The sequence below is a fragment of the Herpailurus yagouaroundi genome, unplaced genomic scaffold (genome assembly GCF_014898765.1).
Source record: "Herpailurus yagouaroundi ecotype Mexico unplaced genomic scaffold, PumYag 28, whole genome shotgun sequence".
Taxonomy (NCBI): domain Eukaryota; kingdom Metazoa; phylum Chordata; class Mammalia; order Carnivora; family Felidae; genus Herpailurus; species Herpailurus yagouaroundi.
The window spans coordinates 1,888,572-2,001,141 of record NW_024412376.1 but is presented as its reverse complement, the minus strand read 5'-3'; the positions used below and the strand labels follow the sequence as shown (position 1 = coordinate 2,001,141).

The window sequence follows — 112,570 nt, the reverse complement described above, 5'->3', positions numbered from 1 at the left end:
ATGCATTTGACCACAAACCTTAGAAGTTGCACAATGTTTTCCACAAATGCTAGGTTCACAGTTCATTAGAAGGAGCCTAGCTCCTGGGCCAGGGTGCCAGCTAGCATTCTGGTGTATTTGGGAGAGTCTGGTGATGGGAAATAAAAGTCTGTAAGCTGTCTGGGCAACTGGGAAACAGCAGTTTATAAGCTGCCTGGGCAATTCTGCTTATTGCTCATCTCACCTCCCTTTGAAGCGCAAAGGAAACCAACGTGGGCTGCTCCACCAGAGGTCGAAAGTCTTGAAATGCCTCTCAATGGAATGGTTGGACTGACCAAGAAGGTGGTTTCTGGAGAGAGGTGTTTCTTATAGATTTGCAGTTCCTGCAGTCATTCCTCATCCCCCTCCCCTCCCTGGGTGACACCAGCCAGTTCTGTGCTTGTATCCACCATCCACCTGTTCCCAGTGCACTTTCCAACCCAGATCTTCTGGATCTATCCCCCCATAGACATACTGGATAACCCCACTTGGAGCCCCATGGGTACCTCAGGCCCATGTTCCAAAGATGGCTCAGCAGCTTCCCAGCCCTCACCGCTCCTTCTCTTTCTGTGTTTGCTGTCTCATTGGAAAGCAGTACTAGACAGCAGAGAGTCATTCTTAACTGTTCCTGACATCCTCATAAATATTTCTGGACCCATCTTCTGTGCCCCCAGCCAACTGTTTTGTCCCCTCTTCCCACACTGCTGCGCCATCCTGACTTGTGCTTGTGCCTTGCATTTATTCTCCTTGACTCTATCTTCAGTGGTGCCCCATTGCCTACAGGAATGAATTCAAGTTCTTCAGCAGAGCGGTGAAGGCCTTTCAATCTGATTTTTACCTCTCTTCATCTCTTATGTCTCACCAAGGCCAGAACATTGGCGTCTGCCCACTGTGCATTGTTTCTAGGCCATGTGCTTCTTCCTTGCTTCCCCTCATACCTAAAATGCTCTTGTCCGGCCTTACTTCCTTACTCTGTTTGGCTAACTGCTCACACTCCCTTGTAGAAGGGGTTCAGGGGCCTGCTCTTCCCGGAAGTGTTTCTTGCCTGCCTTTGTAGGGTTACGTGTGCCCCTCCACACAGCTTCAGCACCCACAATATGCCTGTTCTTTTTCATGTGTTATAATGATCTCTTTATGTCTCGCTTGTACACTCATCTCCGTAATGAGCAGAGACTTTACATCCTTAGTATTCAACAAAAACACTTTAGAAACGTTTGCTGGATGAATGAATATGTGATCTAAGTTTACTTTTCTGCTCCTTAATGAACTATTTTCAAAACAAATACCCACAGTATAGATACACCCATCCCTAGCAGGCGCATGTTGGGCACCCCTTTGCGGAAGGTGAGCTCAAAGCTGAACTACTTGCAACAAGCAGCCAGTAGCCCTGGGAAGGCTGGATGATTGATGCAATAAGCCACAGATCTGAATGGCAGTGTAATGAAAGTGTTGAAGGACTCAAGAAGTGGGATTGTAATCATGGTTTACTGGTCCTGAGAAATGAACTCCCTTCTGGGCCTTAATCCCTAAAGGGGAGACTTGACTTAGATCAACTCTAAATTCTCTTCAGATTTCAAGACATATCATCAGCTGAAACAAAGCGGCTTCACCCAAGGATTAAAAAGTGGTGGATGATGAGAAGGGGGCAGACACATGGGCTAGGGACACCCCACTGTGACACTTTAATGTGGGATTCCATTCCCTAGAGCAGTGGGAGACATTTGGCAATGCTAGAGACAGTGTTGCTTGCTCTGACTGAGGTACTGGGGAGAAGAGATGCTACTAGCATGTGGTGGGCAGAAGCCAGGACGCTGATAAACACCCTACAATGCACAGGACAACCTTCCACAACAAAGAATAATCTGGCCACAAATGCCAGTGTCAAGGGGGAGAAACCCTGCCTGCAAGTTTAGCCCTTCACCTTTGCCTCTTAATTTACCAATGGACCCAAGGCTCAGGTACAGTAGTTCCATACAAAACAGATAAGCCAACACACTCGTGTCTTCTGCAGACCCTAGGAAAGGTCACCATCATTGGACCAGCAAAAAGAATTTAAAGTTGTGTGTGTGTGTGTGTGTGTTTGAGGGAAAAAGTTTAGGGTACTTACTGGTTCAGGATTCATTCAGGCAAATTGTCCAGATTATCACATTCCAGTATCTTAACTAAATTAGGTGGAGGTAGGCAAGTTCGGTTCTGGACAAAATCATGCTGTAGTCACACTCATAATATCCCACCTATTCCCAGCAAACCATCCATTTTCATATTGGTTCTTGCCCTCCAGTCTAGTAGAGGATGTGACACTTCAGTGACCACTTCCTTCTTTCATCTTGGAAACATTTCCATGAAGCCTTGCCAGGATACTGGGGAACCCTCTTTGATCCCATTCTCTCTGATTCCATAGTTCTTGTGGTTTTTGTTGCACAGCTTAGTGATTAGTTATATATGGTTTGGTGTCATCCATTGACATCTTTAACCATAGTTATATCCCCAAATGGACTGCAAGCCCTTTCAGGGGTTTCTGTGGCCCCGTAGTGCCTCCACACCATTGAGTCTGTAGCAGAAATTCAACAAACATTCGTAGGATTGATTTCTATCTTCTAAGGAGACAGCTAATTATAATAAACTAACTTCTGCTAATGGGGAGACTCTGTCCCTGTTAGGTTTACTCTTCATGATTACCTTTCTCTGCACATCCCCTTTCCCCTGGCAACCGTGCCATATTGTAGCAACTCTGACGGTAGAAGTTTCAGACTGGGTAGAAGGAAATGGTATTGCAAGAAAATGTTTAGGCCATCAAAAGTCAGAAGGCTCCTTTCCTTCAGAACTGGCAGAGATGGCAAGTTACAGAGGAGCCCTTTCCTGACTCCCCGCCCTGGCCCATGGGAAGTGGCTGGGGTTTTGCTCTTTTTTACCTCCTTTCCATACCTGTAGCTGAAATACAAGCCAAAAGTATATGTAGACAGGGAGAAGTAATGGCAGACCCAACTGATTTGTGGATTCTCCCTCTCCTTTCTGTGTCTCTTTATCCCATCCTGTCTTTGCAAGTTGATGTTCAAGTTATTACTCGTATATGCTTAGGTTAAGATTCAAGACTGTAACAACTGGGTATTTTCATGGTTCTAACACACAATGCTCCTATATTTGTGATGATACTGACAACACCTGTTGCCATCAGATACTCTTGCATCAGCAGAATACATAAAATTTTCAGGACCACTACCTACATTCCAGGACTGTGAACAGAATGGGAAATGCTTTTAGAAACGATGTGGTTAGAGTTTTAGGATTAATTTAGTCAAGGTACGCACATTAAAAGACTATTTTCTATAATTTCTTGTATTAGGTAGCTGCTCTTGAATACTGGCTCATAATGAAGGGAGTAGCAATTCATGTCAGATTCCCTATCTTCAAATCTTCATTAACTCATATGTGCTAATTAAGATGCTTTGTAATTCTAAGTCTTGATGGAACAAATCCTTGTCTAAGAGTCAGGAGACTTGGAGCCTGATCCCTACCTTGCCACTGACTTTCAGTAAGTCGCTTCACGTCTCCGGTGCCTTGTTCTAAAATGTGGATAATCACACCTGCTCTGCCTGCCTTCCAGGTTTGCTGTGAGCATGAGCGGAGCATATGGTAGTGCTCCCTCTCCTCCATTAGAAAGACTTCTTAGAATCCTCTGGCTATTTTCATCTTGTGAATGGAGCCCCTCGCCTTAATGTGTTCTGTATCATTACCACAAGAACAGCTAGAAGTGTGAAGGTGGGCTCACTAGGAATAGGAGGCCAGACATCAGGCTGCACACTTCACACCCCTCCAGTCTGATTGCCTTCCATTTGCAGGCTTCCTTTTCCAGTCACGGTTGCCTCAACTCTTCTGAAGAGATGGAGACTTAGCTAGCACTGTACAGATGTTGTCTGTTAGCGGCCAGCAGCCCGTGTTGTCAGGGTAGCAGAGCAAGGCGGGGTGATGGCCATCCTGAGTATCTCCTGAGCACCCTCCCTGTCAACTAGGTTCTTCCATTTTACTTTGGGCAGCTGGGCCAGTGCACATGGGCTCCCAGGCTCCCCCAGAGGCCAAGCCATCTTCCTGGTCCCACGTTCTCCCACGGCACTGCCTGCCAGCCTGGCTGGGATCCTGCATTGTGCAGAGAGCAGGGAGCTAAGTGTTGGTGGGAAATATTATGCAATTCCTAGGGATTATGGTAATATGCATTCACCTAAATTTAATCATAAGTATAGACTAGATTATAGCCATCAGAAGTTGTTGATTGTTTACTAAAAACTAAGAGGGCAGTCCAATGTGATCCAACCGTACATATTCATTAAGGGAGAAAAAGGAAGTGCTTTTAAACATCCCCACTGCATATAATTTACTCTGATGAATACCCACAGAGTATGTGTTTCATGTCAAATACAAGTTAATTCTCCCTCTGGCTTTTTCCCATGAGCTTGCCACTAGGCCATAACTACTTAATCTCACTAGCATTGGAGTTCCAGGAAACTCTTACTAAATTATAGTACTGGAATAGTTCCCTCTCGCCCTATCCCTTATCTCATTCTGTCAGCTCTAGCTGAATGTACTTTTGGCTCTGTTAGCTCCACCACCTTTTATTACGTCTTTCCTGGGGCCTCACACATGGGACATCTTCAGAGTCTCCTCTCTGTTCTGTTACCTCCTCTACAAACATCCTCCATGAGTCCTCTGGCCTCCAGAAAACTCAGTCTCATTTTGATATCCTAGAAGTGCAGGAAAAAACAACCAGCAATAGACACAGATATGTTTGCTTAAATGCTTTAACATAGAATTTTGGGGACTACCATCAAACCTTTTTCTTCAACACTTTCCTATTGCATGGGATCCCTCTGATTTACATCTTAAACAAGGATCACCACTTTTCAGTTGGGGATTCTAAGTCTCTTCAACAGGGCCATGATGTTGACTCTGAAAGAGTACAGAACTGCTCCTTTTAGGAACAGAAATTAAAATTCAGGATGTCTAGGGTACCTGGCTGCTTCAGTCGGTAGAGCATGCAACTCTCAGGGTTGTGAGTTCAAGCCCCATGTTGGGCATGGGGCCTACTTGAAAAAAGTAAGCATGTTTAACTGACTTATTAAAATATAAGAGATGACATTGGTCCTGGGAAACCGTTATCTGATGATACAATTGAGTGGTATCAATTGTACTGCTCCATCAATGCCCCTCCCTCTACCCTCTCCAACATGTACACGGATTCCTCTTGCCTTCTCAACGTTTGTGGTCTTGCAGCTTCCCCTCTCTATTTTGCAACATTATTTTCTCTCCCTATATTGGAACAACAAACATTCTCTAATATTTCTCATCCTTAAAATTTTTTTTAACAATTTATTCATTTTTGAGAGAGAGAGACAGAGCATGAGTGGGCAAAGAGAGGGAGACACAGAATCTGAAGCAGGCTCCTGGCTCTAAGCTGTCAGCACAGAGCCCAACGAAGGGATCGAACTCACGAACTGCGAGATCATGCCCTGAGCCGAAGTCAGACACTCAACCGACTGAGCCACCCAGGTGCCCCTAATGTTTCTCATCTTTAAAAAAGCAAAACTGTCCCTTCATGCCTGGTCTCTCCTAGCTATTGCCTCCTATTTCTTCTTGATGGTTCACCTTTAATCACTTCCCATTCTGTCCTTAACCTGCTCCAGCTGGGTGATGGAAAATGTAGTCTGTAGCTGGGTGGTAGGGGTTTCTGTTACTAGAAAGAAGAAAGGAAGGCCACATGGTGGAACAGAGTTAGCAGCCTGCCACATTAGGCTTTTCCAGAATGTTACAAAGAACTTGGAATGCTTTACCTTAATTAAATTAGGGTAAACTTGTCCCCCCCCCCTTTAGTTTGAAAATATCTTTTTTCTGCCCTTGTTTTTGAATGAAAAGCTGTCCAGGTTATTGTAGGCTGACAGTTATTTTTTCATACTTGAAACACATTATTCCTCAGTCTCATGTTGCAGTTGAGAAGTTGGCTGACAGTATACTTGTTATTCCTTTATACATAAAACTGTCTTTCCTCCCTGGCTGTTTTTAAGATCTCTTTGTCTTTGGCGATCTGCAGTTTCACAATGATGTGGCTTAGCATTGGTTTCTTGCTATTTAGCTTGGGATTCATTTAATTCCTAAATCTGAAGATTTTTTTCATTCATCAGTTCCAGAAAAACAAATACTGTATGATCTTACACTATATATGGAACCTAAAAACAAAACAAAACACCACACTCTTAGAAAAAGAGATCGGATTTGTGATTACCAGAGGCGAGAGGTGGAGGGTGGGGGAATCAGATGAAGGTGGTCAAAAGGAACAAACTTCCAGTTGCAAGATAAATAAGAACTCGGATGGATGTAATGTATAACATGATGACTAGTGGCTAACACTGCTGTATGACATACAGGAAAGTTGTTAAAAAGACATCTAAAAGTTCTCATCACAAAGAAAACCCCCCTTTTTTTTTTCTTGTAACTATATGAGGAGGTGGATGTTATCATGGTAATCAATCCACAATATATATAAATCAAATCATTATGCTGTACACTTTAAATTTCTACAGTGCTATATGCCAATTTATCTTAATAAAGCTGAAAGAAAAAATCTGCATAACATTTTTTTTAGAAAGTGCAGTCACATATTTAAAAGAAAAACTTAAAAAATTATTACATCCATTATTTTTAGTTGTTTTATTTCACATTATTTTTGTGGGCTATCTATTCTACCATAGTTCTGGAAAAGGAAGTTTCCTCTCATATTCCTTCCAAATCAGTTTTCTCTTAGGAAAAAAGATCTTTGGTAGAATAAGAAACATTATCCAGAAAAAAAAAAAAAAGCCTAGCAGTCAATGTACCTAGATAGAAGAATATTGTTTACATCTTGGATTGAGCTATAAACCCAGACACGGTGACAAGGGAATGCCTAAATTAGGCTGCACTCTAGTTAGGCCATTTATCTTCTATAATTTCATTTAAAAAGATTATATATCCTTGCTGCCCTAACATGAATTCCAATCCAGCATTAGAGTAATTATATGAGCCAAATGCAAGACCGGTTAAGAAATATACAGGATCATAGAGGAAAAATGATGTTTCTAAGTAAGAGAATGACGGGTCTTGGGTACCCCAGAAATCCCTGGTGTGTTTAATGTCACTATTATGTGTGCAATGGCACCTTTTACTGGATGCAAACCAGGTCAGACCCGCTCTTAGCCAAATGTAATTGTCTCCTAGAAGAATGATTTGCATGGTGGCTCTTGCAGTTGCTGGTGCATGATTGTCCCCAAACAACTAAGACACTGTGGTTGCCTGGGCATAGATAGGTACCTGGTGAACACGCCTCTTAATTTCCATAGTACACATTTACTTAGACAGCTAGATCCCCAAACCTGACCCATTGACCTTGCCCAACAGAAACTGCTTCAATTGTAGGAGCAACAATTGAATTGTTCTTTAGAACAGCTCTAAATTATCTGATGGAAAACTTCATCTTGGCTGGGGACAGCATGTGTTTAGATGCTGTTGCAGGTCCTTGGGGCCACGTTTTCAACACACGTGGTTCATTGGATCTGCTCCCTTCAATCCTAAGTAGTTCAACCTGTGTGTGTGTGTGTGTGTGTGTGCGTGTGTGTGTGTGTGTGTGTTTCTCATCTTCACACCACCTTTCCTCTGTTGGCATTGGCAATAACTTTGGGAGGCAGTAGAAAGTAATAGATTTGCTTCGATGACATACAGTCTGAGTAAAAATCCCAGTGCTGACTCTTACCAGTTATGTGGCCTTAGAAAATTATTTAACCTCTCTAGCTCAGCTCCCTTAAATGAAAAATGTGGATAATAATGGTCTATATCTCAGGGCGCCTGGGTGGCTCAGTCGGTTAAGTGTCCAACTTCGGCTCAGCCATTCCCGAGTTCCAGCCCCATGTCAGGCTCTGTACTGACAGTTCAGAGCCTGTAGCCTGTTTCAGATTTTGTGTCTCCCTCTCTCTCTGCCCCTCCCCTGCTCGCACTCTGTCTCTCTCTCTCTCTCAAAAATAAATTAACATTAAAAACTTAAAAAAAAAATAATGGTCTATATCTCATATGAGGACTGAGTAAGATAAAACAAAGCCTTTAACACATTTCTTGGCACATGTTAAGCACTCAAGAAATGTAAGCTCCTACTTTTATGGATGGTGATGTGAGTAAGGGTAGAACAGCTGTGGAAAAAATGAGCAAGAGAAAATGCTCCAGGCTCTGGTTTCACTTGACCTAGCACTGTCTGTTTTTCTTCTTCCTCCTAATTAATTTCTTGTGCCTAGTACAGGACATGGCACTGTCCTGTATCCTGCTTATATCCTGGTCCTGCCATTCATTTACTGTTAAGTGGCCTTAGAAAAGCATCGCTTAGAATGGGTCGTGAAGCAGCACATTTCTTGGCTTGACATACAAAAGTGTATTCTTCACCTAGGCCAAGTTGGCTGTGGGTCCAAGGAAGCCACCTTCCTGACAGTAGCCATACAGGCTGCTCACAGTCAGTGCCTCCCAACTGGAAGTGTCCTTGGCAGAGACGGAGGGTGCCCAGGAAGCCGTGCCCTGTCCTGTGTGTGCAGCCAGGGCTTCTTCAGGCAGCCCACAGGCCAGGACGAGTCCCCCTAGCCCTTCCTTACTGCTGGGCACCGGGATGGAAATGTGGAAGCATTATAATTGACGAGCATTGCTGTTTCTTATTTTTTTTTTAATTTTTTTTTTCAACGTTTATTTATTTTTGGGACAGAGAGAGACAGAGCATGAACAGGGGAGGGGCAGAGAGAGAGGGAGACACAGAATCGGAAACAGGCTCCAGGCTCTGAGCCATCAGCCCAGAGCCCGACGCGGGGCTCGAAGTCCCGGACCGCGAGATCGTGACCTGGCTGAAGTCGGACGCCCAACCGACTGCGCCACCCAGGCGCCCCAGCATTGCTGTTTCTGCCACCGCTAGTCCTTTAGCCTCTGTGTGCCTCAACTTCCTTATCTACAAAATGGGCTGTCATGAGGATTATCAGCACACAGAGGGGTCCTGGCAGGACACACATGGGACACTAACAAGAATCATTTGGTCCTAGAAGACAGTCAGTGGTGGGACCAGGTGCAGAGTGAGGACGGAGTTAAGGGAACCATTAAGGGATGGTGTCTGAGGCTCAATTCCTTAGAAGCAGGTCAAGCCCAACTTTAAAGCAGAAGGAAGGGAAGCTGGAGATGCAGCCATCCTGAAGACTGAGCAGGGCACATCTGAGAGGGGCTGCAGAGTGGCAAATCGAGACTAACCAGCACAGTACATCATAAACACTCATGAAATCGAAAACACTACATCACCATTCAGCTGGGCTTATAGAGTGGTGGTAAGTGAGCCCACCCCACATTGTCTGGCTTCATTCTCTGGTCTTCCTCTCCCCCTTCATTGAGGCATCTAGTAGAAAAGGTTGTGGGAGGCCCCAGGCTGTAGCACAAATCCGGAGGAACATGTATCTGTGACAACTGCCATAGTCACCACACGTGTGTCTCTCGGATGGTGCTTGGGTCCGGCACTTCTCTTGGCATGGACAGAGCCATTGTATCTCCACTCTACCTCTCTTGGCTCCCTGAGACTCACCTGAGAAGAGTGAGGAATGAACAGGAACCCTAGGAATTCAATCCCCATGGTTTAGAACCTCATCTGCTCTCTCCTGGACTCTTGTAACAGCCTCCTAACTGGCCTCCCTGCTCCGTGCTCCATGCACTCATTCGAATAGTGTTACTCACACTTCAAAAAACACTCAAAGTGGGGCATCTGGTGCCTCAGTTGTGTTAAGCAACCAACTTCAGCTCGGGTCTGATCTCATGGTTTGTGAGTTCGAGCCCCACATCAGGCTCTGTGCTGACAGTAAGGAGCCTGCTTGAGATTCTCTCTCTCCCCTGCCCTCTCATACTTTCTCTCTCTTTCAAAATAAATAAATAAACTTTAAAAAACAAAAATTAAAAACAAACAAAACACTCAGTGTTCCCTCATTCACAAAGAAATAAGCCCAAACCCTTTATCCCATATGTATGTATGTATTTTTTATTTAGAGAGAGCAAGAGACAGCGCAAGAGTGAACAGGGAAGGGTAGAGGGAGAGAGAGAGAGAGAGAGAGAATCTTAAAGATTTTTTTTTCCATGTTTATCTCAGATAGAGAGAGAGCAGAGGAGGACTGAGGATCTGAAGCAAGCTACATGCTGACAGCAGCTAACCCCGACATGGGGCTCAAACTCACGAACTGAGAGATCATGACCTGAGCCAAAGTCAGATACTCAATGGACTGAACCCCCCAGGTGCCCCGAGAGAGAGACAATCTTAAGTAGGCTCAATGCTCAGTGCGGAGCCCAAACCTCAGTGTGCAGTGCAATTCCATGACCTTGGGATCGTGACCTGAGCCAAAATCAAGAGTCGACTGAGCCACCGAGGCACCCTGAACCCTTCAGCCTATTATCCGAAGCTACCATTCATAGCTACCTCCCACCACAGCTTCCCCTTAGGACTACTGCAATCACACCTACATATTCACAATTTCCTACATATTCCCTTTTGGGGTCTTGGCCCCGGATGGCCCTTCCACGCCCACAGTCACTTGCTGAAGCACAGTTCTTCCTCTAAGGGCCACAGCAATACCAACCTACATAAAAGTCCCTCTCTTGATCCTCCTTAGAGAAAAAGTCCATTTTTATCCTCCATGTTCTTGTATGACCGTTGTCCGCCAGATGCTTGTAATTTGTTATGTTTGTCTCCTTTACTAGATTACAAGCATCACCAAAATCATCTCCATTCTGCAGCCTTCTCATGATGCCTGGTGTGGTGTTTTGTGTGCAGTAGATCCTCAATAAGCACTGGTGGACAGGAGGAAATCCGTTTTGAATCTTTTCCGAAAGTAACTCCCACAAAAGCCGGGGAAAGAGAAGTCTCCATTGATAACCCTTAATTTATTTTTTATTTTATTTTTTTTAATAATGGGGTTTGTTTCTTAAATTTTTAATGTTTTTTTTTTTTTTTTTTTTTTTGAGAGAGAGAGAGCAAGCCAGGGAGGGGCAGAGGGAGAGAGGGAGCGAGAGATACCATGCAGGCTCCACGCCGTCAGCGCAGACTCCCCACGCAGGGCTGGAACCCACGAACTGGGAGATCATGACCTGAGCCAAAACGAAGAGTTGGGTACTCAGCCCACTGAGCCACCCAGGTGCCCCGATAGAACCTTAATTTAGATAAATCTCTCGCTTAAAAAAATTTCCAAAACCTCAACCTGCTACAACCTGAGGGATATGGAGCCCTAGAAGACATAACTTGTGGGGGAGGGGGTGTTGGTTAATGAGGAGGGGGGTGGGTCTTTGCCCTGCCCCCAGGAGAACTGTTAAAAGAATTTGAAGAGGGCCTGTGTGCTGTTTTGCTTTAGATTCAAAGTTCTGGAAGGTGGGCAACACAGTGTAGTTCTCTGGGTGACTTGTGACCTCGCATGTCAAAATCAGCGTGGGCAGGGAGACAGAAGGTCCGGCTTTCCCTTTGACGCCTGTCAAGATGGCCTCAGGAAGTTTGCGTGCACAGGACTCGCAGCAGGAGAGGGTGCGCTGCCAGGATCCCTGCTTACCTCTTGCAAGCCTTCTAGCCAACAAATTTATTTGCAAAAATGCCTTCATCTTTATAACTGAGTTGCCAAGGAGGCTTTGCTTCCCTCCAATGCAGTCTGGGAAGCGTGGGCGGCTCCTTGACCTAGAGGGTTCGAAGCCTCAGCCCCTCACTGCTGGGCTCTCTCCTGCGCTCTGGGAAGTTGCGGGTCATTTCCTGCTCGCCTGCCCGCCCCCGCTGGGAGCCAGAACCCGGGGCGAGCACTCCTCCCGCCTCTCCCTTCTGCAAGCAGCAGTTCAGAGGTAATATCCTGTGTTTGTGTAGCCTGTTCCAGCCACGACTTTCCAAAGCCCTTTGCAAACATCAGCTCGTTACTGGGCTTCTCCCTTTTCTCACCATGTCAGGGCAAAGGAGACTGGAAAGGGCACACTGTTTTGTGGAATGGGAAAATTCAAAAATCCGTTTTGAATACAAAATAGAGGATTAAAAGACGGGAAAGGTCAGAAAACCTAAGCTCCTGGTTTCAGAATAAAATTCACTCTGGTTCGAAATCAAAAATTTCCCTTCTTTTAGATTCCAGCCACCTGGCTGCTTTCTTGGGGACATTTCAGTAGGGTGCAATCATGTGAAAACACTGTTACGGGGGCTGTTGCACTGTGTTTGCTAGCCTGTTGATATCACCAGAGACATGACTTGATTTTGTATAGAACAGACTTCATGCATTTATAAAGCTGTTATAATTCTGACTCAGCAGGTAGGAATGAAGCATCAACTACTTTTATATACTTTAACTCACTGATCTTCCTAATAAACTCTCCATTTTACGGATGAAAAACCAAGGCCTCACAGATGATCCAGATCCCTGAATCCACCCACAACTCTTTCCAGAGGGCCATAGGTCTGTATTCTGCTGAATCTGATGGGACACGTGGAAGGCTTTGCAGACCGGACAGGTTCCCATCTGCTTCTCCTCCTCAATCACTTGTTTCTGGGCTTGGGAATACGTAAGTGAACTTCTCCAGCTTCTGGATGCCCTGCCTTGTTCCTTGGCCCTGCCACGTTGAGTGTCTCTAAGATCAAGTCTAGACTTTCATTCTCTCCCTTCAGCCTTTACTCCCTCTGGGCTCTTCCTAACTCAGAAATTCACCTGGCCCTTATCTCAGACTCCATCTGTCCTGCCCAGCACCACCTGCTAAGGCCAAGCTCGGATTACTACACAGACCTACTTGGAGCAGGGACCTGGGGCCCTTCTACAACCTACCAAAACAAGGAAACTCTTCACCATCTGCATTCCCTAATATAACTTCCATCTACCCAAAGCTTAATTCCCACTGTTCCTTTATACACAGCTCACATAACAGCTAGGCTTCTTGCTAGTAGGAGAGACGCTCCAAACCTTGCTAGTCTGTGAGATAATATCCACTTGCACTGTTTCCTCTCCCTGGAATGCCGTTCCCAGCCCCTGTTTCCACCAGTCAAGTCCTAGTCTTTCTTCAAAGCTGATTTCGAATGCTACTTCCCTCATGCAGCCTCCCCTGGTGCCCCGTCCTACATGTCTCCTTTGAATCCCCAAACACTGTCATTTCTCTTAGACAGTTCACCTTATGCTGTCCTGTAGCATAATCCTTGTTTTATCCAAATGCTGCTTGTATTGCAAATTCCTGAAAACAAGTCTGTGTCTCCGTTCTTTCTGGTTCTTCCGCAGTACATAGTGTGGTACTTGACATATAATAGATGTCAAGTAAATGTTTGTTGATTATTACATGGATGAATGTTTGCATTACTAGCCAATCAAATATCTGTTGAAACTGGTTTGCTAACGATCCCCAATCCACGTTCTACTTCTGCAGCTGTAACTTCATCTAAACTGCAGGCTTATATTCCAGATGCCGTGAAGAATGTATATGGTAGTGCCTTACCCTTACCTGGAACACAGCATGTCAAAAACTGAACTGACCATTTCCATCTCCTTTCCTCATCCCCGGGCCCCAGTTTCAATTACTTTTGTCTTTTGCATCTCAAATCCTCCCGGCTTGTACTTTTATGAGAATTACTTCATGTGGGGTTTGATGAGCATCAGAAACTTGATCTGGTAGCCCAGTTCCCAGCACCTAACAGCCACGGATTAATTGGTATCACAAAATTATAGGATGTGAGAGCTCAAAGCGACCTTAGTCCAACCCCTTCATCACAGATGAAGAAACCAAACCCCCAAAGGGATTTGCAAGAACTAGAAGCAGGATTACCACAAGACTCAAATCTTCTCGCTTTTGGCCTAGGTCTCTGTGCTCATTAGATATGACATGACCTTCCTGAGCTCTTTTGTTTCTCCAGGTGCTTCAGGTGGCTATTTTTCAAGCGACTGCATGTTTCAGCAGCTCATTGTCTCTGACTCCCACAGAGCGATATCTGACAGCACAGGCCTTTAGAATCTGTGGCACAGGGCTTAGACAAAGCTGTTGCCTTTCCCAGCACAGTCTGCTATACTGCAAAGCTCATTAACTCCGCTCCAGTGTCTGATGAGCCTATTTCTCCAGAAACTTCCTAGCAGTTAGCTGGTAGGAACTTTCCATTACTAACCCAGTGGCAAATTCAGATTCTCTTCATTTTATCTAACATCCCCATACAAAGCTAAAGATAACCCAGGATACTTTAGGGCTTTAAATAGTCAATCAATTCAAAAAAGAGTTATTTAGAACATGATTAGAAATGGCCAAACGTCCATGGAACACGGTTTGCACCCGATGATATGCCCTTGGACTGAATCATCTCAGCTCACAGGCAGTCTCAGAGTGACACTGATTAGAAATTACTCATGTACATCTGCTCTGCTGAGCTAACAGGGGCCAGAGAGCTCTTCCAGCTGGTCTTTCTCTCCCAGGCAGGAAGATGGGAGAGAAATACCATATTGGAGCACCAGCTTCCCACTTTACATATGCGATCTCATTGGATTTCACCCTCTCAGTAACCCCACGTGGTAGTGTCCTCATTTTACAAATAAAAGAACTGACACATTAAAAGGTATAGTCATTTCTTAGCTGATGTAACCAGAAACAGAGCCAGCCTTCAAGCCCAGCTCTGTCTTGCCTCCAAAGACTAAGCTTTTTCTATTTCACTGGTGGCTTCCTTCCTCCCTCCCTCCCTTCCTTTTTTTCCCCTCCTCCAAAGGAGGAAAAAGCCATATGTTTTTTTCAACTGAAATGGTACACAAACCTGAATACATAAAGTATGTAAAAGCAGAGATGCCTTGCTTTATTTATAACTGCCAAAAACTGGAAACACCCCAAATGACCATCAACAGGTGAATAAAGAAGCAAACTGTGGTACATCCATTCAATGGAATATAACTCAGCAATAAAAAGTAAATGAAGTACTGATACACACAGATCAATGGTGAATCTCAAAATAATTATGCTAAGTGAAAGAAGCCAGAAACACAAGAGTCTATACTGTATGATTCCACTTACATGGAAATTTAGAAAAGGCAGAATGGATCTATAAAGACAGAAAGCAGATCAGTGGTTGCCTGGGGCAGGGGCCAGAGTGCTTACTGCAAAGTGGCTGAGGGAACCTTGGTTCATTTTGGGGATAATGGAAATGGTTCTGTATGTTGATTGTGGTGGTGATATACATATTTGTTAAAACTCATCAGACTTTACACTTAAAATGGTACAATTTATCATGTGTAAATTGTACTCCAATGACACTGATTTGTCTTTCCTTTTATCTTTTTAAAAAATCTTTTTTAATGTTTATTTATTTCAGAGAGGGAGAGAGAGAGAGAGAGAGGGAGAGAGAGAGAGAGAGAGAGAGAGGGAGAGAGAGAGAGAGAGAACGTGAGCAGGGGAGGGGCAGAGAGAAAGGGAGACACAGAAAATGAAGCAGGCTCCAGGCTCTGAGCTGTCTGCACAGGGACCAGAAGAGACTTGAACTGTGAGATCATGACCTGAGCCAAAGTCAGATGCTTAACTGAGGCACCCAGGCTCCCCTCATTTATCTTCTTAAAAGCAGAATTGCTGGGGCGCCTGGGTGGCTCATTTGGTTGTTAGATTCTCGGTTTTGGTTCAGGTCATGATCTCACAGTTCATGAGGCTTCGAGCATCGCATTGGGCTCTGTGTTGACAGTGCAGAACCTGCTTGGGATTCTCTCTCTTTCCTCTGCCCTCCCCGACTTGCACGGTCTCTTTCAAAATAAATAAATAAACTTAAAAAAAAATTAAAAATAAAAGCAGAATTGTTTTAGTCAATTGAGCAATGAATGGATTTAATTGCTTTAATTGCTCAATCTACCTCACCCCTCCACCCCTTCAGTGACCCTGTGACCTTCCAAAGGGACCCTGGGAGTACCCTGTGGAAAATTTTTTTTTTAACTTTTTTTTTCAACGTTTATTTATTTTTGGGACAGAGAGAGACAGAGCATGAACGGGGGAGGGGCAGAGACAGAGGGAGACACAGAATCGGAAACAGGCTCCAGGCTCTGAGCCATCAGCCCAGAGCCCGACGCGGGGCTCGAACTCAGGGATCGCGAGATCGTGACCTGGCTGAAGTCGGACGCTTAACCGACTGCGCCACCCGGGCGCCCCAGTACCCTGTGGAAATTTACACCTTCAGGAAGCTGTTTGACCACATTAAGCTGCCTCACACAGTCACAAATATTGCCAGGCCATCCTGGCTTTGTAAATGGCAGAAGATCAGCTCATTTTCAAGAAAACCACCTCAGCATTCTTACTGAGGACTGGCTGCATAGTTCCAACTAATTAATCACGAGACATCTTTGGCAAGAAAAGGCTTCCAGGCCAGTTATATTCTCTGTGCTTTGAAAAGAATAATGCAGAATTAGGAGTCAATAGATGAAACTGAGGAATGTTACCAGCATGAATGAGTGTGTATATGTGTGTGGTGTGTGTGTGATAGAGATAAATTTGCTTCATACCACCTAGATGCAGAAAACGTTGTTTTATTTTCCTAAATCAAACTACATCCGCTCCCAGTCTCCACTGACTAGAATGATAGGATACACTGTGTCTATTTTTATTGTCTCAAGGCCATGCAGGAGTCCTGGGGTGTTTATCAATCCAGAGGATTTGAGGAAGTAGCTCTGTCCTTGAGTCCACCCAGCCAGGTGTCCAGTGCCCAGCCTCTAGCTGTCTATTTCAAAGGTCGGTGGCTCTGATGCCCAGCCGGCACGGGGACCTTGTACCAAGCCTCCAAATGGACACATCTAGTATTCTACCATCTTGAAATCAGGCCCCCAAGGAGTGCTGGGTGCAGGAGGTCTTGGTCACTGCTACCTCCAGTGGCCTCAATGCCCCTTCCTTCTCTCAGAGTGGAGAACTCTCCCTTCCCCACCTCCTACCCTTCCTACCTCCCTCCCCCAGCCAGGCTCTCTCTTCTGGTCCCTGGAAACTTCCTCCTCCATAAGGAGCAGATAAAGGAGGCTTTTTTGCTCCTCCTCAGTCAATCCACAGCAGGAAAAGAAAGCCAAGACAGGAATTAGTTTCTTTATTAATAACTGTGTATGCGAGATTGTATTTATATTTATGTCAGATAAGTTAAAAAACAAAATTCAGCCGAGTGCCTTTGAAGATCTAATTGGCTTTTTCAAGCCATTCATGGGTGGGGCAGCATCCTACCCGCAAGTAGAAGGGAGCTCCGGAGACGGTATATGACGCGGAAGGTTTTTATAGGAAGGAGGGTGGGGTGAGGGGGTCATCAGCTACAGAAAAGAAAGTTTCAGGCAAGCTCACTTTCTTCTAGGGGAAACAACAGGGGGAGCTATCACACACCTCATCTCCTTTTGGGGGATGGAGGAGGCCTATGTGACAGATTACCTCACTGATGCCGACCAGAAAATTCCTGACTACATTCCTGGAGGAGTTTAAAAGTGCAATTAGGTTGGGTAGGTAGGAAGCTCTGGTTTGGTGACTTGGTCTAAGTGATGCTGAGAGAGGACTTTAACTGCCTCCATCTTGACCTCAGTCTGTTCTTTGTAACTGATTAAGTTCTTTCCAGCTTATCTCTTAAGTCAGGCAAAGGACCCAGCGGGCAAAGCATCCCGTGATGGGGACGAAACTACCCCTCAAGCAATCAGGACAGCCTGAGCCATCAAGACCCCACGTGATTGACTCCAAGACAAGGATCAACAGACATGATCTTCACTGCCCACCTGCACGTACCCACCGACATTTGTCCCACATTTTCCTTATATAAACCTGGAAGTATTTTCAGCACTTGGGAGACAGTCTTTGAGACGCTAGTCCACTGTCTTTCCAGTGTTGAGCTCATGGAAATACATTCCCTTCTGGCTTCACCACCAATTGTCTCTTTGACTTTGGTGAGTGAGTGGCTGAATCTTCTGTTTGGGTGGGGCCCCCCCCCCCCCCCCGAGCCAGGTGTTCTTGTACCGTTAGGCCCTGGTTATGCCATCTGGGGCCTGTGATCTTCTTTCTAACAGATCCATGAGGTAAAAAATCATGTTGGTCTCATTCACAGTTGTATCCCCTGCACTCAGCCTGAGACAGTATAGGTGATTGGATATTCATGAGTGAATGAGTGAATAGTGTTGAAAAAACAAAGACTACAGGACAAGATGGAGTCACTTGCCCCCAAGACAGCAAACCAAGACTTAACCACACTGTCAACTTCAGCTTCTCCAGGAATGGAATTTTAAACCAATCAACCTGGAATTTTTCTGGTCAGTACCAATGAGGTAATCTGTCACGTGGGCTCCTTTCATCACCCCCAAAGGAAAATGAGGTATGCTACCTAAGACCCCCCTCTTCCCTTCCCTTTAGGGAAGATGACTTTGCCTGAAACAATCCTTTCTTTTATTTTGCTGTTAACACTTTGCCCCACCTTCTTTCCCATAAAAACCTTCTATTTTGTACAACGCCTTGGGAGCTCCCCTCTGCTTGCTAGATGGGATGCACCCGATTTGTGAATCACTGGAAAAAGCCAATTAAATCTTCACATGTACTTGGTTGAGTTTTGTTTTTAAACAATAGGAAATGGCCGGAAGGACACACTCCGCACTAGAATTGTTTGGTTAGGAAATGGAGTTCTGCGGAGCACTATCATTCCTATTTATACTTCCTGTATTGTTTGGATTGCATAAAATTGTGTTGAGTGACTGTCATGTTTACATAGTTTGTATTAGTAAGCTGTTCAGAGCAAATAAGAAGCACACGTAAAGGTTTTCTTTTGATGCTGTTAATAAGAGGGCAGCTGTTTGGCACCGTAGTTCGCATGTGGTAGGGTTACACTTTGGGGTGAGAAAATGTTGATGATTATATTAGGCCAGATTCGGAAAGGTCAGAGTTTGGTTAAACATCACTAGACATGTGACTCTCAGCTGAGCGGGTGACTGGTTTCTCAGAACATGACTTCATCTTTTCTGAATTTAATGAGACAACTTCTTAAGCATTTTGTCAGGAATAAATGATATCCCCAGGAGATGTGAATTCTATCAATAGGGACTATCCTTCTTCCAGACCAGGTTGAGAACAATTCTTCCTTTACATTCGTGAGGCTTTAGATGCCCTGTGGGAGTTGGGAGGAAAAAGAAAAAGAATATGGGAACTAAAATCCAAGGAGCCTCCCGGGAGGCTAAGGTACTTAGTCATGAAGCATTTTATTTCCTCTTCACTCGGGAGACTACAGTTAGGGAAGATCTTTGGTTTCTCTGAACCGCGCCTCCCCCCCCCCCCCCCCCCAGAAAAACACTGCTGGAGAACCAGGAACAGAGATGCAACTAATCAGACCTGGAAAGACACAGAAGTAGCTCCCCACCTTCCACCCCAGTATTCACTGGAATTACCCGAGGAACTTTCCTCAGAGTATCAGGACTTTAGCTCAGACCAGTAAAATCAGAATCTCTGGGTGAGTCCAACAGTCTATATATTTTTAACATCAGTGGTTCTCCAACTCCAGCATGTGCCAAAATCATCTATAGGGCTTTTCAAACACGGGGGTTACCTGGGTGGCTCAGTCAGTTAAGCATCTGACTTGGGCTCAGGTCATGATCTCACGGTTCGTGAGCTCAAGCCCTGCGTGGGGCTCTGTGCTGACAGCTCGGAGACTGGAGCCTGCTTTGGATTCTGTGTCTCCTCTCTCTCTGCCCTTCCCCTGTTCACACTCTCTTTCTTTAAAAAATAAATAAACATGAAAAAAACAAAAACACAGGTTGCTAGGCCACTCCCAGGGTCTCTGATTCATAGGTCCAGGGTGGGCCCTGAGAATTGACATTGCAATAATGTTCGCAGGTGACGCTGATTAGAAGATTCTAACAGTCACTCAAAGTCAAGAACTGGCATCGAGCATCCTTCTCTACTTGGGCTTCCACATCAAGTGTCATCTTGACACTTGTTAAAACTATAGACCCTGACATAACTAAATTGACATGGGTCAGGAAATTATTTGCTTATACCATGAGGAATCTTTACTGACATTGGACTGGACTGCTCCAAGAACAAAAAAGAAAAGCTTACCCCATGGTTGCTCATGACTGCACATTGCGCATAGGATGCTCACTGAGAGACAAAGGCACACACTGGGGAGGAGAGTGCAGTCCAGACAGAATTAAGGGAGTCTAGGGCAAGTGGGTGTGTTCGTGGGCCACAGGCCATATGGCCAGCCCAAAAGGAAACATGAAGCTTTGGTAAATTTACTGAGTGAGATGAGATTCTTTGTTGATGTTCCCCATCATTCTGAGAGCAGTGGTTATGGCAGAGCAAGCAGGGCCAGGACAAGAGGAGGCAGGCAAGGCACCTGTCTTAGGCACAACACTGAGCTGAATGCCAAAAAAAATAGTTTATACAAATAATTCATATTTAAATTTTTAATTCTTAAATAATTATGGATTCACATGAAGTTCCAAACAATGGTATTCCCCCAAAGTGGACATATAGCTATAGTACAATAACAAAACCAGGAAAATGACACCAAAGTGATGGTGTTTTGGGGTGATGGCAGGATTCAGAGCCAAAGGCCAAGAAAGAAATTTTTAAAGATGTCTTGGGTGCAAAAAGATGATTTTATTAAAGCACAGGGACAGGACCTCTGGGCAGAAAGAGCTGCACTGGGGTTATGAAGAGTGACTGCTTATATACTGTGGAGTTGGGGGAAGTAAAGTCAAGAGAAAGTTTCTTAAAGGGATTTCCATATGCTAAAGAGGATTTACAGATTACTTGCAGCCTAGCTATTGTCAGACTAAAGTTGTTTTTCCCCTCTAGCAAAGCATTATCATTAAGATAGTAGGGAGTTCCTGGAGATTAGGCTATTGGCGAGATATTTGTAAACTGATGGAAACTGTATCAGTTTAACCTTTTGTTTTCTGTCCTTTCCTTTGTTCTTGGGCAACCAGGAGTTCCTGAGGAATAGCACACATAGTCCTCATCTTGTCTTATGGTCCCTCATCAAAAACATTACTGCTGGGGTGCCTGGGTGGCTCAGTGGGTTGAGCATCCAACTTCAGCTCAGGTCAAGCCCTGTGTCAGGCTCTTTGCTGACAGCTCAGAGCCTGGAACCTGCTTCAGATTCTATGTCTTCCTCTCTCTCTCTCTCCCCCTCCCCCACTTGTGCTCTTTTTCTCTCTCTCTCTCAAAAATAAATAAACATTTAAAAAAACCATTACTGCTAACTAGAGTATAGATGGCCATTTTTTAACCTTTAACGTGTGTGTGTATAGTTGAATGCAATTTAAGATGAGTAATATTTTTATTTTTAATTTTTGAGAGAGAGAGAGAGAGAGAGAGAGAGAGAGAGAGAGAGAGAGAAAGAGCAAGCCAGGGAGGGAGGGTGAGAAAGAGAGGGAGAGAGAATCCCAAGCAGGCTCCATGCTGTCAGTGCAGAGGCCACTGTGGAGCTTGAACTCCCAAACTGTGAGTTCATGACCTGAGCCAAAACCAAGATTGAGTCACCCAGGAACCCCATTAAATGAGTACATTTTAATGCAATAATTCTAAAGCCCAAAATCAATGAAAAACATCCATGATGAGAAAAATATCAAAACTTTATATAAAGACAGGATCTGTAAAAGCTCTGCTAACCACATTGGAGCCTGGGGCAAAAGGAAAAGATTAGTAACATTTTGTTCATCATGGATTTTTTCCATTAATTTTGATTTTTTAACTAATTGCGTTAAGAGGTTCTTTATCTTGCCTGCTGAGTTCTTGGGGGCCCCTTAGAGTTTGTGTCTGGGGCAAGTGCCTTGCTCTCCTCACCCTGCATGCCCAGCATGCACAATGGCCGTGCTCTGTGTAGGGCTTGCTGAACGAGGAGAGGACGAAGAGTCCCTTCCTGCTGCTCTTCTCTGCCTCCATCTGCTCTGCTTTTGGGGCTGAGCCCAGTGGCACTAACACTTTGATTTCAGCACTAATTATGTGCCGCAAGGCACAGGGCTTCCTTCTTGGGGCCAGACGGGTCTCAGCAGTCAGCAGCTCTGGCTCTTCCCTTTAACGTCCAAGCCTCCCCTGGAGCGGAGCACAGCCCTGCACCCAGCTAAGCCAGCACCGGCTGGCCAAGTGAGGACAGCCCTATCCCTTTACCTCTCCTCCTCCCTCCTTCTCTTCCCTGACCGGTATGAAATCACAGACCCTTCCCTAAGAGCAGGCTCCCTATCCACTTTAGCGCCGGGGGTGGGAGTACACAGGGCAGTCTTCACTTTGAGTGAAGTGAAGGCTGAAGCATGTGACCAACACGTTCGGCTGAGCATTCTCATTTCTGAACACCTATAGTGACCAGAGAGCTGTCTTTTATTTAAGAGTCAGCAGAGAAGTCAGGGGTCTGCCCAATTTCCCCTCCAAGGCCAAGGACAATTTCCCCTAAAAGAATACATTTAAAAGGACAATGGGAGAGAAAACCAAGTTTTTCTGAGCACATCCCATGTGTCAGCAGTAAACAAAAGGTTTCAATATAATGGTGTTAAGAGCTAAATACTAAAAAATAAGTACATTAAAAAGTAGTTCTCGGGGCGCCTGGGTGGCGCAGTCGGTTAAGCGTCCGACTTCAGCCAGGTCACGATCTCGCGGTCCGTGAGTTCGAGCCCCGCGTCGGGCTCTGGGCTGATGGCTCAGAGCCTGGAGCCTGCTTCCGATTCTGTGTCTCCCTCTCTCTCTGCCCCTCCCCCGTTCATGCTCTGTCTCTCTCTGTCCCAAAAATAAATAAAAACGTTGAGAAAAAAAAAAATTAAAAAAAAAAAAAAAAAAAAAAGTAGTTCTCAGGGCACCGGGGTGGCTCAGTTGGTTAAGGGTCTGACTCTTGGTTTCGGTTCAGGTCATGATCTCGCAGTTTCATGAGTTCGAGCCCTGCTTGCTGTGGGCAAAGCGCTATCCTGGAACTCCAAGTATTTCTATCATGTAATCTGTGACCTGCGGGGCTGGCACCCCAAGGAAAGAAGACCACCACAGACAGGAATAGCTCTGACACCGGCTTGACCCCAACAGCTGTCCATCAGGGGACACACCTGCTGCTGAGGAAAGTGCTGGCAGCAAGTTTGCACTCTGACAGGGCGTGGAGTGCAGCCAGGGAAAGGGCTCATGCTTCTTTCGGCTATTTATTGGGACACAATTTATTTTTAAATCCAAATGACACAGAATGTGGGGAGGAATCACAAGGGGAAGAATTGAAACCGATGGAGTCACTGTCTTCCCACAAGAATGTGGCCAAGTCTCTTAACCAATATTCATCCAGTAGAAGCCAGAAAGAGGCTTATTCTCCAGTCATCTTGGCCTGACCCCACCCAGCCACTCTTTCCAGAACCCCTCCCTTCTGAAGGCATCCCTCTTACGCTGATGCCCCATGACCAACACAAGAGGATGTGAATAGGACATCCCCAGAATTCTGAGTGAATTCAAAAAGAATCTAAAGGCAATTATAAAAGTTCCTATCTGAGAACCCCAGACGTTCTGTTCTGGAAATGCCTGACTGGCGATTTATATGAAAGTGCATCTGTTGTATTGAACTCTGTAAGAAAAAAAGAAAGTTGGGGCGCCTGGGTGGCTCGGTCGGTTAAGTGTCCGACTTCGGCTCAGGTCATGATCTCACGGCCCGTGAGTTCGAGCCCCGCATCGGGCTCTGTACTGACCGCTCAGCACAGAGCTCAGCACAGGCTCAGAGCCTGCAGCCTGTTTCAGATTCTGCATCTCCCTCTCTCTGACCCTCCCCTGCTCGTGCTCTGTCTCTCTCTGTCTCAAAAATAAATAAACGTTAAAAAAAAATTTTTTTTTAAAGAAAAAAAGAAAGAGCTGGAGGGATGGGTCAGCCTGAAGTCCTCAAAAAGGAGGGTAAAGCGCCAGCTCTGTGCAGGGAGAAGGTGCCTTAATCAGCCAACAGGAGGAGGAGTGTGGTGGTTTTGGCAGGTAGAACCGCATAATAAAGCTCCCCAGTTGGCTTCCAGGACAGAAACCACAGGCCTTTTACATTAGTTTCCTGTGGCTGCCATAACAAATGGCCACAAACTAGGTGGCTTAACAATGCCTTCTCGAATTCTGGCACAGCTGTAGAAGCTACAAGTCAGAAATCCAAGTGTTAGCAGGGCTGTTTTCCCCCAGGGGAGGCTCCTGCCTTCCTCTTCCCCTTTCTGGTGGTTTTAGGTATTCCCTGGCTTGTAGCTGCGTCCTTCCCATCTGCGTCTGATTCTTTTCCGTCTCTCTGTGTGACCTCGCCTCTTCTTACCAAGACACAAACTTTAGGGGGCGCTTAGGTGGCTCAGTCGGTTAAGCAGCCAACTTAGGCTCAGGTCATGATCTCAGTTTGTGGGTTCGAGCCCCATGTTGGGTCCCAACAGCTCAGAGCCTGGAGCCTGCTTCAGATTGTGTGTCTCCCTGTCTCTCTGCCCTCCCCCCACTTGTGCGTGTGCGTGTGTGTGTGTGTGCGCGCTCTCTCTCTCTCTCTCTCTCTCTCTCAAAAATAAATAAATAAACTTAAAAACAAAAAGACACAAACTTTGGATGTAGGGCCTATTCTAATCCAGTATGACCTCATTTTAACTTAACTAATCACATCTGGAAAGACTCCTTTTCCCAACAAGGTCATGTCCTGAGGTTTTGGGTGGACAGGAATTTATTTGCCCTGATTCTACATTCACAGACCAACGTTCTGATTTTGTTTTCTAGAGCTGACCACATGGGTCCACCACTTGGTAGTTATGTTTCCTGAAACAAAAATTAATTACCATTCTGGCTTTATTCCCTAGATGCATTTTACTCCAGATTCTCTGGAGTTTCTCAAATGGAAACTTTTACCCGCTGCATATGTTTATTCCCCTGGTGGCATTAACAAGAGCATCTTGAAGACAAGTATGACATGTATCCTAGCACCCAGCTCAGCGCTGGGTACACAGTAGTTGCTCAATGACTTTGTGGAATAAGATATAATAGTTAAGATTTGGGTGGCTCAGTCGGTTAAGCGGCTGACTCTTGATTTCAGCTCAGGATATAATCTCGCAGTTCGTGGGCTCGAGCCCTGCATTGGGCTCTGTGCTCACAGCGTAGAGTCTGCGTCGGATCCTCTGTCTCCCTCTGTCTCCATCTCCCCCATTCACGGTCTCTCTCACTCCCTCAAAAATAAATAAACGTTAAATAAATAATAACAGTTAACATTTTCCTGAGCACTGTGTTCAAAGGTAACACACACGAATGACCAGGTTTGATTATAACAGCAGCACTTTGACATAAGTATTACTTTCCAAATCATTCTGAAAATAGCGACAGTGAAACTTATAATGCTGAGGGTCTTGCCAACAGAGCTCAAGTCTCAAGTCCAGTAGTGACTAACTAGGTTAGTATAGGACAAGTGCTCACAACCTAAGCAAGTCTGCTCATATGGACAGAATTCATTTCTAAAACAGAGGGCCGAAGTCTGAGCCCTTGACCCTGGGGATCCCAGAGGGAAACAGCACTCGTGAGGCCACCAGAGACCAAGTTCTGTTTAATCTCACTTTCATCTCACCAAAACGACTCACTTTCTGAGGCTGAGTGGGTTAGAAACAGTCTCTGAATTTCCTTCCCCTCAACGTTTCTCTGTAGGTTCTCTTCAATTTGCCTTTTTTTTTCCCCACAAGAAAAAATCCTCCTTTTCTCTATGTCTCTGGATTCTTTATACCTCCTCAATCTTGCTCCATTGAATTACCCCCTTTTCTCTCTACCTTCAGTTTCTCCCTCCCTCCGGTCCACAAACATGCTCAAATCTTCCCACCCTAAAAAAACAAAACAAAAAAAACACAAACTCTTTCCTTGATTCTGCTCCTCTCTCAAGACGCCATTGCTTTTTCTCTTTTCGTGACAGGAAAGTGTCTGTAGCTGCTATAAAAGCAGGAGGCAGCCCAGTCTGAGACGTCATCTGTGTGGTGGGAGAAGGGACCCGGCAAAAGGAGCCCGGAGAGGGAACACCCAGAGGGCAAGGACATTCATTTACCCCCTACCTTCTCACTCCACCCATCTTTGGCTTTGACCCTGACCTCTTTTTATACTCTTCCTCAGCGTGTGGAGGGTGTCCTAGAAGGTAACATTTACCACCCACTCACTCTTTTGGAGTCTGACCTCTGCCCACACCAATCTTTCATTGGTGTCATTAGTAGTCTCATAAACATCACCACAGGCTCATTGGAACCATTATGCTGTACTGCTTCTCCAAGTAATTCATGGTTTGGTAGGGAAGAGACACTGCATCGGTTGGGAGTTCACGTCATTGCAAGTCATAGAGTATTCAACTGAACAGTGTCTTCACTCTAATAACATTTATTATTTACTCAACAAGTCCAGAAGTAGACTGTTTAGGGTTTGCTTAGCAGTTCAGCAGTGTCATCAAGGACCCAGGCACTTTCAAGCCTCTTCAATATATTGATATTTTGTTCTCATGCTTGTTTGCTACTAGTCACAAGATAGCTGCAGTTGCTCCGAATATAATCCTCTCATACTGTATTCAAAAGCAGGAGGCAGCAAGGAAGGAAGTTAGCAGAAAAAGAACGTTCCTTTCACCAGGAAGAAAAACATCTTAATTATCCAGAACTAAGACATGGCTACTGGTCTCAGCTTCACTTTTTGCTCTGGTTTCTGAAACATGATCATTTGTCCTTCAGACAAACTGAAAAGGTCTTCTGTGTATCCACTACATCTTTTGTGTACCTTGATTACAGAACTTAATGCTTTCACATCTTTGTTGAAGTGCCTTTCTTCCTCAATAAACCTTCACTTTCCACCCCCAGGTTCCAATACCTCATCCGTACATATCTCATATATTTTTCAATGAGGGAAGAAAGGAAGGAAGGAAGGAAGGAAGGAAGGAAGGAAGAAAGGAAGGAAGGAAGAAAAACTCTACCCAAGTCCTGGTCTTTTCCTTTTCTGCCCATACTTTTTCTACTGGTGATGTCAGCTACAGTGTCAGCCCTGATATGTCTCCCAGGCAGGAGTCTTGCATTTTCAACTCCTGCTGGGACTGGGAATCTCAATGTCAACACACATAAGATGAAACTTGGCATTTTCCACCAAAAATAAATTTTCTGAAATGGGGATAATATTTTTGGAAATATGTCAGTTGCTTTTCTCTATTACAATCCTGTGTGCAGTTTCTGAGCATCCATTTGCCTCCGGGAAGGTTAGGATTGTTGTAGCAGGAATGTAAAGAGGAAGATAATATTCCATTTTCCCTGTCCAGAGTGGGCTTTCAAAAACAATTGTTTATTATGGAAAATTCCAAACATCTGCAAAAGTAAGCAGAAGAGTATAATGATTCTTTGTGTACTCATCACTCAGTTTCAACAGTTATCAATCATGTTTCAACTATACCCCACCTACAGCCCCCCCAAATCATTAAATATCCAACCAGTATTCAAAGTGTCCTGATTGCCCTTAATTGTTTTACAGTTTGACTCATGATCCAATTAAGATCCACATATTGCAATTAGTTCGTAAGTTTCCCATTTAAAAAAAAAAATCTATTGGTTCCCTCTCCTCACATTTTTTCCCCTTGTGGTTTATTTGTTGAAGAAACCTAAAGTCTCTGGTTTTGCTGGTCATACCTTGAAGGGGTGATTTAACATGCTCCTGGGTCTTCTGTATTCCTCCAAGCTTGTGGTTAAATTTGGGGCTTATTTAGATTCAGACTGGACTTTCTGGCAAAGAGGCATACTCTGTTAGTGATGTGAGCAGGTGTTGGTGATCACCGCCTAGAGCAATTAATTAGGTGTTGCAAAATTATGACATTCTTGTACTCCTTCATTTATTAGCTACATTACTTCTTTAAAGAAAAATGTCCCCTCATCAGTTATTTGCTTATCATTAGGTACAACTTGATTAGGAAAGGCTGGATAAATGAACTCTCTCCTGGTTCCTTTTAGCAGGACATTTTATTCCAATGTCACAATATGGGTGCAAGGTTTACCTGCTTTTCATGGAATGATCGTTGTTTCTAGATCTTTTCAGCGGACAGAATTAAGAAATAGATTCTACAAAGGGACGCCTGGGTGGCCCTGTCGGTTAAGTGACTGACTTTGGCTCAGGTCATGATCTCAAGGTTTTGTGAGTTCAAGCCGCACATCAGGCTTTGTGATGACAGTGCAGAACCTGCTTGGGATTCTCTCCTTCTCCCTCTCTCTCTGCCCCTCCCCCACTCTCACTCTCTCAAAATACATAAACTTAAAAAAAAAAAGAAATAGATTCTAAAAAGATAAAATATACAACGAATTCATATTTATACTGTAAAATTAAATTCAGGAGCGCACTGGGGAGCCTGGGTGCCTTATTTGGTTAAGTGTCTGACTCTAGCTCAGGTCATGATCTCATGGTTCATGAGTTTGAGCCCCACATCGGGCTCTGCACTGACAGCATGGAGACTGCTTGGGACTCTGTCTCCCCCTCTCTCTGCTCCTCCTTCACTCACTCTCCCTCTCTCTCAAAATGAATAAGTAAACTTAAAAAAATTTTTTTTAAAAAATTCAGGAGCACATTTTTTTTTACTTAACATTGTTTTGTATTCTTACATCTGTAGCTCTTTCCTCCCCTCCCCCCAATGATACCACTATAATTACTGGTTTGCTTCATCTTGTAATCCACATATAACAATCTCAAAATAATACCAACACCATTGTCAACAATATGATTACTGAAAACAGGTTGTGTTTGTGTTTTTTGTGGTTTAGGTTGAGGGGGGGTACTTCTGTCTCACTATGGATGCACAAACAAATTACTCTGAATTAAAGCCCCTTGAAATACCTGACTTCTGTGCATTATGGGGCCAACTCAACACACTGTTAGATCCATTTGTTTAGCTGCTTTCAATTTTTAGGAATTTTTTTCCTTTGTAAATTTAACTTTTTTATAATTGTACAAAATAGTTAACTTGTTTCAAAATCAAATCTACCAGACAAGGTACAGTCCGAGAAGTCTCGCCTTCTATACCTATTTTCTCAACCCTATGCTACACTTTTTTTCCCTATGGGTAACATTTCTCCCCCTTCTCTATGGTTTATTTTTCCATTTTTAATAATAAAAGTTTATATATACCTATATATGTGTACGCATGTATATATATTCATATTCCTCCCCTTTATCACCAAAATGGTATATTAACAGTTCTTCACTTATACTTTCCACTGATCAATACAATCCAAAAATAACAATGCAGTACTAGTATATGGAAATATTTACTGTTCCTTTCACTTGCCGTTAAATACCTCTCCATTTTGAAAATGTAAGTAATTCAACCAGACCCCTATTGATGAACAGTTGGTTTGTTGCCAATCTCTTGTTAATCGGTGGTGCAAGAGCAGCCTCCCTCGTGCATGTATCTTTTCCTATTTTTGCTACACTGTCTTTGGGATAGACACCTAAAAGTGGGAAATTCAGGTCAGTGCATAAATGCATATGTAATTATGCTAGATATTGCCAAATTTCCCTCCATAGGAATTATGCCATTTTGCACTCCCACTAGCAGTGTATAAGAATTCCCATTTTCCCACAGCTTGGCCAATAGGATATATTGTCAGAGGGGTGCCTGGGTAGCTCAGTCAGTTAAGCGTTGGACTTTGACTCAGGTCATGATCTCGCCGTTCATTGGTTCTAGCCCCACAACAGGCTCTGTGCTGACAGCTCAGAGCCTGAAGCCTGCTTCCAACTCTGTGTCTCCCTCTCTCTGCCTCTCCCCCACTCACACACTCTCTCTGTCTCTCAAAAATGAATAAAGGTTAAAAATTTTTTTTAATAAAAAAAATGTTGTCAGACATTTTGGCTTTTGTCAATCTGCTGTGTGAGAGACGTGGTATCCCGATGAGTTTTAATCGCAGGCGAGGTTGAGAAGACGATTAAAGGCCATTTGGGGGGCGCCTGGGTGGCGCAGTCGGTTAAGCGTCCGACTTCAGCCAGGTCACGATCTCGCAGTCCGTGAGTTCGAGCCCCGCGTCAGGCTCTGGGCGGATGGCTCGGAGCCTGGAGCCTGTTTCCGATTCTGTGTCTTCCTCTCTCTCTGCCCCTCCCCTGTTCATGCTCTGTCTCTCTCTGTCCCAAAAATAAATAAACGTTGAAAAAAAAAAAAAAAGGCCATTTGGATTTCATTTTCTGTGACTTGTCTATTCATTTCTCTAGTCTGTGTTTCTATAGATTTGTGGTCTTTTTCTTCTTTAATTTAGAAACTATTTATATATTAGGAAAAAATTCTTTTGTCTGTGATTTTTCCCCAGGCTGTTATACTTTGCTTATGGTATTTTTTGCCATGCGAACTTTTTTTTTTTCTGTAGTCACATTTGTTAATCTCTTTTCTCATTGCTTCTGGACTCAAAGCCTTAGGGAAGTCTGCACACATTACACAAGAATTCGCCTAAGTTTTCTTCTTGCAGTGGTAGAGTTCAATTTTTCACACTGAAGTCTCTGATCCACTTGGAATTCATATGTACCATGTGAAGAATGAATCTTATTTTATCTTTTTCCACATGGCTATCCTTATCCTAAAACTACCTATTAAAATGCCTGTCTTTCCCCCACTGATTTGAAATGTTCCTTTATTAGATGCTAAGTTTCCATATGCAATTGGATCTTTCTCTAGATTTTCTAGTCTGTTCCTCGGTCTGTGTGTCTATTTATTTCCCAATACCACACTGATTTATTTATGGGGATTTTATAGCATTTTCCTGTTTTCCCCACCCCCATTGTTCTTTTTCAGGGGCTTCCTGGCTATCCTTGCATTTTTTGTTTTAAGTAAACAAACCATTCTTTCTATAATTTATATGATTATACACTTTATAATCAACTTTACCTCCATGAGATCATCATGACCCCTGACAATCCAGCCAATTCCATCATCCTGTATCTTAGATGCCTCTTGGAGACAAGGCAGTAGGGAGTGGAAGGTGGAAACGGAGCATTTGCTCAAGAAATCAAATCATCCACAAGGGACTGACATGCTATTCTTTGGCAATCTTAAAGCGCAGGCATACTTTCCTGTTACCCAGAAGGCAATGTCTCAAGTGAAAATTCAAATTGGTTATGGAGAAATAACGAAGATATATTTTGTTTACATATCAGCACAGGCTTGTGATACATATGCTGCTCAGGAGGGTGATACTGCTCTTCTTTCTCTTGACTTTCTTATTTCTCTCTTTCTCTCTCTCTCTTTTTTTTTAACTTTAGGGAGGAGGGAAGGGCAGAAAGAGAGAATCTTAAGCAGGCTTCATGCTCTGCAAGGAACCCAACACAAGGCTCAATCCCATGACCCTGGGATCATGCCCTGAGCTGAAATGGTGTCCCTTCTTGGTTCTCTTACCAGCATAATCATTCACATCTGGATGGACACCTCAGGCTGATCTGTGTGCCTCTCCTCACACTCCCCATCCGATTGGCCACCAAGACCTATAGTTTCTGCCTTCACAAAGTTTCACAAATGTTTTCCAGGATAATAGATCAGCAGGACCTCAAGGCTCTTCAACATGTTGTCCCACTGGTGCCCAGATGTAATTTTCAAAAGAAACACATTCTTTCCAGGGCAACTCCATGTATACACATACATGTGTTCTTCTAACCAACTTTAACAAACAAAGTACACCAAACTCCTATCATGTTCACTAAGCAGCATAAATGTTGATGTTCCTTGTATGATTAAAAAAAATTTTTTTAACATTTATTTATTTTTGAGACAGAGAGAGACAGAGCATGAACGGGGGAGGGTCAGAGAGAGGGAGACACAGAATCTGAAACAGGCTCCAGGCTCCGAGCTGTCAGCACAGAGCCCGACACGGGGCTCGAACTCACGGACCGTGAGATCATGACCTGAGCCGAAGTCGGCCGCTTAACCGACTGAGCCACCCAGGCGCCCCCCTTGTATGATTTTAAAACAAGTCTCCAGACTGGGGCCAGTCACAATTAAAAACCCATTTTCTGTGGGCTGCGGATAGATCTCCCTTTAATAAATATCTGTACACACATTCAGATTAAAAATTAGTGTGTTTTATCAAGGAACATTTTTAGAATCTAAAAATACTATCAGATTCCACTCTTAGATGTATAGCAAGAGTAATAAGCACACTTATCCACCAAAAGACATGTATAAGAATGTTCATAGCAGCTTTAGCCAGAAGTCCAAAGTGCAAACAACCCAAATGCCCATCAGCAAGAGAACGCACAAATCAATTGGGAGGGTTTTCCGCCAATAGAACGTTACACAGCAATAAAGAGATCGGACTACTGCTGAATGCATCAATATGGAGGACTTACAGATGTGAGCATAGGGGCAAAGGAGCAGACAACATAACAAGAGTACATATTACATAGTACATAGTTCATTATATAGTTTGTATATATGAAGTTCAAGACTAGTAAAATGAACTTATGATGATAAAATTGGAATAATGGTTCTGAGAGCGAGTATAGTCTGGGAAGTGGCTCTGGAAAGTGAAAACTTTGGGGGTAGAAGGAGGTTGGAGATGTCTATATCTACATCTGGGTGGTGGTTATCTGAGTGTATAGCTATGCAAAATTTCACTGAGTTGTATATTTAACATTTATATCCTTTCCTTGGTGTAGGTTATACTTTAATAAAAAAATAATAAATCTTAGAGAAACTCCCCTCCCATATCCCCAAAGATAGCAGACTTCTCTAAAATCCCTTGGTCCTCAAATATCCGGTACAAGAAAAACCATGTTCTTGCACACTGCCAGGAGTCACAGATCCAAGTGTATGCTATGTAATGGTGCTCTCTGGAGCACAAAATAGATGCACAGTTTACATTCCAGTCAAAATGGAATTTCTCAGCCTTTTATTTCCCATTTTCTCCAATCACCATATGAGTGAGTGAAACCTGGCTCAATTTATGAATCAGGAACATGATAAAGTGAGATTGGAACTCCCATACAGGACAGTAGAAGTCCTCATTGCAAGCACAGAGCTTGCTTTAGAGGCCATTGTAAATTCTTTGAGGGTGGGGGATCGTCACCCTCTCCATTGTCTTGTCCTTTGAGCCTTTAGTACTGTGCCTTTTACTGAACAGAGCAGAAAATCAGAATAAATTAAATGGATGGATGGATGGATGGATGGATGGATGGAACCTTATATCCTCGTTACAACAGTTTAATTATCATTCCTAAATGCATGTTTTCTTTGTGGTAAGTCCTCCTCAAGGCTACATGATTATAACAAGCCTCCTTCATCTCTTCCCCTTCAATTCTATTGTGTCTTTGATGAAATATAATTATATCTAACTGGTATTTTTCTCAGTGTTCTTCCTTGTTGAAATACATCCTGTTCTCATGATTTGTGTCCCATGGTGAAATTTCCAGTGATAAGAGCTGGCATATAATCTTACATTTTCTTTCCATGGGAATTGGCAACATTAACAATTAGAGTCAAGTTAGTTTAAAATACACAAAATATGTGAATACTGGGATTTCTCACCAAAGGCTTAATGTAAAAATCAAACTGTTAAGCACTTCCACCAGAGAAAAGTAAGTTTCTCATTAACAGCCAGCCCTGCCAGCCTGGGACAAGGGCAAGTCAAGGCCCCTACACCCAGAGAAGGGGTGTGGAATAACTGGGATTTCTTTCTAGATTGGTGAGGCTCACCTGGGGCTGTAGAAGGGAATTGTTTGGCCCAAGGCTACTGCTGTGTCTCTAGAGTTTGGTAGAATAGGAGTGTTTATAAAGACACCCTTCTGTTTCCACTTAAATGCTGCTGATGTCCTTAGGCTACAGGCTGAGGAAGAAAGAAGATCCATGGGTGCCTTCTCGTTGCCACTTTTTAGAACATCTAATACATTCTTTTCACTTTCTCCTACGTCCATCCTTAACTCTCCAGAGAACTGGACTCCTACTGTATGTTGGATTATACCCAGAACTTAACCACAGCACATGGACATTTGGAGCAGGAGAATTCTTTGTTGCAGGGCTCTCCTGTGTTCAGTAGGGTATTTAGTAGCATTCCTGACCTCCACCCATTGAATGTCAGGAGCACCCCTCTTCTCAGTGTGACAACCAAAATGTCTTCAAACACTGCCAAATGTCCAATGGAAGACAGAATGTCCCCTGGTTAAGAACCACTGAATTAAACTGATCAGATATGACAGTCAGTACTCAAAACCCAAGGACCCAGCTCCCACTTGTCTCTACCCCATACAACCTCCAACACTCCCCTACTGATAAGCAGCTGAGAAGGGAACAGTAATATATTAACTCCATGACTCTATGATAACCGCTGGGTGCAGTGTGTGTAGAAGCTATCAGATATAAGAAAGGAAGGTAACAAAATGCAAATTTTATGTTAATATTTTGGTGTCCAGGACATCTTCTGCCTGGAGGCAGGCTGCAGAGAACTCACAAAGGATTGCAGAGTTGGTGAGATCAAGGAGTATGTTTAACAAAACCTTCTGAATCAAATCTAAGAGTTGTAACATCTCCTTTGTGGTTACTGTTTTATAGAAAGAAAGAGGAACCTGGGAGTTCCCTAGTTAAATGTTTTCTGTGATTCAATTCTTGGATCTCAAAGACTACCCGGTGTTTCTGCAGTGCCTGCACAGCCAAAGAACCATAGTGGGGTGTGGTGGCAGTGAGCAAGGCACATGCGGGCTGGAAGATGGCCCCTAGTCCTATATTGATTGCACACTTCTTTGGCCCATTATGACATACTTTCACTACTGCTTTATGTCTGTGAGTCTCATCTTGCCACACTGCCTGCGTGGTGACTTGATTTTGTCTGACACCATATTCTTTCTCCTTCTCACAAAGGTTCCCACCTAAGTTCCTTAGCTACAGAGGGAACACAGAATCCACGTTGAGTCCATCAGAATACTTCATCTCTGGCCACAGTGACCAGTGACCAAAATTCTTTTTTGAGATTTTTTTTTTTAGTCATTGCATAAATTTTTTATTGATTGGATTTCTTTTGTCTCTTTTTTAAAGAAAAAAAATTTTTTTAATTTACATCCAAATTAGTTAGCATATAGGGCAACAATGATTTCAGGAGTAGATTCCTTAGTGCCCCTTACCCATTTAGCCCATCCCCCCTCCTACAACCCTTCCAGTAACCCTCAGTTTGTTCTCCATATTTGAGTCTCTTATGTTTTGTCCCCCTCGCTGTTTTTATATTATTTTTGTTTCCTTTCCCTTATATTCACCTGTTTTGTCTCTTAAAGACTTCATATGAGTGAAGTCATATGATTTTTGTCTTTCTCTGACTAATTTCACTTAGCATAATACCAACCAGTTCCATCCACGTGGTTGCAAATGACAAGATTTCATTCTTTTTGATTGCCAAGTAATACTCCATTGTATGTATATGTGTGTGTGTGTGTGTGTGTGTGTGTATATATATACACACACCACATCTTCTTTATCCATTCATCCATCGATAGACATTTGGGCTCTTTCCATACTTTGGCTATTGTTGATAGTGCTGCTATAAACATTGGGGTGCATGTGTCCCTTTGAAACAACACACCTGTATCCCGTGGATAAACGCCTAGTAGTGCAATTGCTGGGTCGTAGGGTAGTTCTTTTTTTAGTTTTCTGAGGAACCTCCATATTGTTTTCCAGAGTGGCTGCATCAGTTTGCATTCCCACCTTTTATTTTTTTTTTTCATTGAGGCATTTCATTTTCACATACGTACCACATCCCTAGAAAAAAGAATCCCAGGATTTTCCCTCCTGTGCATTCTTGTCCCACCTCCTGATGGTCCATGATCCCTTCTAAGGCCACGAGCACAATGAAACCAAACCGGTGGGATGGGAGCAGATCACTCTGCCACCTCGCTAGATCTTTGAGTCATATATCAAATCCGGGGCCACCACTCCATACCTGTTTAACCTGCGTGTGAGATTCCCTAGCCCTGCGATCATCCCCAATGACTTCCCTAGCCCTGCGATCATCAATGATTTCAAATTTGCCAACGTAACCATGTTTCATCATCACAGCTAGAAACTTGACGATGACCTTGGAGCATGGCCCAATAACAACCTGGCATTTGCCTTTCTTCAGTACTGTCAATGCTCTTGAGAGCATCCACCATTCATGAGCCCCATTATGGCAACATAGAGAAAGGGAGGAAAGAGCTTTTTTGACATTTTCAAAATTGAGAGAAAAGCTCCCTTACCTCTGTGGTCAGGGACTAGGTGAAAGGCTTATGTGCTGCTGGATGTACCAGGTGCCATGTGGAGAAACCCATCTACACCAGGACATACTAAAACACTACCCAGAGGAAGGAATCCCTGGTGACTTTGAGTCCCTAGTTCTGGTCTTCATGGTGCTCAGAGTCCTGGTTCCCAGCCTGTACATTTACATCCTCATTTGACTGCATAAACTCCCCTAGAATGACTCCATTAAGTGCCCCTCCAGCTTTTTATTCTAAGCAAATGTGATTTGGAGCTTTGTCCATTGTAACAAGAAAGTGCTGGCAATTACAGACTGTAATCTTCATCAAAGACAGGATTCTATATTACCATTTTTGTGTATTACACACAAATGATGACCCCAAAACCAGTTTTCAAAAGATTCTTTTTGATTCATTCTGAATACTGAAGTCTGAATAGTAGCAATGCTTAAACAGGGTTTTCACATTGTTGGATAAGCCAGACATTTTCCTGCTTTACTCTCTGTAAACCTACATGCCTTTGTCATGACCGAGAGGGACTGTGCTGACATAAACAACGTTCACATTTAAGGACGACCTGTTTGTGACATGATTCCCCGCTCATCTCCAAGGTGATTTGGCTGGTATCCCTGGGACATGGTGTCTTTCCTCCTTCATGAGTGTCACTTATGAGGCTGTTTAGTCTAAGAGGATAATCTTCTAAGCATGGAAGATTGATTGTTCTATCATGGTTATATTTGTCTAGAGCAACTTGCTAGAGCCTATATTCAATGGATAATATTATCTTTTTAACACCTATATTGGTATTTAATCAGCAGTGCATAAATATATATTTAATATTATTATGTATATATAATATATATATAAACATACATATAATTATGTCAGTAGATGGCATATGGAAATTGAGAATTCATTCCATGACCCTCAAATTCCAATTATTTGAATATTTGTTATATCACTCCTGGGGGCCAACAAATATGGGAGTTGTGGGAGGAGGTCTCTCTGGTCTGGTCTCCTCATCTCTTGAAAGCCTACTGATGTGGCTCCTCCAGGCAGACCCTTTCCTCCAATGTTGTGAGCTCTACTTCTAGATCTGTAGGGACAAACATCTCAATGTTCTCAGTCTCATTCTCAGTGGTCAGTTGGGTCCTCTGCATATTTCCAAAATCCACAACTCACAAAAAATAAAAAAATATATTAATCATGAGGAGGAAGAACAACCTCAGTTTTTGTTTCTGTGAGCTGCCATCTTTGTTTTTCTGATATGCACATCTTACTTTCTTCTTGCTCAATGCAAAGGGCAAGCAATTCTAATGTCTGTGTCTCTGAACTAGAATCAAATGATAAATTGTTGTCAACAGCTGCAAGGAAAAAAAGTAACACCTTGAATGCCCATATTATCATGCCTTTTTACTCCTTTAATAAACCAAAGTACAATTGCTGTCATTTGGAAAAAGATGGGTGTGTTTTAAGAAGCACCCAAGAACTCACCCAAACTTCTACTGTTTAAAACCTGATCAAGGGGCACCTGGGTGCCTCAGTCAGTTAAGTGTCCAACTCTTGATTTCAACTCGGGTCACGATCTCACAGTTCATGGGATCGAACCCTGTTTCAGGCTCCATGCTTATCTCTTTCTCTCTGCCCCTCCATTGCTCTCTCTCTCTCTCTCTCTCTCAAAATACAAAATCAATAAACTTAAAAAAAAAACCTGATTGAGAATTTAGTTCATTCTGACTTTTGGCTCAAAAAGAGATTCCTGTAGTTTTGAGAGGGAAACAGCTTGCCACGTGGGTAAGATGACTGTTCCATAAGATGGGGGATTGGATAAGAGCCAATGAGGAATGCATAGAGACAGAGGAGAATAAAAGAAAAAAAAATAAGAAAGAAGAGTGAAGGTAAAGGGAGTAGATGAAATATCATCAAAACATAGGTGAGGAGATTTCTGTTTCAAAGAAATATTCATCTTCTCTCCTCCATAAAGTTCCCATTAAAGAGTTTTAAAAACTGCAATCTCATAAATTTTCATAATCATGAAGTTTAGAAGCTCCACAGCCCAGCATGGCTACTATCAAAACCCAAACCAAACAGAAAATAACAAATGGTGAGGATGCAGAGAAAGTAGAACCTTTGTGCACTGCAAGTGGGAATGTAAAATGGCACAACAACTATGGAAAACAGTATGATGTTTCTTCAAAAAAATAAAAAATAAAAAGTAGAATTACCATATGATCCAGGATTTCCACTTCTGGGTATATGCCCAAAATAACTGAAAGCTGAGATTCAAAGAGATATTTGTACACCCACGTTCACAGCAACATTATTCACAAAAGGTGGAAGCAACTCAAGTGGCCATCAATAGATGAACGGGTAAACAAAATCACACACACACACACACACACACACACACACACACACACACTGGAATATCACACAGCCTTAAAAAGGAAGGAAATTCTGACACATGTTACAACATAGATGAACCCTGAGAACACTGTGTTAAGTGAAATAAGCTAGTCATGAAGACAAATACAAATATAGGAGTATGCTTCCACCTATGTAAAGTCCCTAGAATAATCAGATTCAGAGACAGAAAGTAGAATGCTTGGTTGCCAGGGGCTGGGAGGAGGGGACAATGGGGGTTATTGTTTAATGGGTATAGAATTTCAGTTTTGCAAGATTAAAAGAGTTCTGGGGATGGATGGTGGCGATGGTTGCATAACAATGTCAATGTACTTAACACTACCAAACTGTATGCTTAAAAATGGTTATGATTTGGGGGCGGGGAGCTGTGTGGCTCAGTTGGTTAAGCATCCAACTTCAGCTCAGGTCATAATCTCATGGTTCATGAGTTCAAGCCCCATATTGGGCTCTGTGCTGACAGCTCAGAGACTGGAGCCTGCTTCAGATTCGGTGTCTCTGTTCCTTCCAGGCTCATGCTCTCTCTCTCTCTCTCACTGTCTCTCAAAAATAATAAAAATAAACATTAAAAAAAAAAGCCCATAGCCCAAGAGTCACATTCTTCTCGTGGAGTCCAACATCCCACCCTGCTGATCTCCATGCATCGCCGTGGAATGCGGTGGGTAACCTGGGACCTTGTTGGAAATGTGTACATTCGGTCCCACCTCAGACCTCCTGAATCAGAAACTCTGGGCTCTGGAATTACAGTTTTATCAATCCTACCAGGTGATTCAAATGCCCCTCAAATCTAAAAACCACAGCACTAAGGTAATTGAAGTGGAGACAGAAGAGATATGTTTTGAAGACAGAGAAAATATGACTTTGTGGGGGATTGGATACAGAGTGGAGAGAGAGAGGTATCAGTAGGTAAAGGTTGAATGGATACCTGTTGGATGAATGGATGTTGTCTTAAAACTGTTCTGCTCTTGGGGCTCCTGGGTGGCTCAGTCAGTTAAGTTTCTGATTTTGGCCTCAGGTCATGATCTGGTGGTTGGTGAGTTCAAGCCCCACATTGGGCTCTGGGCTGACAGCTCAGAGCCTGGATCCTGCTTTGGATTCTGTGTCTCCCTCTCTCTGCCCAATCTATTTCTTTGTCTCTGTCTCTCGGTCTCTCTCTCAAAAATAAATATTAAAAAAAAAACAACTGTTCTGCTCTTAATTTTATTTTGTTTTACTAGAGCGAGAAAGAAAAAATAAAAGCATGCTTTCTTAAAGCATTGGGTTGGAGAACAGGAAATAGCCAGAATGGTTGACCTATAATCTTTAGAAATCCACGCAAGGTAGGTTTTACCCAAATGTGTACTTAACTGTACACATGGCAATTATGTAGCAGGTGAATGGTAGAGTCATAAAGCTTACCAGCTGGCCTGGTAAAGACACACACAACACACACACACACACACACACACACACACACACACACACACAGAGTTGCAAGCATACCCTTCTACTTCCTTTTCGTACTGATGTCAGGGGGGGGAATGATGTGGAACATGGCTCAACCCTGAGGGATATTCTGGGACAGGAGACTTTCAGTTTTAAAGCTGGGACAGTCCTGGGCAAATCAGATGGTTGATCACCCTAGTTATAACACAGACTCATAGATTTTTCAAATTTAAAGGATTCAGAGTTTGGGGCACCTGGGTGGCTCAGTCGGTTGGGCATCTGACTTCGGCTCAGGTCATGATCTCACAGTTCGTGGGTTCAAGCCCTGTGTCGGGCTCTGTGCTGACAGCTCAGAGCCTGGAGCCTGTTTCGGATTCTGTGACTCCCTCTCTCTCTGCCCCTCCCCTGTTCACACTCTGTCTCTGTCTCAAGAATAAATAAGCATTAAAAAAATTTTTTTAAATAAATAAATAAATAAAGGATTCAGAGTTTGACACTCTGGCTACAGAGTAGAATTACCTGGAGAGCTTAAAAAATATATGATTGCTGGGCTTCACGATAGACCAATTAAAATCAACATCTCAAGGGTGTCTGGATGGCTCAGTGGAGCATGAGACTCTCCATCTAGGGGTTGTGAATTCAAGCCCACGTTGGGTGTAGAGATTACTTAAAAAATAAAATCTTTGGGGCATCTGGGTGGCTCAGTTGGTTGAGCAACCGACATTGGCTCAGGTCATGATCTCACAGTTTGTGAGTTCAAGCCCCACATCGGTCTTTCTGCTTTCAGCGCAGAGCCCACTTCAGATCTTCCACTCCGTCTCTCTCTGTCCCTGCCCTGCTCACGCTCTCACTCTCAAAAATAAATTAAAACATTTAAAAATTTTTTAAATAAATAAATAATTTAAGAAATAAAATCAGTATCTCTGGGTGCAATACCCAGGCATCAATATCTTTTAAAAGTTCCCCAAGGGAACAATGAGACCTGATCTAATCTAGCTTTTTTACTGGCCAGATGAGGAATCTAACGCCAGTAAAAGTTATTTATCCAAGGTCACTCAATTAATTAGGGGCGAAACTCAGGGTTCCTGACTCTGAGGCTAGTGTTCTTCCCACACACCACCATCCTTTTATAGATAATTAAAGATTAATTACTTGCAACCAAGCCCCTGCCCAACCATGCTAATTAGGACAACACACATACCACCTGTCTGGCCCTCAATAAAACAGACCTTTGAGCTTCCAGCTGGGCGCACTCACGGTTGAAATCCAAGACTCTTTTCCTGCTCCCTTCCAACTGTCTTCTCTACCACCTGCTCTGTTCCTAAGTCCCTCTGACTCTTGAGGGATTCAAATTCAGCCCGGATTCCTTCCCCGGGGATCCCCGTTCCTCCCGTTTACAGATTTGGCCTCAACCATTTGACCCTAGCACGCTCTCACTTCCGCTTCCGGCAGATGTGGTGGGCACACAGGATCGCTCACCTGGAAGCAGAAGCCCAGCCTGGCAGCGGCCTGCCTAACCAGCGTCCCACCAGGAGAGGCTAACGCGAAGCTCCCTTAATTGAACTACTTTTGTAGAACAAGCTAGAGCCACAGCAGGCTGTGACGTAAACCCTCCTAGGCCGGGAAAGCCAGGCCACCTGACTACTTGCTGTCTAGCACGAAACCAGCGCCCCTGCTGAAGATGAGTCCAGGATGAAATAAAATGCCTCGCAAAGGTTAGGGTCAGAAACCCAAACCTCAGGCCTGGCCAGTCTGACCAGGAACGGCTGGACGGTTCCCCTGACCAGGAAAAAGTGGTGAAAAAAAGGTGGTGGTGACATGACTATGGTGAAGGAAAAAGGCATCTTGCCAACAGGACACAGTAAAGTCTCAGAAAAGGAACGAGTGGAGAATGAAATTACAAGTGTTGAAGTAAATTTCTAGGTTCAAGATGGAGCCGCTCCCGCCAGGGAGCCACAGCAGCAAGAGGAGACCCAGATGACTTTGGGGTCCCTGCAAATCCTCTGCTTGACCCCAGTCAGCCCTGCCCGCCCCCTTACCCCAAATAAGATATTTCCTTTTGTCTCCTCCTTGGTCTTCTTTCTTTACCCTGTAAAGACTTCCTGCCTTTTGTTCTGACCACTTGGTAAAGTGTGGAAGTTTGTGTCGCCCATACTGTCTTCTTTAATCCTCTTTTGCAACAGAACAGGAGCAGTCCCCCTCCCTCCCTACAGGTGGCAGTCCTCCTGAGGATGCGAGACCCTGGGGTCCCCTGGAGCTGCCCCCACCCCCCGCCCTCCTCCCTGCCTGATGGTTTCTTGTGGTTTGTCCCACTGTCATCAAGTGTTTCCTCCCGGTCCTTGTGGCAGCTTAACTTGGAGGACAATGCCAGTCCGTGGTCTGTGGCAGTAAACCTGGCTTCTCTTCAAAACCATGTGGGCCGCATTCTAGACCCACGGATCCAGAATTCCTGGGGAAAGCATCCAGGAATGTGTGTTTCTCAGAAGTTCCCCCAAATGATTGGGAAAGCACAGACCGATTTGGAAACCCCTGACGTGTGTGGTAAGCGTAGCGGTGGTTTCTCCATGCAAGCCGTCCTTCCCACAGTGACCGCCAACGTTCCCGGCGGTGGGCGCTCCCAGCTTTCCCAAGCCTGGTTCCCGCGCAGTGGCGGGCATCAACTCCTTCCAGGCCTGGAGTCTGCGGCTACTGCAGGGGGCTTGCCCCAACTTGCTGGGAGCTGTCTGAGGATGCGTGGAGCTGTTAGACCAACACCCATTGCCTTCTGATGCGTAGTTTTGGATTTGGGCAGCCTGTGTTTGTTTTAGTTTATTTTTTTTTAATTTAAAATTTAAGGAACGAATAGCAGCTAAAGCGTACAACCTTTAAAAACGGAGACTGTTGACCTAAGACTGCAGTATGATCTACAGTCCACCAGGGGGCCCCCAAGTCCTGTACCGCATGTCCATCGTTGCAAGTCCTTTCTCTGGGTCCTATTCGCTAACACCAATGCTGGAGAAATGCAAAGCCTTTCCAGGAGCCCCTTGGCTCAAGGCTGGATCTCAGGAAATAATTTAACATGTATTTAAAAGACATGAACTTCAAATCTCTGAGAGCGATGCCTATTGGGAGGATGTCACACACAAGAGTGCAGTGGAAGGAAAGCAGTCAACCCTTTTGTATTAAAGTGCTCTCTCTCCAGGCCTTTTGAGTTAATACGTTTCAAACCCAAAGAATTCTCTCTCTCTCTCTCTCTCAATAAATAAATAATAAATAAATAAATAAATAAATAAACTTTTAAAAATGCTGATCAGTGGTGCTTGGCTGGCTCAGTTGGTAGAGCATGATGCAACGCTTGATCTCAAGGTTGCAAGTTGTAGAGATTACTTAAATAAAAATTTTTTAAATATATTTTATTTTTAAATTTTTAAATAATGTTTATTTTTGAGAGAGAGAGAGAGAGAGAGAGCATGAGCAGGGAAGGAACAGAAAGAGAGGGAGACACAGAATCTGAAGCAGGCTTCAGACCCTGAGCCGTCAGCACAGAGCCAGACACGGGGCTTGAACTCACGAACTGTGAGATCATGACCTGAGCTGAAGTCTGATGCTTAACCATCTGAGCCACCCAGATGCCTCTAAAGAAATACAATCTTTAAAAAAAAAAATCTAAATAAATAAATAAATAAATACTGATTGTAACTTTTCAAATCTTCAGTTGAAAGCAATCTGCTTTCTCTCACCTTTAGTTTTGTTTTTGTGACTGCCGTGTGTACATGTCCTATGGAAGTGGTCTGGAGAGCATTCCAGAGCCTCACAATGAGCCAGCTTACTCTTCACAGGTTGCACATTGGGTCAGTGATGGAGGAGCAGAGGTTTTGCTTGGGGTCCTAGAATGTAAACTTGTCCTCTGTTGATAATGGAGACCTCTGATTATTTCTTTTTTTTTTTTAAGTAATTTTTCTGAAGTTATTTATTTATTTTGAGTGAGAGAGCACAAGCAGGGGAAGGACAGAGAGAGAGGGACAGAGAGAATCCCAAGCAGGCTCCACACCGTCAGTGCAGAGTCTGATGTGGGGCTTGAACTCACGAATCGTGAACTCATGACCTAAGTTGAAACCTAGAGTCAGACGCTTACCTGACTGAGCCACCCAGGCATCCCAGACCTCTGATTATTTCTGATTTGATAGACCCAACACCAAAGCCCAGGCAGCTGTCAGCTCATGTTTATTGCTGGTTATAGGACAGGTGAGGGAACATGCACACATGTTCAAAATGGGATGATTTTTTGAGATAAGGATTTGTGTTTTGTTTTTTGTGTGTTTATTTTCTATATTTTCCAGGGCTCCTTATGTTTCCAGGGACTCACAGCAGAAGCTGCATACAGACAACTTCTCTTCCTGTTTATTTGATGTCTGCTTTCACTAAAAGTCTAAACTCACTGAGAAGATTATTTGAGGTTTCTAGAGTGGGAGGGAGACAAGATGAGTACAGGGGAAGCTGTAGGGGAGAAGGGTGAGAACTTTGCAAAAAACTGCAGAAGGGGCCAGAGGCTGGCTATCCCTGCAGCAGCCAGGACCACGCTGCCATGGTGGCACCGACGGAGGCGGCGTCCTCACGTGGCAGTGGCCGTGTGGAGGCTCAGAAAGGGGGCGTTCTATCACCCAGACCTCCAGTTCTGGCAGAACCGAGCCGAGGGGGGCACAACTGCCACTTCCAGAGGACCATGTAGGCCGGCTACCTACCCACCTGCCGTGGTCCAGATGACTAGAGTCTGTAGGGCCCGCCCTGTATTTTGGGGACCACATAAGCCTTCCCATTTCTTTCGCTACCCTAGATGAGAGGAGGGAGCTCCTGTAATGACTGAGACTGATTTTTTCTGCCTGCTCAGTGGAAGGGCAAGCTTCATTTTATTTGATTCATTGAAATAAAGAAAGGTGACACTTCCTGCACCTCTGGGTTAGTGGCTAATTTACACCTGAGACAGTTGTAAATTCACAGCAGACCTGGAACACAATGCATAGGAAATCAGATGCAAAGGAAATCAATGTCTGATTGCTTCCTTCTTCCTCCTTTCTTCCAAGCAACACTCTCAAGCATTTCCCGTGATAGGCACTGGAGAGAAAGTGGAGATACAGGAACAAAAGAACAGAGCCTCGTCCTCAGGGGTTCTCAAAGAGGAGCAGAGTCCTACCTCCTCAGCCAGGGCCATTTTGATTACATATTACTGAGCATGGCCTGGGGTTTGATAATTGCTAATGGCACATAGTGGGGGCTTAGTAAGAGAACATCAAGAAAATTTTTAATTGGATGAAATCAGTGTTAGAAAGTGGAGGACGGTCAGTAATGTATCCTACAGACTGAGAGGCACTTTCGTACTGAAAACTGAAGCAAGCCACGCCATACCGTTTGCACAGTTTTTTCTTCAGTGTAGCTTACTGGCAAGGGCAATCAGGAGAGCGAATGGACCAACCATCCAGGGCACTACGAAGCTATCTCCACTCCTATTCTGTGCAGCCATCCAGACCTTAATCCCCAGATTTTATGGAGTGAGGGGCACGGTGGTGTGGCCACAGGGTAGTTATCTAAGGTGGCAGACCAGCCCGCCACAGGGGCTAATAGTTATCTAATATAGCTCCAGCTGTGCCCCAGAGGGACCCTCTACTAGTTACCTAAGACGGTGTCAGCTGTGCCCAGAAGGGCTCTTTACTAGTTATCTAACATGTTGCCCCCTGTTCCCAGAGGCAAAAACAAGATGGAGGGCCAAAGATGGACTCGGTATTGCCCAAGTGGAGTTCCTCAGTGCCCTGGAGCCTGGGACTCCATCACCTGGTCCCCATCCAGATACCTGCTCCCACCTGGCCCTCTCCTGTATCCAGCCCTAACTTACAGTTGTCCATTCATTAGATTTGAATTTATGAGGGGTCCTCTGGGTGTGGACACCACTGAACTAGATGAAAATCTGATCTACTGTGAAGAAGGTGAATCAAAGAAAGAGTGGCATTATTAGCCTCCAAGTCCCATTAGGGAAACAACCAGACCAAGCTCCGACCACACTCTCTCCTGTAGAAGATAAGGTGGATCTGGTGGGCCCAAGGGAATGTCAGAGGATCCTCTGACATTAGAACACATTAGTCATGAGAGGCACAGGATATATTCATTATTCTTTTTTGTCAATTGAGGTATAATAGACATCCAACATTATATCAGTTTCAGGTGTCAATATTTGGACATATTGCAAGTGGTCACAATAAGGCTAGTTGCCATCCATCAGCACACATAGTTACGAATCTTTTTTCTTGTGATGAGATCTTCTAAGATCTACTCTTCTAGCAACTCTCAAATATGCAATAGTATTATAAACTATAGTCACCATGCTGTACATTACCTCCCTGTGACTTATAACTGGAATTTTATACCTCTTAACCCCCTCATAGTCATTATTCCTAAGCTCCAAGTCCAAAATAAAGAGACAATAGAGGAATAATATGTATGAGAAACTTCTCACTAACTTCCGCGACACATGTGATAAAACGTAGTTTTTCTCCTTTGCTTAGATCTCCAACCGTGAGCAAAATACCACAGAACATTCAGAAGTGGTCCAGCCTTATCCTTTCCCTTTTGTCCTGCATCTCCTTGTGAGAGAGCAGATTAATAAGTCAGGAGTTAGGACCCAGAGATACGTTTTAGACTTACACGCTCTGACAGCTCACTGGAAATCAATGAAGTGTAGTTTAAGAACCATCGCTCTGACGTGAGATGGTGTGAGACGATCTTATTCCCGCTTCAGGTGTCTCCCCCTCGGGTTCCACTTCGGATTTTGAACTACTGCATTTTCTTTTCAAAACCTCCCTTTCTGATGGAAATGCTATATTGTTATAAGGGAAGAAATTATCTTTCCTAGCCTGACATCATGATGCTGCCAGCCTTCATCCTGCTGCTCATTGTCCTTGGTGTCATTCCCTCAGGTAAGCTCAAGTTAGAGTAAATTAAAACTTCATCACCGCATAACTATTTAAGCCAGGGAGGTGGAAATACGGTATTCATAATGTTAGGATGATAAAATGTAATGTATAGGTATCTTAGCATAACTTTTAAAATGTGGCTCCAATGAGTAATTCTAGGAAATCTGTATATTGGTAAAGAAATCATCACACCTATGAATTCCATAATGTTTACGCTGTTGTCATTTACTGTGCTTTTGCTTTTGAATCATGAACTTGGTTGGAAGATATAAAAGCAGGAAAAATGTTACCCAATGCCCTGGATGCTACTCAGAATTGTTAAAATATTTGGCACAGCAATTTACTACATCAACATTTTTATATCATATCTACTAATAATCACTATATCTGTGTGTATATTTTATCCCATCTATCCTGTAGACCTATCTACAAAGTTTAATTTGTGTGTAGATATATTTAGTATGTTTGTATATCACAATGAAGCAAAAGTATGCATCAAATGTCTATGAACATGTGTGAGTTTTCTGTGACTACTATCTACCTGAAAGTAGGAGAATTCTTAATAAAGGAAGAGGGCACGTAAAAGGAGAGAGGGAGAGACAGACAGACAGAAGAGAAATGGAAAGAGGAAGAAAATAACTGAAAAGTTTAGGGGAGATGGTCATTTGCACCTGCCAGTTATCTGGGTTTGGGAATCAGTTCCCTTTTTATGTAACTTCAGAACACAAATCTTTTCCCATTGCAGCGGAAACCATTTAGAGCCAGGAGCCAGATGGCAAGAACACACTGTTGCCCCATTAGCAATTTGTATTCATTTCTCGCTAGTATTTTTGCCACGCTTGACTACTGCTATTTTCAGATGGAAAGCCAGAGGCACTGAGATCTGCCCAAGTCCTGAAATAAATCCTAGATTGAATAAATCCTAGATTGCAAATCTAGGCACGAACATACCTGAACATTATCATATCTTTAAAAATGTAGCCTTTCCTCATACTGGGGACTCAAAACCAGTAGTTTTTAAGTGCAGAGGGCATCACACCCACTTTCAAATATCACTAAGTTTGGTTCCTGCAAAGTCTGAAATGCAGTTGGTCAGTCGTAAAAATAATCATCAACTTCTGTGTGTTTTAGCATACAATTAATACACATGTGTCTGATGTTTTTTCTGCTTTAATGCACTATCCTATTTACTGTGAAAGAATGGGTTCTTACCATTCTTTCCCTAGGGAAGTCGCTCACTGGTAAGTGGGGGGAGTTGGCATAAACCCTCTTAGTTCACCTATGATCTTCTTCCTCACACAATGATGGTTACATAAGAAAATTGGAATTAGAGGGGAGACTGGTACTCATTCTCCATTGCATAGGCTGCAAGAGTTTGGGAATTTATACTGTGCTGTAGATGTCTGTCACAGATCTATAATCAATCTATGTAATAACTTGTAGTAACTCTCACATTTGTGGATATTTCAAGATCCATTGGCATCTATTTCTATTTTCAGATCAGTAGCACCTTTCCTTAAGTTTTGTAACTTTACTTTTCATTGCAAAGGAAATGGCTTCTTTTTGTTACACAAAACTACCTTTTCCAAATCACAAGGGGCAACCCCTCATTTTTATATTTCTGGCTTTGGTGGAAAGAATAATTGTGTATGGGCATGTGACATCTCTTCTGTTGCGAATTCATGCTTTGTGGGTTTGTGTCTGCTCCCAGAAACAGGGGACTGTCTCTTACTCATCTTCCCATCATTCTTACCACATGGTGACATGTGTTTATTCATTCAATGAATATTTACTGAGGGTGTCCTGTATCCTAGGAATGATTCCAGCATGGGATATGAGAGAGGGGGAAAAAACAAAATCATTCTAATAAATTCTCACGCTAGCAAGAATCCATTCAATATTTATTATTTGATTTCACCCTGAGGGTGAGCTCTATGTGTTGACAGCAGAAACCAGCCTATTTGTGGTATGATTTTTTTGGACAGGCTGGTGACAATAGAAGGACAAAACCAAAATATACCAAAAAGCGTCAAAACAAAAAAACTGTGTCTCTCCCAACCATATTTGCTAAGGTTTAAAAGTCTTAATAACTTTTTTACTCTCTTAGCTAAGGATAAACAATGATGTTGTCTTCAATAAAACCATAAATAAGCATGTGAATTTTCACTGATTAAGTCTTATCAGTTATTTATACCTCAGCGTGCATGAACTTGTCAAAACTTTGCAGAAAGTGGTTTTTTTTTTTTTTATGTTGATTTTTGAGAGAGAGAGAGAGAAAGCATGAGTGAGGCAGGGGCAGAGAGCGAAGGAAACAGAGGATCCAAAGTGGGCTCAGCACTGACAGCAGACAGCCCGATGCAGGGCTTGATCTCATGAACCATGAGATCATGACCTGAGCTGAAATCAAGAGTTGGACACTCAACTGACTGAGCCACCCAGATGTCCCAGAACGTGGGCTTTGATAATTGGGTGAGGAGAGACCAGAAAGTCTGAGAGCCTGAAGAAGGGAAAAGAAACGTGGTCAAGAAGAATAAAGAGGCCAGAACGTCAAGTTATAAGTTTCAAAGAAAATTTCTTTGCCTCAAGTTGGAACTGGGTACCTCATCCAAATCTCTCATGATTCCACTTATAGGGGTTGAGAGAGCCCTAACCTCCTCATGGGTAGTGAGTCCTGTCTAATCCCTTCATAGCTTCAGTTATCTTTACCCAGATGCCTCTTCTGTTGCAGTAAATGGCAGCCAGGAGCGATGTCCTCCAATCAATGGCACATCTTAAACATTGGCTCTTTTTTGTGTCTTCAGAATAGTAAATATTGGGCATTAATAGGTCATATTTTATGGGTGTTTCATGGACATAAAGCATGTGTGAGTTGGTAGGGGCTTACCAATCATCCACCATTTTATTGTTATTGGGAGAATTTAAATGCCTTGCTTAATGAAGATTGCCAAGGTTTGGAAACAAGACCAAAACTCATATCTAAATCTGAGTCCAGTGGCTCTCAATGTTAAATAAATATTTGTTGGATTCTTGTTCTAACGAGTGACGAGTTTGGCAAGAGACTCCATGTCCAGAGCCAAGAGCAGAGTGCCCTCCTAGAGCACTTTCCCAGCCTGAGATCCACATGGAGGAAATTACTGGAATCAGGCAGAGAGCTCCCCACCTGTCTGATCACTTGCATGTGCTCTCCCTCTTCTTGCCTTCCACCTGCAGAGTTGCTTACATCGTCCCAAGAGAAATATTTTGACAAAGAAAATGAGACAAAGATTAAATAGGGAGAGGAGAAAAATAAAGGGGGAGAATCGGGATTTAAGGGAGCAATGAAATTCCTTTTTACCAAAAGAAATGGTGACAAGCTGTAACAGGCAGCACACATCCTCTGAAGATGTGCATTAGACTAAGTGTGTGTGTTTGAGTCTGAGTCTGTCGGGGTGTGTGTGTAAGGAGTGCAAAGCAAGACTTAATGCAAAGAAAGGGAGGGGACCATGGTCAAGTCTGAAGGAGGATTGCTCCCACTATAAAGCATTGGGTGTCCATCTCTAAGGAGAGTGACCTCAGTGCCCATTCAAGGGACACCAGGGCCAAGCCAGCTGCCAGGTCCCAACTGCAGTAGAGGGAGATTGAGTTGGATTATGGAATACCATCACCAACATTGAGTGTCTGTCTACACCATCAAACAAATATTATCTGCGACCTGGTTTTAGAATATCATTCTTCCTGGCAATAGATCGCTTTAAAGTAAAGTATTTTGGTAAATACAATGCTAACAACAACACAGTAACAAAAAAAAGCAATAACAACAAATTTATGTTCAAAGACATGAACACATCTGCCACTCATTAACTAGGTTGACCCTGAGTAAGTCACTGCCCCTCTTGGCACCCCAGGATCTTCATCTGTAGAATGAGGGACTTAGAACATCTTCAAAGTCCTTTCTAGCTCCATTGTCTTCACTTCGTCATCATTTCACTTGTCCTTCTTATTTAGTGCTGGTATTATTTATGAATACAAATGTTCTCCCATCCCTCCTTCATAAAGCGGGCTTTGGGAAATGCAAGCACCCACTCAGGGAGTCACTCAGCTTCCAAGAGCAGTTTGTTGACTTTGTCAGTGCATTGCCGAGATGTATCTTAGAATATTGATCTTGTCTAATTTATTTAAAATACAAGTCCATTTACAAAACTGGTTTACACACAGATTTTCAGGGATCCAGATATTCCTTAAAACAGATACCCCTTGTCCTAGAAATCCTGAGAACATCTGCGATTCTACATCCTCTAGATCAGTGAGCTGGGGTCACTCTGCCTCCTCCTCCCTCTGTGCACAGAAAGTGCCATTGGAGCTTTTGTGCGTTAACTCCTTCATTTGTTCTTTCCCCAAATATCACAAAGTATTTCTTGAGTCGCTAGTCTCAAAGAATCAACAGTGGAAACAATTTCCTTTTGTTATAATGTTCTGTTTTGCAAGGACAAACTAGAAAATTTCCAGAGCTATCGTCTACGTCTGCTTCAGTAACATCAATGACCTCAACTTTTATTTGGGGAAGTTCAGGAAGGTTGAAGATTTAGGCAGAAAGCATTAAAACTTTGGCTTTTTTTTTTTTTTTTTTTTTTGGTAAGATCTGTTTGGGTCTAGTCAGCTCAGTCTGCCATAACAAAACACCACAGACTGTGTGGCTGAACAGCAATTTATTTTCTCACGGTTCTGGAGCCTAGAAGTCCATGATCAAGGTGTCAGCAAAAATGGTCTCTGTGAGAATTCTCTTCCTGGCTTGTAAATAGCTGTCTTCTGGCAGCGTCTTTACCTGGCTTTTCCTCGTGCTTGCATGGGGAGAGAGAGCGCTCTCATGTCTCTTCCGCTTCTTATAAGGACACCAGTCCTATTGATTTAGGGCCCCACACTGATGACTTCATTTAGCCTTAGATACCTCCTTCTAGGCTCTGTCTCCAAATATAGTCACATTGGGGGTTAGGACTTCAACACAGGAATTTGAAGGCATACAAGTATTTAGTCCATAACGGCCAGTACAGATTTATGCTTTTTGTGCCTTGATTCAGACAACAGCTCACCCTCTGACATTGGCAACATGGGTCAAAACATACGAAGGTCCCTGAAAGAAAATCTGCTTATTTCCCTTTAGATCCCGACAAAGAGCAGGATCTAATCATTCTCACAGAGGGTACAGCTTTGAGGGTGGCAAGAGCTGGGGATTGTCAAGGTCATAATGTGTAAGTCTACCTCCCTGCAAACTGACAGTAAGATTTTCCTTCCAGGAAAGGGAGTTCAAAAGTACAATTTCTGTTCTCAGAATTATAATGGCTTAGAGTTGTCCAAGCTAAGAAGTCCGTGTGTGTGTGTGTGTGTGTGTGTGTGTGTGTGTGTGTGTTGGTTCAGACGTTATTCAGTTGTTCTCACCCTTCCTGGAGTGTCTCCATCCATTGTGAGGTGGTGTCTTAAGTAAATTGTTCTCACTGGGCTGAACTGGGACACAAGGGCTTTTGGGGAAGGGCAGTGCCGTTGGGTTCTTGGCCACTAGGACTACACTCAGATTCGTGTAACAATGGCCATAAGAGCCTATCCAAAAGGGAAGATTGTTTTTCTCACACACCAAGAAATTTGGAGGAGAGCGGTCCTGGGCTGGTTGATGGTCCTATAGTGCTATCAGGGTCCCGCGCTCTGTCTGCCCTTCTATTCTGCCATCTTATGTGTGTAGCTTTCATCAGGCTTGTGAGATACCTGGGTGGCCAGATCCCTAGATGCCATGTTCTACCTCTAGGCAGGAAGAAAAGGGAGCAAAGGGTGAAAGATGAAAGGTGAAATGTGCGTATTGGACCAAGTCCATCCTCTTCAACAGTATTTCCTACAAACCTCACCCTGTGGCTTCTGTTTGGATTTAAGTGGCATGTATATGTCGTATGGCCATCCCTAGCTGTAAGGGGCCTGAGAAGGGAACATTTTAAGCTGGCACCATTCAATTCTGAATAAACATAGCATCCGTTACTGAAAAAGAAAGGGTAAGTGGCTGTTGAGCAGGGAACCAGCAGTCACTGTCATGGTGCCCACGCAACAATATTCTCCTGCCAGGCGAGGCCGAGGGAGGACAGCTGTGACCTCCCTGCTTCTCTCCCCTCCAGATAAATTCAGCTCTGGCCCAAATTCTCCAAACACCACTCAGCAAAGTAGCTCACTATGTTGCTGCACAAGGGTGTGCTCAGCAGCCATGATGTGCCAGGCCCCATGGAGCTGGGAGACAGAAGTAAGAAAGGTTTCATGAAGCTGGCATTTTCCAATGGGGCAGACAGACAATAGACAAAGAAACATACAATATGTTCCAGTGCTCCCATGCAAGATAAAGCATCATTAAGGGGATAAAGTGTGAGGAGGGATTTTAGATTGTGTAACCCAGAAGGACCTTTCAAGGAGATGACATTTGAGCAAAGATGGGACAAAATGAAGGAATGAGCATGGATTCCTCTTCAGGGCAAGAGTCTTCCCCAAACAGAAGCCTACAGGCATGTTCTAGAAAGAGCAGATGGACCTGAAGCTCTGGGGAGGAGGGGTGAGGGCAGAGTGGGAGAGGGTAGGGGCCATACAAGAGCCTGGGAAACCATGGCAAGGATGTGAGATGTCTGCCTGCGTTTGATGGGAAGCCATTTGTAGGATTTGGGCAGGAACTTATATAAACCTCTTCTGCCTTTAAGAGCTGGTTCCATCTGCTGAGCAGGAAATGAACTGTAAAAGGGGCAAGAGTGGAAGGCAGGAAGAAGGAGCACAAGAATCCAAGAGAGATGATGGAACTTGTGACTCAGGTGGTACCAGTGGAGATGGTGGGAAAGAATCAGAGTTATGATGTATTTTGAAGGAAGTTAAGACCAGATGTGGGGTAGGGAATTCGTGAAGTTTAGCCCGAGCAGGTGAACACTCCATCCCTCAGGAGGCTTCGGGGAATTTCAACTCCTACCTTCTCTCCACTTCCAGTAACGTTTTGCAGAGTGCTGTCCTGGCAGCCACCCAGCTGACCTGCTCCTTCGTGCTGCTCTGCTTGTTAAGAACTGAAGTATCAAAGTTTGAGAACAGTTAGCTTTTTTTTTTCCAGTTTATTTATTTATTTTGAGAGAGCGAGGGGGAGGGAAGGGGGGAAGGGGCAGAGAGAGAGGGAGAGAGAGAATCCCGAAGAGGCTTTGTGCTGTGCACAAAGATCACGTGAGAGCACGACCTGAGCCGAAATCAAGAGTCCAATGCTTAACCGACTGAGCCGCCCAGGCTCCCTGAGAACAGTTAGCTTTTCAGATAACTAAGCACAAACATAAGCTCTCGCCATCACTCATTTGCATTTTCATATATTTTTGGAACATAAGAGAAAGGGGTGGGAGCAGCCCGAGTATGTAACCCATCTTATTGACACCTCTGTTTACCCCTAGGAGCATTACGAGTGGGTTTCAAACTTCCAGTTACAATAATAAATAAAAAATAAATAAGTCACAGAGATGAAAAGTACAGCATAGGGAATATGGTCAATAAGACAGTAATAACATTGTTTGGTGACAAATCGTAATTGCACTTACTATGATGAGCACTGAGTATTGTACATAATTGTTGAATCATTATGTTGTATACCTGAAATTAATATACTACTGTAGGCTATTTATGGTTCAATTTTTAAAAAAAAAAGGGTGCATTTTGAATTGCTACTCCCTTAGTAAAGTGAAGTTCTCATGTACATACTAGGAATGTTTGCTCTTCTTCCTGCTAAGAATCTTTGGGTTTTACTGGGTAAACTTCGGGGTGTCTGGTACATGATCATTGCCCATCATGTGTCACTCAGCAGAAGAAAAGGTTTCCTACGGTAAGCCATACAGTGCAGAATGAGTTGTTGTAGGAGATTAATAGGGCACTGGATATATGAAGAAAGGGGCTATATCTAAAACAGCAATAATAACAGCACCTGGGTGGCACAGTCCATTAAGCATCCAACTTTTGATCTCATGGTTCATGAGTTTGAGCCCCCTGTGGGGCTCTGCCCTGAGCATGGCGCCTGCTTGGGATTCTCTCTCTCCCTCGCTCTCTGCTTCTCCCATGCTCATTCTCTCTCAAAGTAAATAAGTAAACTTAAAAAAAAAAAAAGCAACAATAAAGCTGCCATGTTTTATGTTTGATAGCATAATACTGAAAAGAAACAAAACGTATCTCTAGACTGCCTTCCTAGACCATTTCTTCAGCCTGAGGGTCAAAGCTTGAAGTTGGGGTGTTTCTTGGGCTCTCAGACATGTAGGGGCGGAGAGGAGTGTTAGAACCTGGTTCTTGACCAGGGAGTCTTTGTAAGGGAAGACTTCCTCAGGAGGAAGGAAAAAGAGCAGCACAAGGGATGTGGTAGGTGCTCAGTGGATATGTGTGCTCAATGGATACGTGCCAAATGCATGAAAAATGGCCCTGACATATTCCTGTCATTGGATTATTCATTAAATAGATATAAAATAAGCATGTGCTGTGGGCTGGCACTAGTCTAGGTGCTGGATAAACATCATCAAATAAAATGGATACCATGTCTGCCATCATGGAGCTCAAGGGAAGGACAGATGATGAGAGGTATACAACACATTGTGGTAAGGACATGATGGAGCCGGATAGGGTGCAGTAGTGGACTATAGCACAGGGGCAGAGACCATGTCTGTAAGGAGGTGGCATCTCAGGTGAGATGTGAGGTCAAGGGTAAGGGGGTGGCTGTGGGTGATTGTTTGGGGATCAAGGTGCTGACCTCATGGTGGGAAAATCCCATGAGAGAGCAAAGCTCTGGGTAAAGCATAGAATCTACTTTCAGCCATGTGTTGTGGGCATGGGGAATGGTTAGGGAACCCCTGTATATGCAAAGCTGCCTTTGCTGAACACCTGAAGGTTCAGGCCACAGGATGCTAAACCAGCCATTATACTTTTCCCATTAATTCAGGTTTCGCTCATGATCTTACAGCTGCTGCAGGATTCAGTTCAATTGTTGAAAATGAAGACGCCCTCCTCAGACGCTTATTCCAAGGTTATCAGAAATGGGTTCGTCCTGTATTAAATTCTAATGACACCATAAAAGTATATTTTGGATTGAAAATATCTCAGCTCGTGGATGTGGTGAGTAATCCTTGGCACTAAGCTAAAAAGAACATGCATTCCTTAACCTGTTTGTGAATCTAAGACTTTATTTTGTTTTCTTTCCCCATGTCTACCATTTCAATTTTAAAAATAACTTACTGTGAGAGAAAATCTGCCCCAAGAGGCCAGTGAAATGACCCGAGGAAGGAATGAGAAGTGCTGGGGAGTAAATTTTCATTGCGGCACTATGAGTGTGCACCTCTTTGCTGGGGGATGGATATGGTTGTTAAGACAGACATTGTCTCTGGCGGGTTTGCTGAGAACCAGGATGAGTACCCAGGGAGAACAGAGGAGATGGAGAGAAGAGAGAACTGAGCCGAGGGCTCATTGGTGTCCCCTGGGCTGATTCGGTGTCACCCGAACTGCGTGAGGGCTGGCAGGGGTGTCTACAGGGAGAGAGGGCAGATGCTGCCAGCACCCCCGTGAGCGCCTAGTGACTCATCACCCTCCTGAATCCCCTCAGGATTCCACCTGTTCCCCTGACACCACCCAGACCTTAACATTCTCTGCTCATTTTCCTGTTGGGCTCCCACTTCTGACATGATTGCGTTCCTGGGAAACCAGTGAACGTTAAGCCAGTTCTGCAAAGTCATTCTGGTACGGTCCCCGAAGTCCCAGAATAATCGTCTCCTGTTTCCTAAATCCCCTGCCCTACCAGTTGCACACTCACCTACCTCAGCTGACTCAATGCCCAAGGATTCCTTCTAGAAAATCATGCAAAACCGATCTCTGATTTAACTAATATTCATTCTTACTTTGCGGCCTTACCATACTTTCTGGGTTATGCAATTAAAAAAATTTTTTTTTATTTGAGAGAGAGAAAGAGAGAGAGAGCAAGTCAGGAAGAGGGGCAGAGGGAGAAAAAGAGAGAATCCCAAGCAGACTCCACACACAGCACAGAGCCTGATGCAGGACTTGGTCCCACGACGCTGGGATCATGACCTGAGCTGAAATCAAGAGTCAGACACTCAACCAACTAAGACACACAGGCACCCCTGGGTTATGCGGTTTTGGATAAATATCACCATAATGAGCTGCTATTTGCTTTAATTATTATTTTTTATTTTAAGCAAAGGGTGGTCTTTCTGACAAAATAAATCTCAAAGACTTCACTTAATTTGAATTTACATTTTTCTAATTGCCATTTTCTTAGGATGAAAAGAATCAACTGATGACAACAAATGTGTGGCTCAAACAGGTAACTGTCAATCCAAGCATGATATCTGCTAACCTAATTATTTCCATTCTTTTCTATTTAGAAAGACTCTAAATAATATTTGAAAAATAATTATCTTATACAGCATATTGGGTTCCTCAGTAAGATATCTGGGAATGGTTAGGAAGGGTCTATTACTTTTCATTTCCTTTTGCAAGAGTGGGAGAGCTGGTCCTGGAGGCTCAAAAGCATGCCCCAAGCAGACTCTGACACGGAGGCCTGGGCCCACTTCCTGGCTACTTGGAGTAAGTGGGGAAAGATTGCAGAGCACAGTTCCCCCACCCCACCCCCCTGCTTCCTGCACCCCTCCCCCCTCCGTTTAGGGCACTGCAACTGGAGCAAGCAACCAGGGATCTTAAACTGTCCTTCATCCCCACTGGTCCTCCACAGGATGACTCTTCCCCTAATGTTTCCTCTCGCTCCCTTTCTAGAAAGAGAAAACAGGTAGGACAGAACAAAGTGAATTTCAGAACAAAGTAAAGCCTGAAACAAAATAATGAATACATATTTTCCTGGTATAACTAAAAAGGCATTTGTTTCTTGTTTTTAATTTTTTAATGTTTGTTTTTGAGATTGAGAGAGACAGAGCATGAGTGGGGCAGGGGCAGAGAGAGAGGGAGACACAGAATCCCAAGCAGGCTTCAGGCTCTGAGCTGTCAGCACAGAGCCTGACATGGGGCTCAAACTCATGAACCACAAGATCATGACCTGAGCTGAAGTCGGACGCTTAACTGACTGAGCCACCCACGTGCCCCAAAAGGCATTTGTTTTTAAAAGAGGGAACACAAGGAGAGAGAGAGAGAGAGAGAGAGAGAGAGAGAGAGAGAGAGAAAGCAAGCAGGCTCCACACCCAGCATGGAGACGCGAGGCTCAATCTCACAACTCCGAGATCATGATCCAAGCAGAAATAGACACTTAAGACTTAGCCACCAAGGCACTCCCTCACCCCTGCTTGAACTCACGACCATGAGATTAAGACCTGAGCTGAGATCAAGAGTCGGAGGCCTAACCGACTGAGCCCCCCAGGCACCCCTAAAAAAGGCATTTTGAATTATTTTTAGCTCTCTGCTTAGATGATTGCTTTTAGCTTGATTACAGCCTGTTTCCTAAGCATCTGTTCAGAGGGGCTTGACCTAAAGTTGTCAGGGAATAACTACCCTTCAAAGCCTACTTTTGCATATGTGACATAAAGGACAAAATACTGACACTTCTTTGAAAGGAGGTGAGAAGTTTGGTTTCATTGGTTGTTTTTTGTTGTTATTGTTATTAGCAATTACTCGTTTTTCACTGAATGTCCAGCTATGGCTTATTCTCCCACAGACTTCAAATCTTCCTGGTGAGGATGTCCTAAATATCTCACTTGATGTTAACATACATACATAATATTTTTTGTTTGTTTATATTAAAGTAAGTTAATTACCTATTCAAGTTCAGGAGACATTGTTCAGTTCTGCTAATGGTTTATAGGAACAGTGGGTGGAGATTGTAGGAAGATTCCCTTGTCTTCATTTAGTGTCATTATATATCTCCCACCCAAAAACTTTAGTCAGAGTTACAGAATTACTACCATTTTTACTAGTCTCTAGTCTTCCAATTTTTAAACTGGTAGGTATGTTAGCAAGTTATGAAACGAATCTGCGTATTATTTTACATGCAAATAAAAAATGGCCAGAAGAGGGGCGCCTGGGTGGTTCAATCAGTTAAGCACCTGGCTCTTGACTTCAGCTCAGGTCATGATATCACGGTTTGTGAGTTTGAGCCCTGAGCCAGGCTGTGTGCTGGCAGCTCGGAGCCTGCTTGGGATTTTCTCTCTCTCCCTCTCTCTCTGCCCCTCCTCTGCTTGTGCTCTGCTTCTCTCGTTCTCTCTCAAAATAAATAAATAAACATGAAAAAAGAATTTTAAATCCAGGAAAAAATAATAAGCAAGTAATGTGGATATAAAAATATTATTTATTTATTTATTTATTTATTTTTAAAACTTTCTAAATCATAAATTTTTTTTTAATATATGAAATTTATTGTCAAATTGGTTTCCATACAACACCCAGTGCTCGTCCCAAAAGATGCCCTCTCAATGCCCATCACCTACCCTTCCCTCCCTCCCACCCCCCATTCACCCCTCAGTTTATTCTCAGTTTTTAAGAGTCTCTTATGCTTTGGCTCTCTCCCACTCTAACCTCATTTTTTTTTCCTTCCCCTCCCCCATGGGTTTCTGTTAAGTTTCCCAGGATCCACATAAGAGTGAAAACATATGGTATCTGTCTTTCTCTGTATGGCTTATTTCACTTAGCATCACACTCTCCAGTTCCATCCACATTGCTACAAAGGGCCATATTTCATTCTTTCTCATTGTTACGTAGTACTCCATTGTGTATATAAACCACAATTTCTTTATCCATTCATCAGTGGATGGACATTTAGGCTCTTTCCATAATTTGGCTATTGTTGAGAGTGCTGCTATAAACATTGGGGTACAAGTGCCCCTATACATCAGTACTCCTGTACCCCTTGGGTAAAGTCCTAGCAGTGCTATTGCTGGGTCATAGGGTAGGTCTATTTTTAATTTTTTGAGGAACCTCCACACTGTTTTCCAGAGTGGCTGCACCAATTTGCATTCCCACCAACAGTGCAAGAGGGTTCCCGTTTCTCCACATCCTCTCCATCCTCTATAGTCTCCTGATTTGTTCATTTTGGCCACTCTGACTGGCATGAGGTGATATTTGAGTGTGGTTTTGATTTGTATTTCCCTGATGAGGAGCGATGTTGAGCATCTTTTCATGTGCCTGTTGGCCATCTGGATGTCTTCTTTAGAGAAGTGTCTATTCATGTTTTCTGCCCATTTCTTCACTGGATTATTTGTTTTTTGGGTATGGAGTTTGGTGAGCTCTTTATAGATTTTGGATACTAGCCCTTTGTCCGATATGTCATTTGCAAATATCTTTTCCCATTCCATTGGTTGCCTTTTAGTCTTGTTGATTGTTTCCTTTGCTGTGCAAAAGCTTTTTATCTTCATGAGGTCCCAATAGTTCATTTTTGCTTTTAATTCCCTTGCCTTTGGGGGATGTGTCAAGTAAGAAATTGCTGCGGCTGAGGTCAGAGAGGTCTTTTCCTGCTTTCTCCTCTAGGGTTTGGATGGTTTCCTGTCTCATATTCAGGTCCTTTATCCATTTTGAGTTTATTTTTGTGAATGGTGTAAGAAAGTGGTCTAGTTTCATTCTTCTGCATGTTGCTGTCCAGTTCTCCCAGCACCATTTGTTAAAGAGACTGTCTTTTTTCCATTGGATGTTCTTTCCTGCTTTGTCAAAGATGAGTTGGCCATACTTTTGTGGGTCTAGTTCTGGGGTTTCTATTCTATTCCATTGGTCTATGTGTCTGTTTTTGTGCCAATACCATGCTGTCTTGAAGATTACAACTTTGCAGTAGAGGCTAAAGTCTGGGATTGTGATGCCTCCTGCTTTGGTCTTCTTCTTCAAAATTACTTTGGCTATTCGGGGCCTTTTGTGGTTCCATATGAATTTTAGGATTGCTCGTTCTAGCTTCAAGAAGAATGCTGGTGCAATTTTGATTGGGATTGCTTGAATGTGTAGATAGCTTTGGGTAGTATTGACATTTTGACAATATTTATTCTTCCAATCCATGAGCACGGAATGTTTTTCCATTTCTTTATATCTTCTTCAATTTCCTTCATAAGCTTTCTATAGTTTTCAGCATACAGATCTTTTACATCTTTGGTTAGATTTATTCCTAGGTATTTTATGCTTCTTGGTGCAATTGTGAATGGGATCAGTTTCTTTATTTGTCTTTCTGTTGCTTCATTATTAGTGTATAAGAATGCAACTGATTTCTGTACATTGATTTTCTATCCTGCGACTTTGCTGAATTCATGTATCAGTTCTAGCAGACTTTTGGTGGAGTCTATCGGGTTCTCCATGTATATTATCATGTCATCTGCAAAAAGTGAAAGCTTGACTTCATCTTTGCCAATTTTGATGCCTTTGATTTCCTTTTGTTGTCTGATTGCTGATGCTAGCACTTCCAACACTATGTTAAACAACAGCGGTGAGAGTGGACATCCCTGTCGTGTTCCTGATCTCAGGGGGAAAGCTCTCAGTTTTTCCCCATTGAGGATGATATTAGCTGTGGGCTTTTCATAAATGGCTTTCATGATGTTGAAGTATGTTCCTTCTATCCCGACTTTCTCGAGCGTTTTTATTAAGAAAGGATGCTGAATTTTGTCAAATGCTTTTTCTGCATCGATTGACAGGATCATATGGTTCTTATCTTTTCTTTTATTAATGTGATGTATCACGTTGGTTGATTTGTGAATGTTGAACCAGCCCTGCATCCCAGGAATGAATCCCACTTGATCATGGTGAATAATTCTTTTTATAAGCTGTTGAATTTGATTTGCTAGTATCTTATTGAGAATTTTTGTATCCATATTCATCAGGGATATTGGCCTGTAGTTCTCTTTTTTTACTGTATCTCTGTCTGGTTTAGGAATCAAAGTAATACTGGATTCATAGAATGATTCTGGAAGTTTTGCTTCCTTTTCTGTTTTTTGGAATAGCTTGAGAAGGATAGGTATTATCTCTGCTTTAAATGTCTGGTAGAATTCCCCTGGGAAGCCATCTGGTTCTGGACTCTTATTTGTTGGGAGATTTTTTTTTTTTTTAATTTTTTTTTTCAACGTTTATTTATTTTTGGGACAGAGAGAGACAGAGCATGAACGGGGGAGGGGCAGAGAGAGAGGGAGACACAGAATCGGAAACAGGCTCCAGGCTCTGAGCCATCAGCCCAGAGCCTGACGCGGGGCTCGAACTCACGGACCGCGAGATCGTGACCTGGCTGAAGTCGGACGGTTAACCGACTGCGCCACCCAGGCGCCCCTGTTGGGAGATTTTTGATAACTGATTCAATTTCTTCGCTGGTTATGGGTCTGTTCAAGCTTTCTATTTCCTCCTGTTTGAGTTTTGGAAGTGTGTGGGTGTTTAGGAATTCGTCCATTTCTTCCAGGTTGTCCAGTTTGTTGGCATATAATTTTTCATAGTATTCCCTGACAATTGCTTGTATTTCTGAGGGATTGGTTGTAATAATTCAATTTTCATTCATGATTTTATCTATTTGGGTCATCTCCCTTTTCTTTTTGAGAAGCCTGGCTAGAGGTTTATCAATTTTGTTTATTTTTTCAAAAAACCAACTCTTGGGGCGCCTGGGTGGCTCAGTCGGTTAAGTGTCCGACTTCAACACAGGTCACGATCTTGCAGTCTGTGAGTTTGAGCCCCGCGTCGGGCTCTGGGCTGATGGCTCAGAGCCTGGAGCCTGCTTCGGATTCTGTGTCTCCCTCTCTCTCTGCCACTCCCCCATTCATGCTCTGTCTCTCTCTGTCTCAAGAATAAATAAACGTTAAAAAAAATTAAAAAAAAAAACCAACTCTTGGTTTCATTGATCTGCTCTACAGTTTTTTTAAATTCTATATTGTTTATTTCTGCTCTGATCTTTATTATTTCTCTTCTGCTGCTGGGTTTAGGGTGTCTTTGCTGCTCTGCTTCTATTTCCTTTAGGTGTCCTGTTAGATTTTGTATTTGGGATTTTTCTTGTTTCTGGAGATAGGCCTGGATTGCAATGTATTTTCCTCTCAGGACTGCCTTTGCTGCATCCCAAAGCGTTTGGATTGTTGTATTTTCATTTTTGTTTGTTTCCATATATTTTTAAATTTCTTCTCTAATTGCCTGGTTGACCCATTCAGTCTTTAGTAGGGTGTTCTTTAACCTCCATGCTTTTGGAGGTTTTCCAGACTTTTTCCTGTGGTTGATTTCAAGCTTCATCGCATTGTGGTCTGAAAGTATGCATGGTATGATATCAATTCTTGTATATTTATGAAGGGCTGTTTTGTGACCTAGTATGTGATCTATCTTGGAGAATGTTCCATGTGCACTCGAGAAGAAAGTATATTCTGTTGCTTTGGGATGCAGAGTTCTAAATATATCTGTCAAGTCCATCTGATCCAAGGTATCATTCAGGGCCTTTGTTTCTTTTTTTTTTTTTTTTAATTTTTTTTTTCAACGTTTATTTATTTTTGGGACAGAGAGAGACAGAGCATGAACGGGGAAGGGGCAGAGAGAGAGGGAGACACAGAATCGGAAACAGGTTCCAGGCTCTGAGCCATCAGCCCAGAGCCTGACGCGGGGCTCGAACTCACGGACCGCGAGATTGTGACCTGGCTGAAGTCGGACGCTTAACCGACTGCGCCACCCAGGCGCCCCCAGGGCCTTTGTTTCTTTATTGACCGTGTGTCTAGATGATCTATCCATTATTGTCAATGGCGTATTAAAGTCCCCTGCAATTACCATATTCTTGTCAATAAGGTTCCTTACGTTTGTGAGTAATTGTTTTATATATTTGGGGGCTCCTGTATTCGGCACATAGACATTTATAATTGTTAGTTCTTCTTGATGGATAGACCCTGTAATTATTATATAATGACCTTCTTTATCTCTTGTTACAGCCTTTAATTTAAAGTCTAGTTTGATATAAGTATGGCTACTCCAGCTCTCTTTTGACTTCCATTATAAGAATACGATTTAAATAAGCATATTTTTTCTATGTACCCGTCTCTTTCCTCAGCGATGTATTCCACGTTTGCAAGTTACAGGCTGTGGAATTCACAGGTATTTTGAGTTAATAAAAATCAGTAAGAAGTGTTGTATTCGGGCTTGTGGGGGAGAGAATAAAAACTTTTAAAGTGCAGATAGGTTTAAGAAGTTAACAGAAAAAAACCTTTCACTGCTTCACACACATGCCCTTCTCCAACTGCTCCTTGAGATTAAACTTTTATTAATCTTTCACATAAAACAGTGGTCCAGGGGCTCTTGGCCTTTAATATTAGTACTTTTCACTTTTCTTGAGGTTTTGAAAACATGAGCTCATTTCAGTGAGAGACAACAAGAAGTCACAGCTCCTCTGACCTTAGCCACGACTTTGGAAATGACTTCCAGCAAAGTTAGGCCACCAGCATCATCGTGGCCTGGTGAATGCCTCCTAAAAATCTCCAATACCCAAAACAGAGCAAGAGAAATCGTAGGAGTGGGGCAAGCTGACACTCACAAAAGCCAGCCTGCTGACTTAAGTTCCATTTTTTAGAAGTCGCAATAATACTAGACTTTTTCTCAATAAAGTATAGTGGCACACAGTGTCACATTAGTTTCAGGTGTACAGCATCATAATCCGACAAGCCTATACCTTATGCTATGTTCACAAATGCAGCTACCGTCTATCACCATGCAAAGCTATTACAGTACCATTGACCATATTCCCCATGCTGTACTTTGTATCCCCGTGACTTATTCATTCCATAACTGGAAGTCTGTATCTCCTACACTGCTTCACCCTTTTTTGCCTAACCCCACCCCCGCGCCCCGCGCCCCTCAGGCAACCATCACTTTGTTCTCTGGATCTGGATCTGTTTCAGCTTTTTTGTTTGTTCGTTTTTTAGATTCCACATATAAGTGAAATCACATGGTATTTGTCTCTCTCCATCTGATTTATTTCACTTAGCATTATACTCTCAAGTCCACCATGTAGCAAGACCTCATTCTTTTTTATGGCTGAGTAATATTCCATTGTGTATATATACCACACCTTCTTTATCTATTCATTTATTGATTGACCTTTGGGTTTCCATATCTTGGCCATTGTAAATAATGTTGCAATAAACATAGGGGTGCATATATCTTTTTAAATTAGTGTTTTCATTTTCTTTGGGTAAATACCTGATCATCCGATACTTCTATTTTTAATTTTTTGAGGAACCTCCACACTGTTTTCCACAGTGGCTGCACTAGTTTACATTTCTACCAACAGTGCATGAGGTTCCCTTTTTTCCACATCCTCGCCAGTACTTGCTATTTCTTGTCTATTTAATTTTAGCCAGAGAATAATGGACTTTTATTGCATTTGATTTGCAAAAGGTTGTCATCTCTCTTCTCTCATTTACATTTCTCAACCACTCAGAATTAGCAAGGCAGGTATCACATTACCCCTGCCTACAGAGACAGAAGGTTCTAGTGATTGATCTGGCTGGAATCTCGGTTTCCCCGGTTGCGGTCTTCTCTGCTGTATCCAGCCTCTGCACTAAACATTAAGCCCTGCTTCTGAATCATGGGGAAAGCCAAAGTATGAGAAACCTCTGTGCATTTCATTGAACCACAGAGAATATTATCATAGCTATCCTGCTCGCACAGATTGGATTGGGAGTGCAATGTCATGTACATGCCACGTATGGCACAAACACTATGGGAGCAAAAAGGAAAGATGAACTCTACAGCATGGTGGCAGGCAGGGAGGCTGCATGGAATAGGAGGCACTTAACTCCATCAGGCTGTGATCTACATTTTTATTTTTTATTTTTTAAATTCTTATTTATTTATTACAGTTTATTTATTTTGAGAGAGAGAAAGAGGGAGAGCATGAGTGCACATGTGTGAGTAGGGGAGGGGCAGAGAGAGAGGGAGAGAGAGAATCCTAAGCAGGCTCTGCTCTGTCAGCACAGAGCCTGACAAGGAGCCCGACACAGGGCCCAAAATCACAAACCTGTCTGATGACCTGAGCCGAAATCAATAGTTGGATGCTTAACCAACTAAGCCACGCTGGCACCCCACTTTTTTTTTAAGATTTTATTTTTAAGTGATCTGTACACCCAACATGGGGCTCGAACCCACAACTTGAGATCAAGAGTTGTACACTCCACTGACTGAGCCAACCAGGCTCCCCTAGCTCTTTAAAACTAAAAAGGTAAAAGAAAGATAAAGGAGAAAAGAAAAGAGATGGTAAAAATAAGATAAAAATGATGTTAAAAAAAAAAAGCTACTATTGGTGTTACACACAGATCTCAGTTTCAGAGTAGCTAATAATCATACCTAAGATTTATTGAGCACTTCCTAAGTGCTGGGTTGTTCTGCTTGGGTTGTCATAGGAATGAACTCCTGTAATTCTCACAGTCGCCTATGAGGTAGGTTCTAGGATGAATTGAACTGACTTGGCCAAGGTTAGGCATTGTTAAGTGAAGTCTGGCTAACGTGGAGAAATCCTCCCTTGCCTCAGACGAGGGAGCTGATGGAAGATGTCCAGTTCTTCTCTTAGCGCTGCTCCTGTGGAGACTAGTTCCTAGTCCTTGGCTTTCCATGTCTCAACCGCTGGGACATCTGATGGTCTAGAAGGGCATTTAGGAGAGAATGAAGTAAGGATTCACTCGATCTGCCATTCATTCCACAGGGTCTATTGAGAGCCTGCCAGATGTCAGCCACGCTGCTAGATCCCGGGGAAGAAGAAGAGTAAAATACAGCCCTGCCTTCAAGGAGAGGACATAGTGTTAGTTGTGTAAAAAATAATGACTGTAATATGATAAACACCATAAGGAAAATCTACATAAGTACTGTGTCATTACACAAATGACAGTGAGACAGGGAGAAAATCAGGGAGAGCTTCCAAGGGAGGAGATATTTAAGTTAGGTCTTACAGGATCTATAGAAGTTCTGCAAGCCAGAAAGGTGCAGAAGTCATGAGCTTTTCCCAAGCACAGAACTACCCCAATCTCACACCAGAGCAAACTGACAGGAAACTCTCTCCAGTCACCCCCGTATACCTCGCTCAAAATAAAGACAAAAGTGATAAAAGCCTCTCCTTTTCTCCTGTCCCTCTCGGACACGGAAAGATGCTCCCTGATTCATATCACAGAGAGAATAAAATTCTACCTACTTAGGAGAAAATCACATCTCAGGGCAGCTTCCACAACTGAAATGCTTGTTCTTTTGTTTTTGTTTTTTTTTTTAAATGCAGTTCTTCTGTCTTGTCCGCTATTTCTGTTACTTTCCTCTGGTATATTTAGACATTTTTCCTCTATCCTCTCAACCAAAGACCTTTGTCAAGCACAAATTTAGCGACATCCTGAGAAAGTCCTCTATGGGGAGCTATTTTTATTTTATTGATTTTATTTTGGAAACTCATTTGTCTCCCTCCTTCCTACTTCCAGAGAGTAATCAAAACCCTATAAATCATAAATAGATTATTAACACCAACTCACTAAGACTACACAAGAAAGTACTTAGTGCCAAGTTTAGGAAAACTGCACTGCAAGCACCTTAAAGGTAATGGAAAAATGAAACCACCCTTTCTTTACTGATAAAGAGTTGAGCCCTTGGCCTAAATATTATCATGTGAATAATTACTATGACAACAGATGTCAAATTCACTCACCCAAGAAGCATTTACTGGGCACCTACTATGCACTGGGCACAGTGTAACATGCTGGGCTAGTCACTGTTGGGCGTACGCACCAATAGGACAGTAAGATTCTGAGTAGCTGAGAAGAGTTTTCTGTTCTACCCCCCTTGTCTTCCCGAGGAAAATAAAACCACCTGAATGTCTGCCAAGGCCAACATCTCAAACTAGCTTTGTTTCTCCAACAGCTGATTCCTGTTTTAGATCAACAAAAAGTTTAGCAAACACATGAAGGCTTTATGGGATAGATCCCTGGAGCTAGTCTTTGAGAAGAAATCGGAAACCAACCTGCTATCGAAGGGACAGCCTTGCTGTAAAGGTCAGGGAGATCTTCCCAAAGTCTGATCATTTTCCACAACTTGCAATGGCATGTTTTCAAGTCTGTGGATTTATCTCTGACCTTCTTTCCTCAGCATCTTCTTTTCCTACAGCCTCACTCTGGCCTTAGCAAAGGAGGCAAGCTTGGTCTTCTTGGTCAAGTGGACCCTGAGTAAGAACTGAGCAGGAATTAGGAGTTAGGAATCAGAAATCCTGCTCTGTAAACTTGGGCAAGTCATTTTGTCTCTCTGACCCTCAATCTCTTCATCTGTAAAATAGAGGCAATGCCTAGTTCCTGGGTTGTTAAGAGGTTAAATGAGATCATATGTGTGAATGTGACTGGTACCTTCTCTGGCGTGTAGTAGGGACTCAGTAAATTTCATTTCTTGCTGCCACCTTTGTAGGCTTTTTCATCCTTAATGACAAATCCTGTTTCTTAGCCTTAACACCTCATGGATATAATGGGAATGTGGGACACGTAATGTGTCATGTTGTTATCTTTAAGGATAAATGAATCAACATTAGCTTGGTTTTAAGAATTTCACACCTGGGTGGCTCAGTCGGTTGAGAATCTGACTCTTGATTTTGGCTCAGGTCATGATCTCACAGTTTGTGAGTTCAAGCCCCATGTCAAGCTCTGTGCTGACAGTGCCTGCTTGGGTTTCTCTCTCTCTCTCTCTCTCTCTCTCTCTCCCCCTCCTCCACTCATGCTGTCTGTCTCTCTCTTTCTCTCAAAACAAATAAATAAATTAAAAAAAAAAAAAGAATTTCACACCTGACTTTAAGATAATTGAAGATCCCAGGGATGCCTCAGGGGCTACAAATCAAGGCATTATTTGTTCCTGACTACCTCCTGGTCTTAGTATTAAACTAAGAATAACTAGGAGATTATTTCTGTAGTAAAATAGTCTTTAGGAGCACCTGGGTGTGTCAGTCAGTTAAGTGTCCAACTTCAGCTCAGGTCACAATCTTGTGGTCTGTGAGTTTAAGCCCCGTGTCGGGCTCTGTGCTGACAGCTCAGAGCCTGGACCCTGCTTCGGATTCTGTGTCTCCCTCTCTCTCTGTGCCTCCCCTGCTCTCTCTCTCTCAAAAATAAATAAACATTAAAAAAAATGTCTTCGACTTACATTTAAATGAAATTTGGTGCTGGATACTAGCTAGATATTTATGACTGCTATTTCAGATAATGTATGTAAGAAAGGACAAGGGAATGTACATGATATGGATTTGAAATTGCACTGTTCAGAATTAAGAAAGTTTTTTTCCATTTTTTTCTTAGTCACAGATTAACTTTGATATTTGGCCCTGACATACCCCGTGCTCTCCCGTTTTCTGCAATGACATAGCTCTCAGCCTGGGAACTGACTACTTCAAGGTAGAGCTGATGTTTGTAAAGGGCTTTGAGAATCTTGGCCAGGTCGTGCTATATGAACATAGGATATTATTTCTAAGCCCTTACTATAAGAAGGGAGAGACAGGAGATTAGTCTCCAGTTGCCCCCAGGATTTCAGACAGAGCAGGAAGTGACCAGAAAGCCTCAGACCTCTCTAGCAAGATAGAGGACGGGGGGGGGGGGGGGGGGGGGGGGGGGGCTCTGAATCCTCACCCTGACACTGCTGACTCAGCACATGTCTTCTTCTTCCTGGGGCATGGGGCACTGTCAGCATCGTGATGGACACACATCTTGGTAGAAATCCAGAGAACCTCTCCAGATGGATGTGTCAGGGAGAACATTCTGATTCTCCAGGTCTGGTTACAGAAGGACACCCCGTAAGGGGTGCAACCAGTACAGGACAGTACAAGTGGAGGATTCAGGGCTTCTGACTCTAGTCCAGTGCTCTTTCTCTTCCTGATACTCCAAGGTAAGCAGCATTTACCAAGAGTCCCAGCTAGTCCCTTTCTCCTTACTGGTCAGAAACAAAACCTAAATCACTGTAGATCGCTTTATGTGCTCCCCAAGGATTCAACGCATCCCTTACTCATTGTTCGTTCACCCCTACCCCAGGTGGGAGCCCATGCCCTCCTACTTCTCCCTAACCCACACCACCACTCACGGCTGCTCCCTCCCTTTCGGTCTCAGCTTTAAAGGTGGTCTGCTCAGAACTACCTCCCCTGTCCATCCTGTGGTTCGCTATCATTATACCCAAATGGCAGTGCCTTCTTGTGTGAGGCAGCCCCAGGCCGGGAGCACATGGCAGTGGTGTGTTCAGCCTTGGGTACTTGTGGAATGCATTAATTCCCCGCAAACTGTGAGCCCAATGAACCACTACCACTCTGTTATCTCTGGCCACAGATGTTTATCTTGCGGTTGGAGGTCCAGTTAAGCAACACAAACCCTTCTGCCTGAAAAGTCCCTCACCCTAGGGCATGCCCCAGTTCCCTTAGAATGGTTTGTAAAACCAGTTATTTGTTTGGTGGGGTTTGCATGAAGGCAGGGGCCCCAGAATTGTAGCTATCCACCTTCTCTGCAAAGTGGAAGCGGGCATAAGAAAAGACAGCTGTGCCTGGAGGAGAGGGGAACCTGGATCCAAGAAGCAGGCAAGTTTGTTCCCAGCAATCTTTATGCTCCAAATGGAGGAAGAGTGAGATTGGACTTGGTGGCTGAGCTCACCAACATCGTCCACTCAAGACGGAGCTAGCATGTAAAAGCATAGTCCCAGCCAATCTGTCTCTTTGTGTCTGTCCCTGGGACTCACTGCCTGCCTGAGATCTGCTCAGATTCTCCAGGGCTCACCTGAGAACCTTTTAGTTGCAAGTGACAGAGAACGCAACCCAAACTGGCATAAGCAAAAATAGAACGTATTGGCTTTCACAACCTGGAAAGTCCAGGGACAAGCCTAGCTTTACATGCAGCTTGATCCAGGTACTCAAGCAATATTCCTGGGGCCCAGCGTTCCCTCTGTGTGTCTCTGGGCTCCTCGTCCTCTAGGTTGACCCCATTCTCATCTCAGCCCTCCTCTAATGGCAGCAAGGTGGCCATATGAGCTCCAGCCTCAAAGTGCTTCCTGTGTTCAAGTTCAAGTTCTCTTTCAAGAAAGAGGAAGGCCAGCCTCTTTTCCAGTGGTTCCAGAGGATGCATGGTATGTCATTGTTTCCAACTTGGTTACCTGCTGTCCCTGATCACAGTGGGCAGGTGTGAGGTACAGCCCCATTTCTGGGCCAGAAAGAAGAGTCAGATCCACCCCCAGCTGGTGGGTGACAGTGCAGTGAGGTGGTTATCCATGAGGAAATGGGGGGTGCTCTTACCGGGAGAAGGGCAGGTGAATTGGAGGCAGCAGGCAATACATATCGACTTTATTTCTTAGTTCATTGTTCTCCTCTTTCTGTGAAGATCTCTTGACATGCCACTTCCTCCTCGAACAAAGTCTTGCATAAGTAGAAGTCAGCCAAAGGCTTCTGTTATTACAGTTCATCTTCATTCCATAATTTCTCTCCCCGTTTGTCACCGAACTTGAACACTGTGTAACATGCTTATTTGTATAATTCCTCCACCTTTTGTCAGATATTTTACCAGTAAGGCCAACTTTTCTGTTTTTATTGTCTTCATTTTCTTTTTTTACCAGAGGAAAAGATGGAATAAAGCTAGTTTTAGCCTGAGTACAGAGTCAATAAGCTTTATAGCTATCAGCTATATATCTCTCTTAAAAAACAGAAAACAAAAAAACCAACCAAAAAAATGAAATACTTAGGTATAAGTCTAAATATGTATGGGGTCTGTAAGTTGAAACTACAAAACACTGATTTAAAAATGTCAAAGAAGACTCAAATAAATGGAGAGAGAAATGATATTCCTGGATCAGAAAACTCATATTATGATGTCTGTTCTCCCCCAATCAATCTATAGATTCAAGTCAATCATAATTAAAATTTCAGAAGGATTTTTCTTGTTGATAGCAACAAACTGATTTAAATTTTTTTAAGTTTATTTATTTATTTTGAGAGAAAGAAAGAGAGAGAGAGAATGAGTGGAGGAGAGGCAGAAAGAGAGGGGGACAGAGGATCTGAAGTGGGCTCCGTGCTAACAGCAGAGAGTCCAATGCAGGGCTTGAACTCACGAACTGTGAGATTATGACCTGACCTGAGTCGGTTGCTTAACTGACTGAGCCAGCCATTCAGGTGCCCCTGATTTAAAGATTTATATGGAAAAGCAAAGGAATTCGAATAGCCAAAACAATTTTGAAAAAGGAGAATACAGTTGGAGGACTCACATTATATGATTTCAAAACTTACTAGAAAGCAATGGAGATTAACAGAGTGTAGTACCAGGGAAAGGAGAGACACAGATTAATGAAATGGAACAAAGAACTCATAAATAGACCCACGCACATATACAGTTAATTGATTTTTGACAAATGTGCAAAGGTAATTCAATAGAGAATGTTTAATCTTTTCAACAAAAGGTGCAGAAGCAATTGGACATCCATATGTGAAAAAACTCAAAAACCTCATTCTATATTCACATCACAATAAAAAAAATTAACCCCAAATAAGGATTTAGATCTAAATGTAAAACCCAAAAAACTGCAAAATTTCTAGAAGAAAATATAGGAGAAATCTTTGTGACCTTGAGTTAGGCAAATATTTCTTAGATATGACATAATTCCTAAAAAATAAAATTGGTAAAATAAGCTTCATCAAAGTGTAGAACATCTATCTTATGAAAGACACTGTTTAGAGAATTAAGAAACCACAGACTGTGGGAAAATATTTGCAAATCAAATATTTGATGAAGGGCTCTTATCCAGAATATATAAAAGAAGTCTAAAAACTCAGTAATAAGAAAACAAACAGCTTGATTAAAAAATATGCCAAAGATTTAACAGCCACTTCACCAAATAAGGTATATGGGTGACAAATAAGCACACGAAGAGATGTTCAACATCATTAGTCATTAGGAAAATGCATATTAAGAACCATAATGAGATACCATTTCATAACTATTATAATCAAAATAAAAACTGAGGCAATACCAAGTACTGGAGAAGACTAAAGAACTAGAACTCTCATACATTGCTAGTGGGAATGTTAAATGATACAGTCACTGTGAAACACAGTTTGGCAGTTTCATATAAAGTTAAACATACACTTACTAGGACACCTGGGTGGCTCAGTCCATTAAGCATACAACTTTGGCTCAGGTCACCATCTCATAGCTAATGGTTTTGAGCCCTGCATCAGGCTCTCTGCTGTCAGGGCATAGCTCGCTTCTGAGCCTCTATCCCCGTCTCTCTTTGACCCTCTCCCACTCTCTCTCTCTCAAAAATAAATAAATATTTTTAAAAATGGATACTCTTATTATATGGCCCAACCATCCCACTCCTGGGTATTTGCCCAAGAGAAAGAAAGAATGTTTTTCACTCAAAAAACTGCACAAAATATTTATAGGGACTTCATTTGTAATCATTAAAAACTGGAAGAATCCAGGGGCTCCTGAGTGGCTCAATCTGTTAAGCATACAACTTTGGCTCAGGTCATGATCTCACAGTTTGTGAGTTCAAGCCCCATGTCAGGCTCTGTGCTGACATCTCAGAGTCTGGAGCCTGCTTCAGATTCTGTGTCTCCCTCTCGCCCTCTGCCCCTCCCCCACTCACCCTTTGTCTCTGTCTCTCTCAAAAATAAATAAACATTAAAAAAAATTTTTTTTTAAAAACTGGAAGAATCCAAATACCCTTCCTGGAGAAGGATAATAAATTGTGGTATTTTCATACAAGGGAATACTACTCACTAATAAAAATGAACAAATCACACACACAAAAAATGAACAAAGCACTAATATAACATAGAAGAATCCCAAATACATTATGGTCAATAAAAGCAATCTGTATTGAAAGGCTCTCTCCTGTATGATTTCATTTATATGACCACAGGCAACATTATAGGATCAGAAACTAGATCTGTGGTTTCCAGGGGTTGGGAATGGGAGAGTGGATTACAAAGGAGCAACACGAGGAACACTTTTTGGGCAACAGAGCCGTTCTTGTGTCTTGATGGCATCAGTGATTATACAACTGTTTGCATAGAACACCATACACAAAAAGGGTGAATTTTATTGTACGTAAATTTTTGAGAAGTAAGCCAAGTGAGAGGGAAACAAAAAATGCTACTCTGGGTTCCCTTGAACATTTCTGAGATTCAGACCTGCTGCTGGTGGTACAAGTCTCCTTAGCAGGAGACAAATTATTCATAGGAAGGAAAATGCACTTGCTTTTCAAAACGGGCAGAGGAAGAGTAAAAAGAGAGAAGGCTGTGAGTACCAAGTAAACATGGTAAATATTTTATTAGTTTGGGCTCTTAAACTGTCAATCTTCATATACATGGGTTTCCATAAATAGTCACGCAATCTTTTATCCTTTAGCTTGTAGCTTTTTAATGAGCCATATCCTTTTAAATTTGTTTTCCAAGGATCAAGCCTCACAAATATTGTCTCAGATAGACAATGTCTCACCTGGAGTGTACAGTCTCATACTTTTTCAGGCATCATGCATATTTCAATATGTTACCATCTAGTGAAGTTGCCCATCTGCTGCCTCCTGATTTTTTAATGACAACATTGGCATCACTGGGCTCCAGGAAGCCTCACACTGGGCAGGCACACCCTTGAAACTTTCTGAAATGTCGTTTCATATTATCCTACATCATTACTCAACTGTCTACATGAGGGACAATGGGATAGAAGAATTTAATTTTCAGGTCAGATTTCATAAGATTCTGGATCCAAAATCTTTTTAAGAAAGTCCACTTCTGCTGTAATTGGATCATCCATACATCATCCTCTTGACCTTCATAAGCCAATCAATTAATGGTCAGGTTTGTTAATCTGGGTCCATTAGCTCCTGTAAAGCATGCTAAATGATTTCATTGTATTATGAGGAAAAATATGTAAGTATGTGAGGAAAAATATGTAAGTATCTGGAGGCTAACAGTATTAGGAATATAATTTAAAACTGTAATTGAGTGGTCACAAAATAAATTCAGATTAGAACTTAAAAGGAAATTCTTGGAAAATATATTTTCATTGGGATACAGTTATGTTATCAAGACTAATCAGTGGATACTGGATGTTTCATATTAACATACTGGGTGGATGTTTGTCCAAGACTCCAGCGATATTAGGGCGCCTGGGTGGCGCAGTCAGCTAAGCGTCCGACTTCAGCCAGGTCACGATCTCGCGGTCCATGAGTTCGAGCCCCGCGTCAGGCTCTGGGCTGATGGTTCAGAGCTTGGAGCGTGTTTCCGATTCTGTGTCTCCCTCTCTCTCTGCCCCTCCCCCGTTCATGCTCTGTCTCTGTCCCAAAAATAAATAAACGTTGAAAAAAAAATTAAAAAAAAAAAAGACTCGAGCGATATTAAAAATTGTTTGTATCCATTTTCATGAGATTAAAATATTCCTGGGCCAACTCTTCTAGAATAGACTGAGTTAGATCTATCATTGCTTTTCTTTTGTTTCTTAAGAGAAAATAGGCTGAAAAAATAGATCACCAATCAATGGTGTTTGTTGCTCAGACTCTCCATTGGGAAGTAGATATGGCAATTTGGGAAATCCCAGGTAGGAGGGCTGTGTGGGCCTGGGCAAGACCAGAGGCCAGTTGGGCTCAACCTGTATCTTGAGCTACAGATAAGGTCGTAAGATCTAAAATGGATGAATTTCCCTGTTTTAAATAAAGCACTGGATTAGTAAATTCACATAAACTTGAAGATTCCAAAGTCTAATACACTGAATTTTCAGACTAAAATTTCGGTATGCTAATTTAATGCAGGAGTGGACAGACCACAAGTTACGTTGGAACCCTGATGAATATGGTGGAATTCGTTCAATTAAAGTTCCATCAGAATCTCTCTGGCTTCCTGACATAGTTCTCTTTGAAAAGTAAGTATCCCAGAAGAAACATACACTGGTCAGATTAGGACTAGAGATGGCAAAGCCTGATTCTGGCAAAATGATTAAGAGAAATGTACAGATTTAAGTAAGAAGAGAACTGATTCTTTTTGAAATATTGTTTGACACCGTAGTAGTAGTAAAGTAATAAATACAAATAGTAGAGGGGTGGGCAAAACCCCAACTCATTAGTGTCCAACTGCTTTTACCACAGTGCAGATGGACGTTTCGAAGGCTCCCTCATGACCAAAGTCATAGTGAGATCTAATGGCACCGTCATTTGGACCCCTCCAGCCAGTTACAAAAGTTCATGCACCATGGACGTCACGTTTTTTCCATTCGACCGGCAGAACTGCTCCATGAAGTTTGGATCCTGGACTTACGATGGTACCATGGTTGATCTCGTTTTGATAAATGAAAATGTTGACAGAAAAGACTTCTTCGATAATGGAGAATGGGAAATACTCAATGCCAAAGGGATGAAGGGCAACAGGAGAGATGGCACCTACTCCTATCCGTTCATCACTTACTCCTTTGTTCTGCGCCGCCTACCCCTGTTCTACACCCTCTTCCTGATAATCCCCTGCCTGGGGCTGTCTTTTCTGACAGTGCTCGTGTTCTATTTGCCTTCTGATGAAGGAGAAAAGCTTTCGCTATCAACCTCTGTTCTGGTTTCCCTGACAGTTTTTCTTCTAGTAATTGAGGAAATAATCCCATCTTCCTCAAAAGTCATTCCTCTCATTGGGGAGTACCTGCTGTTCATAATGATTTTCGTTACCCTGTCGATTATTGTTACTGTTTTCGTGATTAATGTTCACCACAGATCTTCTTCGACTTACCATCCCATGGCCCCCTGGGTTAAGAGACTCTTTCTACAAAAACTTCCTAAATTGCTTTGTATGAAGGACCACATGGATCGCTACTCTTTCCCAGACAAAGATGAGAGCCAACCAGTGGTGAAAGGTAAAGTTCTAGAAAAAAGGAAACAAAGACAGATTAGTGATGGAGAAAAAGTTCTTGTTGCTTTCTTGGAAAAGGCTGCTAATTCCATTAGATACATTTCAAGGCATGTGAAGAAAGAGCATTTTATCAACCAGGTGAGTACGCTGGTATTCATTACACTGCTGCCATTGAAATGTGCAAGAACCAATATTCTCACATCTATTACAATAAAATACTGTCATTTTTAAAATGTGGCATTATTAGCTATCTGCATTTCACGTGTAAAATGTAAAACAAGCCCTGACATGAATAAAAATTTTAGTATGGATCTTTAGGAAGCAGTTCACAGAAACAGAATGGGCAAAACAGAAGCAAGTATAGATTAAGCACCATCCCTTATAATTAGACTTGACTCTATTTAAAATAATGTTTTATGTTTATTTTTGAGAGAGAGAGAGTGAGCAGGGGAGGGGTAGAGAGAGGGGGACAAAGGATCTGAAGCAGGCTCTGTGGTGATATCAAGGAGCCCAACTCGGGGCCTGAACTCATGAACTGTGAGATCATGACCTGAGCTGAAGTCGGACGTTCAACCGACAGAGCCACCCAGGCGCCCCTATTTAAAATAATTTAATTTTACATTTTAAATTGGTTATCCTGGTCTCTGGTAATTTACCTCTCGTTTTTAGTTCAATGGTGGTTATTTCTAGCCATAGTATTTGGAAATAAAAGAACAGAATTAGACTTCGGGATTAATGTAAATATACAGTGTTCCAACAGATATTTTGGTGAGGGAAAAGGGTGTGGTTATTTGGCTAACATTAAAAAAAAAGTGTGGCACGAGTGTGGATTTCATACTCAAAACAGTTCTGGATTCAGATCTTACCTGATGCTTAAAACAAATTTTAAGACAATTTGTAGGGTTCAATTATTTTACTCTAAAATAAGTGCAAATTAGTGCTAAGAGCCTGATCCCATAAACAAAATTATGGAAGACATTTTTTAAGGAAACATGTATCTATACTTTATCTAGATACTACCTAGCATATTCTCTTACTATTTGTTGTGTTTTTCACCCATTGCTATAGAACTAACATTTCAGCTATTCCTTTTTTTTTTTTTTTTTTTTTTTTTTTTTAGAGAGAGAGAGAGAGAGCACATGCTTGCAAGTGAGCACAAACAGGGGAGGGGTAGAGGGAGAGAGAGAAGCTTAAGTAGGCTCCATGCTCAGAGTAGAGCCGGATGTAGGGCTCAGTCTCACAACCATGAGATCATGACCTGAGCCAAAATCAAGAGTTGGAGGCTTAACCGACTAGCCACGCAGGTGCCTCTTTTGCTATTTTTACGGGTTGTTCGTTGTTGTTTCTCTATCTTTTAAAATTTTGAATTCAAAGACTCAACTAGCTTTTTTAAAAATGATAAAAGTAACACATGATCAGGGTACAGAATTTGGAAAATACAAAAAATATAAACAGATTTAAAATAATTAATAATCCCACCACTTAAGATCGACACTTTAAACACATCTTTTTTGTGTTTTTCCCCAAGGTTTTATTCCTAAACCTCTATGTGTGCAGAATGCATTCTGGTTCTACATCAGTACCTATGTCCCCTCTCTATAAGTCCTGTTCTAGTCCATCTTCAAAAAACCCCATACAGTAGAAATGTGACAGTTCTTTTCCTTCAAAAGAGGAAAACTGGCACCTGTCCTTCAGACCTCCTTGGCCTCTCAACTTGTTGCTGCTTTGACCTTGCTCTTATAGGCTTATTCCCCACTCTCCCCCAACTTCCCTTCCTCCAAAGGGACTAGATCTTCCCTCTCCCTTGCAGATTCCTGTCATCTCATGGTCACTTCTCCTCCACGCAGTTTTCTGGCATTCCAGAGATAATAGCAGCCATACCCACATGTGGAGTGGAAGAAAAGAAGGCTTATAATATTTGGCCATGAAAATTTTTAATTTATAAGCTTATGATTCATTTCATATATGAGGTCAGGAAGATCCTAGTAAGAGATACTGGCTTTTTATTTGTGGAAAAATCAGTCCTTTCCCATTTGGATCAATATTGTTCTACAAATGCATAAATGGTTCAGTTGTTTCTATTTTATGTCTTCTATGTTGATGAAAATGTTCACAGGCTGTTTCCTTTGGGCACTGTTATTACGGAAGTCACGGGGGAGAATCTGAGCCTACGTTGCAGGGGATGTGTTAGGTGAATTTGAAAAATGAAGTGCTGTAAATCCAAATATTACTGTTTTTCAATCCCTTGAAATGAATTCAGAACAGTTGCCCTGCATATTGAATGGAAGGCATCTTTTTCTCTTTTGCAGGTAGTACAAGACTGGAAATTCGTAGCCCAAGTTCTGGACCGAATCTTTCTGTGGCTCTTTCTGATAGTGTCAGTTACAGGCTCTGTTCTGATTTTCACTCCTGCTTTGAAGATGTGGCTACATAGCTCCCACTAGGAACACATCTCCAGAGCAATCTAAAATACCATAAAGACAAAATCACACCTTAGAACTGACATCCAGCTAGCATGTACATACAGTACCCAAATGCATGAGCTTTTTGGAAAGGTCAGTGCCGTCCTCAGGGAAACTGAACACTGGTAAATGTGGGTTTGCCCACAGTAAATTCATGATTGCCACTGGAGGGAGTTGGGTTTAAGTAAAGCAGAACCCCCTCAGGTCCCTGCCTTGGCTTCTCCAGACGTTCATGGAGTCATATGGTCCAGGTCTGACATCACAGCCAGGACATGCTAGGGCTGCAGGACTAATGCCCCCAGGAAGCAGGACCAAGGATGCACACCAGGAACTCAAGGTAGTCGCTGATTCAAGCTGTTTGTGTGCACAGACCTGGGTCTCCTGAATCTACTGGTGTCCTTGGTGGTTTTGCCTGAGTTTGCAAACTGGTGCCGTGTGTTATGCCTTTGTAGCAATGTGTATAAGCAAATCTCAACAACCCTCTGGGGAATCACACTGGTCCAACAGGTCTGGCACAGATCGCTTGTTATCGCAAAGATTCCAAGATGCCTGTTAACTAAAGCCCCTCCCCTTCCCCCCAACAAATGTGGTATTTGTTAAAAACAGTCTCTTGAATGTGGTAACCTTTAAGACAGGTGGTATTCGTGACTTATTCATAACACTGTATAGTTTTTCTGATGGTGAAACTAGAACCTACGTGAGTTGTGACTTGCTCTAAGGGCCATATCAAAATAACTTACAATAGAAACACTGTTATCTGTTGCCAAGAGTGCAGTCATTAAAATGCATTATCTTTTCCTAGAAAATAGAAGTACTGAACATTCTCTGATAATGGGTTTTTATGTCCTCACAGCCAGTCTAATCCATTTCAACAGTACTCTCAAGGCTTTCCATTCTGCTTTTTTTCTTCCTTTCTTTCTCTTCCTCCTCCTCCTCCCTCTGCCCCCTCCTCCCTCCTCTCCCTCCTCCTCCTCTTCTTCCTCCTCCTCCTCCTTCTTCTTCAGAACATTTAAGTTCTACTGTCAGCAAATTTTAATTATACAATGTAGTGTTATCAACTAGTCACCATGTTTTACATAAGATCTCCAGACCTTATTTATTTTATAACTGAAAGCTTATACCCTGTTGCCAATCTCTCCCTATTTTCCCTCCCCATCAGTCCCTAACAACCACTTTTCTAAGTGTCCACATGTAAGTGAAACCATGCAGTATTTGTCTTTCTCTGTCTGATGTTTCTCTTCTTAGCCCAATGCCCTCTGCGTTCATCTATGTTGTTGTAAATGACAGAATTTAAGGCTGAATTATATTCCTGTGTGTGTGTGTGTGTGTGTGTGTGTGTGTGTGTGTGTGTGTAATCACATTTTCTTGATCCACTCATCCATCAACAGACACAGGTTGTTTTCATACATTGGCTATTGTGGATAATGCTGCAATGAACATGGGAGTGCAGATATTTCTTTGAGAAAATGATTTCGTTTCCTTTGCATACACCCAGAAGTGGATGGATCACATGGAGTTCTATTTTTCATTTCTTGAAAAACCTCCGTAACTTTTTTTATACTGGCTGTACCAACTTAAATTCCCACCAACAGTGAAAAGGGGTTTCCTTTTCTCTACATCCTTGACAACATTTGTTATTTCACATCTTTCTTATGGCAGGCATTCACACAGCTGTGAGGTGATATCTCACTGTGCTTTTGATTTGCATTTCCCTGATGTTGAGCACCTTTTAATGTACGTGCTGGCCATCTGTATGTCTTCTTTGGAAGCATGTCTATTCAGATCCTTTACCCATTTTTTAATTGGGTCATTTGGTTTTTTACTGTTGAGTTATATGAAATTTTTGTATAGTTTGTTAGTTTGCATACTAACCTCTTATCAGATACATGGTTTCCAAATATTTTCTCCTATTTCGTAGGCTGTCTTTCCATTTTGCTCATGGTTTTCTTTGCTGTGGAGAAGTTTAGTTTGATGCAATCCCACTTGCTTATTTTTGCTTTTGTTGCCTTTGCTTTTGGTGTTGAATTAAAAAAAAATCATTGCCAAGATGCCCTCCTTTGTTTCCATGTGTCTCCCTGCCCCTCTGGGAGCACTCGTCACCCAACTTGCCAACTCCCTCTTGAAGATTCATCAAGGAAGAGTCTGTTCAGGTGCTTTTTGCCCTCCAAAATTGTTGCTGCCAAATTCTGATTTTAACTTGAAGTAATTGTTCTTTTTTCCAAGATTTAAGTCTTAATCCATTCTGGACTATTTGGTTTGGGGCATGTTTCTCATAAACAGTTTACAGCTGAGACTTGGGGTTTAACCTTTCCACATGTATTGTTACCACCCAGATGGTTAGTCTTATTCATGCCATTTTGTTTTGTGTTTTCTGTGTAATGTTTTCTTGTCCTTTTTTGTTGTTGTTGTTCCTTTTCAGCTCTGACTGTATTTGTTCCTTCCTCTTTACTGGATTGAAAGTTATGCATCCATTTCTATTAATTTATTAATAAACATATTCAAATTTCTTTAATTGGTGTTGGGATTTAATGCCCATAGCCACCACTCTTGAAATGAAACAGTTCCTTTAGCACTTTCCCTTCCCCTCTTCTTTTATCACCTTTTATGTTTTGCTAAATCATCCAAAATTCTAATTCCACGTTATTAATTTTTTATGTTATGTGTCTCTTTCCTCTGAATAATTTATTGACAATACATTTTGTCCACAACCACATTATAAACAAGTAATTGGTTTACTCATTTCTTGGTTTGCCACTTTTTTTCTCCTGTTTTCCTCTTTACCTGATTTATTTTATTTCATTATCTCAGAGGAATACATCTCCAAGCAATTCTTTCAGAAACTTTTGAGAGTGGTTACCTTTCTGAATCCTTGCACTTCTGAAATTGTAATGTATTCTGCTCTCATGGGTTGAGCATGGAATTTTGAGTTCAAAATCTTTCATCCTCAGAATTGTGAAGATATTATTCTACAATAGATTCTTTTTGTGAAAGTTGATTCTTTTTTTTTAATATATGAAATTTATTGTCAAATTGGTTTCCATACAACACCCAGTGCTCATGCCAAAAGATGCCCTCTTCAATGCCCATCATCTACCCTTCCCTCCCTCCTACCACCACCACCCCCCCACCCCCCCCCCCATCAACCCTCAGTTTGTTCTCAGTTTTTAAGAGTCTCTTATGCTTTGGCTCTCTCCCACTCTAACCTCTTTTTTTTTTTCTTCCCCTCTCCCCCATGGGTTTCTGTTAAGTTTCTCAGGATCCACGTAAGAGTGAAAACATATGGTATCTGTCTTTCTCTGTATGGCTTATGAAAGTTGATTCTTATTTATAGATTCCTATTTTTACCTTGATGAAACTCTTGGACTTTTCTTACTATCTTTGGACTTTAGAAATGTCACCTGAAATAAAAAAGAAAAAATGTCACCTGAATGCTGTATGTGTCTAAATACAGGGCTCTCTCTCTCTCTCTCTCTCTCATTATCTCTCTTTCTCCCTCTCTGTTTTTATCTTGGCACTTGATGACTAATGTCTTTATTCAACTCATGAAAATTTTCTTCTCTAACTTCTTTTATTATTTCCTATCCTCTATTCTCTCTCTCCTCTCTTTTTGAAATTTCTAATAGAAGGATTTTGGTATTCCAGGATCTGTCTTCCATGTTTATTAATTTTTTTTTCAACGTTTATTTATTTTTGGGACAGAGAGAGACAGAGCATGAACGGGGAAGGGGCAGAGAGAGAGGGAGACACAGAATCGGAAACAGGCTCCAGGCTCTGAGCCATCAGCCCAGAGCCTGACGCGGGGCTCGAACTCACAGACCGCGAGATCGTGACCTGGCTGAAGTCGGACGCTTAACCGACTGCGCCACCCAGGCGCCACCCATGTTTGTTAATTTATTAACTCTTCTCTCATTACTTTTTACTTGTTTAATTGTTTACATTGTCAGCTTGATGATACCCCTAACTAATTTGATAGTCAGTCATTGTCTTCTCTGCTATGCAGCCCACCTACCAAGGTGAGGTTTTGTTTGTTAATGGATGAATCCTGGATGGATATTTGCTAATGGATGAATATTTGATTTCCAAGAACTCTAATTCTTATTTTTGGATGTCATATCTTCTATAATAACTTGGAGGGATACTAATTATAGTTACTTTAAAGTCTTCTGTTGTTTGTATTAACAATTTTTCTTCAGGGGTTACTTCTTCTACTTATACTTTTTATGCTTTTTGTGGTAGTTTTATTCCCATGTTTGTTGATTTTTGACATTGTTTGTTTACCTAACAGTGGAAATCATTTCTGATGACAGAATACCGGGCTCCAGTTGCTTTCCTTTACTGTCTATGTCCAAGAAAGCATTTTTCTAGAGTATGTGAGTAGCTCATCTAATACATTCAAGGAACCCCTTTCTTCATGGCAGCCATAAATAATCTCGGGCTAAACTATTTCTAAACTAAACTATTTCACTGACTCCAGTGCTCACTCTGGTTTCTCATGTGTCAGAATGCCCACCAGATGGGACAGACTGTGAAAGCCACTATGAAAAGTAGAGTACTGCTACAGCTGTGCTTGGTCCTTTACTTGATTACTCAACAATTATACCTGAAGTCTCCCCTGTGTATAATCTTAGAATTGTTAGAAAGAAAATAATTTCTTTGGTGGTCCCATCTTTCTTTCATGGGACCAAAATTCCACTGCTCTGTTAGGTTTTATCATAAACCTGATCTGTGCTGCATATTTCAGCTATTCTACACCAATCTGGTCTGTGAAGATGCCTCAGCCAACTTTCCAGTGCAGTCATGGATGTATTCATTTTACATTTATTTTGATATATCAGTAGGATTTGGAGGACACACACACACACACACAAAATGAAACATATCAACCAGCCTTTTTTTTTTTTAATGTTTATTTTTGAGAGAGAGAGACAGAGAGAGAGACAGAGCATGAGTAGGGCAGGGGCAGAGAGAGAGGGAGACACAGGCTCTGGGCTCTGAGCTGTCAGCACAGAGCCCAATGTGGGGCTCAAACTCATGAACTGTGAGATCATGACCTGAGCCGAAGTCAGATGCTTAACTGACTGAACCATCCAGACGCCCCCAGCCAGCTATTTTATACTGATCTTTTCTAAATCTCAATCTTTAATATATATGTCCAATTGTATATGGAGACTAGGACACTGAAAAATCACCACAGGTGACACTATGCCATGAGAAGAGTGTGGATCTCTTTTAAGGACTCTGATTAATCTTGACTTTACAGGCTGGTGGATGCTGGACACAATAGGGACTGGAGAGATGATTCTCTTAGGAATAAAATTGCTAATTATTGACCAAAAAAAAAAAAAGTGAAGCACATCTTGAAGTCAGTGATCCACATATGTTGTTAGATTTGGCAGGATATCCACTCCAGTGGGGTTCTTCACGCCTCGCTGTCTATAATCTCCTGGACATTTGCACTGGTTTCCAAACTGTTTTTCCTGCTTCCAGTCAGATCTCCATCCTCTTCGTACCAAATAGCCCTTGTCCTTTTCAGACATAATCTCTCCCTCCCTTGTGCCCTTGATCTCTCCTCCTGGATATGGTTTCTTTAATTACTCTGGCTGTCTTGTAAGGCTCCCTTTCCTAGGCCTAAAAAGTACCCAGATCTACTTTCATTTTAGAACAAACACAGGCCATAGTGAACCGAAATAATAGAATATTTTCAAATAGCCCGGACTACTTTATTACAGAGATTCGTGCCATTCTAATAACCCTCAAAAGTAGTCATAAATTCCAAAACAGAAATCACATTTATATATATTTTAAGTGTGTAAGTAATATTTAACATGGGCAGTTTATTTTTCAACATATACCAAATTTTATACCATAGAATTATATTTTTATGTGCTATGCACACACATTGTGGAACATTGGGTTCCTTGCTTGGTCTACATATCTATTATTTCTCTGCACATTTTACTGGGTTTTTTAAAAGGGAGGGGCGCCTGGGTGGCTCAGTCGGTTAAGTGGCCGACCTCGGCTCAGGTCATGATCTCACGGTCCGTGAGTTCAAGCCCCACGTGGGGCTCTGTGCTGACAGCTCAGAGCCTGGAGCCTGTTTCAGATTTTGTGTCTCCCTCTCTCTGACCCTCCCCTGTTCATGCTCTGTCTCTCTCTGTCTCAAAAATAAATAAACGTTAAAAAAAAAAAATTAAAAAAACCCAACTCCTTCTTTAAAAAAAAAAAAAAAGAGGGAAACAACATGGTGAGGTGGAAAACAAGACACTAGGACCCAAAGGGCTCTAGACCACCTATTAACTCGCTCTGTGAGCTGTGGGGCCTTAGGTGGGTCACTTGCCCCCTTGGGGGTTTTAGTTTCCTGGTCAATTAATTAAAGGTTAAGACTCATAGTTCTCTCCTGCTCTAAAATTCTATACTTTGGAGATTTTCACAATTTTTAAAGCACACAACTTCTAATTAGAACTTTGTTTCTTTGGGAAAATGTAATCTTTTTACACTGCTTTAGAACAGGATTTGCAGGGATACATTGTGATGAAAATCAAGGCTTCCCTGCTTTAAATCCCTGACTGGATTGTGGATTCAAAGGGCAAATCACTGTTCTTTCCTTTATTGAGAACACTGTTGACTTTAACTCATTACTTAACTGTATCTAACTCATTAGTTTGCTAGATAAATGACAATACTAATCTTAGAAAAATGCATTTAAATTCAAATTCACTTTTAAAGTTTGATAAATACTGCATGAAACACTTTCCACAGCAAGCCTCTTTCTGACCAGACACAAATACAGCAAAGGTCAAACATTTATATGTGTACACACAGCTTTTCAAATATGGAAAAGCATAAATATTTAGACACCTCAATAACCCAAAGATAGTAATGACAAAGGATAACTTTAAAGCAAAGAAATTTTAATTTCAAATGTATAACAAGAAAAATCTATGGGAGTAAAACCTTCCAGCTCTTGCAACCGGGGAGCAGGGGTGCAAGAGCATGTGGCTCTGGGGGGCCCAAACAGACCAGCGTCAGTCACTCACTGCTGACAAAATCCAAAGGCAGAGAGACTAGTGGAGAAACCAGAAAGGAATGTATTTCCTTGAAGCCAACACCAGAAAGACAGCAGACTGATGTCTCAAAGACTGCAAAGTGCTGAAAATACTTTCAGATCCGTATAAGGAAAATGTGGGGCGAACGTCATGGGTACACGCAGGTAGCCAGTAAAGGTCAAGTGGACCAGTGTCTTGGAGTCTGTCACATGGGGTCTTGCTGGCCACAGAGCAGTCACCATTGCTTGAGGGACAAGAGTTTCAGTCCCCATCACGGATGCTGTACCTGCAGCTAGGTCTTTTGCCTGAGTTAAGAGATGTGCTAGAAAGAATTTAATCAGTTAGAAAGTACAGACTGAGGTGAAAATGGAGGTAGATAGTTGAAGTCCCCCTTCACTACTTCCAACAAGTGGATGTTGTGAGACCCGTACAACTCTCCATCACAAGTGTAAGCGTGTGGGACACACACCTGCACAGACCCACAGACAGCTGTCCTAAATTGTCCTTATCCTTCACATCTCTGCTCACACCCCACTTCATGAAGCCTTCAAAGAACACGTGGCCCAACTAAGCTGCCTGTCTCTGAGAGCCTGCGGTGTTTTCAGGCTCTGCTAGAGAGTATAGAATGTAATTGTCCCTTTGTATCTTATCAAGTGAATTTTATTTCCTTAGTTATATCATAGCACATCGTTTGTTACAACCCCAACAGTCTCTCTAATAGAGCTGAGTACATGGTCAAGGCCTAACTAATATTTGTTGATTAATTTTTTTAATGTTTATTTATTTTTGAGAGACAGAGAGAGCACAAGTGGGGAAGGGGCAGAGAGAGAGGAAGACACAGAATCTGAAGCAGGCTCCAGGCTCTGAGCTATCAGCACAGAGCTCGACATAGGGCTTGAACTCACAGACCATGAGATCATGACATGAGCTGAAGTCAGAAGCTTAACGGACTGAGCCACCCAGGTGTCTCATTCATTAATTAAACCAGCACCTAAAATGAGAGCAAACTTGTACTCTTCCTCAGACTCTTCCAGTATTTCCAGCTGTGTGTGTGTGCTCTTGTGTGTGTAATTTTCAGTGTGCGCCTTAAAGAAACATTTTCTTATATTAAAACATTTCTAAAATATTATTATTATACTTTGAAAAATTAATAATTCCACACTCAAATTTCTAACTAGCTGAAAAACAGCTTAAATTTGTAGCTAGCTTGTCTAAAGTAGCATTCGACCCATAGTGTTATGCCTCTTAAATCTTTTTTTTTTTTAATTTTTTTTTTAATGTTTATTTATTTTGGGGACAGAGAGAGTCAGAACATGAACGGGGGAGGGGCAGAGAGAGAGGGAGACACAGAAACGGAAGCAGGCTCCAGGCTCTGAGCCATCAGCCCAGAGCCCGACACGGGGCTCAAACTCACGGACCACGAGATCGTGACCTGAGCTGAAGTCAGACGCTTAACCGACTGAGCCACCCAGGCACCCCCTCTTAAATCTATTTTAATTTCTTTCTTGTCACTGACATGTTGAAAGGACCAGATCAGTTTCCTCCAAGAAAGTCTCATTTTGGGGGTTCGTCTGGTTGCTTGCCTCTGGTATCATTTAATGTATTCCTCTGTTTCCTATATTTCCTATAAATTGGAAGTTACGTTATAATTCTGGCTAAATAGTTTTGGCAGAAGACATCAGAAATTATACTGTGTAATTCATATTGTACCATGGGAGGAGAATACTATTTGGCTATCTCATCATTAGTGTTAAGACTAATCTCTGGATCAAGATGATGACAGTCCGATTGCTCCACCTACCCAGTGGTAAATTTAGTAGTACAGCCTATGACAATAACACACAGCAAGGTTATGAAGTCTCTTACCTATGACCTTGGGCCCCTTAAAGATGGTCTCTAACCAGCTACATTAGAACACTACAATTTCCACAAAGTAACATTTTTCCGCTGGCTTGAACCTTTTGGCTGTGTCATAATTCTTTCTCAGAGCACCTACTATTATATATTAAAGTGAAATCATTTCATGAACACCATGGTGACTACCATTTATGTTTAACCTAATATGAATTCTTCCTTTGCATTAAGACTTTCTGTCAATAAAATAAGGGTGAAAATAAACGTATCATTACTTCTTTAGTTCATGGACAATCTTAGGTTTGGGAAAACTAGCCAAGAGCAGCAATACATCCAGTGGTGTATATTATCACACTCCAAGCAGAGTGACAACTATTGGGGTATGGCAACCTGGTCTGTTGTACAATTAGATGTGCCTCTGAGCTCAAAGGTAGTCTCAGCTTTGGGCAACAAAAGGAGATCCAGCCAGGCCAGAAGAATGCAGTATAAAAAGGGAAATCATATAAAAAAAAGAATACACATATGAAGATTAACTCAGGCAACCTTCTAAACAGCCCTCTGAGGAAAGCACTACCATCATCTCTGCTCACAGGTAAGGTCCTCTTCATGGGCAAAAAGTCAACCCTCAGGAGAAAAGAGTGCCAACAATCAACTTTACTCTTTCTTCTGCTGGGTGTGACAGGTGTGGTGTGTGACTGCCCCTCAAGAAGCCTGCTTAGCATATGCTCCAAACTAATGCCCTCAAGAGGGCTCTGATTTTTCATAGGCGGCCTAATGGGTATTTTGATAATTCTACATTGGCCTGTCCCACACATTGCAGGATACTTAACATCCCTAGTCCCAAGGCCTAAATGGCAATGGTCATTGCAACAAGCAAAAATGACCTTTTAGACATTTCCAAATACCAACTGGAAATAGAATGTGTGTGTGTGTGTGTGTGTGTGTGTGTGTATAAATGGGGTGCAATAGCATTTCTGGTTCACAATGCTGGATACTGCTGAAGGGTCCAAATGACAGTTTAAGTCAAAAGGGGGGATGGGCAAAGAGAGGTGCTCACACGTTGTTCCCCTGTTCTTGTTGGCCTATCTCCTCGCTACACACAAGAGGCATACCCTGGGCCCTGTGGAAGGATGGGGCTAGGTGAAGACATCCCAAGTAGATGCTCCCTAGGCCCTCAGGTGGTACCTCCATGCCTCTGAGTCCACTCCTTCCCTTCCCACTTCTCACACTTCCCTCCACCAGGACTTAGCCTCCTCTGGTATGACCTCAACCAACAGAAGGAATCAAGCACCAGTTTGTTCAGCCAAAGCTACAAACTCATGTCCCTGCTACAAACTCCAGGCCCAGCACATGGGTCTTGTTTGGCTAACATGAGGACATTATTCTTGTTTCTTCATTTAGTTGCCACACTTTAAAACTAGGAGATTTTATATAAAAAGCTGGATTTTCAGCTTTTCTCAAAAAATCCAAAGTTCAAACCCATACCTATATGCCCTGTCGCCATTAAAATAAAGCTTGACCCTAATGGTCCTGACCTTCCCCCAAATAAGAGAGTATGTGCAGCTTCATCTCTCTAGCCTCATTTCCATTTCACTTGCATTACATGTCTCCCTCCTTCTGATGACTGTCCGTGAGAGAGGATTTCTGCTTTGTAAGGCTAGTCTGGGGGTGTTGAGGGGAAAAGATGGGCCACCTCAGGTGAGTTACTATGTTTTTCTATTCCCTTCTCACAAGAGCGACTGAATTGCACTGGGGTCAGGGAAATCGTTTAAGAGTCAGGAGATGTGAAACCTATTAGCTGTGTGATCGTGGGCAAGCCACTCTACCTCTTGAGATTAAAAAAAAAGAGTTGAGTTAAATAACCTATGAGCTCCATTCCATCCCTAAAAGTCACTGATCTAATAGTTCAGATACACACTGATCTAATAGTTCAGACACTCCCATGCATGTGCACTTGTGTGAACACATACACACACACACACACACACACAAAGATATTGATAATGAAATCATAACCAAGAAAATTCCAGGTCAATCCTAAAAGTCAAAAATCTCAGTTAACAAAGAGTTCTTTAATGTTTTACTGTCTTCATGACCCTTTATGAATTTTCAATCCTTGCTTCCCTTGTTCTTCTGAACAAATGCTGTGACTTCCCTATAATTCACATGCTTATCTCATTTCTTTTGCATATGCTAGTTTGTTTACTTGTGAACACAAGATCCTCTCTCATCTGAGGATCACTGAGCAAACTCTGGAGAGTTGGGCTGGAAAGTCTGAGGTATGTTCATGTATAAAAGAAATGTAAAGAAGTCAGGATCAGGGTTTCCCTGCTCCTGGCTGGGAGCATTTTCCTCCCATCTTCCTGCTTTGCAGTTCTTGTAAGTCTTGTGTTTATATCTAATAAGAGGTTAATATCCAGAATATATAAAAAATTCCACAACTCAAATGCAATAATAAAAACTAACCAGATGTTTAAAGAGGCAAAGGACTTGAATACACATTTCTCCAAAGAAAATATGCAAATGAGGAGGAGGAGAAAGAAGAGGAAGGAGGAGGAGGAGGAAGAGAAGAAGAAGAAGAAGAAGAAGAAGAAGAAGAAGAAGAGGAGGGAGGGGAAGAGGAAGGGGAAGAAGAAGAAATATAAATGGTCAAAAAGCACATGAAAAGATACTCAGCATCACAATGATTAGGGAAATGCAAATCAAAACCACAAAGAACTATGGCCACTAGAAGGGGGAAAAAAGTAGAAAATGGCAAGTATTGGTGAGGATGTGGAAAAAATGGAGGCTTTGCACACTGATGGTAGGGACGGAAATGGTGCAGCCACTGTGGAAAAACAGCATGGCAGTTCTTTAAAAAATTAAACAGAAACTACCATATAACCCAACAATTCTACTTCTGGGTATAAACTCCAAAGAACTGAAACTCAGAGATTCTTGTATGCTCATGTTCATAGCAGCATTATTTATGACAGCCAAAAGGAAGAAGCAACTCAAATGTCCACTGATGGATCAGTGGGTAAACAAAATGTTGTAAATACATACAATGGAATATTATTCAGCCTCAAAAAGCAAATAAATTCTTTTTTTAATTTTTTTAATCTTTATTTCTGAGAGAGAAAAAGAGAGAGCAGAGCATGAGCAGGGGAAGGGCAGAGAGAGAGGGAGACACAGAATCCTAAGCAGGCTGCAGGCTCTGAGCTGTCAGCACAGAGCCCGACGCAGGGCCAAACTCATCAACTGGGAGATTATGACCTGAGATATGTCAGATGCCCAGACAACTGAGCCACCCAGGCGCCCACAAATAAATTCTTATGTCAACTGTACTTCATTTTTTAAAATTTAATTTATTTTTTTTAATTTACATCCAAGTTAGCATATATTGCAACAATGATTTCAGGAGTAGATTCCTTAATGCCCCTTACCCATTGAGCCCATCCCCCCTCCCACAACCCCTCCAGTAACCTTCTGTTTGTTCTCCATATTTAAGAGTCTCTTATGTTTTGTCCCCCTCTCTGTTTTTATATTATTTTTGTCTCCCTTCCCTCATGTTTCGTATCTTAAAGTCTTCATATAAGTGAAGTCATACGATATTTGTCTTTCTCTGACTAATTTCACTTAGCATAATACCCTCCAGTTCCATCCACATAGTTGCAAACGGCAAGATTTCATTCTTTTTGATTGCTGAGTAATACTCCATTGTATATATATACCTCGTCTTCTTTATCCATTCATCCATACATGGGCATCTGAGCTCTTTCCATACTTTGGCTATTGTTGATAGTGCTGTTATAAACATTGGGGTGCATGTGCCCCTTTGAAACAGCATACCTGTATCCCTTGGATAACTGCCTAGTAGTGCAATTGCTGGGTTGTAGGGTAGTTCTATTTTTAATTTTTTGAGGAACCTCCATACTGTTTTCTAGAGTGGCTGCACAAGTTTGCATTCCCAACAGCAGTGCCAAAGAGATCCTCTTTCTTTACATCCTCACCAACATCAGCTGTTGCCTGAGTTGTTCATGTTAGCCATTCTCACAGGTGTGAGGCAGTACCTCATTGTGGTTTTGATTTGTATTTCCTGGATGATGAGTGAGCATTTTTTCAAAATGAATTTCATTTGATTTTTTCAAAATTCAAAAAATTGAGCATTTTTTCATGTGTCGGTTGGCCATCTGGATGTCTTCTTTGGAGAAGTGTCTATTCATGTCTTTTGCCCATTTCTTCACTGGATTCTTTGTTTTTTGGGTGGGGAGTTTGATAAGTTCTTTATAGATTTTGGATACTAACCCTTCATCTGATATATTGTTTGCAAATATCTTCTCCCATTCTGTCGGCTGCCTTTTAGTTTTGCTGATTGTTTCCTTCACTGTGCAGAAGCTTTTTATTTTGATGAGGTCCCAGTAGTTCATTTTTGCCTTTGTTTCCCCTGCCTCCAGAGACGTGTTGAGTAAGAAGTTGCTGTGGCCAAGGTCAAAGAGGTTGTTGCCTGCTTCCTCCTCAAGGATTTTGATGGCTTCCTATCTTACATTGAGGTCTTTCATCCATTTTGAGTTTACTTTTGTGTATGCTGTCAGAAAGTGGTCCAGGTTCATTTTTCTGCATGTTGCTGTCCAGTTTTCCCAGCACCATTTGCTGAAGAGACTGTATTCCATTGGATATTTTTTCCTGCTTTGTCAAAGATTAGTTAGCCATACGTTTGTGGGTCCATTTCTGGGTTTTCTATTCTGTTCCATTGATCTGAGTGTCTGTTTTTGTGCCAATGTCAACTGTACTTAAATTCAAATTAATTATTTTTTTAAAAGCAAAGAAATTCTCACACATGCTATAACATGGATGAACCTTGAAGACTATACTTAGGGAGATAAACCAGTTACAAACAGACAAATAGTGTATGATTTCACTCATATAAGGTACCTAAAATACTCAAATTCATGGCGACAAAGTAGAATGGTGGTTGACAGGGGTGACAGGGTGGGGAGAGATGGGATGAGAAGTTGCTATTAATGGGTTCAGATTTCCAGTTTTACAAGATGAGAGAGTTCTGTGGATGGATGGTGATGAAGGCTGTACAACATGGTGAATGTACTTAATGCCACTGAACCATATCCTTAAAATGGTGAAGACGGTAAATTTTGTTATGTGCATTTTACCATAATTAAAACTTTTTAAACAATGATATTAAATATTGATTTGGTTTAATACTAAGAAAAATGTATGAAGTAAATCAAACCCATTGTAAGAAAGAAAGATAAAATATAGATATGATCACAAATATGAGAGGCAGTAAACATACTTTAAAACAGAGTTCCAGCTCAAGTTCAAGACCTCTGCCTGGTATACCACAGAGAGCCTTATGCTCCTGGATAAGGTAGACAAGGAAGAACGAACATGAGGTAATAGAAGTTATGGAGTATCAACACAATGGAGATTATGCAATCATAAAAAGTATACTTCAATGTAGAGGCCATTTTTGGGCAACGGGCTTGAGCAATGGAAACCTAATCAAGGCAAAAGGGCCCATGAGGACTGCCAGCCATTAAGTGACCCACCTCAAAATGGCCATAGGCCCTAATTGACCAATGGGCTACTTACAAACAGGCACAGGTACCAAAAAAGAGAAAATTGCATATGTTCCCCATACCTCCTCATCTTCCAGCTTTAAATATGGCCTCTACCCACTGCCTCCTTGCAGACAGTCTCTCCTCTGCTGTCCTGCTCCCTGGCCCTGTATTCAATAAACATTTATCTCTGTTGTTCTGCCTTGGATGAAAATTCTTCCACAGCCCGCACTGCCAGCCCCCACAAAGTCAGGACACCCCACATTCAAGGCTACGTAACATCTTGGAAAAATGTCGCCTGACATGTTTTGAGAAAACAGCAACATACAAAATTAGAAGGTAAAATTGAAGTGTAAAATTATGGGTGCACAGAGAAGAGGATCAGACGAAAAAAGGCAGAAATGAAATTAGTTTCTTTGTTAGGGTAGATTTATTTTTTTCTGCTTTGAAATACATCTTTAAAATTACAATAATATTTATACAACAAATATGAAGATAAATTAGAGTGGAATAAAACAGAATTCCAAGGTGCTCCTTCTCAGAAAAGGTATTGCTCCAAAAAGGTACAAAATCACAATTTCTTGCAGAAGAAATAACTTTATTTGCAGTCTCAGCTACAATGAACATATGGAAACTGCTGGCAAGAACAGACACCTCTCTGACCTGCCGCAAAGCCTGCTTCATGTTTGCATGGCCATACCACATCATGCTCTCCTTATTTTGGCTGCTTTAGTTACATTCCCATGATACCTGGTCTTGGAGATCTTTGTGTTTATGACTTTTCCTAAAAAGCTGCAAGCACTTGGGGACAGAACCCATTTCTGTTGTGCTTGCAATGCCCAGCACAGTGCTGGGTTACCACTCAAGCTGCTTGCCAGATGAATGCTAACTTGATGCAGCCTGCTGAGATAGACTCTGACTACCTGCTATTACTTTTTGCCAATTAATATATCAAAAAGTGTTGAAGTATGTGAGTACATCCCAGAGGCACATATTAGAAAGCAAGCACGTAACAGTTCCCAAGCATTGCAGATGCCAGCAAGGTACAAGCTCCAGAGTTTTGTGTCTGGCATGTGTCAATATACTGACAAGTAGCATAAACTGGAGGTACAAGAGAATGCCTTTTTAGCATGGCTTTGATGTTGATTACATGGCTTGTTGTATTATGGGTTGTTTATGTCCCTGGAAGTCAAACATGTACAGAGAAGAGAAGCCTGTGGGTGCCACCAATTCTGGGCTCCAGTGTTATCAAACATCTTAAACGTGCTCTGTGCTACAAAGGAGGGCATTCAGCCTCCAAATTTGCAATAAAGTCCTCTTTTTCCATCTAACCATCAGCTTCAGTAGATGGGGGACTTAGGTGGAAAGCTTTATGTCCCTTTCCTCATGGAAGGGAACATAGAACAAATACAGCATCTGTAAGTTTCAAAAGATAAAAGGAAAATACATCCTAAGACTTTCCAGTGTTCCCCAGTAGTGGCTGTAGAAATAGCCCTGCAGTTCCAAACACACAGACAATTATAAACACCCAAAGAAATACTCTGTCCACCACCATGGCTACATATTTCCAGTCGTCTTCTACCTGAAAGGCAAGCAAAAAGTCAAAGCAATGTTAAAAAATTGAAACTAGGTAATATTCTCTGTTTCATAAATAAGCTGCTTCCTTTTCAAAGACTTCCTTGGCAATTTTTGAAGCAAATAGTGGTTTTATCGTGGTTAACCCATGTTGCCTATACAGTTCTTAGAAGAACTTTTGTTTTGTCTGAAGAGGGTAGATACACATGCCCCTTTGGTGCCTCATACAGATGGCTAGAGAGTAAGCAGGATTCCACAGGTGACAAATGACTTTTCCTGCAAAAACCATTCCCAAGAATGCTGCTCAGACAGCTCAACTTTTGTCATTGGCACCACTGGATATTCTGACACCTTGGCAAGTCTGGAAAATGGGTTTGAGGCAGGGGGTATAGGACATGAGGAATGGAGGACACTTTATCAGGAATAGGCAGCCCTCTAGAGCTCAAAGTCATGCTGCTTGTGGAGAGTTCATTGCATTTCTCACGTCCTTCCAGTTCCTGACCTCCAACTCATGCCTGAGACTTAACATCTCAGATTGTGTCTTGAGGGCCCTACCTGGTGGTGTTTAAGTCAACAACAACCTTCCCTCGATTTTATGAGGATGTTACCATGAAGGCACATTTCTGGGCTCACTTGTCCCATGATGCATCCCCTCCAGCCCCTAACTTGTGACTTGCAGTCATAGTATCCTCCCCTGCACCAATGGTGTGGACTTCAGATCTCAAGACGTCCTTTCACCAGGAGATATGGATGCCAGCAGCTGCAGTATAAGGTCAAACCCAGACACCTGGCATAAGTTTTCAGATGCCCTCAGCTTAGGATATGGAAAATTGGCATGATTTTCTTGAGCTCTCTTTGTGGAGGATGGGGGACGTTCATGCTGCTATAGTTAGACTCTGGACAGCAAGAGCAGAATATGTTGATGCTAAGAATATGCCTGAGGTTCATTCAATAAACACCTAAATCCCTCTCAAGTAGAATAAGTGGGGTTGGAATTTCAGAGGACTCACTCTGCCTGCCCCCACCAGCCTCAGACTGCAGGCTGCTCTGCAGGAATTTCATCTGTCACTGTATTTAAGAAACAGTTTCATTAACCAAGCCTGTTTTGAATATTTATTTTAACTAGATTTCACTTGAGTTAACATTTCTGGAGGTGGAGATTTGCTCTGAGGCTATACTTTACTCCACCCAACCCCCAGGTCACTTCACCCATAACTGCATAATAATAGAGCTGGGTCTTAGAGTACTGTTCCCTGGCCCTCTTGTGAACAGAACTCCCAATGAAGATCTGATCTTAGGTCTGATCTAAACCAGCTGAGGGATGCCAGGCTAGAGGAGACATGCATTTACCTTCTTTGTTTCATTTTGGTTCTTCATGTTTTCTGCTATGAATTGTACACTGTTAATTACATCTTCAACATCAGGCGAGTGCTCTGAATTTTCAGTCATCCATTGTAAAGGCTGATGACTTAATCTTCTCTTGCTGGTGGCAAGCTCACTTGATTTATGACAGTGGCAGCATTCTTTAGGAAGTTTGGTCTCTCTGCAATTATCAAAATTGACTTTGGTGGGCCTACCAGAAATGCCTTTGGAATTTTTATCTGAACTTGTCTCCTTCATCTTGTCCAGAGGCCTCTTCATCATCAAGATCTGGGGTAACAGCTGGAGGAAAACTGTCTTCACCCACTTGGGCATGGTGTGTGTCATTGGGGTGCGATAATGAATGTTCAACACAAACACAGTCACCGCAATGGACAGGGTGACAAAGATCATGGTGAACAGTAGGTACTCACCCACCAGTGGGATCACAAGAGACGTGGATGGGATGGTTTCTGTAATTACTAGCAAAAACACAGTCAGAGAAAGCAAAACTGAAATACAAAGTGTCACCTTTTCACCACAGTCAGAAGGGAGGTAAAAGACAAGCACAGTTAGAAATGAAATAAAGAGACAAGGGATGATCAGATTAATGGTATAAAACATTGGCAGTCTTCTAATGTAAAAAGAATAGGTTATATCTGTGTATATCTCCTCACAACAATTGTATTTTATGTCATGCTTGTAGCCAGAGGCATCAACAATTTCCCATTCGCTGTTTTCCCAAAAATCATTCATATCCACTTTAGATCCAATGATTAGAAGATCAATTTCGGCTTTGTCATATGTCCAGGAACCAAATTTAAGGGAACAGTTTTGATGATCAAAAGGGAAAAAAGTGATATCCATAGGACAGGAACTCTTGAAAATAGCTGGTGGAGTCCAGGTTATCATGCCATCATATTTAAGAAGAGCTTTTGTCTTGCCTTCAACTTGGAAGTCACCAACAGCACTACAAAGTAAACCAGACACCATTAGTAACACCCCCTTGCCTGGGTCAGCATGTACCAAAGGCAACTTTGGAACAAGTCTACTGCTGTCAGAACCCCATACTTGTTGTAGAGAACGATGTCAGGTTTCCATATCTTATCTGCAGGAACACGAAGAGTCTCAATGCCATCATATTCCATTGGGTCCCAGCGCAATTTATAATCATTCCATATCTAAAGGCAATAGAAGTCAGTTGAATAAAAAATTCTTAGTAACTTACAGGGAACTTTCTTCCCATGTTAATTCTATGTCGGTTCAGTGTTTTGAAAAAAAAAATAAGTTCTCATTTAAAGAATACACTGGAGGACACCTGGCTGACTCAGTTGGTAGAACATGCAACTCTTGATCTCAGGGTCGTAAGTCCAACCTCACTTTGGGCTTGGAGCCTACTTAAAAAAAAATAAAGAGTGCATTGGTTTCTATCAAAAGTTGGGATATTTGGGGCACCTGGGTGGCACAGTCGGTTGGGCGTCCGACTTCAGCTCAGGTCACGATCTTGCGGTCCGTGATTTTGAGCCCCGCGTCGGGCTCTGGGCTGATGGCTCAGAGCCTGGAGCCTGTTTCCGATTCTGTGTCTCCCTCTTTCTCTGCCCCTCCCCCGTTCATGCTCTGTCTCTCTCTGTCTCAAAAATAAATAAACGTTAAAAAAAAAATTTTTTTTTAAAAAAGTTGGGATATTAAATCCATGAGGAATAGGGGGCTAGGCAGCTAGGCTGATTTTGGCAAATATAAATCATCTGACATTAGATAATTAACTATTGATTATTAATTAGCTGACCAAGGTTATAGACTCAACTTCCATGTTCCATAAACTGTATTCACACTGGAGTAGCAACTCATTTCTAATATCAAAAAGATAGTTCAAGTGTACAATAATGAGTTTGTTATAAATCTGTGTAAAAGATTAAGACAAGAAGGAAGAATGAAGTGGTATAACTGATAAAAACAACTGGTGGGACTCTAACCCACGTGTTCTCATGCTCAGTTCCTTACTTCCCTTGGCCTGGTGCAGCAGAGTCAAAGACTGGGCAAGCTTCTGACACTGGGGCTCAAGTTACAGATAAAAATAGGAGACTTGAGGGCAGAAACCAGAAGGGACAGGTCTCTATGTCCCAAAGAACTTTATCACTATGTTTTTGCACCTGTGAAGTTTGTATCAAGCAGCTGTCCCAGACCTGAACTCTAGGCTTTGGAGAAAGATTATAGTTTATACTCTGTTATAAGTTGCAGATGGAAAGAAGTAATTCTAATGGAATTTATCCATTAGACATTGTTAGGCTAACACACAAGTAAGACAGGTCCAAGAGAAAGACATGTGATGCAGACACATACGTGACGTAGCCACAGATTGGTTTCCATGATCTGGTTTACTTCATCCTGGGAAGAAGAAATAATATTTTTAGCCTTAAATGAACTTGCTAATAAAGGTGGCTCTTAGAACAAGAATTACAACAAAAGAGAGCCAAATCTGAGTTATTCATACTAACAGAAGAAAACAAAGAAGACTAAAAAGGCAACTTATAAAATGCATCCAGAAATATGATATTTTCACATCTGGTTCCAACTCTGTTGACTTTAAAAGAAAATGTGGCTTAAAAAAATGTCTTTCAAATCTTAATTAAGTCTCACCTCTTCAGTGAAGCCTTTCTGACCACCGCAGCCCATTAAAGGTGTCTGATTCCATGAAAGAAAGGAGGAAGAGAAGGGACAGTAGAAAGGAGACAGGGAAAGTACTGCAGATGGTGATAGGTATCAGAACTTGGTTCATTGTTTTTACTGTATTCTTCCCCCTTCCTTGAAAACCTCCCTCTTCAACTGTGGTCACCACTCTCTAGGCTCTGAGTCCTGAGCCCAGTTGCCTTTTGAAATGTCAGCCTCTGCTCACCATGGAGTTTTCCAGCTGGAACCTGCCACTCCACTTCAACACATCTCAACTCTCATCTAAGCCATGATGATTGCTTCAATTATTCATTATTCAAATATTTATTGAGTACCTACTATGTGCTCTATAAATTCTGGGACTACAGCAGTAAACAGGATTGAAAAAACCTCTACCTTCATGCATCTAAACTGTTAATTTGGGAGACAAAAAATCAATAATAGATATATAATATAATGTGTGACAGTTATAAGTCCCTGTGAAGAAAAATAAAGAGAGATGGAGTGGTGTGTGCATGCATACACACACACACACACACACACACACACACACACATCTTTTTTAGACAGAATGATCAAAGAAGGCTTCTCTTAGGAGGTTTAAACAGGTACCTAAATGACTGAAGAGAGTCATACAGCTATCTGGAGGAAAAATATTTCAGGCCAATATCCCAAATACAATGTGTTCCTAAGCAGCTACCAGCCTTCAGTGGGAAAACTACTGAAGACACTCCAGAACCTTCAGCAACCTTACAGCACAGCAGCTTGAAAGCTATTGGGTGTTCCAGTGACCATCAGTGGGTTCCCCAAACTTACCAATGTTGCTTTATAATATACGTGAACACCCTCAGAGTAAATGAACTCAACTGTGGTTGACAGAGCCATGGCCAGGACTGACACCAAACTGCTCTTTTTCACTGAGCTGCTCTGTAGTTCTCCACTCCCCCTGCCAAGCTTCCTCCTTCAAATGTGTTTGTGTCTAGTCATGGTAAACCCCAGGGTTTTAAAAGGTCAACAAAAGGAGTTACAATCATGGTTTCTTATTAGTCAAGAAAAGCAAAAATAAATAAATAAATAAAATAAAAAAGGCTATACTTATCCATTGGCCAAGTATTACCCAAGCCTAAGGTAATTGCCTTCTGCTCATGAGAGTGTGATGCTGTGATCTATAAATTCCAGCAGGGGCCATGTCAATAGATCTGTTGGCTGTCAATCAAGAATGGACTAGCTATACAGTCTTATGCATCCTCTTTGTATTCTGTGTTCACAGAACTAGTGTACACTGTTAACTAGTATTCAAAGAATTAAAATCTGTTGGCAATATCATCCTGTCAATATCTCTCTCTTTCCCCAACACTTCCACAGGCTGGTGAGGCTCAATGTGGTGTGGACATTCTTAGGGGTGTCAGCCAGCTTTATGGACCAGGACTTGGTCTGGCAAGTCTTGTTCTCCATGCAATTCTGTACCACACTGATGGTCATGAGCACTACCATCAGACAGCCCAGCTGGAGGAAGCAGGGACCTAAAATACCACTCCACATTCCTGAGACCATTGCTCTGTATCTCCTTCTTGGGAAAATAAATTAGTTGGCACCCTGCCTGTATTAAAGGATTGGAGTTATAATTTCAAAAGGATTAGCTTCTGAAGCAGCAGAGATTGAGATCAGAAAGCCAGGTTGGCTACACTTTATAAGCCTTTAAGTTAGTCATTTCAGATAGTGAGGCCATCAAAACACTACACAGGGGCTTTGTCTTGGATCCCTGTTGGGGGGACAGCAGACATACTCTTACACTGAAAGATCATTCACCCAGAAAACCTTCTGGCCAGAGTCATTCTGTGTGTTTGCAGCAAACACACTTCCATGTAGAGCAGCAAAAAAGGCCTTTGCTAAGGCCTTTGATAAGGGAGTTGGTAATTGCGCATCCTGACTGTCCTGCATCACAGAACCATCCCCAGAGCTCACCATGGCTCAATGACAATGAATATGACCCTCAGGGACTTCTGGTGCCCCCCATGAGAACAGGTAGCTTCCAATACACCAATAAGAATAGCTATATTAATACCTGACAAAGTAGACTTCAGAAAAAAAATTACTGTAGACCAAGGACATTATATAATGATGGAAATATAAAATCACCAGGAAGACATAATGATCCTAACTGTATACACACCAAACACTAGTCTTAAATTACATGAAATAAAAATTGATGAAACTGAAAGAAGGAACAAACTCCCAAATATAGTTGGAGACTTCAACACCATCCCCCTCAGCAACCAATAAAACCACTAGGGGGGAAATCAGCAAAATATAGAAGATCTGAAGAACATAATCAACAGGATCTAATTGAAATATATAGACCACTTCTTTCAAAAGCACAGAATACACATATATTTCAAGAATGCATGGGATATTAACCAAGATAAACCATATTCTTACCATGGGCCATAAAACAAACCTCATCAAATTTAAAAGAACTGAAACCATACAGTGTGTTTTCTGACTTTAATGGAATCAAACTAGAAACCAACAACAAAAAGACAGCAGGAAACTCTCTAAACCCCTAGGAATTATACAACACACTTCTAAATAATCCATGGGTCAAAGATCAAAATGGGCTTAAATCTCAAAGGAGATTTTTAAAAATACATAGAACTGAATGAAATGAAAACACAACATATTAAAATATGAAGGTCATTGCTAAAAACAATGTTGAAAATAAAATTATAGCATTATATGCTTACATTAGAAATGAGGAAAGGTCTCAAATCAATAATCCAAGTTCTTACTTCAAGAAATTAGAAAAAGAAGCACAAAATGAGCCCACAGCAAGCTTAAGGAAGGAAAAATAAAGATAAGAGTAGAAATCATGGGGCACCTGGCTGGCTTAGTCATTGGAGCATGCAACTCTTGATCTCCAGGTCATGAGTTTGAGCCATATGTTGGGTGTAGAGATTACTTAAATAAGTAAATAAATACACTTAAAAAAAAAAGAGTAGAAAACAATAAAATTGAAAAAGGAAAACAATAGAAAAAATCAATTAAATAAAAAGCTAATTCTTTGGGATGGGGACCAATAAAACTCACAAACTTGTCTCAAGATCGACAAAAATAAAAACAGAGAAAACACAACTCACCAACATCAGGAATGAAATAGGAGCTATCACTACAGATCCTATAGCCATTAAAAAGAATAGACAATATGATAAACAGCTTTATTATACAATCAAAATTTTAAAAGAAGTAGACTAAAACTTCAAAAACCACAAACTATCCAAATTCAAAGAAGATGAAATTGACAATCTAAATAGCCTATAGCCATTTTTAAAAATTGAATTTGTAGTTAAAAACTCCTGGAAAACAAATCTCTAGGCCTAGTAGGTTTCCCTGGAGAATTCCACCAACTATGAAAGAAGAATCAGTATCAATTTTACACAGTCTCTTCCAGAACATAGAAGAAGATGGAACAATTCCAAATATTTTTTATAAAGCTATATTACCCTGACACAAAATCTAAACAAAGATAATACAAAAGAAGAAAATTACAGATTAATGTCTGTCATGAACTCATCAATAAAATATTAGCAAAGTGAATCCAACAATGTACAAAAAGTTATACACCATGACTAAATGAGTTGTAAAGCTGTTCAACATTCAAAAATCAATCAATGTACTTTACCATATCAACAAGGTAAGGAAGAAAAATTATCTGATCATATCAATGGTTACAGAAAAAGCATTTGACAAAAATTCAACATCAATTAATGATAAAAACTCTCTGAAAACTAACCAATAAAGGAGAACTTTCTCAATTTGAAAACCTCTATAAAACACCTACAGCTATCATTATACTAGAAGGTGAAAGACTAAACAATTTTCCTTAAGATTGGGAACAGGGCAGAGATGTCCACTCTCACCACTCTTATTCAAAACAGTACTGATAATTCTAGTCAATACTATGCAATAAGGCAAGAAAAAGGGAAAAAACGGCATAGTTTGGAAACGAAGAAATAAAACCATCTCTATTTGCATATGACATGGTTGCCTATATAGAAAATCCCATGGAATCTATAAAAATACTGAAACTAATAAATGATTTCAGCAAGATCTCGGGATACAACATCAACATACAGAAACCGATTGAATTTCTATATACTAATGATGAACATGCAGAAATCAAAATTAAAAGTACAATATTATTTTCAATTGCCTTAAATAAAACAAAGTACACATAATAGTACATGGACAATAAAACAAATATACACATAATAATACATGGACAGGATCTGCATGCTGAAAATTATAAAATGCTGATGAAAAAAGAGCTAAATAAATGGAGAAATATCCTGCATTCATGGATGGGAACACTCAACATAGTAAAGATGACATTTCTCCCCAAATTGATCTACAGATGAATGCAATTCCTTTCAAAATCCCAGCAAGCCTTTTTGTATACATAGGCAGCTTATTTGAAGGCATAGGCCCCAGAACAGTGAATATAATTTTGACAAAGAAGAATAAGGTGGTAGGATCACTCTGGCCAACATTAAGACTTACTATACAGCTACAGTAATCAAGATTGTGTGGTATTGGTGGAGGGTTCATCACATAGATCAACGGAATAGAATAGAGGACCTGAAATAGACCTGAAATAGACCCATACAAGTATGCTCAACGGATTTTTCACAACAGTGCACAACCAGCTCCATGGAAAAAGGATAGCCTTTTCAACTAATGGTATTGGAGCAATTAGACACCCATAGACCAAAAAAGGAAAAAAGCCCAAGTCTCACATTTTAACAAAAATTAACTCAAAATGGATCATAGTCTCAAATGTAAAACATAAATAAAACTTTTAGAAAAAATATATGAGAAAATCTCTAGGATCTGCAATAAAGGCAAGGAATGCTTAGGCTTAACACCAAAAGCACAACACATAAAAGGAAAAAGTGATAAATTGGATCTTGTCAAAATTGAAAAGTTTGAGTGAAGGTCCATGTGAAAAAGATGAAAAGAGAAGCTACACACTAGGGTAAAATGCAGTTGACCCTTGAACACACAGGTCTGAGCTGTGTGAGTCCACTTACATGTAGAATTTTTTACACTACAGTGCTGTAAATGTATTTTCCCTTCCTTATGATTTTCTTAATGACATTTTATTTTCTTTTACTTTATTGTAAGAGTACAGAATATAACATACGTAACATACAAAATATGTGTTAATCAACTGTTGATGTTATCAGTAAGGCTTCTGCTCAACAGTAGGCTATTAGTAGTTAAGTTTGGGGGGAGTCAAAAGTCACATGCAGAATTTCGACTATGCTGGAGGCTGATGTCCCTAACCCTTGCATTACTCGAGTTAACTGTATTTGCAAACCACATACCTGGCAAAGCATCAGTATCTAGAATATAGTAAGAACTCTCAACACTGAACAGTTAAAAAAAAAAAAAAATCAAACAATCCAATTAGAAAACGGGAACAAAAACATGAGGAAACATTTTACCAAAGAGGATATACAGATGGCAAATAAGCACATGAAAAGATGTTCTATATGATGAATCATTAGGAAAATGCACATTAAAACTATAATGAGATATTATTATATACCAAACGGAATGGCTAAAATAAAAAAATAGTGACAACAACAAATACTGGTGAAGATGTAGATAAACTGGATCACTTATATATCGCTGATAGGAATTTAAAAGGGTACATTCACTCTGGAAAGCATTTTGGCAGTTTATTAAAAAATTAAACACACAACTACCATATGACCCAGCAATTGAACACCTGGGGATTTATCCCAGGAAAATAAAGATTTACGTTCTCACAACAACTTGTATCCAAATGTTCACAGCACTTTTATTTGTAACAGAACAAAACTGGAATCAATACAAATGTTCTTCAACCAACAAAATGTAAATAAACTGAGGCACATCAATACCATGGAATACTACTCAGCAACAAGAAGAAATGAGCTATTGATATAATCAACAACTGGGATGAGTCTTTAGAAAATTATGCTGAGTGAAGGCACCTGGGTGGCTCAGTCGGTTAAGTGTCTGGCTTTGCTCAAGTCATGATTGCATCTTTCATGAATTCAAGCCCCACATTGGGCTGTCAGCACAGAGCCTGCTTCGGATCCTCTGTCCCTTTCTCTCTCTCCCCCTCTCCAACTCGTGCACACGTGCTTTCTCTCTCTCTCAAAATAAACATAAATTTTTTTTAAAATTATGCTGAATGGAAAAGCCAATCCCACAATGTTACATACTGTATCATTTTTATCTAACTTTCTTGAAACGACAAAATTTTAGAAATTGAAGACATATTAGTAGTTGCCACTGGGAAACTGGGCAAAGTGGGATCTTCCTATTATTTCCTACAACTGCATATGAATCTACAAGTATTTCAATAAACAAAAATTCAACTTAAAAAAACCACATTTCCCAAGTCTCCCTTACAGCTAGAAGTTGTCGATGATATAGGAAGCAGAAGATATTAGTAGGACTTTTAAGAAAACACCTTAAGGAAGTCACATATGTCTGTTATGTCCCCTCCTCCCTTCCTCCTGCTTCTTACGAAGGATGTGAATATGATGAGTGAAAATCAGCAGTTATCATGGACCATGAGGCAACACTGAGGGAAGAAACCATATGCTGAAATAGAAAGATAGGAACCTTGCTCACTGTCACCATGTATGGTTTATGCTTTTAGCATCGTGGTCTGTGTGATTGGCATCCCCTGGAGTTTTGCAGTGCCCAACCTAAGCAACTGAACACAGTGGTACAATCACCAACACCACAAAGCCACCTGGCATTAACCTTCTAAACTTTTAACCTTTAGATTTCTGTTACACAAGAAAGAAATCAATTTGTTTTATTCAAGCCATGTTATTTTTAAGTCTCTGATAGCGACCAAATGCAAATGTCAAAATCTGTATTCCATTATCTCCACACACCATCCTCAGAACAATGTCCTGAAAGGGTGTATCAACCAGGAATTTGAAGTGATGCTGTATAGTGAAATAGACTGACTTCAGGAGAAACTTACTTTATAATACTCCACAGCAAATTATGGCTCCCAGCCCAGTAGGAGACCAGTAATCAGTACAACACTATTTGGGGGTGAAAGGGATCAGATTAGGTACCAAATAAAATGTTTTTTAAAGAAATGAGTATATCCATCTATACAAAAGAAAACTGTGACTTTTTTATTTTTATTTTTTTAACCAATATGTACCAGTATATACATACTTCCAACCTGGGTCAGAAGCTAGAGGACCAGGCCAGGGTAACCTAGTCCACCAGGAAGCATGGACCGGAGAAACATCGTGAGCCTTGAGTTCACATCTGTAACTAAGGTCTTTCCTCCAGTGAACCTGAAGAACCACCACTGTTTCCTACAGGGCAAGTCTGGAAAGACAGAAGGTTCCTTCCCTATGCATAGGCTGGGACTGATAAGATGAAAGGGGCTCCGTTTGTAGTCTCAGGAGCTCTAGCATCTCTCTCTGGAGATGCTTTAGCCTCCCCCTACTTCCTGAGCCTGCCTATTCCTGGAATTTGGTCGGCAAGCCAGCGCTGTCCCCTCCTATGCTTTTGAGCCCAAAACCCTGCTCTGTGTTATAAATACCAGGCCCTAATACCTCCTCTCCCGGCAACTAGGGCATGAAGATTATTCAAAGGAAAGAACTGTAGTCACTTGTCCTTGAACATAGTGGCAATAAATTTAAGAACTCCAAATTGCCATCTGTTTTCTCAGGGCTGGATGGAAGCTATATGAAAGCAGGTGATTTTTTTTTTCTTTCTTGCATAACATAGAATATTTAAAGCAGTTCTTTTTCTTTTCTTTTTTTTTTTAATTTGTTAATGTTTATTTATTTTTAAGAGAGAGAGAGAGAGACAGAGTTTGAGTGGGGGAGGGTCAGAGAGAGAGGGAGACACAGAATCCCAAGCAGGCTCCAGGCTCTGAGCTGTCAGCACAGAGCCTGAACCCATGAACCACTAGATCATGACCTGAGCCGAAGTCGGAGGCTCAACCGACTGAGCCACCCAGGTGCCCCAAAACAGTTCTTTTCCTATAGAGTAAAAAGAACATGAGCTTTGGAGTTGGACAGGCCCGATTAAGATTTCAGTTCCACCATTTTATAATTGTATGACCTTGGGAAAATTCCTTCCTGAGCTTCCCTTCAGCTATAAAATGCAAATGACAGCCACTAAGTGTAGACGCAGTGACTGGTGAATAGGTGCACCATGAAGTTAACTCCCTCTGTATTATCCCTTCAACTTCCCCTTTGCCTCTCTGTTTCATAAACTGGTTCTGAAAGCACTTCCAGAAAGACCCTGCCTTGATGTGAATAATTACAGCATCAATGTCTTCTTCCCAGCAGGAAGGCTTTGAAGAGCCAGGATTCATGGAGATGTGTGTTTGTTCATATTTTAAAATTTCTATATTTGCCACGTGCAATAACTGGGACAGTGTTCAGGAATTGCTCTGCCTGCACCCCCACGCGAGTCAAGGGTTCTCCAGGTACACGTGGTGAACTGGCAGCACTTACCACATTGGCCAGCTGTGTGATGGCCACTTCAAAATGCACCGTGACTGGTTCAGAAACGTTTTCCACAGGCCTGATGAACTGGTTATAATGAGAAAACAGTTTGTGAAAGAGCCTCTCTTCAGATGCACAGCCTGCAGAGCCTGCATGGCCAAGCAGAGGAAGAGTTAGAGAGGTCAAGAGGGTGTTCCCAGATGGGAAGGTTCTGGCAGCTCCCATCGCCAGGCCACTAGGACAGTGGGGTGTCCCAGCCACCTGAGCGCTCCCGCCCCTGTGTTCTGTCCACCCACACAGGCTTCCCCTGGTGCCCATTGTACCTAGCCTCTCAGAGCCCTGAAGATAAGAAGAGTAATGCCTACATCCCAGAGCCATTATGATATCAAATAAAATACTATTGTAAGAGCACTTTTACAAGTCTAATGCACCACAAATACAAAGGGACAGCATGAGCTCCAAGTTTTGCTTATGTCACTGAAGATAACTCATGATCTTACTGATCTGGTTTTTAAGGAAGAGTCCTGCCTTTTCTGGTCAAAATGCTGATCCAACCACCTATTTATACAACCAACAAGGTGTTTAGCTGGGGAACCTCCACCAAGCAAACCGAAATAACTAGTAAGTTTATTAAGACCTTAGCAAGCCATATTTCTTTTTAAAATCTGATTCGGATTCAATTATTTAGGAGACTTGTGTCAAGTGCAAGGTTTTTAAGGCAAACTTATTTAATTGGTTTTAAAAGAATTCAATACTAGCTCTTAAATAACAGAGTTTTCAGTCGCTAAAATTTACACAGTTTAATGTGAATGTCTGTATTTTTCCAAGAATGCATCAAAAGCAAGATACTTGCCTTCATTTGACATTATTCATTTCATTAATACCCCTCTATATTTTCCCTTATAGAACTCAAATTTGACATCAGAAAAACAAGTCTACAAATTTCCAAAAGGGATTTATATCTTGAAAGAAAGAAGATTAAAGGCACTGAAAACTCATTTGGCAAAAATGAACAAAAGGATAGCTGTTATATTACTAAATAAAGAGTCGTTGACAAATGCACTTGGAACCAAACTCTGAGATTTCATCAGGAAAAAACAATTTTAAATGTGAAATAGTACTCTTGCCACCATAATTAATAATGCTAGAAATATTTCTATGTAAAATAGACAATAAAAAAAATCCTCTCCACTACTCCATTACCATTTCCCCCTCTTTGAGATATCGTAGATAAACCCTCTTTGAATCTTGAAGAACAAGTCCCCTGCAAAGCTAACATGGGAATGTGGTTTTCTGCAGCAGAACAGCACTTGTCTATTTCCAAGTCTTAACTTTTAAAATGAATTATCCTACTCTTAGGACACATTCCAGCATAGTAATATGACATGTTTCCCAAAACAAAGATGATTACCTTCAAAATGGAAGGGTTCATGGACTAAGTCTCAGCTAACAAACAAATCATAGTTGTAAAAAAAAATTAAATACAAATACAGATAAATCAGTTGAATACATCCATACCAGAGATGGATAGAAAACTGCATCACTATTATTACCATATTTTTATTGGAACAATAAAATAAGATATGGTTTACAATGTTTCATTGTCTTCCCTGCACCATCTCCAAAATCTCATGTTCAGTGTTAAAACCTAACCAATAAGAAATAGGTTAATTAACAGTTATAACAGTAGTAATTCCTGTGCAGACCCTCTACATATTTACACAAAGAATATTTCATCTCTGCTCAATCAAACACAACTAGAAAAGAAGAATAAATATATGTAGCTGAAAAGAGAATATGAGATAAAGCAGAAATAAAACCTACCTTTAAAGAAAGGTATGAACATACACAACCAGAGACACAGACCAAAGTGAAGGAATCCCTGGCCCTCGCTGGTCAGCATGATTAAAACACACTTTGATTTCTTTTTCTGGTCAAAGGATTGTGGAAAACAAAGAGCTACCAGACAGCCACACGCATCAGACCTTTAAATCATCAGAGTCCCACTGCAATCCATGTGTGTCTTCCGTGAAATAAAAACATTCACAAACATAACACGGATGTTCCCAATATCAGAGACTGAGGCCAACAAAAGGGCAAATAAAAAGGACTCCATCTGATGTCAGATGAATCATCACTTTCCTGTCACCCTAGATCTCTTCCGTGCAAGAACAGTGAAGAAAAGCAGTGAGAGAACACTAAGCAGGCAGGACAGAGAGAGGACGGAAAACACTGCCTGCCTTTGATCTTTCTGTAGTACAGTCTCAGCAGTAATCCTTGGGAGAAGGAACACCCATTTTGCGACCTCCAAGTCCAGGTAAAGCACGTGCTAGGTCCCACACAGTATGGTCTGATTCACTGAGTTGTCTAGTTAATCAAGGCTTACCCTTGTTATTAGAAAACTTTCTAAAATATGAGTCTCTTTTCCTGTCTTAATAGGTGTGGCTTAGAGAGAACAGCACTCATCTGATTTTGCCTGACTCCAGGGCTTCTAGTGTCTTGTCTTTCCGAGGTCAGAAATCACCATCCAGGATTAGAGATTAAGTGTCAGAATGAGAAGGATGAATACCAAACACAGGATGCCACCTGGACAGCCCTATATTTATTTAAACATCCCTGTCACCAACTGGTTTTCCTAGAAGTTTCTTCTTGCTTCTGTAAGTTCAATGTCAATAGGATTCTGGTAAGATTTTGATGTTGGTTAAAGAGAAGTTAGATGCACAACAAAATGAAAAGGCAACCTGCAGAATGGGAGAAAATATTTGCAGCCATATGTCTGACAAGGAATTAATATCCAAAATATATAAGGAACTCAATATCAACTCAATATCAAAAAAAGTCCAATTTAAAAATGGGCAACGGACTTGTATAGACATTTTCTCAAAGAAGTCATACATATGGCCTACAGGTATGTTGAAAGTGAGTCACTAATCATCAGGGAAATGCAAATCAATCACAATATGACTTAACCTCACACCTATTGGAATGGTTATGGTCAAAAAGACATAAGGCAAAAAGTGTGAGGGTGTAGAGAAAAGGAAACCCTTGTGCACTGTTGGTGGGAATGTAAACTGGTGCAAGTGCTATGGAAAACAGCATGGGGGGGAGGTGTTCCTCAAAAAACTACAAAGAGAACTGCCAGGCACACAGGGCCCGCCATTCGCTTGGCTCATGCCTTTGCAGCCACCAGAATTGCCTCTGCACCTGAGAGGAAGATTATGCGGGAGCCAGGGAGAACTCTCTTCCTGCTAAGATGTCTTATAGTGTGCTGATTAAAGTCCTACACGAGGCTGCGGGTCATATCATGACATGTGAGACCAACACTGACAAGATGTATCATGGGAAGCTCAGTGGCAGGGAGGACAACATAAACTGCCAGATGTCCAACATCGTGGTCCCATACAGGGAAGTGGCACAGCTGGAGAAGGTGTACATCCGTGACATTAAGATCTGCTTTGTCAGACAGATACCATATGTTTTCACTCTTATGTGGATCCTGAGAAACTTAACAGAAACCCATGGGGGAGGGGAAGGAAAAAAAAAGAGAGGTTAGAGTGGGAGAGAGCCAAAGCATAAGAGACTCTTAAAAACTGAGAACAAACTGAGGGTTGATGGGGAGTGGGAGGGAGGGGAGGGGAGGGTGGGTGATGGGCATTGAAGAGGGCATCTTTTGGGATGAGCACTGGGTGTTGTATAGAAACCAATTTGACAATAAATTTCATAAAATAAAAAAATAAAAATAAATAAAAAACAGAAAAAAAAAAAAGATCTGCTTTCTCACTTCGCCTGACATGCTGAAAAATGTGCCCATTATAAAGAGCATGAAAAATAAACACCAAGGCTCAGGGTCTGGCCGAGGAAAAGCTGCTATGCTGAAGGCCCAAGTGGCTGCAAGAGGAAGAGGACGTAGAATGGGGTGTGGAAACGTCTTCCAGAAATAAAGATAAATTTATCTGTTAACAGAACTTTGTGCTATTTTTTCTTTTAGGTTTTCTGGGTTCAGGGGTGTGTGCACTTATGTATATATTCTAGGTTTTCTTTTTGACATCTTTCACTTTAGATCAGATCTAAATATATATGGTGATGATGGTTGGGTCTTTTTTAATATTTCAAAAACAATAATAAACATTAAAATTTTTAAAAAATTCCACATGATCCAGCAGTTTCATTTCTGGATATATATCCAAAGGAAATCAGTATCTCAAAAAGATATCTGGGGGCGCCTGGGTGGCTCATTTGGTCAGTTGGTTGGGTTTCTGACTCTCAATTTGGGCTCAGGTCATGATCTCAAGGGTCAAGGGTTCGAGCCCAAGTCGGACTCCCCACTGACAATGTGGGGCCTGCTTGGGATTCTCTCTTTCTCCCTCTCTCTCTGCCGCTCCCCCCCGCCCCCGCTTGTGCTCTCTCCCTCGAAATAAATAAACTTAAAAAAAATATAGAGAGATCTGCACTTCTCTGTTCATTGCAGCATTATTCACAATAATCACCGTATGGAAACAACTTAAGTGTCTGTCAATGGATGAATAGACAAAGATGTGGTGTATATATGTGCACGTGTGTGTGGAATATTGCTCAGCCATGAGAAATTCTGCCACCTGAGACAACGTGGATGAATCTGAAGGACAGTGTGCTAAGTGAAATAAGCCAGACACAGAAAGCCAAATACTGTATGATCTCACATATGTGTGGAATCTAAAAAAGTCAAACTCATAGAAGCAGAGAGTAGGCTGGTGGACACAAACTTCCAGTTATAAAATTAATCAGTT

General features: G+C 41.9%; 3 protein-coding genes and 1 long non-coding RNA gene across 11 annotated transcripts; 2 read left to right on the top strand and 2 right to left on the bottom strand.

Annotated features, from left to right (window-relative positions):
* Positions 1-26,327: 26,327 nt before the first annotated feature.
* On the bottom strand, positions 26,328-41,679 carry LOC121032301 (uncharacterized). Of its 3 annotated transcripts, none has more exons than XR_005791585.1 (3): positions 41,494-41,679; positions 27,624-27,770; positions 26,328-27,305 (listed from the first exon to the last, which is right to left on the bottom strand). It is a non-coding gene; the product is annotated as an uncharacterized LOC121032301 (long non-coding RNA). The 3 variants fall into 3 exon arrangements; XR_005791660.1 differs by having other exon boundaries at positions 27,624-27,716; XR_005791402.1 differs by lacking the exon at positions 41,494-41,679 and adding an exon at positions 41,244-41,423 and having other exon boundaries at positions 27,624-27,716.
* Positions 41,680-46,673: 4,994 nt separating this feature from the next.
* On the top strand, positions 46,674-80,203 carry CHRNB3 (cholinergic receptor nicotinic beta 3 subunit). 3 transcript variants are annotated; one of them, XM_040446804.1, is made up of 6 exons: positions 46,674-46,958; positions 55,918-56,069; positions 57,244-57,288; positions 75,660-75,769; positions 75,993-76,875; positions 79,047-80,203. In XM_040446804.1, the coding sequence occupies exons 1-6, from the start codon at positions 46,904-46,906 to the stop codon at positions 79,179-79,181; spliced, it is 1,380 nt and encodes a 459-aa protein (XP_040302738.1). In that variant the 5' UTR covers positions 46,674-46,903; the 3' UTR covers positions 79,182-80,203. The 3 variants fall into 3 exon arrangements, with proteins under 3 accessions (XP_040302738.1, XP_040302696.1, XP_040302810.1); XM_040446762.1 differs by having other exon boundaries at positions 46,676-46,958; positions 55,897-56,069; XM_040446876.1 differs by lacking the exon at positions 57,244-57,288 and having other exon boundaries at positions 46,676-46,958; positions 55,897-56,069.
* A 13,861-nt stretch (positions 80,204-94,064) lies between these two features.
* On the bottom strand, positions 94,065-110,017 carry CHRNA6 (cholinergic receptor nicotinic alpha 6 subunit). Of its 4 annotated transcripts, none has more exons than XM_040446446.1 (6): positions 109,629-110,017; positions 107,814-107,953; positions 98,932-98,976; positions 97,663-97,772; positions 96,583-97,561; positions 94,065-95,239 (listed from the first exon to the last, which is right to left on the bottom strand). In XM_040446446.1, exons 1-6 carry the CDS (start codon positions 109,705-109,707, stop codon positions 95,108-95,110), a joined length of 1,485 nt encoding a protein of 494 aa, XP_040302380.1. In that variant the 5' UTR covers positions 109,708-110,017; the 3' UTR covers positions 94,065-95,107. The 4 variants fall into 4 exon arrangements, with proteins under 4 accessions (XP_040302380.1, XP_040302537.1, XP_040302613.1 ...); XM_040446603.1 differs by having other exon boundaries at positions 107,814-107,891; XM_040446679.1 differs by lacking the exon at positions 107,814-107,953.
* A 974-nt stretch (positions 110,018-110,991) lies between these two features.
* LOC121031740 (small nuclear ribonucleoprotein Sm D3-like) lies at positions 110,992-111,756 on the top strand. Its single transcript, XM_040477463.1, has 2 exons — positions 110,992-111,261; positions 111,572-111,756. Exons 1-2 carry the CDS (start codon positions 111,058-111,060, stop codon positions 111,743-111,745), a joined length of 378 nt encoding a protein of 125 aa, XP_040333397.1. The 5' UTR covers positions 110,992-111,057; the 3' UTR covers positions 111,746-111,756.
* Positions 111,757-112,570: the final 814 nt, after the last annotated feature.

Excerpts from the sequence above, each read along its gene's own strand:
- CHRNB3 (XM_040446762.1), top strand. The coding sequence starts at position 46,904 with ATGATGCTGCCAGCCTTCATCCTGCTGCTCATTGTCCTTGGTGTCATT. Across the intron at positions 46,959-55,896 it reads CCTTGGTGTCATTCCCTCAG|GTTTCGCTCATGATCTTACA; the intron begins GTAAGCTCAAGT and ends CCATTAATTCAG. Across the intron at positions 57,289-75,659 it reads CAAATGTGTGGCTCAAACAG|GAGTGGACAGACCACAAGTT; the intron begins GTAACTGTCAAT and ends AATTTAATGCAG.
- CHRNA6 (XM_040446446.1), bottom strand. The coding sequence starts at position 109,707 with ATGCTGACCAGCGAGGGCCAGGGATTCCTTCACTTTGGTCTGTGTCTC. Across the intron at positions 107,954-109,628 it reads GTTCATACCTTTCTTTAAAG|GCTCTGCAGGCTGTGCATCT; the intron begins GTAGGTTTTATT and ends TTGGCCATGCAG. Across the intron at positions 95,240-96,582 it reads ACCAAAATGAAACAAAGAAG|GTAGAAGACGACTGGAAATA; the intron begins GTAAATGCATGT and ends CTTGCCTTTCAG.
- LOC121031740 (XM_040477463.1), top strand. The coding sequence starts at position 111,058 with ATGTCTTATAGTGTGCTGATTAAAGTCCTACACGAGGCTGCGGGTCAT. Across the intron at positions 111,262-111,571 it reads GTGACATTAAGATCTGCTTT|ATCTGCTTTCTCACTTCGCC; the intron begins GTCAGACAGATA and ends AAAAAAAAAAAG.